The sequence below is a fragment of the Molossus molossus genome, unplaced genomic scaffold (assembly GCF_014108415.1).
Source record: "Molossus molossus isolate mMolMol1 unplaced genomic scaffold, mMolMol1.p scaffold_m16_p_14, whole genome shotgun sequence".
Classification (NCBI taxonomy): Eukaryota; Metazoa; Chordata; class Mammalia; order Chiroptera; family Molossidae; genus Molossus; species Molossus molossus.
The window spans coordinates 1,073,414-1,182,401 of record NW_023425349.1 but is presented as its reverse complement, the minus strand read 5'-3'; the positions used below and the strand labels follow the sequence as shown (position 1 = coordinate 1,182,401).

Here is a 108,988-nt window from a genome sequence, read left to right as displayed (position 1 = left end):
TGCTTCTAGCTCTTAAATTTATGTCATCGATCCACTTTGAGTTAATTTTTGTGTGTGCTGTGAGGTAGGGATCCAACTTCATTCTTTTTTTTTTTTAATCCTCACCCGAGGACATTTTTCCATTTATCTTCAGACAGAGTGGGAGGGAGAGAGGGAGGAAGAGAGAGAGAGAAACATTGACGTGAGAGAAACACATCTAGTGGCTGCCACCCGCACGACCAACCAGGGCTGGGGACAAACTGCAACCAAGGTACGTGCCCTTAGCAGAAACCGAACCCAGGTTTCTCTGGACCGTGGGCCAACGCTCTAACCGCTGAGCCAAACTGACCAGGGCCAAAGAACATTTTTTCCATTGATTTTTAGAGAGAGTGGAAGGAAGGAAGGAACGGGGGGAGGGGGAGAGAGAGAGAGAGAGAGCAAAGCATCTTGTGAGAGAAAGACATCAATTGTTGCCTCCCACATGCACCCCAGTCAGGGCTGGGAACCCAGGTATGTGCCCCTGAGCAAGAATTGAATCTGTGACCCTGTGGTGTATGGGCTGACACTCAACCACTGAGTCACACCAGCCGGGGCTGCTCTTCTTTTTGAAGATCATTTCGTCTCTTCCAGGCCTCTGGCATTCCATATAAATCTAAGAACTGACTTTTCCATTTCTGCAAAAAATGCTGTTAAAATTTTGATAGGGATGGCACTGAATCTGTAGATCGTTTGGGGTAATATTGAAATCTTAAAATTTAGTCTTCCTACCCATGAACAAAGGATAACTTCCCACTTCTTTATCTCAACAATGTTTTATAGTTCTCCGTGTACAAGGATATCACCTCCTTGGTCAAATTTATTCCTAGTTATTTTATTCTTTTTTTTTAAATTTTTTCTTTATTGATTTTAGAGAGAGGAAGGGAGAGGGAGAAGGAGAGACAGATAGAAATATCAATGAGGCAGAACATTGACTGGCCGCCTCCTGTACGTCCCCCACTGGGGATCAGGCCCACAACTTGGGCATGTGCCCTGACTGGGAATCAAATCAGCGACTTCTTGGTGCAGGGTCGACGCTCAACCACTGAGCCACACCAGCCGGGCCGTTATTTTATTCTTTTAGATGCTACTTTTAAATGGAATTGCTTTTTAAATTTCCTGTTGGGTTGTCCATTGCAGGAGCGTATAAGCATAGCTGAGTTTGTTGATCTAGGACCCGAAGCTTCCCTGTAGGTGTCATCGGCTCTGGTAACTTTCTCGAGGACTCTGTGGCAGTCTCTGCAAACAGAGAGAGTTTCACTTCTTCCTTTCCGGTGTTCTCCTTTTTCCTGTCTAATTGCTCTGGTTGTGAAATCCAGTACAATGTTGAAATAAGACATCCTTGCCTCATTACTTAGAGGAACAGCTTCGTCTCTCCCCACTGAATGTGATGTTAGCTGTGGGTTTTCATAACTGCCCTTTGCCATGCTGAAGATGTGCCCTATTTTTCTGAGTGTTTCTACCATGAAAGGGTGTTAGCTTTTGTCAAGTGCCTTTTTTTTAAACCCTCACCCAAGAATTGATTTTTTTAGAGAGAGAAGAAGGGAGGAAGAAGGAGAGAGAGAGAGAGAGAGAGAGAGAGAGAGAGAGAGAGAGAGAAACATTGATGTGAGACAGAAACATCGATCAGTTGTCTCCCATACAGGCCCTGACCAGGGATAGAACCTACAACCCAGGTATGTGCCCTGATCGGGAATCAAACCCACAACTTTTAGGTGTATGGCTCCAACCAACTGAGCCATCTGGCCAGGGCCCTTCGTTGTTTTTTTTAAAGCTTAGTGACTCATTTATGGCTAAGTTCAAACCAAGACCTGTGAATTTTCTACCTACTACAGATCGGACATAGATACAAGGTGCGGCCGATCGTTCTCTCTCATCGGTGTTTCTATTTCTCTCTCACTCTCCCTGCCTCTCTTTCTAAAATCAATAAAGAAAAAAAATCAGTGGATTGAACCTACATGTTTCATTTGCACTCAAATGACTTTCCTTCCTTCCTTCCTTCCTTCCTTCCTTCCTTCCTTCCTTCCTTCCTTCCTCCCTCCCTCCCTCCCTCCCTCCCTCTTTCTTTCTTTCTTTCTTTCTTTCTTTCTTTCTTTCTTTCTTTCTTTCTTTCTTTTCATTCATTCATTCATTCATTCATTCATTCATTTCTTTATTTTGTTAATCCTCACCTGAGATTATTTTTCCATTGAGTTTTACATAGAGTGGAAAGGAAGGAGGGAGGGAGGTGCAGAGAGAGAGAGACATGAATATGAGAAAGACACATCGGCTGGTTGCCTCCCACACCACCCCAACCCAGGTTAGGGATCAAACCTACAACCCAAGTAAGTGCCCTTGACTGGGAATCGAACCCACGACGCTTTGGTCCACAAGCTGACACTCAAACTGCTGAGCCAAACTGGCCAGGGCTATTTTTATTATTATTTTTTAATCCTTACCTGAGGATATGCTTTTTTTATTGATGAGAGAGAGAGAGAGAGAGAGAGAGAGACATCAGTGTGAGAGTGAAATGTTGACTGGCTGCCTCCTGCTCGCCCCCCAACCCGGGATGGACCCGGCAACCTCTCGGTGTGCAGGGAGCTGCGCCGCCCCAGCCAGGACTTGCCTTTCCTGTTTCAGTAGGAAGGATCGTGTGCTCACCCTTGTTCTAGCGCGTGGCACGTTTCACTGATTGTTTTGCTTGTGTCGAAGCACCTGCGTCCTGGGATAAACTCCACTGGGTCATACTGCGAAATCCTTTTAACACCTGGATTGGGTTTGTCAATATTTTGGTGAGGCTTTTGCATCGATATTCATAAAGAATGTTGGACTGTAGGTCTATTGTGTTGTGATGTCTTTCTCTGGGTTTGGTCTGAGGGTGATGTTGGCCTCACAGGATGAAGTAGGAAGTGTTCCCTCCCCTTCCGTTTTCTGGAAGAGTTTGGTAAGGATTTGTATTAATTCTTCAAATGTTTGGTGAAATCAGGAGTGAAGCCATATGGCCCTGGGTGTCCCTTTGTGGGGAGATTTTTTATTATTGCACCAATGTCTTCATTGGTTACAGGTCTGTTGAGATTTTCTATACCTTCCTGAGTAATTTTAGGTAATTCTGAGTTTCTGAGAAATTGTCCATCTTGCCAAGACGATTAAATTTGTTGGCATACGATAGATATTTAACAGTCTTCTCTCACAATCCTTTTCATTTCTGGTTTCAGCCATTCATGTCTTCCTTTTCTCTTTGCAAGTTGAGCTAAAGGTTTGTCATTTTGTCGGTATTTCAAATAGCTGACTTTGGTTTTGTTGGTCACCTCTGTGGTGTCCTGCTCCCTAGCTTGCTGTACCATACCCTTCCTTCTGCTGCTCGGGTCCCGGTCTCCGTTCTGACCTTCCTGCTCCTCACAGGAGGTGGTGCAGCAGGCCTGTCTGCGGGCACGTCCTTTCCTCTGCCGGTGCCAACCCGACATGGGCGCGGGGACCTCAGCACAGTGACCGCTTTGCAGTGAGACTTGGTGGGCTCCTCCCAAGAGGGTCTCTCTGCGGACGTCCTCATTGTGTTCACGTCATCTTCCTCATTTCCGTGAGGTCTGGGGCCTGGTTTCCTCGAGCTCCTTGAGCATATTTTTTTCTATATTGACTTTAGATAAAGAGAGAGGACGGGAGAGGGAGAGATAGAGACACCAATGAGAGAGAACATCGACGGGCCGCCTCCTGCACGCGCCCCACTGGGGATCGGGCCCACAACCTGGGCATGTGCCCTGACCAGGAATCGAACCAGCGCCCTCTGGGTGCAGGGCCGATGCTCAGCCACTGAGCCACACTGGCCGGACCCCTTGAGCATAATCGTGCTGACCTCTCGACTCCTTCCGGTGGTTTCCACCCCTCACTGGTGCGCTCTGCGGGACCCCGCCTGCCCACGTGCTTTCTCCTGGCGATTGTGTTGCTGCGGCCGCTGAGAGCCGGCAGCGACGGCTCAGCCCCTCTGCTGAGGTTCCCGAGGGGGATGAGGGCTGGAGCTCCGTCCTCCGCTGCGGGGCTGACGTCTCTCCTCTCGGGCGTCTCTGATCTCTCCATTATACCAGGTCCTGCGTCTCCGTCATTTCTGCTCTGATTTCACCGTGTGCTACCCTCACTCGCTGTTTCTTCGTGAGGCTGAATACCTGCCCACCTGTCCCCGACTGTGAAAACGGCCCTCATGTAACAGCAGGGACGTCGGAGGCATGACCGACGTCAGAGGCATGACCGACGTACGGACGGAAGGCGGCAGGATTACCCAGGATGGGAACCTGACTCTCGGGACTGAGTTCTGAGGTGTGAACAAAGGAAATGGCTTTTCCCCAGCTACACCCAGGGCTTCACAGTGACACCCGCTCACCAGCACGGGCAGTGTCAGGGGCACAGAGACTGGAACGCCGGGAGGGGACGGCAGGCCACTCTGGTCCCTCACGACGGGCTACCTGGGTTTTCCAAACTGAGGGTCTGCTGTGCCACTGTCTGGGAAAAAGTCACGTTAAGTACCAGTGACGCGTGCAGGGAGACCAGGTGTCCTGTGCCTTCTGCTACCGAGGGGACCATGCCGGGGGGAGCTGGGGCCCCGCAGCCAGACCCAGACCGCGCTCAGCACCAGGCTCAGTGAAGAGGCCGCTGTGCGTGTTGGTGAACATGGGCCCCAGCCCGTCCTTCCCCGGCAGGGAGTGGACGCGCCGTGTCACCTCCTCCACGGCCTCCTGGGCAGACGGGGAGAGGGCGGTGAGCGAGGGCACCGAGCAGTCCGGGGCTTCCTGCGCTCAGCCCTGCCCGATCCTTTCCCCGGGCAGCACAGCGGCTGGAGTCCTGGCTGCTGCTTGCTCGGCCCACTACCCCCTGCCGCACAGCAGCCCAGTTTGTGCACAGGCCCTGACGACAGGGCCGACCTCGTCCTCCCGGCAGGTCCCGCCCCTGCGTGGGGGCTGTGTCTGACGCCCACACACCCACCCCACGTCCGGCACGTCCTCTCCCGCAGGATGCCCAGGGGCCCGGGGTGCAGAGGGGGCCGCACCTGCTTGGTTCTGAAGGCTGGGGGCCTCCCGGGACGGCCTGGTGGGAGCGTCTGCCTTTCTGGAAGGGACTTGGGTGCCCTGCTCCGGCTCGATCACTGCTCCCCGCCAGCTGCAGGGAGAGAGGGGCCATCGGCACGGGCACAGACGCAGTCCCGCGGTGGCCGCCCAGCTGGGCTCGGCCTCGCCCTCTGCACCGCACAACCAGGAGGCGGGTGCCCACCCGGGGCGCTCAGGAGAGGCAGGAATGGCCTGCTTCCGAAGGGAGGCAGACAGACACACAGACGCCTGTCACACGCGCCTCCTCTTTCTGCTCGGTTTTCAGGAGACCACGCGGGAGGCCTCTGCGCTCCCCCACATCAGCCCCGCCTTGCTGCCCCCGGTACCTGACCACCGTTCTCCGCGGGACTTCGTCCTGGTGAGCCGTGGCCAGCGCCTCTTCCCGCTGCTTGGTGTCATCCTGACTCCTGTCCTCCCGGTGTTTACTGGGGGCTCTGATCTGCAGGTTGGGGGGTCCCCGCTGCACATGCCTTGGAGGCTTCTAGACAAACGGAAGAGTCACTTGTGAGGACAATTCAGTGCCTATGGGCTGCCATTTCGTGTCCACCTGGGACTCTCCCCATCAGACCAGACCCCAGTGTTGTGTGTGAGCCGAATTCTTCTCATGCTCACTGTGATAGCAGATTTGGGGAAGCACCTTTCATGTCTTCTGGCCCTGACCAACCTGGTACAGACTCCACACGCAGTCCAGTAAGCCCTGGGTGCAGGTTAAACCCGGCCCAGGACAGCTCCAGGCTGTCACAGGCCCTAAGGGGGCACAAAGGGGTTCGAGGCACCCAATGAATGAAGCGGCAGAGACCCTGTTGCAGGCCGGACACGGGCCTCCCGCTTTATCCTCAATCCGTGTGGCAAAGGCACCAGGTCTAGTGACCACGGGCGGGGCTCAGGCACGCTGCTGAGGACAGAGTTCCGCATCATCTTGCTGCCAGTCCTCCATGGCGGGTGTGTCCAGACACCTCCCCGGACAGGACAGGGCCCACGTGTGAGTCAGAGAGTCCCAGTAAGGAGCAGCCACGAGCCATGGAAGAAATGCCTGAGCGTCACCGGGAGGAGCCGCGCTCTGTGCACACTCGTGGGGCTGGAGAGGGGCCTCCCGTCGGTCCCTGGGCGGTGCTGCAGGGGGAGGCCAGCACCTGGCCCAGATCCTCTCCCTGACCAGCCCAGAGGGCGACCCAGGTGCACAGCACCGTGTCCTCAGAACCGCCAGTCTCAGAGGGGCCGTCCCTGGCTTTCTGACCGGTTCTCGTCTCCATGGCCCTGCCCTGGTCCCCACACCAACTGTAAAGGTGGGGTCACCCCAGGACCACACAGGCTCCTCTTGCCCCCTTCCTAGAGGACCAGGACCCCACACCTGGGGCCTCGCACACCTGTCTCCCATATCCAGACTCTAATCCTGACTGCTTCCCCATCCGGGCCCTGCTGGATTTCAGCTCCACGAACAAGCCGAGCTCCCTGCCTCGGGCAGCTCCCTGGGTCAGACCCTGCTCCGGCTCTGCCCAGACCCAGGGGCTCCTCAGCCTTCAAACTGCTGCCCAGTGTGCCGCCCTCAGAGAGGCTGCCCTGACCCAGGCCTGGCCTCTCTCTGCAGGTGTCTGCTCTCGTCCTTGCAGGGCGCACCTGTGGGCCACCTGCCTGCTCCTGCAGCTCACCTGCCTCTCCCCCCAGCCTGCTGTCCGGGAGAGGACAGTCTGTTCTGTTCACCACCTGGCCCGGGATCCAGAGCGCAGCACGTAAGCAACAACAACAAAGGAAGGAAGATTCCTCCTTCCTTCCTTCCCTCCGTGTCCAACCAGCCTACAAGTGAGGTCGAGACACCATCAGACGGCCAGGGAAAGCGTTCTCCCAACTGGTTTGAATCTCACATACTGCGCTGACGCTTCTGCACCCGGGCCGCTTCCAACCCACCGTAACTCGGAACGTACCTGAGGTGACAGCCCCGGGCCGTGTCCTGGGTCAGCGTCTGCCTTCTGAGGAGCTGGCAGGACCGGCGGGTTTGCTGGCCTCGGCACCTGCTCTCCCGCTGCCCTGTCGTTCGGGGCTGACAAGAGAACCTCTCACTCAGCGTCCACCTGGCTGCGAGGACACCAGCGTGCTTCTAGGGGTCACCTAGACAGGCGCTCGCTGCTCTTACAAAGGACGCCCTCAGTCCTCAAGGGCGTCACCGAACTGCACTCAACAGTGGCCAGGGAACCCAGCCTTCTCCAAGGTCGTCTTTGTGCTCGTTCCCATCCACCACCCCAAACGCTTCGCCGTAACGTCCACTCCAGGAGGTCCCCCAGTCACCCGCAGCGGCTCGTCAGCTCTCCTCCTCCTATCAGCCAGCTCAGAGGAGTTCAGAGCCTCTCCGCGCCCTCGCCAGCTCTCAGCCCGTCCTCTCCGAACACAGGGGCGTGGGAGTTAGGAATTCACGCCATGTGCTTAGCGCGAGCTTCAGCCTCAGAGCCGGGCACGGGCCGCCGACCCCACGGCACACTGGCAGGCTGGCAGGAAACACGTCCACGCCCGTGTTCCCGGGGTGCGGGGCACTCCACGCCCCTTTCCACCTGCTTTCCTGGCCCATTCCTTGCCCTCTCCCGCTCCTGGACCTGTTCAGGGGGACTGCCCCATGGCTCCTGCTAGTCCACCCCGGGGCCTGGGCGCTGGGGGAGCTGGTACCTTTCCACGGGTCGGCCACGCTGATGTAGAGCAGGAGCCCACAGAGCATCAGAAAGGCCAGGATGAAGAGAATCACGTTCCTCTGTAACCTCGACAGCTGCTTCCATCTCTAAGGGAGGGCGGAGAGGAACAGTCTTTACTGACAAGAACACAGCTAGAAATCTCTTCCCCCGGGGCCGCCTCCGTGAGGACAGGGAGACACTCGGCAGGTCCCGTGTGCAGGTCTCTCGCTTCTGAACGGGGGCAGTTCCTTCGGCTGGGCCGGCAGTGCCGGTGACGGGATGCACTTGGACAGGGAAGATGAGGGTGGACACGGGCGTGGAGTCCGCTCTGTCCCGGGACGTGAGCCGCGGAGAAACACGCTGCAACGCGCCGCTGGGGCTCAGTCCCCGCGGGACCTGCACCTGCTCAGAAGCCACCTGTGGGCGCTGCGCGGCCCGAGACCACCGGGGACGCACCGGGGTCGCACCATCGAGCTCATCCAGGGAACCGCAGGTGCCCAACAAGCGTGTTGAGGGGGCACCGGAGCTGCTTCTCCAAATTGCTGCTTGGCCAAGGACAGACAGCGAGGCCCAGGACAGCACTTGTGCTCAGGGGCTCCCTCTGCTGGGGCGGGGATTAAACAGTGTGTGCACCAGAGCTGCCTACGTGTCTGCTGTCGTCGGACCAGCCCGCCACCTTCTCACGTGACAGCGGCTATGCAGAGAGTTTCAAGAATCAGCAGGATGGCCCTGGCCAGTTTGGCTCAGCGGTTAGAGCGTCAGCCTGCAGACCAAAGCGTCGCGGGTTCGATTCTAGTCAAGATGTACCTCGGTTGCGGTTCAGTCCTTGGCCTTGGTCAGGATTGTGCAGGAGGCAACCAGTCGATGTGTCTCTCCCCCCACCCCCATTATATCTGAGGATAAATAGAAAAGAATATCCTCAGGTGAGGATTTAAAAGAAAGAAAAAGAAGGGACAGGATCTTTGGCTAATTATGACACAGTAGTTGTCAGCAATAAAACGATGGAGAATGTTTGTAATAGGTCTTGAAGCCAAGAACCTAGGTATGCGATCAGGCAATGAAACGTCCCAGAATCCAGCTGGGTCTGTTTTGGGGAGTTGGGTAGCTTCCTCTCCATTCCACCCTACTTTCTTGTTGTTAATCCTCACCTGAGGGTATTTATTCCATTGATTTTTAGAGAGAGTAGAAGGTAAGGAGGGAGGTGGTGGGGGGAGAGATCGATGTGAGACAGAGATTGGTTGCCTCTCACACGCGCCCCAACTGGGACAGGGAATCAAACTTGCAATCAAGGTACATGCCCTCGACCTGCAAGTGAACCCACAACCCTTCCGTGTGGGGGCCAGTGCTCTAACCACTGTGCCACACTGGCCAGGCTCCACCCCACTTTTTTTTCAATCCTTACCCAGGGATATCTTTCCATTAATCTTCAGATAGAGCAGGAGAGGGGGAGGAGGGAGAAAGATCAATGTGAGAGACACACCAACTGGCTGCCTCCGCACGACCCCGACCAGAGCCGGGGATGAACTGCAACCGAGGTACGTGCCCTTGACCGAAATCGAACCCACGACTCTTTGGTCGGCAGGCTGACATTCTAACCACTGAGCCGAACCAGCCAGGGCAACAACCCATGTTTTAATCCTCATCACATCATTATTTACTCCGCAGTGTTTACATTGGTTTAACAAGAACTAGCTGAGACCAAGGATGGTGGGACTTTCCCTGACATCTCCAGCGAGTGGGTTTATTTGTTTGTTTATTTTAACCCTCCCCAAGGATATGTTCTGATTGATTTGAAAGAAAGAGGAAGGGAGAGAGAGAGAGACATTGATGTGAGAGAGAAACATCAATCGATTGCTTCTCAGACGGGCCCTGACCCGGGATCCAACCTGCAACCTAGGTATGCGCCCTGACCGGGGATGGAACCCACACCCTTTGGTATGCGGATGACACTCCAAGCAACTGAGCCACCCATCCAGGGTGAAACTCCTGCACTTACTTATTTTTGGTTAATCCTCCCCTGAGGTTATTTTTTCCCATTAAGTTTTAGAGAGGGAGGGAGGGAGAGAAACATCGATGTGCATCGATGTGAAAGAGGCATATCGAACGGTTGCCTCCCACACGACCCTGACCAGGGCCGGGGATTGGACCTGCAACCCAAGTATGTGCCCTTGACCAGGAATCGAACCCGTGACCCTTCGGTCGACGCTCAACCACTGAGCCACACCGGCCAGGGCGACGCTCCTGCCCTTTGAAGACAATGTTAAGAAAATGAAAAGTCTAGTCAGACTTGGAGAAAATATTTCAAAACAGGTTTCTGATAAAAGACTTTTATCCAGACTGTATAAAGAACCGTTATAACTCAATCTTTTTTTTTTTTTTTTTATCCTCACCCGAGGACATTTTTCCATTTTTTGTACAGATAGAGTGGGAGGGAGAGAGAGGAAGAGAGAGAGAGAGGGAAACATCGATGTGAAGGGACACATCGAGTGGCTGCCACCCGCACGACCAACCAGGGCCGGGGACAAACTGCAACCGAGGTACATGCCCTTAGCGGAACCGAACTCAGGTCTCTCCGGACCGCAGGCGGACGCTCTAACTGCTGAGCCAAACCGGCCAGGGCATAACCGTTATAACTCAATCTTAAGAAGATAATTAACCCAATTAAAATGGGCAACAGGTTTGAATAGACATGTCTTTCAAGAAAATTCACAGAATGCCCTGGCCGGTTTGGCTCCGCAGTCAGAGGTCGCTGGTTCAATGCCCGGTCAGGGCTCAATCCCCACTGGGGTGTGCAGGAGGCAGCCAACTGATGTTTCTATCTCTCTCCCTCTCTTTAAAAATCAAAAACATATTAAAAATAAATGAAAACCAATGAAAAAATATCCTCCGGTGAGAATTAACAACAGCAAAAATATACACATAAGGCCTGGCCAGTGTGGCTCACTGGTTGAGCATCGACCCCTGCACCAAGAGGTCACCGGTTTGATTCCAGATCAGGACACATGCCCAGGTTGTGGGCCTGATGCCCAGTGGGGGGCGTGCAGGAGGCGGTCAGTCAATGTTCTCTCATCGATGTTTCTCTCTCTCTCTCTCCCTTCCTCTCTCTCTAAAATCAATAAAGAAAAAAACTTTTTAAAAAACAGCTACACATAAGGATCATGAACATGAGAGGAGGATCAACATAATTAGTCATCAGGGAAATGTTAATTACAGCAATGAGACGTTACATTTATTAGAACACTGCCCAATAACAGAAGAATACTCCACTTTCTCTGGGGCACACAGAACATTCCCCAAGAAAAACCATATTATAGACCATAAAACAAGTCTCAATGTATTTTTTAGTTGATAGTATTTTTACTGATTTGAGAGAGAGAGAAACATGGATTTGTTGTTCCACTTATTTATGCATTCATGGGTTGACTCTTGTGTGTGCCCTGGCTAGGTGTATGGGGACAAAGCTCTGGTCAGCCAGGGCTCAAAGTATTTAAAATCATACAACACACGTATTCTTTTTTTTTTTTTATCCTCACCCGAGGATATTTTTCCATTTTTTGTACAGATAGAGTGGGAGGGAGAGAGAGGAACAGAGAGAGAGAGGGAAACATCGACGTGAAGGGACACATCGAGTGGCTGCCACCCGCACGACCAACCAGGGCCGGGGACAAACTGCAACCGAAGTACGTGCCCTTAGCGGGAACCGAACCCAGGTCTCTCCCGACCGCAGGCCGACGCTCTAACCGCTGAGCCAAACTGGCCAGGGCACAACACACGTATTCTGACCCCTATAGAAATTAAAGTAAAAATCAATAGCAGAGCCCTGGCCGGTGTGGCTCAAGTGTTAGAGCGTTTGTCTGTGCAGTGAAGGGTCAAGGGTTCGATTCCTGGTCAAGGGCACGCACTTGGGTTGCAGATTCGATTGGCAGCCCGGTCAGGGTGGGCGCAGGAGACAACCAAATCAGTGTGTCTCTCACATCAGCGGTTCTTCCTCTCCCTCCCTCCCTCCCACTCTCTAAAAATTCAGCGGCAAAAATATTCTTGAGTGGAGATTAACCAAAAAAAAATTTTTTATATCAATAGCAGAGCCCTGCCCTGTTTGGCTCAGTGTTGGAGCGCCGGCCCGCAGACCAGAGTCGTGGGTTCGATTCTGGTCAAGGGTATGTGCCTCGGTGGTGGTTCGTCCCCAGCCCTTTCGGGTCGTGCGGGAGGCAGCCAGTCGATGGGTCTCTCATTGATGTTTCTCTCTCTACTCCTCCCACTCTATCTAATGTAAAATATGCTTGAGGATTAAAAAACCAATCACTCAATCAATAGCAGAAATATATCTGTAAGTTATCCAAATATTTGGAACTTAAACAACTTACTTTGAAATAATCACAGGGAGAAATACAAAATATGTTTAATGGAATGAAAACTATGTCTGAGTTTGTGGGACCAATAGTAGCGCTTTGTGGGGGCTTTATAAAAAAAAATCAAAGTCTTGACGCCTCCTTCAGAAAACCCACTGAACCCCATGTTCCTCTTCTCAGTAGGACCACCTTTCTCCGGTGCTCAGGACAGAAACCCTGGAGTCATCCTTCACTCCTCACCCTCCTTGTCCCGTGTCTTGTCACCTCTACATCTCTTGCTTGGCACAGGGATTGTCCCTGTAGCTTCCTGGTCACTGGTCACCCTCCTCCCGCCCTTGGTCACCCACGTAGCAGCCAGATCGTCACTCATCTGGCCTAATCTCTCCAGGGCCCCCACTGCTCCCAAATAAAGCTGAAGGCCTTGTGGCCCCCCCCCCCCAGTCCCGGGATCTGGCCATGACCTCTCTGGCCTCCTCCCTCACTGTCCTCCCCTCACTCGGCTCCAGGCTGAACACCCCTACCCCAGGGCCTTTGCACATGACATTCACGCCTTCCTCAGATATTTGCATGGCTCGCTCTCATTCCACTCAGATGTCTTCCCGAACGGCTTTCAGGGGAGGCATCTCTAGAACAGTGCCCTGTATTGATTCGTGAGTCATCGACTGCCCCCAAGTTATCCCCGAACTCAGCATCTGGGACAATAGCATTTATTCTCTTTCACCATGTCTGTGTCCGGAATTCTGGGGCAGCTTGACAGGGTGGTCCAGGATCAGGGTCTCGTCTGAGGTGACAATGAAGACATCAGCCAGGCTCAGCCGAGGCCGGGCAGCCTCTGGTTTCCAAGGTGACTCGCTCCCACAACTGGCAGGCGGTGCTGGCCACGGGAGGAGGCCAGTCCCTCTCCCAGGGCTGGTGAAAGCCCTCACAGCGTGGCATCGGTGACCAGAGCAGGTGGCCCGAGAGGAACAGTGCCAGGGCAGCTGTTCCTTCTAGACCTCACCTCGGACGTCCCCTCTGCCACTTCTCCACGTCCCATTCATCAGAAGAGTCACCAAGTTCAGGCCACACCCAAAGGCAAGGCCTGGGCTCCCCATTCGAAGGGATGTGTGTCAAAGAAACACAGGCCCCGGCGCCCCGCCCTGTTCCGCGAGCTCTTTCTTCCGAGCACGGCGCCGCCCGAAACCGTCCAAGGCCCTTACTTGTTGCAGGTGCTTTTTCTCCACTGCACACCCAGCGCTCGGGCGGTGCGGGCACCTGGCCGGCGAGGGCTCTGTGACGCTGGGCAGGTGGCCCTCCAGGAAAGGGGGGTTGGGAAGTCAGAGACAGGAGGGCCTGGCAGCGGCAGGCGGTGGAGCCGTATGGGCGGGGCTGTGCCAGCAGGACAGCATCATGGAACCTGCGGGGGCCCTTGGGCCGCCCCCGACCAAGGAGCAGAGACCCTGACTCAGGCCGGCTGGCAGCCAGCCCATTCCTCCCATGCTGACTTGGAGGTGGGCACGGGAGGAAGGTTCGTGCTCGGCCCACTTGGCCCGGGTGGGGCTGATGTCTGGACACGGTTCCTGTGCACCTGCTCCTCCCTACCCGGCAGCTCCTCCTCTCAGACTGGCTTCCTCTTGGCAGAAATGTGTCTCCGGGGGCTCCTAGCCCCCGTCCTCTGGGATTCACCTCCAGAGAGGATGCAGACATGGCTGCTGTCCCAGGTTCTGATCTGGCTAAAATCCTGGGGAAGAACCCTGAGTGGCCTGCTTGGGTCATGTGATGATCCCTCAGCCAATGTACTGAGGCTAAGGAGGGGCTGCGTGGAGGACGGACAGCTCTTACGAGAGCCCCGTGGTTGGAGTGGGGAGGGGCAGGGGCAGCTCCCTCCACATGCTGTTGGGTAGAATGAGCCAGCACTGAGGCAGAACAGGAACTCCCTTCCCTCCTGGGGCCAGAGGCAGCACCCCAGGACCCTTGGGCGCTCCCCACAGAATCTGACTCACCAGGATTAAGAGGGGTCCAGGTCTCTGCCAGTTCATCTGTTACAAAGGCAAAGGCGGTCAAAAGTCGTCTAGGGCTGCACCCCTGCCCGTGATGGGGTGTGGAAGAAGCCCACAGGCGAAGGAGAGTGGAGCCCAGGAGAGACACGCTTGTGCAAGGCAGTGGAGATGTGGGGGGCAGTGCTGGATGTTGGGGACCTCACCCGGGGCCCGGGCAAAGCTGAAGCACCCGCAGCAGTGGGGTGATGACAGTCTGGCATTCTGAAAGGAGGAGCCCTGCTCTGCAGGGCCCGCCAGTTTCCCGGCACAAACCCCCCCATGCTGATTTCAAGCTCCCACTGTGTAACAACCAGCTCACAGATGTCTGAATATTCAGAAGTTGCCTCTCCAGGGCTGGTAGAAGCAGCTCCAGCAGCCCACTGAGGAGTGGGGGGGTGGGAGGAGATAGGCCCTCCGGCTGCAGACCCACCGAACCCCTCGCTCTGTCTGCACTGCTGGGTGAGTGGGTGTCTGCCCACCCCGGGCCCCCACACCTCCAGGCTCTGATCTGCCAGAGGCCACAGAAGTTAAGAGAGAGACCACTGACCCTTTAAAGACCAAGTCAGCTCTGAGCCCTGGAGTGCACCCCATGTGCTCTACTGAGTCCCCGGGAACAGTGAGCATCCCCAGGGCTGGTGTTCTTCCCACTGTGAGCTTGGTCCTGGAAGAGAGACAGGTGGGGGGCCCATTCGCCCCCAGCCCCCAGGCACTGGTTCCCTTCACTGAAAGAGAAGGGGCGCTGCAGCCCCTGCCTCTCAGAGCCAGGGCGCCCCGCAGTGTCTGCGTTTGGCTCTGGGGGGTCAGCCTAGTGGTGAGAACTGTGGGGGCGGGGAGGGCCAACAGCGGGACTCCGGGGGGAGGAGCATGGCTCCTATCCTCTCCGCTGCTCAGAACATCCCTTAGGTGTGGGGACCACCCTGCTTTGTCCCATCGGGGGCTTTAGATGTTGGGTCTGCAGAATCCTCCGTTGCTATTGGAAACGGTGATGTCACTGGCAGGGGCGGAGCTTCAGCTATCCTTTTTGTTAAGGAGGGGGAAGCACACTCCAGGAGTGGAGGGGACAAAGAATTTGGATCGTGACCAGAGGGGAAAAGGAGGCTATGGAGGGAGACAGGACAAGGACCAGTGGAGCTGAGAATGAATCGGGAAAGGTGCTTTGGGGAGGGGAGTGGACGCAGAGGACACGGACGTCCATCCCGGCATTGCCGGGGCAAGTGCTTTCTGGTGTCTAACCTTAGTCCCATCTGCTGCAGACACACCCCTTCCGGCCTTGGCCTCTCCATAGCTGGCTTGGGTCCAGACCCCCAGACTCTGCTGGAAGAGCCGCTCAACAAGGGGGCAGCCACTGTCATCTCTTCCATTCTTTTCCACCTTGGAGGGGCAGTCCAAGTCACGGCAGGCAGATCTGTCCCTTCCTCATTTCTGAGCCCTTTGGAGAGGGGAGCCACACTGTCCCTCCCCCAGAGGGGCATGGCTTGGGGCCTCTCCACCTCCACACCCTCTGGTTTCCAGCCCACAGAATCGGGTTCCGAAATACCACTGACTATGGATGAGGACTCGTGCACGCGCGCGCGCGCACACACACACACACGCGAAAACTGACACGCAGTATTCGGTCATGTTAAAAGTCACAAGGGTGCAGGCGATGACACGGTCAGTGACCTACGCTCAGCTCCCCGCTGGTCCCAGACAGCCCGGGTCACTGTGCCAGCGACCCCTCCACAGACGCGCGCGCACACGCACACGCACACGCGCTCCCCCCGCGCGGCGCTCTGGCAAATGCTCACACGAACGCAGGCGCGGGAGGCGCCCCCCTCGGTTCCGTGTTAAGAAGCGGGGGCGGCGGGAGGGGTAGAAGACGCGGGTCCTGCTCCAGGCTCGCAGCTGCCGCCGCGTCAGGACTCGGACCATCGAAGCCCGCGAAGGAGGCGCCCCCGCCGTGTCCTCTTGGCGCGAGGCGGCCGGAGCCACGCTAGGACCCGCTTCAGCACCGCGGACAGCACCACCCGCTCGGGCCGGAAACCCGCGCACGCCCGGGACTGTCCTCTCCTGCCGAGGGCTCGGGTGCCCCTTCCTTCCAGAAGACGTCCCGAGCCTAAGGCTCCCGGGGACGTGGAGCCCCCGGCCCGCGAGACCGAGCGCGCGCAGGACGGCCGCCGGGGCGCCCCGCTGGGGATGCGCCGAGGGCCCCGCGTTCGCGCTGCCCGGAGCCAGGGCGCTGCCCGGAGCCCATGAGCACCATGCGCCTGCTGACCCTCGCGCTGCTGTTCTCCTGCTCCTTCGCCCGCGCCGCCTGCGACCCCAAGATCGTCAACATCGGCGCCGTGCTGAGCACGCGGAAGCACGAGCAGGTGTTCCGGGAGGCCGTGAACCAGGCCAACAAGCGGCATGGCTCCTGGAAGATCCAGCTCAACGCCACCTCCGTCACGCACAAGCCCAACGCCATCCAGATGGCCCTGTCGGTGTGCGAGGACCTCATCTCCAGCCAGGTGCCGCCCCCACCCCAGGGCTCCGGCCGCGCAGCTCTTCCCCTCCCCCACCACCTCCCCCTCCCCCTCCATCCCTCCCGCTGCCCCAGTTTCCTCCACCTTTCCCGTCCCTCCCCTTCGCCTTAAGACAGGAACCCCAAGTCAGCTCTCCTCCGAAAGGGTTGGTTTCATTCGCAGCCAGTCACCTGTCACCATGGCCAGTCCTCAGAAGGGTTCCAGGGCTCGAGGCCCTGACCGTGTGTGCAGACATGTGCCAGGCATTTGGCAGTTTGTTTCATCACTGTGTGTGTGTTGGGGGGGCACAGGCAGAGGTGCCCGGGGGCCCTGTGGGGGGCGGCAGGGCACAGCATGGGAGCTGCGGCAGCCAGCGCTGCGGGGGAGGACACGACTTGGGATCCTGTGGGAGCTGTCGCCCCAGGCGGGTGCGCGGCTGCTGAATTCCAATGAAGCCGCGGATCGCCGCATTGCAGCCCTTTATGTAAGAGGAGGGCGGCCCTGGGGCGCGCGGCTCACCCTCGCTCTCCTCCAGATGCGCACCACACACATGCATGTCTGCAGAGACAGACTCACACTGGCACACCGTGCGCGTCGGCAGTACACAACCAACTGCACTGCACACTCATCCCCATGCACATCCACAGATACACACACTTGTGCGCCACACGCTGCTTGGTACGCCCAGGTGCACACGCGAATGGGTGCTCACACATGCCAGGCTGTTACCCACCCAGAGGCACATAAAATGCAGACATGTTGGCGCACTGTGCACACGCATTCCCAGCACATGCTCACAAGCACCTGCCTGTCACGCGCACACACCGATGTGAACGCTGACCAGACGCCTTTGGGCGCAGACGGGAGGTGAGGGCCGGGGGAGGGCAGGCCAGCCCAAACAGCTCACCTCCCGGCCAGGCCAGAGCTTTGCTCAGAAATCTCCCGTCCCCACCTCACAAGCCACCCCGTGCCTGGGCGGCCCTCCTGCGGCCAGCGGCTTCCCTCACATGTTCCATATGGGATGGGGAGGGACATGAAGGAGAAGTCAGGGGTCCAGGTGGGGTCCTTTCCGGGGACCACTCCTCCAAGTCAGAATTTTGCTGCCTGTGGGCACTGTCTCCCCAGAGAACAGCCAGCCCCGTGAGCCAAGGTGATGCAGCAGCCGACCCACAGCACACCCCGTGGGCCAGGTGCGGGGCTGGTGGGGCAGCTGCCTGGCCATTTGGGACCAGTGCCCACTGCCCCCCTTTTGCTAAAGCAGGGGGTCCTTGTGGCTCAGAAAGGGGAAGCCAGAGCTGGGACACACAGGTCCTTCTAATGTGAGGACAGTGTGGAACCGCCCAGCTGTCTGCTCCTTCCCACCCACCGCCACCTGGGGGACAGGGAAAGCCCCGCTGCTCCTCCCTACTCCATGCTCCGCACTGGGGCTTGTTCAAACCGAGCGGGCTCAGCAGTCCCTGGAAGCCGCCAACAAAGGGATGGAGCCCTCAGGTAGCTCCTCCCTCAGCCTATCTCCCTACCGCTGCCTGGAGCGTGAGCCCTGAGCCAGCATGAGGGACAGTGGGTGGTCTGGGTAAGGTCAGCTCCACCCAGGATCAGCCTCCCCCCAGCCACTCTGGGGTCGTCTTGTATGGCCAGGGGACAGGCCTCCGCCCTCCTTTCAGGGTCTCGCCGCACACCTGGAGGCAGCCCAGCGGTGGGAGGGGAGTGGGAGGCCCGGGAGGGGGACCATGAGCAAGGCTCTGTCATCTCCCTGTGCGTCCACTCGGGCTGCCACCCTCAGCCTTGCTCTGCCTCGGACTCACCCCTTCGATTCGCTGATACTCAGGCTGGTTGTGGAGTCCTGCCTCGTCGGTGTGCACCCCTGTGGCTGTGCGCGCACCAATGGCATCCCCGGCCCCTCCCCCCGCCGAGTTCTCAGCCTTGGCTGCCGCTGGACAGTGGCTCCAACACGGGGCTCAGCCTGCCAGACTCCAGCTGACGCTGTCCCCTTGTCCACAGGTCTACGCCATCCTAGTCAGCCACCCACCCACCCCCAATGAACACTTCACCCCCACCCCTGTCTCCTACACAGCCGGCTTCTACCGCATCCCCGTCCTGGGGCTGACCACCCGCATGTCCATCTACTCAGACAAGGTAAGCCTCAGCCTTCGGCCCACCCGGCCGCTCCGCTCCGAGTGAGACACACAGCCCTGCAGCCCAGGGCCACCGGCAGCTGCCTGCAGCGGGGGACACGGACAGGGGCTCAGACCAGGGGCTCTGGGCTCCGGAAACATAGGGTGATATGCGAGCACGCATTTGTGCACGCTGACACACTCACACCCATACAATGCAAGTCTCATTAGCACAAACTCACTCATGCACATGCACAGTACACACCCACTCACAGACACAAACAAATCCATAGTTTCACACCTGTACACTCACAGATACGAACAAATCTAGTCTCACACCTACACACACCCACACACACTCACATTCACAGATACAAACCCATAGGCTCACACCTGCACACACACACTCACAAACACAAACTCACAATCTCACACCTGCACACACACACACACACACACACACTCACAGACACAAACAAATCCAGTCTCACACCTACACCCACACACAGGCACAAACATCCATAGTCTCACACCTGCACACACCCACACCCACTCACATGCACAGGTACAAATCCATAGGCTCACACCTGCACACACCCACACACACACTCACAGACACAAACAAATCCATGTTCTCACACCTTTACACACCCACACTCACAGGCACAAATTCATAGTCTCACACCTGCACACACACACACACACACACACACACATGCTCACAGACACAAACAAATCCACAGGCTCACATCTGCCTACACACACACACACTCACAAACACAAATCCATAGGCTCACACCTGCACGCACCCACACCCACACTTACAGATACAAACAAATCCATAATCTCACACCTGCACACACCCACACACACATGCTCACAGACACAAACAAATCTATAGGCTCACATCTGCATATACACACACACACATTCACAAACACAAATCCATAGGCTCACACCTGCACACACCCACACCCACACTCACAGATACAAACAAATCCATAATCTCACACCTGCACACACACACACACACAAGCTCACAGACATAAATCCACAGGCTCACATCTGCATATATACACACACACACATTCACAAACACAAATCCATAGGCTCACACCTGCACGCACCCACACCCACACTCACAGATACAAACAAATCCATAATCTCACACCTGCACACACCCACACACACATGCTCACAGACACAAACAAATCTATAGGCTCACATCTGCATATACACACACACACATTCACAAACACAAATCCATAGGCTCACACCTGCACGCACCCACACCCACACTCACAGATACAAACTAATCCATAATCTCACACCTGCACACACACACACGCTCACAGACATAAATCCACAGGCTCACATCTGCATATACACACACACATTCACAAACACAAATCCATAGGCTCACACCTGCACGTACCCACACCCACACTCACAGATACAAACAAATCCATAATCTCACACCTGCACACACCCACACACACATGCTCACAGACACAAACAAATCCACAGGCTCACACCTGCATACACACACACATTCACAAACACAAATCCATAGGCTCACACCTGCACGCACCCACACCCACACTCACAGATACAAACAAATCCATAGTCTCACACCTGCACAAACCCACACTCACACACACATTCACACACTTTTACCACCACATGACATGTTCATACACACACTCGTACACACCCACACTCACACACATGCCCCCAACATGCACAGTCACGCACACGCACACACACACACACACACACACTCTCGGGCAGAGCCCCACTGAGAGGTGACAAGCACTGATGGCAAGCCCTGGGGAGCAGCAGAGGTCCCCTTGACTGTGGAGAAGTGGGGGACTCCTTCCTGTGCCCTTGGCTCTGGACACCAGCCTCCTCGGATGCAGAGGAGGAAACCCCTCTAAGGATGGAGCAGCCAGAGGAGCACAGGAGAGGCTGGGGGAGAGGTGGTCTCCCAGGACACGACCCCACCCATGACATGCCCCAATCTAGATCCAGACTGTGGCCCAACTGTCTAGTCCAGCAAGAGGGCAAATCTAATGGCCAAATCTCCAGCTCCACCCTGACTCCACTCATGGTCCCAATCCACAGCCAATCTGTGCCCAACACATGGACTGAGTCTTGGCTCAGACCCACTCCAAGACCCCGGCAACAACCCCCTGCAGCCATGTGGCCTGGTGGATGACGGACAGGCCTCAGGGCACTGCCCCAGGCCACAGAGAGGGAGCAGGCCACAAATAATCTGGAGGTCTCAGAGGATCACAAGATCAGCATGGGTCTGTAGAGACACTAATGGGACGCACTAGAGCTGCCCGGACAGACGGAGGAGCCTGGCTGAGGAGGGCCGAGCAGGCTCCCTTCCCTCGTCCCTCCCTGGCCATCGTGTGCAGACGGCAGGGCAGGGCCAGCAGGCACACCTCTAGACTTGGCGAGGAGATGCACCCTGTACCCCAAGAGTGAGGCCTTCCTAGTAATAGATCCGAGCCACGTGGCATTGGGAGGCCCGTGGGAAGCCCCAGTGGGGATCTTTGACGAGCTGAATGTCCCCAAAACTTTTGGGGCCCAAGCTGTCCAGCAGGGACGGCTGCCGGGAGGTGGGGCGCACACCTGTCGGCTCTGTCGGGGTGCTGCTGGGCAAACACGGGCCCCAGTCCTCAGACGAGCTGATGTGGGGGGCGGGAGGGGAGGCGATGGTCCCGGCCTCAGCGCGCCCCGCCCCGCCCCACAGAGCATCCACCTGAGCTTCCTGCGCACCGTGCCGCCCTACTCCCACCAGTCCAGCGTCTGGTTCGAGATGATGCGCGTGTACAGCTGGAACCACATCATCCTGCTGGTCAGCGACGACCACGAGGGCCGCGCGGCGCAGAAGCGCCTGGAGACGCTGCTGGAGGAGCGCGAGTCCAAGGTGAGGCCCGGCGGGGGCCCTGCGCGGCAGGACGGCGGCCCGCGCTGTGTCTGTGGCCCGTGTGTGAACACTTCTCTCTTCATCGTGCATGGTCAGCACCACCACGTCTGGCGAGCGCCCGCCCCAGCCTGTCCTCGGCTCATTTCACTCGCTTTTGCCATTAGTCGAAATCTCCTTCGTGTCAGTCCCTGCGGGGCGAGGGCAGGACCACCTGGAGCTCCGCAAACACCCCGCCCCGCGCCCTCCTCCAGGTCCCCCGGGCCAGACCGCCCCTCCCGCCCCTCCCGCCCCTCGCGCCCCTCCCGCCCCCACAATCCTCCCTTCGTGCTCAGCCCCGTCCCCCGCGGCCTACCCTAGGGCTCCCCTCCGAGGGACGGGACGGCATCCATGCACCATGCCCCTCCCAAAGCACCCGGTGCCCTCCCTGCTGTGACCCTAGCCCCCTCCCCCGCAGCCCTCCCCCTCGAACAGGCCCATCATCCTCACAACACCTACCCATAGACACGAGCTACCCCCAGCCCCAGCTTGGGTTCCGCCCTCTTCGGGTCTCCCCAAGCTCCCCTCCCCCTCCTACACAGGGCTGGGCTCCTGCTGGGACACTGACCCCCCTGTCCTAACCCCGCCCCCACTCTGTGAGGCTGCCGAGAGACGCAGTGGTGACTTCTGGGGGTCCCGGTGACCCCGTCCCCTTCCTTGCCCACCCCACTGCCAGTCTGAGCAGGAGCTGGTGCTCACCAGAGGCCCCGGGAGAGCCAAGCTGGGCAGAGAGGGCGGGAGGCCAGACCAAGGGGGTGGTGGGAGCATGTTCTCTCTGGGCAGTCAGAGTGGCTTCAACAAACTTAGCGCCAACCCCAGGGCCCCGAGGCGCCACAGACCGCTGGAGGGCATAGAGGGTACTGGTTGGGGGGTGAGGACAGAGAGAAGACCCAGAGGGGCCTGGGGGTTCCTATTGTGGGGATCGGCTGAGGCTGGGAGGAAGGGCTGGCTACCAGGGCCTGGGGGCCCCACCCCTCCTGAGACAGCACCCCCAGTACACGGCAGGCATGTCACCTCCTGGTGTAGCCATCCTGGGACACACACACTCAAGTGCCCAGCGCACCCTCACACACCCATCAGACACATCCCTGCACACCCAAGTGCACATCCTCAGACACCTGCAGTCACTCGACACCTCCCGCCACACTCAGACACATGTGCCTCCCACGGGCCTGCTCAGCACCCCACACCAGCACGTGTCTGTGGGCGCTCACCCCACCAGCTCACACAAGCGTGTGAGCACACACACACACACACACACACACACACGAGTGCTCAGCCAGCACTGGCCCTCACTCCCCGCCCTGTGGCTCCCATGCAGGTGCCTGTCAGCCCTGTGCACAGTGTGTGCACAGACTCCTTCCCTTCCGGGGGTGATGGGTGTGTGCACACCAGTTAGTGAGAACAGAACACACGGACCTCTTAGAAAGGTCAAAGGGGGGGCACGGGGAGGAGGGGGGACATAGGGGCAGGGCATGGGGAAGGCTGCTCACCCCCCCACTCAGGACTGATGTGGGGTGGGGCCACACAGCAGGTGCATGGCAGGGGTGGGGGCGGCAGGTGGGACCCCTAAGGGATACGTTTGGCATGGACGCGGACAGGGTCTCCCTTTCTCTCGAGCATGACCATTTCCAAGAGCACAGCTCCGTGGCCAGGAGCCTCAGTGGCCCCTGGGCCCCCTCGTCCCCAGCACCGCACTGGCCCCAGCCCCGCCCCGGGCCTGGGTGTTTGCGAGCTCCAGGTACGTGCCCAGCTGCAGACGTGCCGAGGAGGTGGTGTGATTGCTTTAGCGCCGTCATTTTCAACCGTTTATAATCTTCTTCTGTGTCTGCATATTTTCTCTGTGCACATTATTCATCAGAGTAAAAAAAGGAACTATGAAAACCTCGACCAACTGTCCTATGACAACAAGCGCGGACCCAAGGTATATATGCATGGACGTGCACGCCACCCACCGACTAGGGAGCCTTGGCCTCTGGCGCTCGGCCACTAGGGCCGCTTTCCGGCCCAGCCGAGCCGCAGGCCCGAGCAGTGAGGAGAGTGAGGTCAGGAGCAGGCTGCCACCGGCAGGAGAGGGCAGGAGTGGCCGCGTGGTCCCCACGGCCCATCCGTCGCAGCGCGGCCGGGCCTGTGTCTGAGAGCAGGCAGCGCAGGAGGAGCTGCTCTCCGGGAAGTGCATGCGAACCTCTGGGACCCCCGGGTTTCCTCGTGGAACCCAGGAGGGAGCCCGCCCGTCCAGCCGCCCGCCTGCCTGCTGGGGTCCGGGCCACTCTGCAGGGGCCTGTGGAATCTGGCCTGAGAGGATCTCCCGAGGTTTTGGCAAAGTCAGCCCCGTTCTGCTCCCAGTTGCATCCAGAGCTCTTCTAGTTTCCGTCCGCTGCACGCTCTGCGTCTCGGCCCTCGTCAGCTTGCATGCTCAGTGCAGAGGCAGCAGAGCCCGGTGGAGAGCCGAGCCGAGAGCAGGGCGCAGCGCAGGACAGGAGCAGGCTGCAGGCAGGAGCGGCCGGCGGCCAGGCGCCAGGAAGGCAGGTGAACAGGGCAGGTGCCAGGTGCAGCCGTGGCAGCCCTAGCTGAGCTGCCTCGGGCTTCCTAGTGGCTGCGGCCCAACTCTCGCCCCTGAGGCGCTATGTCCCCTGCCCCGGCCACCTGCTAATGCTCCTGCTCATACCACAGGCTGAGAAGGTGCTGCAGTTTGATCCGGGGACCAAGAATGTGACGGCCTTGCTGATGGAGGCGCGGGAGCTGGAGGCCCGGGTCATCATCCTCTCTGCCAGGTGAGGCCAGGCTGGGCCCCTCCCCCAGTTCACCCAGGGCTGCAGCTGAGCCAGGGCTGGGGGCACCAGTGGGCTGAAGTTGAGCTTTAGCTTCCAAAATGCCCTTGCCAAAGAGATCCCCTGTCACGTATGCCTGGCGACCTGTCCACCCAGCAGGTGGGACGACCTTTATCTGTTCATCCCTCCCTGGGTCCTTCCTCCTTTCCACAGTCACTCACTGCCGTTTTGTGAGCTGGGCTTTGGGTGGGGTGTGGACAAGCTCCTGCCCTCAGGAAGGCAAACACAACCCTGGTGACCGGCGAGGTGACAGTGCACTGTGGGGACCAGGCTCAGGGAGAGGGCCCTGGGCAGTGACATGCGGTGTGCAAGTGAGGCCAGGCGAGCCCAGGTGGGGGGCCCACGGCAGGGAAGGGCCAGAGCCCAGAGACTGAAGGGCTGGAGCAGGAGTAGGCAGCAGGACAGGGGACCCGATTAGGAACATGTGAAAGCCAGGCTGCCCTCGACCTCAGGGCCCAGCCTGCAGTCAAAATCTCCCTATTTGCAAATGGCTAGTTCTCCTGAGAAGGGGAAGTCAAGCCACCCAGAATAGAAAGAGGAAGAGAAACACCCCATGGGACAGCCAGGGTGCCGGTGGGCCCAGCCCACAGGCTGCCCTGCCTTGGAAGCTCTGCTGGGCTCCAGTAGTGCAGAAAACTAGCAGGGACCACTCCACCTAGAGGAGCGCACCCCAAACGCTGCTGTCCTGCAGGCCAGAACGACCAGCAATGTGATGAGTCCTGGGCAGGTGTCCGTGTGCACATTCAGTCATCGAACCTCTGGCTCAGGGCTAGTGCTCCCCTCTGCCCGGGGCACACCTCAGTGTAGGGCCAACCAGGGCTTCTGGGGTTGCAAGGCCAAAGCAGCCACACTCCCGCCCACAGAGATGCAAAATGCTGAGCTAAGTCCCACTCCCCCCCCCCCCCACTGTTTTATAGAGTCTCTTACCCACCCTGACCCATCCAGCCCTAGGCACTGTGGGGAGGCTTCGGAGAGGGTCTAAGGACTTGCCTGGGCAAAGTCTGGAGGGTGCACAACCCCTCCCAGAGCAAGCCCCACCCAGAGAAAAACCCAACCTAGAACAAGCCCAACCCAGAGCCAGCTCTACCCAGAGAAAGCCCCTCCCAGAACAGAGCCCCTCCCGGAGCAAGCCCCGCCCGGGAAAAGCCCCTCCAGGAGCAAGCCCCGCCCAGACACCCTCCTTTTATTTCCCTGTTGGTTTATACTTCTCCTGGCTCATCACTGGGCTTGAGGGAGACTGGGAGGGTATGGAGGGCTGGCAGGATGTGGTGGGTGCACCCATGGGCACACAGATGGGCAGTGGACAGCTGACTAGATCAAAAGACCCCTTCATCCAGGACAGAGCAAACCAAGGAACCCGTTACCTTAAAACATAGGTGTTCAATTGTTGCTCATTTACAAAGGACAAGGTCACACCAAACTAGACCTGCCCAATCCATACATTGAACTAGAGTGGCCACCAGGACACGAGCCAGAAAGCCACATGTAAAACCCATCTGCGTATCCCTGGCCAATTTGGCTCAGTGGTTGGAGCGTTGGCCTACCGACCAGAGAGTCCTGGGTTGGGTTCCCACTAGGGGCACGCACAAAAATGAATGAATGAATAAATAAATAAAACCAATCTGTGGAACCCACCACACCCAGGTCCCAGCAGAGGGGCAGGCACTCTACCGTTTCCCTCTGGTCACTGAGACCTTTCGCCACACGCTGCAGGCATAGATGGGGAAGGCCCCAGGACACAGTTTGAGAGGGCCTTGCCATGTGGCACTAGCCCCAGGGTCAGGGACCAGTTTGCCAGATGTGGCTCCAGAAAGGTCAGTCCAGAGAAGGGGACATGGCCACAGCAGACAGGAACTGTGTGCACACCACACCTACACAAGCACACACCATATACACCACATGCGCACACACATTATATGCACACTACCTGTGTAGACAGCATACACACATGCATCCACAGACCTAAACAAACATGGGTACACGTGCACAGGCACATAGCATATTCACACCATTCTCACACATGCACACACCACATGTTTGCACATGCACAGACATCATGTATACACCATACCCAACACACACCAAGCACACACAAACTACACATACACATGAACAAACACCGTACACATAAAGCATACATGTGCACACATCACATACACACCCATAGACATGTGTACGTGCCATATATACATCATACATAACGCATGCACATGCTCACACAGGCACCATATAGACACCATACACATGTGCACACAAGACATTGCATGCATGCACACGCAGGTGTATCACACACAAATACATACACGTATACATATCTATATTCAAGTACATGCACACCATGCATACATGTACTCCCTACCAACATACACAGTGCACATATATATTAATGCATGTGTACATAATCATATATACACCATACCACATGCTACATGCATGCATACACCCTACAGGTAAGTACACTGTCCACCAAAGCACAGCACTCACAGCAACCATACATCCACCAACACCCCTCTTGAATCCGCCCATGCAAGGCCTTTGGGCTGGCAGGGACGGCAGGGACCATTCCCTTCACAATGGACACCTTGCAGCAGAGAGGCCAGAGTCCCACAGCAGAGGGCAGACCAGCCCCAGCGTGCCCAAATCCAGAAGCCCGGGGTGTCAGGCTGTCCTTGACTGTCCCCTGGGCAGCGGCCAGTGCCAGTCTTCTTGACTCTGGCACTCCATCCTGACAAATTTTTGCTCCTGCTTCATGCATTTTGCAGAGAGACCCCATCAAGCCAATCTTAATTTCTGACCAATTTTCTACCAAGTGCAGAGAACTCATTTCCAAACATTTCTTTTTTATCTTCCTGAAATTGTTTTTACTGTAGTTAGCTATTTCCATAAAACAGTTTGCTGCCTCGGCCGGGCTTCTGTCTGCAGCCCTTTTACCGATGTATCAATTTACACAACACAAGCCGAGGCGTGCGTCATCCACCTGACAGACGGCACAGCCCTGCCAGGCTTTGTGGGCACCGTTGACAGTGGGCACACTGCACCCCAACATGCACGGTGTTGGCTTGGTGGCGATTGTGGCTCGATGCTCAGATTTAAGCCAACAGTGTGGCACTGCCTGGAGCCCTACTCGGTGTTGCTTTTATATCTTGAGAAAATTCAGGGCAGACCCCTTAGGCAGCCTAGGGCCATTGTGACAGTAGCTCAGCCCTCTGCCAATCTGTCCAATCCCTGCCCATGCACTGGAGCAGCAAAGTGCCTGTCATGGGCCAGGTCCGTCTGGGGAAGACGGGAGCGGGGAGGATTCCCAGTGGCCTCACAGCCCCACCAGGCCCAGGGTCCTTGTCCTGACCAGGGAGACCCAAGCCCTAAGGGGCTGGGTCCGCTCCGAGATCTCAGGAGCACGTGTCTGCCAGGCGAGTCCTGTGCTCGGTCCCACCAGTGGTCCCGGCCTGGATGGCAGTGAGCAGCAGCCCTCCTGTCTCTGCTGCGGCTTCTGCTGCGATGCTCCCAGCAGCTCCCAGGTGCTGGGGCCCACCCGCATCTGCCCAGCCTGGAGAGCCCCCAGCCCCTCATCCATATGTGGACGTGGAGAACCAGAGGCTGTGTGGCTTGTTCAGGAGTGGGGCGCTGGGGCGAACTCTCAGGCACAGACCCGACCCTGCCACTTACCACCACTCGCGTGCCCTGGGTCCCTCAGTGTCCCCTCCTGACACAGGGGTAGTACTCATGCCTGCCTCCTAGGGGTCTTGTGAGAATTAAATGAGACCGGCCCTATGGAGCACTTAGGGCCTGCTACCTGGTGACTCAGTGATCCATCAGAAATGATCCATCACCATCCCAGGCCGCCCTGACCCTGCATGGCAAATACAGGGGCCAGCAAGAGAAGCCTGGGAAGCCCTTGGGTTCTGGGTCCCACCCCACCGCACCTCTGTGGGGTTCCCGGGCCCAGATGCGGGCTGGGGACAGGGGCTGGCCCCGGCACCCTGCGGTGTTTCCAGGCCCTCTCCAGAGGAGGGGGAGAGGCGGGGACTGGAGGAGGACAGGGACAGCAGCCTGCCGGCCTTGGGGGGCGGGGGGGGGCTGGAGTCCTGGCCCGTCACCCCCCTCTGCCCCACAGCGAGGACGACGCTGCCACCGTGTACCGCGCAGCCGCGATGCTGAACATGACGGGTTCGGGGTACGTGTGGCTGGTGGGGGAGCGCGAGATCTCGGGGAACGCCCTGCGCTACGCCCCGGACGGTGAGTGCTGGGCCTCTCCGGGTCCCGGCGGGCGGGGTCCCCGACGGGCGCTAAGCGGACGCTCGCCGCAGGCATCATCGGGCTCCAGCTCATCAATGGCAAGAACGAGTCGGCCCACATCAGCGACGCGGTGGGCGTGGTGGCCCAGGCCGTGCACGAGCTCCTGGAGAAGGAAAACATCACCGACCCGCCACGGGGCTGCGTGGGCAACACCAACATCTGGAAGACTGGGCCGCTCTTCAAGAGGTGGGCGGGCCGCTCCGGGGTGGGCGGGGCTCTTAGGAGGTGGGCGGGCCGCTCCGGGTGGGCGGGGCTCTTAGCAGGTGGGCGGGCCGCTCTGGGGTGGGCGGGGCCGCTCCGGGGTGGGCGGGGCTCTTAGCAGGTGGGCGGGCCGCTCTGGGGGTGGGCGGGGCTCTTAGCAGGTGGGCGGGCCGCTCTGGGGTGGGCGGGGCTCTTAGGAGGTGGAAGCAGGGCTGTTCAGCTGGTTTAGCTCAGCCGGCTGCCCACAGACTACCATGCAGTCACCTACCCCGGTACCCGCCTCTGCCGGCTCCGCCCCTCCACCACCTGCTCCACTGTTATAATCATCTGCCCCATTTCCAACACACACCAACGCCTGGAATGTGGCTTCCTCCCCGGCTCCTTCCCCCAGCTTCTAACACTGCAACCAAGCCTGAAACCCCGCCCCACTCCCCAGGGTGGCCGACAGCCCTTCGGAGGAGGCTCCTGCTGCAGGTGGGGGCTGGGCGCTTCCAGAGACCCAGGAGTTCAGACAAGGAAGCCAGGGGTGGCACCCAAGCCTGTAGAGAGCCAGGGTTGGCCACAGACTCGAGTGGACAGCCACAGTGGGGCGCAGTTAACTTGCATTCCTCCACACTGTGCACCAGGGTGGGCAGGCCCAGCCCATCATTAGTACCCCCTCAACTGAGTAGCAAACACTGAATTGCATGTGCAGAGCCACAATCCTCCGTGCCCACAACAGGAGCACATAGATATGGACACACCCGTGCACACGTGTGCACACAGACTCAGAGAGGCACGAGACACACACACACGTGTGCCATAAGCACGTGCATGGGGGTGCACACCACACCAGGATCACGGATGCACACAGATGTGTCCCGATGGGTATGCCGCACGCATACACTCACTGTGCACATGCAGAGAGGCAGGACCTCAACCCTGTCTTGCCCACTCACTGGCAAACGGGCACTGTTCTTTCTGGGCATCTGTAACGCGAGGGAAGCTGCTCTGAGGATAGAGCGCCCAGCCCACAGAGCGCCCTCCACATGGCTCTGGAGCTGCTCTGCACGTAGTTGTGCCCCCCCCACCCCGGTCTGGCGCAGGCCACCGCCAGATTCACAGCGCAGGTCTGACTGGGACTGGGGCAGAAGGCGGGGCTCAGGCTGCCTGGGAGGCCAGGGAAGGGGCGGCCCTGAGAATGTGAACCCACACTGCCCTCCCCAGAGTGCTGATGTCTTCCAAGTACGCGGAAGGGGTGACTGGCCGAGTGGAGTTCAATGAGGACGGCGACCGTAAGTTCGCCAACTACAGCATCATGAACCTGCAGAACCGCAAGCTGGTGCAAGTGGGCATCTACAATGGCACCCACGTAGGTGGGGGTCATGAGGGGGTGGGGGCTGGGGCCTTAGGGTCCTGGGGCCAAGACCCCTGCGTGGCCACCCTCCATCTCATACTCCCACCCCCAGGTCATCCCCAACGACCGGAAGATCATCTGGCCAGGCGGAGAGACAGAGAAACCCCGAGGATACCAGATGTCCACCAGACTGAAGGTGGGGCCCGCCGCCCTGCCCCAGCACCCACATCCTGGACACTCCTTCCAACCCCTCAGACCCAGAGGAGGCCACAGTGAGGCCAATGAAAGTACCTACAGGAAGTGGGGACAGGACGGGCACCTGGCTGCCTGCACACACCTGGCCGCACAGGAACCTGGGAGAGCAGGTGGAGGGAGGAGAGGAAGCTGCCAGTCCCCCATCCTGGGGCTCTCTCCAGTGTCCCTGCTGACCCAACCCCACTTAAATCTGGGGAAGCCGTGAGGGACAGGACTTCCCCGAGGACCAGCTGATAGGAGACACAGGGCCAGATGGTGGTCATTCCTTGGACTTCAGCCTCAGCACCCTGTCCGAGTTCTGGTCCTAGAGATGCCACCTCCACACTCCTTATCTCTCCTCTAGGGGGTGCTAGCCAGCCCCACTCCAGCTTCACAGCCTCCTGCCATGACGGCCCTGGCCTCCCTGCAGCCTTCCCCGTGGTGGGCCCCCCACCCTGGACTCTATCCCTGGGCCTCTGGGAGCTCCTTCCCCAGCAGCCTCATCCCTCACAGCCTCTCTTCCTTGGCCTGACTTCCCAGCTCCCCCGGGCTCATTGCTGGGCCCCTTCTCTCCCCCGAGGGCATTCTCCTGAGAGTCCCCATGCTGACCCACGCCAGGCCAGTATCTCAGATCCCCACCCAGCCTTCTCCCAGTGTCCCAGGCCCACAGATGCCACTCAGCCCTGCCTGCGCCCTGGGCCACCCCCGTGGCCTCTCCCCGAGCCCTGTGTCAGCACCTTCCTCCATAGACAGAGTGGGCTTTCCCAGAAGTTCAGACGCCATGGGATCTGAAGACACCGATGGCCAGATCCTCCCATCCAGGCTGCCAGCTTTTGACTTTTGACTTTTGTCCATTGACTTTTATTTTTAATTAATTTATTTTTTATCCTCACCTGAGGACATTTTTTAATTTATCTTCAGATAGAGCAGGAAGGAGGAAGAGAGAGAGAAACATCAATATGAAAAAGACACATTGACTGGTTGCCACCCACGTGACCCCAACCAGGGCCGGGGACAAACTGCAACCAAGGTACTTGCCCTTAGCGGGAACCGAACCCGGGTCTCTCTGGTTCAAGGGTCGATGCTCTAACTGCTGAGCCAAACCGGCCAGGGTGACTTTTTTTTTTTTTTCTTTATTGGTTTTAGAGAGAGAGGAAGGGAGAAGGGGAGAGAGATAGAAACATCGATGAGAGAGGACATGAGTTGGCCACCTCCTGCATGCCCTCCAGTGAGGATGGGCCCACAACCTGGGCATGTGTCCTGACTAGGAATCGAACCAGCAACCTCTTGGTGCATGGGTCGACGCTCAACCACTGAGCCACAGTGGCCGGGCTTCCACTGACTTTAAAAAAGCACAAAATAGCCCTGGCGGGTTTGGCTCAGCAGTTAGAGCGTTGACCTGCGGTCCAGAGAGCCCCGGGTTCAGTTCCCACTAAGGGCACGAACCTCGGTTGCGGTTTGTCCGCAACCCTGGTTGGGTCATGTGGGAGGCAGCCACTCGATGTGTCCCTTTCATGTCGATGTTTCTCTCTTTCTCTTCCTCTCTCTCCCTCCCACTCTATCTGAACAAAAAGTGGAAGAATGTCCTCGGGTGAAGAAAAAAAAAAAAGCACAAAATATATTGCTTGTCTAAGAGAAAAACTTGATGTAATTTTTTAAATTCACTGAGCTCCTTCAGGGGCTCCCAATTTCCAGGGGTAAAAAGCCAAAACGCTACCTTTGCCGCCGAGGCTTGAGTCTGCCCAGGCCTGCGGGCCCTGCCTCCTCGATGTCCCTGCAGAGGGCACCTCACAGGTCTCCGCTCGCTGCCGGCTCAGCTCTAATATCGCCTCCCCTGGGCCCCCCCATCGTATGCCCCGCTCTGTCCCCCACCCCAGCCCACAAGCCCCTGAAGAACAGGGAGAAGAGAGAGCCCCCGTGTGAGCCCCAAGGAGCCCTGGGTGGAAGAAGCAGGCCTGGGAGAGAGGTCTGCCTGAGCAGGGGACACAGGAAGGGAAGGAGGCTGGATGACAGACAAGGAGAGGGTGGATGACACATCTGGAGAGGCCGAGCAGTCAGACCAGGGTGACTGTGGGCCCTGGGGCCTGTGCAGGCTCTGAGTGGATGTCAGGGAACATGACCCTGTCCTCACAGGGCAGGCTCTGGGCTGGGACAAGGAGTTCCTTATCCCTGAGGTGTCAGAGGAGGTGCCCAAGACAGACTGAGAATTTCAACAGGCTTCTTTGATGGAGGGAGCGATGTGTAAGCTAAGAACCAAAGGACAAGTGGCCAAGAGAAGGGCAGGCAGTGTTTTCAAAGGAGGTGGTGTGACTGTTAAGGTTGCATGGGTGGCCTGGGGAGTCTGGGCCCCTCCAGAAGGCGGCAGGGAGATGATGCTGAGGAAGAGGCTGGTGGCTGGGGAGGAGGAGGCTCCAGAGAGGCGCAGTGGAGGGAGGGGGAAAATGTCTGGGATTTGGAGAGTCTGGGCGCTGAGAAGACAGCGCCCCCCCTCGCCCCGGGGCTGAAGGCAGGTGGTCCAGACTGGGTCTCTGCCTACCCCCCAGATCGTGACGATCCACCAGGAGCCCTTTGTGTACGTCAAGCCCACGATGAGCGATGGCACGTGCAAGGAGGAGTTCACAGTCAACGGAGATCCCGTCAAGAAAGTGATCTGCACCGGACCCAACGACACGTCGCCAGGAAGCCGTGAGTGCGGGGCTGGGGCGCGCGGGGCCAGGCGAGGTTCCCAGGGTCGCGGGGGCTCAGAGGGGAGCCCAGCGGTCACCGCCGCTCCCCCGCCCCCCAGCACGCCACACTGTGCCTCAATGCTGCTACGGCTTCTGCATCGACCTGCTCATCAAGCTGGCGCGGACCATGAACTTCACCTATGAGGTGCACCTGGTGGCCGATGGCAAGTTCGGCACGCAGGAGCGGGTACGCGGGGATCCCAGGGAGCCCACGCAAGACCGGTCTGGGTGGAAAGGGTCTTGCTGGGGGCAGGGCCGCGGGTAGGCGGGGCCTTCTGGCTGGGCGGAGTCTGGAGTGGGCAGGACCAGCAGGCTGGGTGGGGTCTGCAGCAGGTGACCCTGAGGTGTGCACTAGGGAGGGCAGTGGGGCCAACAGTGTCCGAGTCCCCACCGGCTGTGTCGCCCCACAGGTGAACAACAGCAATAAGAAGGAGTGGAACGGAATGATGGGTGAGCTGCTCAGCGGGCAGGCGGACATGATCGTGGCCCCGCTGACCATCAACAACGAGCGAGCGCAGTACATCGAGTTCTCCAAGCCCTTCAAGTACCAGGGCCTGACCATTCTGGTCAAGAAGGTGGGCAGGGGCCCGGCGGGGGTGGGGGGAGGCTGGGAGGGCCCAGGCGACGCTGACGACGTGCCCACCCGCAGGAGATACCCCGGAGCACGCTGGACTCCTTCATGCAGCCGTTTCAGAGTACGCTGTGGCTTCTGGTGGGGCTGTCGGTACACGTGGTGGCCGTGATGCTGTACCTGCTGGACCGCTTCAGGTGAGCGCGGCCCGGGGGCCGGACACCTCCACCTGCGGGGCGGGCGGAGCGGGCGAGGGGCAGGAGGGGGCTGCCTCTCCCTCCCTCTCCCGCCCGCCCTCTGCGCCCCGCAGTCCCTTCGGCCGGTTCAAGGTGAACAGCGAGGAGGAGGAGGAGGACGCGCTGACCCTGTCTTCGGCCATGTGGTTCTCCTGGGGTGTCCTGCTGAACTCGGGCATCGGAGAAGGTGAGGCTATGCCAGGCGCCGCCCCGCCCCGCCCCGCCCCTCGCCGCCCGTAGCTGACGGTCCTCTACCCACAGGCGCCCCCCGAAGTTTCTCGGCGCGCATCCTGGGCATGGTGTGGGCCGGCTTCGCCATGATCATCGTGGCCTCCTATACCGCCAACCTGGCGGCCTTCCTGGTTCTGGACCGGCCCGAGGAGCGCATCACCGGCATCAACGACCCGCGGGTGAGGCCTGGCCCTGCTGGGGCGGGGGTCGTGACGTCAGCGGGGGTCTGCCTCGAGTGGGGCTGGGGACTAGCCGCGAGCCCGCCTCTGACCCCGCAGCTGAGGAACCCGTCGGACAAGTTCATCTACGCGACGGTGAAACAAAGTTCGGTGGACATCTACTTCCGGCGGCAGGTGGAGCTGAGCACCATGTACCGGCACATGGAGAAGCACAACTACGAGAGCGCGGCCGAAGCCATCCAGGCCGTGCGCGACAAGTGAGGGGCGGGGCTGCGCGGCTGTGGGGCGGGGCCTGCGCGGCTGTGGGGCGGGGCCGTGCGGGACAAGTGAGGGGCGGGGCTGCGAGGCTGTGGGGCGGGGCCTGCGCGGCTGTGGGGCTGGGCCGTGCGGACAAGTGAGGGGCGGGGCCTGCGCGGCTGTGGGGCGGGGCCGTGAGGGACAAGGGAGGGGCGGGGCCTGCGCGGCTGTGGGGCGGGGCCGTGCGCAAGTGAGGGGCGGGGCCTGCGCGAGTGGTGGGGGCGGGGCCTGCGCGTCAAGTGAGGGGAGGGGCCTGCGCGACTGTGGGGCGGGGCCGTGCGGGACACGGGAGGGGCGGGGCCTGAGCGGCTGTGGGGCGGGGCCTGCGGGACACGGGAGGGGCGGACTGGACTATGGGGAGCGTCCACCCTCACAGGAGAAGCGAGTGTCCAGGCTGGGTGGGACCAAGGGGTGGGGATAGATGAGAGGTGTTCAGGCTGGCAGGACGAGGTGTAAACGTGCGCGGGGCTCCCGTGACCCCTGCCCCTGCCTGCAGCAAGCTGCACGCCTTCATCTGGGACTCGGCGGTGCTGGAGTTCGAGGCCTCGCAGAAGTGCGACCTGGTGACCACGGGCGAGCTGTTCTTCCGCTCTGGCTTCGGCATCGGAATGCGAAAGGACAGCCCCTGGAAGCAGAACGTCTCCCTGTCCATCCTCAAGTGAGTCAGCCTCATCTGCCGCCCCGCCCCGCCTCTACCCTCCCGGAGCCTCCCGTCCGCGGCAGCGGCGGCCCCACCCAGGCCCCGCCCGGCTCCACCCCCATACTCGCCCTGCCGCCCAGGTCCCACGAGAACGGCTTCATGGAAGACCTGGACAAGACGTGGGTGCGGTACCAAGAGTGTGACTCGCGAAGCAATGCTCCTGCTACTCTCACCTTCGAGAACATGGCAGGTGGGTCTCCCCGCTTCCCCTTAATGCCCCTGATGGCACCGGAGGGGTTCCCCTGGGGGCCTGCAGCCCAGCCAGCCAGCGGCTGAGGTGCTGGGTCCTGGCCTACAGGGGTCTTCATGCTGGTGGCTGGGGGCATCGTCGCTGGGATCTTCCTGATCTTCATCGAAATTGCCTACAAGCGGCACAAGGATGCGCGCCGGAAGCAGATGCAGCTAGCCTTTGCCGCGGTCAATGTGTGGAGAAAGAACCTGCAGGTAGGACAGGCCACCCTCTGAGGCCTGGTGCCCATGGCCCAGCCTGGCCCCAGCCCTCCTCCATCCCCACAGGCCGAAGCGCTGGCCCTGGCTCCGGGACCCCTGTGAGCAGGACTGGAGCTAGGAGCCACGGCCAGGGGCAGCGTCGGTAGGGGGCCACCTGCAAGTGGCTGCCCACTGCCAACCAGGCCGAGGGAGGCCACGTGCCCAGCTCCAAGCCTCTGTCTGGCCTCTCTGTCTCCAGAGTCGCCCGCCGGCGCCCATTCCATAGGAAGGCAAACTGAGGCAGGGTAAGACAGGGACCCACCTGGGTGTAGCACGTGAGTCTAAGATGCATTCTGCCCTCGCCGCCCTGCACCCCTCCTCAGCACCCTTCGGGGCCTCCTCCCTTGCTGCCTGCGGTGTCCTGTGCTCCATAACTCCAGTCTGAAGCGGTCCAGCTGGCCCTGCGTGGCGCCCCAGGCTGTGTCTGTGGGAATTTGCTGCCAGCAGGGAACAGGCTGCATGAGGGGCAGCCACCTGGGGTGGGGCAGGCGGTGGGGCCAGTGGAGGCCCGTGGCTCCTGCCCACGGTCCAAGTCCAGTCTGCTGCATCTCTTCTCTTTCTCTGGGTGCCTTTCCAGAGCCTGCGTCCTGGGATGGATTGGCAGTGCAGAGAGGAAGGGCCTTGGGGGATGGGATGCTGGAGCCCCCACACCTCTCATCTGCCCACTCTTGCTCTTGGGACCTGGCCGCTGCTCTTACTGGCGGGCACAGAGCCATCCTGGCCATCAGACTCAAGGCCAGGGTCCTGGGAGCTGCCTCTGTCTATCGCTCCAATTCATCGCGACACCCACCTTTGGCCCCTTGGCCCCTCTGGAATCTTGGCGTGCCCCCTCAGGGGTCGGAATGGCTGGCAGGCCCGAGGGGTGACTCCTCCAGTGTTCGGAGGGCCCCTCCTTGGGATGCCTGCAAACCAGGGCCACGCAAGAGCCAGGGAGCCAGGTGGACCTCCCAGGAAGACAGCCAGACGGGACCCCCCGAGCCTAGCCCCAACACGAGCAAGGTCAGGCCCGCCCTGGGCAGGAGCAGAGGCCGCCTGCGTGTGTCCGGCTCTCAGTCCGTCGGCCCAGCACAGGGAGGCAGGCAGGACGAGGGCCTGAGTGGCTGGCCAGGCCGGGCAGCGGCCCCCGAGGAGCAGGCGAGGGCAGGTGTGGCGTCACCCTTAGCCGTCTAATCACTTATACATATTCATTTTAGGATAGAAAGAGTGGTAGAGCAGAGCCCGACCCTAAAAAGAAAGCCACATTTAGGGCTATCACCTCCACCCTGGCTTCCAGCTTCAAGAGACGTAGGTCCTCCAAAGACACGGTAAGGGGAAGAACGCCCAGTCCCCCGTCTCCGACTCTTCTCTCGCCTCCTCCGTGTCTGTGTCCCGTGCATCAGGCGTGCCCCTCCCTCCCGCGTCATCCCACCCACCCACCCTGACTGCTGTGGCCTCTGCCCTCATCTCTCCTCGCCCAGCACAGTAGGTCTTCACTCTCCGACTCTCCGGGCCTCTCTCTCGGCCTCTCTCCCGCTGGCCCTCACTGGGTCCTCTCCCCATGTGTCTCTGCGTTAGTCTGCCCGCCATGCCATGACGCCATGCGCCATCTTGAAGCTGTGTCATGTTGTTGGTCAGCCAGTCAGCCTCACCACCTCGGGGCCACTCCTGGGGCCCCTGGGAGCCCAGAGCTGCTCTGTCCGGGGTTCCTCACATATCGGGAGGCCACACCACCTCACTGTTACGTCAGTTTCTCAGCCTCTCCTGGGGGAGCCGCTGCCCCCTTTCCCTCCCCCAACATCCATGGAGGAGTAGCTGTGATGTCCCATCCGTCCATCTGTTTGGCTGCCAGCCCCGCCACCCAGACACCTGTCTCACGTGTCTCACCAGAGCCATGCCTGTTGCATCCCCCCATGTGGTCTCTGTGTGGGCCGGGGCTGGGGCCGGGCCTGGCTCCATCTGGGTGGACGGTTGGGGCCTAGAGTTGGAACAGGCCCCCAGCCACAGGGGACCACCAGGCAGGGAGTGGATTGGACCAGAGAGGGCAGCTCTCACCCCAGGCTGAGCAGGGACCCTGCAAGAGGTGCACCAGCTGCCCCCAGGGGGTCTGAGAATGGGTGGGGGTGGCCCGGAAAGCTGTGGCCTGCAGTTTGGGGCACAGAGGCCCAGGAAGGGAAGGCCTCCTTGGAGGAGACCAGCACCTCAGCTCCTGACCCCTAGCCCTACCCCACAGGACCATGTCTGAGCCAGGCCTTCCAGCTGAGCCGAGTTCCCTGCCCTGCTGCCCTGGGCAGCTTATCCCTGCACTGGCTGTTCACACTTGAACCAAAAGCTCCCCAAACGGACTCAGCCTTGCTAGGGGCACCCCAGTCCCCGGTGGGAAGGAGGCCGCCCAGAGTCAGCACAGCCCTCGGCCCAGGACCCCCTGCCACCAGGGGCAAGTTTGGCCCCGAGTCCACAGGAGCTGTGCTCCAGCGTGGAAGTGGGTTTGCACCCCCTGCCCAAGTGCACAGGAGAGGCAGGCCCCCAGGACACAGCCAGGGCTTGGCACAGAGCAATCTGAATTCAAGGTGAAGCCACCAGGGTGCCCCAAGAGAGGCTCGTGAGACCTGTCTGCTCCTCTTCCCAGGAGAGGCTGGACACAGGGATAGTGGGTGGACAGTGAGGGTCTGTGGGGCTGGAGCACAGGCTGGGCCACCCAAGCCCAGGAAGGGGGCAGGAGCCAGGGGTACCACCAGGCGTGCAAGGAGAGGAGGGTGGGTGCACAGGACCACAGAGTAGTGGGGGCGGGGCAGTCCAGGGGTGCAGGTATCCCCAGCACACAGTGCTTTTGGGCAGGCAACTGACAAGGGGAGCACAAAAGTCACACAGGCAGTGAGCCACTTTCTGCAGGTGCCACTGAGTCCTGGCCCCGGCTCCCGCCTAGAGGAGACAGGCATGCCTCTTAACCGGCTCAGGGGCAGTTCAGAGATCCGTAGTGCCTTTCTGGGACACACTCCCATTGGAGGCCTCACCTGAGCCTCCCTGGACACCAGGGACCATCCCCCAGGCCAGCCCTGGCCCCCTGTGGCATCTGGGACTGGCCCTTCCCGGCAGGGGTGACTGGGGACCCTGCCAGCTGGGGAGACGGGGTGGGGGGGCAGCCCAGCTCCCACTCTGTTTTGGGCTGGGCACCTGCTTGGAGGGAGGCCTGGGTGGGGGGGCTCTGTCGGGATGGGTGGGGTCGATCTGGCTGCTGAGATCCTCTGCCCCTGTCTTGTGGCCGGTCTGGGCCAGGGTGGCACTGGGCGCTCAGGGCTGGGGTCCCTGGCGGCCAGCGGGGCCAGCGGGTATTGATTGTTGGTTCTTATTTATAGAGCACCGGGGGTGGACGCGGCGCTTTGCAAAACCAAAAAGACACAGTGCTGCCGCGACGCGCTATTGAGAGGGAGGAGGGCCAGCTGCAGATGTGTGCCCGTCATAGGGAGAGCTGAGACGCCCTGCCCGCCCTCCTCTGCCCCCTCCCCCGCAGACAGACAGACAGATGGACGGGACAGCGGCCTGGCCCACGCAGAGTCCCGGAGCACGACGGGGTCAGGGGGAGGAGCACCCCCCAGCCTCCCCCAGGCCGTGCCCGCCCGCCCGCCCGCCGGTCGGCCGGCTGGCCGGTCCACCCGTCCCGGCCCCGCTCATGCCCCTGAGCATCGGGCTAACGGGCTGCCTTGTCTGTGTATTTCTATTTTGCAGCAGTACCATCCCACTGATATCACGGGCCCGCTCAACCTCTCAGATCCCTCGGTCAGCACCGTGGTGTGAGGCCCCCGGAGGCGCCCACCTGCCCAGTTAGCCCGGCCAAGGACATTGGTGGGTCCTGCTGCTCGGGAAGGCCTGAGGGAAGCCCACCCGCCCGAGACTGCCCACCCTGGGCCTCCTGTCCATTCGTCTGCCCTGCTGCCTGGCGGGCAGCCCCTGCTGGACTGAGGCGCGGACCAGAGCGGCTGAGGACGGGTCAGAGCTGAGCTGGCTGGGCAGGGCCGCAGGGCGCTCCGGCAGAGGCAGGGCCCTGGGGTCTCTGAGCAGTGGGGAGAGGGGCTAACCTGACCCCAGGCAGAGGGGCATGGAGCAGAGACTGAAGCCCCATTCTTCCCCAGCCACTACCAGAGCCACATGGGGGCCTGTGGCCCCTGGTGGCTCCATCACCCCTGCTGCAGCGCCCACTCCTGGCAGCCTCGGCTCCACCCTCTCCTCTTCTTCCCCTTCCCCTTCTCCTCTTGACACCTTTCGCGAACCGGCCCTGCCCTTCTCAGAGTGCACACCCTGACTCCCCAGCTGGCAGCTACTTCGCAGGGGCTTGCTGGGGCTCCCCGCTGCCTCCGACCTTTTCCTCCAGACTCCGACTGAGCCTTCTCTTCGCCTCCTCCGGCATGCAGCCCAGGATGGGCTTCCCCAATCTCTGGCTGGGGACTGTCCTCAGCCCTGCCTGCCACTGTGTACAGGCCCAGCCGGTCCCGTGTCGGAGCGTGTGCCTTCCCCTAAGGCCTGTGCGCAGCCCCAGAAGCCCGGAGCGCACCGCACCGCTCCCCTGACCTAGTGTGTGCAGTGGTGATGCCTGAAAGAATGTCACAAAACTTTCGGTCTGTGTCGCTTGTTGCCTCCTGGAGGGAGCGTGAAGGGGGACGGGGGATAGGGAGAAGATTCAGTATGCAGATCCGGGCGGTGGCGGCGGGACCCCCACCGCCCCCGAGTGCGCAGGCGAGGCCCAGCCGGGGCCGAGGTTCTGAGGTCTCCGCGGGCAGCGGGCAGCTGCTCGTTGGCGGCGCGCGCGGCAGGCGGTGAGCACGGAGCCCAGCGCCAGGCAGACGGCCAGGCTAGCGAGAAAGGAGACGGGCCCGAGCGCGTAGATCACGGCGAGGTCCCGCGCGGAGAGCGGCTGCAGGCAGTGGCTGAAAGCGGCGTCGGGGAAGGCGGTCAAGGGGCTGGGCGCCAGGCGCCCCGGCGACAAGCAGAACAACGTCTCGGCCTCTGCAGGACATGGGAGCGGCGTCAAGCAGCAGCGAGGCCGCGGCCGCGGCCGCCCCGTCCCGCCCGCGCCCCCGGAGCTCACCTGGCGCGGGCCGCGGGTGACCACGCAGCCAGGCGCAGAGCGGGCGCAGTGCGCAGCCGCAGGCCCAGGGGTTGCCGCGCAGGCGCAGCGCGTTGAGCGCCGGCAGGCCGGCCAGCAGGCCGGGCGCGAGTGCCGACAGCTCGTTGTCCTGCAGGCTGAGCGCGCGCAGCAGCGGGAGCGCGCCCAGCGCCGCGGGCTCCAGGCGCGCCAGCCGGTTGCCCGCCAGCGAGAGATTGCACAGCGCGCGCAGCGGCGCGAAGGTGCCGGGCGCCAGCGCCTCCAACTGGTTGGCGCTGAGATCGAGCTGCCGCAGCGCGCCCAGGCCCCAGAAGGCCCGCGCGTGCACCCGGCGCAGTCCGTTCTCGCGCAAGTCCAGGCGCAGCAACGCCCCGGCGCCCACGAAGGCTCCGGGCGGCAGCGCGCGCACGCGGTTGTGGTCCAGCAGCAGGGCGCGCACGCGCAGGCTCAGTCCCTCCGGCACCGTGGGCAGCGCGCGCCCGGAGCAGTTGGCCTGGCCGCCTGGCGCGCACGCGCACGCCTCAGGGCAGTCCCGGGAGCCCGGGGTTCCCGTCGGGGGGACCTCGGCAGGCGCTTGAGCCCAGATTGGCCACGGCGACAGGAGCAGCAGCAGCAACAGCGGCCGTGACAGCCACGAGAGAAAGGAGGGGCTCAGCATGGGGTCAGCCGTGGGACCCGCGGTGGGAGGCCTGCTGTCCGTGTGTCCCTGAAACCCGTCCGTCCCTTCTGCGTCGGCACAAATATTAGCTCTCCGGCCCAAGCGGCAGTTCCTGCCCCGCGGCTGGTCCCGCCTAGGGCAGGGGCTAGGCACATAGCCAGGACCCAGCACTGCCAGCCACCTGTCCCGGAGCTCCAGTCTCCTCTCGGCTCCACGCCAGAGTGGCGCTGACGAGATGCCCCCGCCCCGTGTCGTGCACCACCCTGAGCTCCTATGAGGCCTGAGTGGCTGGACCACACACACACACACACACACACCACCCACCATGGATGCAAGGCAAGGAATGAGACCCAGTGTCCCTTGCTCCTCACCCGTCTCTGCTATTCCGGGCTCAATGAGGTGACCCTCCTGCACATACATACACAGTGCACGTAGGGGTGGCCCCATCCCAAAGGTGCATGATTGATGTAGCACCTGATGGGGGCCTGAGCCCAGGGGGCAGGCCATGCGTGGAGGGAGACTGCACACCTGAGGCAGGGGAAGACAATCACATCTGCCCCACTGCACCCTACGAGATTCTAGAACCTCAAGGAGACAGTGGGGGTGGGGCTGGGGCACCAGTGAACATTCTCCTATCAAATGCTTCTCCCTCTGGAATGGCCAGAGTTGCCGGTTCTGCCCTGGGGTTTTCCGAGGGTGAGGTGGGCAGGGTCCCAGGATCCCTGCCAGCCTCACGGGACAAAGCAGCAGGAAGAGTTGGGCTGAGGCTACTGCGGAAGAAGTGGAAGAGCAGGGTGTGCCCCCCCCCCCCGTGTTACACTTTGTACCCCATGGAAGAGATGACAGACCCCTCCCCCACCCGAGACGCAGCTGCATGGGGCTCTGTGAGGACAGTGCAGAACCACTAAATACTCTTTACTTCCCCTTCCCCAGCTGCCCACAGCCCTACTCAGGTAGGGGATCACAAAGAGGCAGCTCCTCTTGAGTCAGGGAGAGGTCCATGGGGTCCATGGGGATGGTGATGAGGCCCTGATCCTCCAGGTTGGGGTCCATGATTTGGGACTCCACACGCACCGTTTGCAGGTCCATGTGCTCCTCTTGCAGGTCCATGTGCTCCTCTTGCAGGTCCATGTGATCTTCCTGGACCCCGAAGTGCCCCACCAAACTGCACGACGGGGGCGGGGTCAGTGTTCCTGACGCAGCTGCGAACCGTGTCTCCCAGGGGCAGGAAGCAGGGGCAGGAAGCAGGGGCAGAGCTCACCCTCGGGGTCCTCCCTTCGGGTCACTTACCTGTTGTCCATGGTTTCATGGCATGTTTCACTGGGGAGACAAAGGCAGGTGTGAATCCTAGAACGGGGCTGGACTCCAGGAGCCTAGAAGTGCCCCCCACCTCTCCCCAGCCCACAGTCTTGGAATGCTAGGCCCAAGCCCCCGGAGACATCCCACCCCGGGGACAGAGGCCCTTCCCCTGGCCAGACTGGGGGCCCAGGGCAGGCAGCATGGCCCTGCAGCCCTCACCCACCCACCCTGGTCCTGGGGCTCGCACACCTCTTGGCTCGAATGACACCAACAACCACAATGACAAGAGCAAAGAAGCAGCTGGCACTGATGCCCACCAGCACCACAAGCAGGGCAATGAGGGCCTCGCGGCTGAGGCCAAGGCTGCAGTCGCAGTAGGTTCCAGCTGCAGAGACAGGGCCCAGGTGGCCAAGGGGACGTCAGCCACCAGTTGAGGGCCCTTAGGGCCATCTCCCAGCCCCGGTGGCCACCAGGACATGGGTGTGCCTGGCTCGCTGGGACAAGGGCAGGGCCCTGACTGAGGGTAGGGCTGGGGAGGGAGAAGCCACCTGCAGCAGGGATGACCGAAAGGGACAACGAGATCAGGGCCAGGGGGCTGCCGACCAGGCAGGAGTCGGGCTGCCGACAGGAGGCCATGTCCAGCCCCCAGCCCCAGCGCACACACCTCTGGCCGGAACTGACTGGAAGGCGCTGACCTCACAGTAGGCCTGTGAGGCAGGGAGGGTGGGGGCAGGGCCTCAGCCTGAGCTTCCTTCTCCCTTGGACGTGGGGACTGGGGCAGGGAGGGTGGACGGGCCTGGAAGCCGCTCCGCTGTCCTGGCCAATCTGAGACAGGCAGTGCTGGGCTGCCCAGCCGTGGGGGGATGGTGCTCCACAGGAAAGGGGGTGGGGCAGGGCCTGTGCTTGGGCCCTGGGGCAGCGGAGAGAGTGCCCCCGAAACCCAGGGAAGTCCACAGTAGGCAGCCCAGGCCTGTTTCTCTTTCAGTACAAGGGCTGCGGCGGTTCAGATGCGGCCTGGGTGGGGACCGATGTCACCACCGTTCCCCAAGGCTGGGGCAAGCAGGGGCTGAGTGTGGCCAGGGAGTGGACCTGTGCCTGCTGCCCTCATATTGGCAGTTTGGGGGAAGGTCCAGCCTATGCCCCAGGAATGCCCAGGTCTAGAGGGCCCAGGGGCCCCCAAACACCCAGGAGAGGTGGGAGGCACTGCCCACAGGCCATAGGCCTTCCCAGAACACCCTCTTCTGGGGGCTGGGGGCTCGGAAATGGCTGCAGGTAGCATCTGAGGCTCTGGCTTAAGCGTGTCATTCAAGGTGGCACCCTCTGCCACCTCAGGACCTGCCTGCTTGCCCCTCCCAGCCCCCGAGGGTGGGGTCCCTGCACAGCTTCCTGCAGACCAGGCAAGCTCTGCGCAAGGGACTTGCCCGCAGGCTGGCACAGTCAGGGTTAAGCTCAGCCTTCTCCCTGCCCCCCCCCCAGCACTGGCCCCTCCAACCACCACCCAGCAAGAGGAAGTGCCCCACCCCACAGCTGACCCACAGGGCTGGGGGGAGACACAGCTGGGTCCCAGCTGGCCCTGGTCATTTGGGACCTCCCTGACCCGACCCAGGTGGCCCACTCCTGGTGGGGCCCATGGGGACCCACTGGCAGCTCCTGACACCTCTGCACCTGCCGAGTGATGCTGTGAACCCAGACACACTGGGCTGTACCAACTCATTCACAAACCCAGTCCAAAGGGACATGCAGCAGGTGTGCCTGTGCGGGGCTGGCACTGCCACCCTGCCAGGCCAGTCCAGCAGGTTTGCATCCTGGTTAGGATGAAGGCACCCAGCCCAGTGCCAAGCGGATGCCGGGGTAGGCAGGCTCCGGGGCTCCACCGGCCCGCAGAGCACGATGCCCCTGGACTCTGACCGCACGGCTGAGCAGACGGCTGGGGGCCGAGGGAGGGGCTGCCAGCGCCAGAATCCTGACTGCTGAAGCTGAGCCTGGTTCCCGCGCGTGCCTCAGACCCTGTGGCAGTGCTCTGCAGGAAGGGGAAGCCCTTCGGGAATGCCACACGGCCACATGGAGCCGGCCACGTGCAGAGGTGGTGGGGGCTGGGAGGTGGCCTGGAGGGACCCACAGGGGGTTTGGGGGACAGTGGGTGCAGCACTAGGCCTGGGTTGCCTGGACAGTGGACACACTCCTTCCGAAGGGATTGTCGCCTGTGGGGACAGCCCACCAGGCTAGTGCTCCTTGGCACGGAGGCTGTGGCGCCCAGTGCAGCTCTGAAGGCCCCGCCCCGGGCAGCCAACACCCTCCCCCACCTCCTGGAACCTCAGTTCCCGGGTAGCGGGTAGTGCTGGCCCCAGTGCTGGCTCAGGACCTCGGACTGGCGCGCTGCCGCACTGGGAGGCTGGGCTCACCGGTCCCTTCGTGGGCACCAGGAGCTCAGCCCCAGGTGCACCCTGGTTACACATCAGGTGTGAAGGTAAGTGGCCTTCCTGAAAACACACTTCACTGGGGGCCTCAAGCGCTGTGGCCGCTCGACTAGTGTGGGACAGGTGGACAGATGTCCAGTCCCTCTCGCCATAACTGCATGTCCCAGGCAGCCCTCCTGCTGGGATGCAGGAAGCTCCTAGCTTAGCAGGGACGCCCGGCCACCTGCATGCCTCAGACGTTCTGAGGAGACCCTCCTGTCCCAGCGGCGGCCTGGGGCTCTGGGCCCAGCACTTGGGCGTGTGCTCCCTCCGCCTCAGGGGTGTCCACATGCCAGAGCTCCCTCGGGGCCAGAGCCCACCGGTGTGAAGCCCCGGCCCCTCCTGTGGTTCCCTCACCCCTTCCAGGAGCGAGGCCTGTCAGGCTGAAGTGGAGGCAGTATGCACGGAGGCCGGGGTCACGGGTCCATGAGGGGCCCACAGAGCCACCAGAACAGGGGAGGGATGAAGAACCAACTACTTTACTCTGCACTCTGGGGTCCCAGCAGGGGTGTGGAGGGGCGATGGAGTCACGGTGAGGGGAGGGACCAGGCAGGGTGTGGGGGCCAGGCTGCCCATGCTGCAGGGTGCAGGGTGCAGGGACGGGGCGCAGGGCCGGCGGCATCAGCTGCAGCTCTTGGGCAGGCGGTAGACTCCGGCGGCGTAGACCAGCTGCTGGTCGCGCACCTTCTTCTGCAGAAAGGCCTGCAGCTCCTGCAGGTCGATCTCGGCCAGCGCGGGGCCGGTGACCACGAACATGCGGAGCATGCTGTAGATGCGCTCCAGGGACAGGCTCTCCAGGTTGGTCAGCATGGCCTGAATGTACGTCCAGAAGAGCTGGGGGACAGGGGCTGTGTCAGCCAGGCCACCCTCAGGCCACCGCCCCGGAGCCCCAGCCCGGTGAGCCCCAGCGCACCAGCAGCTCCTCCTCCTTCTGGTCGGCCTGGGAGGCCATGCCCGAGTCGCTCTCGTCGTCGCTGTCGATGAGCACCATGTTGTCCCGGTCCTGGGGCCGCTCCTCCTCCACCACGGAGAAGGTGCCGGCGGGCTCCTCGCGAAGCACGCCCTGCTGCAGCCACACCGACATCCGCCTGCGCAGCAGCGCCACGGGCATCTTCACAGCCTTGCTCAGCGCCTCCAGGGTCCAGGTGGCTGTGGGCGAGGGGCAGGCACGCTGGGCCTCTGCCAGGCTGCCCTCCCTCTGCGCCTCAGCCCCGCAGCCCCATGGGGGAGCCCTGCCCGCCCCTCCCCCACAAGCAGGGCAGGCCTGGGCCCAGCCCAGCCAGCTCACCTTGGTCCTGAAAGTACAACAAGACCACGGCCTGCACAGGGGTCACTGCCACAGACAGGGTGCGGTCCGCCAGCTCCACGTCCATGGTCACCAGGCCCAGGGTGTGCTTCCAGCTGAGGGTCCGCATGGCCTGTGGAGGGCCGGGGTGAGCAAGGCACCCTGGCCTGCACCCCCGCACCAAGCAGGCAGGCAGCAGGGAGCGTGCAGGTGGGGCTCAGGGCCCCACCCCAACCACCACCACCCAGCAGACAAGGTGAGGAGCTGTGCTGTCTCCGACGCCCACCCCCAGGACCGCGGACTGTGACCCAACTTGGAAACGTGGGGTTAAGATGAGGTCATCTTGGAGTGGACGAAGGCCCAGTGTGATGTGGCCGTGTTCTCAGAGGAAGCGCACACGACGCAGACACAGGGAAAGGCCACGTGAAGACAGAGGCAGCGGCGAGGGACAAGGTCACAAGCCAGCAAGTGCCCGGGCTGGCTGGCACCACCAGGAGCTGGAAGAGGCCGGACTCCCTCCCACAGCCTTCAACAGGCACAGGGCCTGCGACAGCTCGGCACCAGCCTCCGGCCTCCAGAACTGACAAGGAACCTGTTGTTTCAAGGCACCTGGTCTGCAGCCCTTAGCGATGGCAGCCACCGAACAGGTTTTGGTCCTGGGAAGGGTGCTACCCTCAGACACCTCCCAGCGGGTGTGGCCCTGGGGCAGGCTGGGAGTTTGAGCTGCAGGCTCATAAAAGCCTGGAAGGGATGGGCGCTAGAAACACAGGCAGTGAAGGCCCCGGTGAGGTCTGTCCCGAGCACCTGCTGGAGGAAAGGCGGCAGACCTGGTGGTCTTCCTACTGGGGAGGAGCAGCACTTGTAGGAGCTGAACGTGGATACTGAGCTGAGACCCCCAAGCCGAGGGTAGAGCCACAGCCTGGTCTCTCCTTGTAAGAGGAAGAAACTGGCGAGCACAGGGACCGGGCACTGGACAACGGGGACACTCCTGTGTGCTCTGGAGACAGAGCCAGGAGAGTGGCCCGAAAGTTGGGCTGTGTGATGGTGGAACCAGCCAGCAGGCTCAGAGAAGCCAGGACAGAAGATGGGGGGCCAGGAAAGCCGCTGAGGGCCCTGCCCGCCTCCGACACCCTGCGTGGAGGCCAACGGGATTCCTCAGAAGCTGCTGGCAGAGGAAACGCCGCGAGCCTGGCGGGCAGGGAGACAGCCCGAGGAGCGCGCAGTGCGTGCCGGGCGGGAGCTGGTGGGCAGGTGGGGCCGCCACACAGGCCGAGGGGACGCCCCCCGCCAACAACAGCCTCAGAATCACATGGCACTTCCCCCTGGGGTGTGAGGCGGGCTGGGGCCTGTGCCCCTTCCCTCCGCTTCTCCCTGCTGGGATGGGGGTGCCTGTCCTGCACCGTTCCCTAACTGGGAGCCTGAAAGACCGTCACTGTCTAGTTTCCTGGGCTTGTGGCTGCAGATGGGCTGTGCCCCAAGTCTCGTTCTCACCTCACTTACGTGCGGTTTAGATGCTGGGAGTCGGGACTTTTGAGGTGGTGTTTAGATGAGACTTTGAACTCAGAGGTGGTGTTGGAGTGGCTAAGACTTTGGGAGCTGCTGAAATTGACTGATCATGTTTGCATGTGAGAAAAACATGAGTTTGGGGGTCCAAAGGGTAGACACTTATGAGCTGAACTGTGATCCCCAAAAGATAATAACATCCTGACCCCTGGCATCTTGAATGTGACCTCACTTGGAAATGGGGCCATCACAGACGCAGTCACGGCGAGGTCCCTCTGGAGGAGAGTGGGCCCTCGTGCAGCAGGACTGGTGTCCCCCAGCAGGGAAGCCCGGACACAGACACCGGGAGAAGCCGTGTGACAGCACAGGGTGGAGGCTGCACCTCCACCAGGGCCCACAAGCTGGGAGAGGCAGGGAGGCCCCTTCCTGGACTCGGAGCGAGGCCTCGCGACAGCTTGGATTTGGACCCTCAGGAGGCAGAGCTAAGACAGTACATTCTGTTGTTTTAAGCTCCCACCTGTGGTGCTTTGCTAGGCTGCCCCCAGGAGACCGAGACCGAGACCGCCACTCGGCCAAGCGCTGCTCCAAGTCCGTCCACAACCCCACAGCGCGAGGGAGGCAATGGCCACAGGCCCCACTTCACGCACAGACGACGGAGCAGACAGCAGCTCGCAGGCGGCACCAGCAGGCGCAGCGGGCACTCCGGCTCCAAGGCCGTGACCTGCGCTGCAGCTCAGCTGGTGGGGGCTGGGCTGGGCGTGAGGCACTGTGGCTGCAGGCCTGGCCCTGGCACTCGTGTCCAGCCTTGCAGGCTGCATGCTCACTGAACACAGCCCCCTGCCCCACCTGTCTCTGGAAGGAAGCGCCCTCGGGGACTGGGCCTGCGGGGGGCCCTCCTCCCACAGGAACTAGGTTCCAGGCCTGTCACAGCGGGCGGGAGACCCACCCAGCACCTCCTTCACAGCACACCTCCCAGTGCTCAGCCTGCACCTGTCCCCTGCCCCGCTCCCAGGTCTCCATTCCGGGGCCCTGCCTGCTGGCCTCCGTCTCCAGGGTGTCCCAGGTGCAAGCTGCACACCTGTCCACTCATTTTCCGCTTGGGTGCCCAAAATCCTCTCAGGCCCCACAAACCCACTCATGAGCCCCAGAACCCGCTTCTCCACCTGTCCCTAGAAACCTGGGACAGGTGTCCTAACTCCCTCCTAACACGTCTCTGCTGAACGATCACCCGGAGGGAAGGGTTCTCTGTGCCACTGACCCCTGCCCGCTCCAGGCTCCAGACTCCCACACCTGCCCCCTGGACTGCCCGCCCCCAACGAGCCAGACCACCTTCCCCTCCATGTCCTCCATGCCCAGCCCTGTGCCCTAGGGCCTGACAGACAGTACAGTCCTGGTCCTCAGCACCTGGAGCCCCAGCAAAGCAGCTGGCAGGGACGTGAGCCAGGGACGAGGCAGGGCCATGAGGGGCACAGCCTCCAGAGCGACCTGCAGGCCTCCTGGGCGCGAACCCAGAGCAGGCACAGCCCACCTCCCCCTGCGGGGAGTGCAGCCCCAGACCCCGGTTCTGAGGTTAGGGGTGGACAGCGGGAGAGAGCCCAGAGGGACAGAGCTGCCCAGAGCAGCAGAGGCTGGTGCCAGCGGGCACGGGCGCCGGGGCCGGCACGCACGTGAGCTCTGCGGAGGGAAGGCAGCAGGGGAGCGATGCCCAGGCCACACCCCTTGCCCCGGGCAGACACACCAGGGCATCGAGGGGATGGCGAGGACGAGCGTGCTGGTGGAGAAGGACAGTGCCCTGCTGCTCAGCACTGCCTGGCACTGCCTGGACGCGCTGGGAAGGGTCACCCGGCTGGGACGCAGCCCCCATCCAGGGAGGCACGGGAAGTACCTTCAGCTTCTCGTACTTCCTGCAATAGACCTCCAGGGCCTCCCTGATGTCCTCGGGGACCTCTAGCTTCTCGTCCTTGAAGGGGGGCCAGAACTCGCTGGACAGGATGACCGCGTAAACCCCGAACGGGGGCTGCTCCTCTGCGGGCCGCTTCTCGTCCTCCTCGCGGATGTTGGCGTTGATGCGGCGGGAGTCGGCCATGTCCTGGGGGAACCATGGGGTCTCACCAAGGGCCGAGGGGTGGGTGCTGAGGGTGGGAATGCGCTGGGCGGGGCTCGGGCACCCACCTTCAGCATGACCTCGCAGAAGTGCATGGGGGCCTCGCCGAACCTCAGCTTCAGCAGCTCCACATTGCGTATCTCCCTAGGAGGACGTGTCTCAGGATGTGGCGCTGCACCGCCCCGGGGCACTGCAGCACCGCCCCCACCAGGGGCCGCCCTGGCCCTCAGGGGTAGCACCTGCGCGGCCCCAGGGGATCCAGGTCAGCATCACCAAACACTGGGCCAAAGGAGGGTGGCCTGGGATGGCGGGGGCAGCGCCTCACCGCTCGGGGCTGAAGCTGAGCTGGTGCAGCAGGCGGTCAGCCAGCAGGGAGCGGTACTCGTTGATGAAAAGGTCCTTGCTGCCGTAGATGCTGACCAGCAGGCTGATGATGTCCGAGGAGCGCCGCTTGGAGCTGGACTTCCCTGCACAGGATGCGGGAGTCACCACTGGCACCTCACAGGTCCAGAGAGGCCACCACCCGACGGGCAGCCCACCCGCTGAGACCGTGAGGCCCAGGTCCGGGTGCTAGGTGAGGCAGGGCGGGCCGCTGAGCTCCGTGGCGGGGCTCGGACACCACACATGCAAAGCTGGTGGGGCTGGTGGGTGCAGACCTGGATCAGCGTCCACAGGGTCAGGGACCCAGTCCTCGGGCTCGCCGGAGTCGTCCTCACTGTCCTGGCCAGTCTCCAGGCTTGCTGGGTCCGTCTTGGACAGCTCGACAGCCAAGTCCCCGGTCCCGTCCGAGTCCCCCGTCAGCCCAGCCACAATCTGCCGCACCGTGTCCTCCCGTGTCCTGTCAGTGTGAGCACGTGGGCCCTCAGGACACCTCAATGCCCTCCCACCTGACTGCATGACAACCCGCCTCCCCCCAAGCCAGCCCCGTGGCCACATATCAAAGACTCTGCTTAAAACAAAACAAAATAAAATATGATTTAAACATAACAATGAACCACGACTCTCCACGAACAGCAGGAGCTGAAATGACCAGGTGGACAGGGCCAAAAGGCAGCAAAAAGCAGTCCGGCAGCTGCAGGCCCCCGAGCCCCAGCCCAGCCTGCTGCCCCGACGTCTCTGGGAGGCTGGGCACCACAGGCTTGAGCACCTTCTCTAACTAAGCTGCCCGACTGTGGCCCGTTCCTCCAGTCAGCGTGGGGCCTGGTCAGCCGAGGCAGCTCTCTGTGCTAGGTCACGGGTGGGGCAGGGCACGGTGACACTGAGAACAGGGACAGCGGGAAGACAGTGTCTCTGCTGTCCCCTGGGGCCCTCGGGAGCTCAGCTGCGTGAGTGGAGCCCAGAGATCAGCACCCACAGTGCTGACCTCAGGTAGCGGCGGACAGGCTCACAGGCCACCTCCAGGATGACCATGGAGGGGTCCAGCACGCGCAGCGCCTTGATGGCGGAGATGTAGAGAGTGATGATGTCACAGGTGTTGACCCCTACAGCAGGAGAAGAGACAGGAGGTGACGGCAGCAGCTGGGACGACACAGGATATCCAGGCGGCCACAGGCTGTGACCTCGCTCCCCAGGGCGTGAGCACAGCTGGCAGGGGGCTACCCCTCCCACCTCTATGGCCCCACAAGGTTTCTCCAGAACTTCCCCAGAACCTGGCCGCCCCCCACCAAACAGTCTGTGTTGGGCTTGTGCACTACCCCACCTTACCCCCAGGCCCTGGGCCCTGAGGTGAATGGCAGGTCAGCCCACCTGGGTGGAGGAGCCGTGTCTCCAGGGCAGCCTTGAGGGACACGAGCAGCTGCTGCCTCTGGTCTGTCCTCTCCAGGCAGTACTTGAGGTCCTCGACGGCAGGCCGGGAGTCCGGGAAGTCTGCAGGAAGCAGCCAGCACTCAACATGCACACGCACACGCACTGTGCATACAGGCAGCAGCGGAGCCTGGAGGGTGAGCGGCCACGCCCACGTCTGAGGGACACCTGCTGAGTGCCCCAGCTACCTGTATGCTCCATGTGCCCACACATTTAACTGCAGCTGTCCCGGGCAGACGGCACCACAGGGCCAGAGCAGAGCACAGATATGAGGCCGAAGTGGCGGGGTGGGCACCAGAAGTACCGTCTGCACCCCAACATACACCTGCCCTGATTCAGGTACTGGGTTGGGGAAGCCCACCCCGGAGCAGAGGGAGGGGGAACCAGCTCCACTCCAGACAACACAGCCCCAAGCACCCCTCACCACCCTCAAGAACTGCAAGGCCAGGGCACAGGGAAGGTGGGCGGGCAGGCCGGGACGACCTCGGATGATGCTGAAGAGCTCCTCAATGCGCAGGCCCGCGTAGATGCGGTAGAAGAACCTCTGCACGTGGCAGCGCCAGCGGCGCAGTGTGGGGCCAGCCTCAGGGGACGTGGGCCTGGCAGGGCCGTCCTGCAGGAACACTTTGCCAAGCCAGCCGACCACCCTCTCGATCCACTATTGGGAGAGCACAGGTGTGGGGAAGGGGGACCCAGAACAGGTGGAAACAAGCTACACCCATATCCACCTTGTTGGGAGGGTCCAGGGCAGTCCCCAAGGCCACCTGCTCTGGAGATCAGAAAAACATCAAAACCAGCAGGGGACTGGTCCCAAGGGGGCGTCTGAGGCTCACCACCCATGCACCTCCTGCCCCTTTCAGGCGCAACAGCAGCCCTGACGTAGGGCACAGAGCACAGGCTCACCTCCACCTGAGAGGACAGACGCAGACCCAGCGGGGACCACACACGCCCCACATGCAGCTGCTCGGAGTATAGTGAGCACGTTTCCGAGCACAAGCAGGTAAACCCACATGAGATCCCGCCACGTGGGTCAGGATGCACACAGCCCCCAGGCTGCCCAGCCCCGAGAAGAGCACCCTGACACTGCAACCAGGGGCAGCGCAGCCACCCTAACCAGGCCTCCAGCCCACACCCATCCAGACCGCAGGCTCAGGAACACCTGCTCTGAACCGCCCCCCGCCCCATCACAGCTAAGCTGCATCCTCAGGAGGTAGACACTAGGAAGCGGTGGAGACGACAAGTGGAAAGTAGGAGCAGGCTGGATGGCCCCATGGTTGGCCCCAGCTCCTCCATGACTGGAAAGCCCAGGGCAGAGTCCCAGACCATGCCCCAACAGTGTGGGCACCCCAAGGCCCCTCATGGGACACACCAGCCCTAAGCACTGCCTCCAGCCAAGTAATTCACACGGACCTTGCTGAGCATGGCGTGGGCTCTTATATGCTGTCACCAAGGAGAGCCCATGAGGACTGGCCTCCACCAGCACCAAGACAGCCTCAACCCACAGTGAGGCCTGGTTCACTGGAGTCTCCACATTCTCGCTGTTTCTAAAGCCAGCACATCAAGTTTGCCAGAAACCCAGCCCCCAGTCTCCAGGGGACACAGCCCAAGGGGATGACACTACCTTGTGGAACTCTCGCAGGAAGGAGCGCTCGTACTCGCCCCGGCAGCGGTCCTCCATCCTCTCCCGGGTCACCTGGTGCAGGGTGATGGTCACGGCCTCGGCACTGACCCGCTCCAGCAGACTGAGCCTGTGCCTGGAGGAGAGCCCTGCCCGTGGAGCACGAAGAGCACACGCATGCACACCCCACCCACACGGCACACACCTCCCCACGGCCCTCCTGGAGGAGGCGCCTGGTGCCCAGGGACGCTGGCAGGACAGCATTGGCAAGGCACCGCCGCCCCCCAGCTGGCCTCTGCCTGGACTGCGGTACCGCACTTCCCCTGTGAGCAGCACGTGGCTATCGGGTCAAAGCCTCATCGCCCAGAGATGCCTCTGAAACAGCAGCTACACCACAGCCACCTGGCGTGCACACAGTGCCACTGCTGCTGGCCGCTAGTGCAGGCCCTGGCCTACAACGGCAAAGGGACACGTGAGGAGGTGAGAAAGAACACTTCCTTGTAACTTTCACCTTGGATGACCCCAGCAGAAGCCCTCAGGGCCTCCCTGACACCTGCCAGCAACAGGACCGCTCCCCAGGTCCACCTAAAAGACTGTGCCTAACGACCGCTTCATTCAACAGGATAAAATTGTCCTAAGTGGTCATAGACGGTGAAGGGCCTGTAAAACAGAACCTCTTCATTCAACAGGATAAAATTGTCCTAAGTGGTCATAGACGGTGAAGGGCCTGTAAAACAGAACCTGGTTTTAACAACAATGATGATGACGACAACATTCTTTCCTCTTCAAAGGACTGAAGAGACACCTGCTTGCCCAACCTGCTGGCCTGACACCTGACTTGTGCTGTGGAGAAAACAGCCAGCTCAGCTCCGGCAAGCACAAGGGAGCCTACAAAAGGCACAGTGAACCCCTCAGGAAACTCGAATCACGTAGGAGCTTAGTGCGAGCAAAGTGTGAAACCCTGGGCCAGTGTGAATGACAGACACATGCCTGTGTCGGGGACAGAAGGTGCTAAATTCACAGCACAAGGATCCTAGCAACCCTCCCTCTGCCCTGTCCGTGGCTATCAGGACAGATGGCAGAGACCCCAGCCAGCTAGCCAGCTCACCAGCTCTCTGCAGAGGCCAGCTGGACCCAGGGGAGCAAGCAGGAGTCGGGAGAAAGAGGGCATGGTCGTGCAGATGCGAGTACTCACAGGACCTGGCTGAGCTGGTGGAACTGCTCCAGTGCCTGGCGGCACCAGCACTGCTGCTTGTCACTGCCACATCCCGCGCACAGGGGGCTCTGCAGCAGCCTGTAGTACCGGCGGCGGGCATATCTGCTATCCAAGTCCCCCTCCAGCTCCGGGTCTGTGCCCCCTTCTCCCTTCCTCTTACTTTGCATGTAGACTCTCAAAAAACGCCCATAGAGGCGCTGGACCATTTCCTGAAAGGTCCTGGGAGTGGAGAAGAACAGGACGCCTCGCAAGGTGGTGTGGACCTTGTCCCGCAGCCCCTGCGCGCCGGTGCCCATCAGCAAGCCCAGGCGAGTCCACTTCTCCAGGAGCTCCAGGCTGCGCAGGTAGGGGTCCAGACGGCTCTCCAGCAAGCCGAAAGCGTCAAGCAGCAGCACAAGGCACTGGGGCTCGTCGGGGCAGCCCTCGCGCTGCGAGACGGCATTCCAGAACTCGCGGGAAATGTGGGCCTGCAGGTCATTTTGCAGCACCTCCAGGAACCACTCCTCCAGGACCGAGTGCAGACCGTGGCCCCTCAGAACCTCCACCGCGGCCCGCAGCTCCTCCTCCTTCGGCGGGACCGCGCCGCTGGTCCGGGAGGACGCCTGCGAAGCAGAAGACGTGAGGACCCGCGTCCCCAGCGCTTGTAGAGGCGGGGCGGGCGGGGACAGGCGGCGAGCGAAGGGGAAGGGACACAGCGGCGGAGAGGGCACAGGACCGAGGCGGGCGACGGCCGCAGCCAGAGGACCCGGGGTGCGCCTCTAACACAGCGCGCGGCGGAGCGGGACCCCGCGCCGGCCCGCTGCCCGGTCCCCGGGCCTCACCAGCCCCAGCGCGGCGGGCGGCACCAGCCCGGTGCTCACGGTGCTCCAGGCCGCCAGCAGCTCCTGTGCGGGCCCCGGGGGCCCCTCCGCCGCCGCCATCAGCGCCCGCCCAGTCCCGGCGCCGCGCGCGGTGATGACGCACCGAGGCGCGCGACGGTGACGCCGCGGCGCGCGCGCGGCGCAGAGGCAGTGCGCAGGCGCGCGGACCAGGCGCGGCGGCGGTTGGAGCGGCCGGGAGCCCGGGCGGGACCATGACCCAGCAGGGCGCGGCGCTGCAGAACTACAACAACGAGCTGGTCAAGTGTGAGGGCGGGCGGCGAGGGCGCGGGGCTGGCGGGGCAGGGTGGCCCGGCCCCCGCGGCGCGGAGGCCGCTCGGACCCGTGCAGGCACAGCCGCGGCTGGCGCGCACCAAGTCCGGGTGGTCTCGCGCGGCGCTTTCCTCAATCCCGAGACCCCTGGGAGGTGGGACACTGGCTTGGCCCCGGTGGCAAGGGGCCCAGGCCCACCACCCTTGGGGACGACAGAGCCGTGGCGTCCAGAGCGGGTGCGGCGGCGCTGACCTCCCTCCCCGCCCCGTGCCCACCGCCCTGGCCCTCGGCCCGCCGCAGGCATTGAGGAGCTGTGCCAGAAGCGGGAGGAATTGTGCCGGCAGATCCAGCAGGAGGAGGAAGAGAAGCAGCGGCTGCAGAACGAGGTGCGGCAGCTGACGGAGAAGCTGGCCCGCGTCAACGAGAACTTGGCACGCAAGATCGCCTCTCGGAATGAGTTCGATCGGACCATCGCAGAGACGGAGGCCGCCTATCTCAAGGTGGGGCTCGGGGCAGCGCAGGGACCTGTGTGCCAGGCGAGTGAGTCCCCAGGGCGCCCGCCAGCGGAAGGGACAGGTCTGTGGCATGGCCAGGCCCACCTGGAGGGAGAGCGCAGCCCTCAGTGGGGCCCGAGGCGTCCCAGGTTCTGTTCTGTGCGCTGTACTCGGTACTGTGTGGCTTGTTCCAGATTGTGAGCGGCAGAGTGGCAGCAGGGGGCAGTCTTTCCAGGGTTGAGGAAGGGGCTTTGGGCGAGGCTCTGGGGCAGGGGGGTGGGGAGGCTACCCAGCCTGCTGGCACGCATACCCCCCATCCCCTCAGGGGCTTCTGCTCAGCTGCTCCTGACCACAGCCCCAGTGGCCTGGCTCTGGCACGGCATGTGGGGCATGTGGCGGAGGGGGTCTGGGCTGTGGGAACTTCCAACAGGACAATTGTATTGTCTGTTCCCAGATCCTGGAGAGCTCGCAGACTCTGCTTAGTGTCCTGAAGAGGGAAGCTGGGAACTTGACCAAGGCCACAGCCTCAGAGCAGAAGGGCAGTGGGGCCAAGGACAGTTGACAAGGCCCCCGTCCACTGCACCCATCAACAGTTTGATCCCCAGCAAGTCTGTTTTCAAAGCATCTTTGTTCACGACACCAGCTACCTTCGAGAGGCAGCTGCCAGTCTCCACCACCTCTGGGTGACAAGGAAAGCCTGCAGCCTGCCGGGTGGGGGTCCTGGCCGTGCACTCGCACAGGCATGGGGAGGGTGGGTTCTGAGTCCGTCCCAGCATCATGGGAGTCCCCTCATGTTCCTCTGTCAGCAGGTGCCCAGGCCAGGCAAATGGGTAGGGTCCCTCCTGCACCTCAGAGCTCGCCCTAGTGGCCTGTGGCTGTCAATAAAGGTTGTCTTTGTAAAGATCCAAGCAACCCTGCTGCCTGTGTCCCGTCAGGAGAGGGGCGCTGTTGGCTGCTCCCAGAGTCACTGTGGCTCCTCTGTGGGGTGGGGGTGGGGACAGAGCTGAGGATCTCCTGTGACCCTCACACCACCCACCCTCCCCCCATTCCTGACCCCAGCCCACACAGCCACCCTTCCCTGAGGGGCTCTGCCTGATGATCCTGATCTCTGGTGCCCACACAAGGCCCGACCTAGAGTGATGTCCTTCTGGGCTCCAGACTGCACTCAGTCTGACGGTCCACTGCTTCCTGCCCTCCCTGGCTACCCCCCAGGCATGCCTACGTCTAGTTCTGCAGGTGGCCTGGGGCCCAGTCCTCCATCCCAAGCCCTCAGTCCATCTCTGTGGGCCTTTAGCCCATCAAGTCCCTGCACCCCCTTGCCTCGGGGAGTGGGGAGGTTAGTATGTATGTAGGTTGAAAGTCTAAGTGCAGAGAAATGGGCCCACTCCTCCCAGAAAAACACACCAAAAACACCCTCCCTCCCAAACCCAGACTCTCCAAGAGGAATCACCTCAAGTCGATACCTGGACTGTAAATGGTCCTGGTTCCAGGATGTCACTGAGCAGGCAGCCAGGCCTGACCTGGAACTGCACCCAGCGGCCCCTCCACATCTCCCATCACTTCATTTGTCACCTCCCAGGGTCCCGTGGGTTTCCCAGCCAGCTGCTAGCACTGACCCCAAGGGAGCTCGAAGGCTCTTGTGGGTCAAGGACTTCCAAGCCTAACAGAAGACGAGATCCCTAAGTTCTGCACACCCCATCCCCTGCCCAGCTTTTTGGTCCCCTCCCAGGAGGTTCCTGGCCCTTCAGGGAAGCTTCAGACCCAACAGCTGCAATGCCCACCCCTACCACCTGCAGTGCAGGCTCCTGGGCACAGTTCCAGACCCAAGAGAACAGGCCCATTGTGCCAGTGCTGGGTTGGGGGGATTGGCCCGGAGACTAGAGGCACACAGAGGGAGGTCCCTCTTCCAGGCAAGAGGGTGGCTGGGAGGGCAACGGGTGGTGGGGAGTGAGAACCAGCACTGTGAGGTGTGGGGGTGCCCACCACCCATGCCCCCAGGCACAGAAAGAAGTACAAGCTGGGCCCCCATCACACCCTATCTGAGCTTCTGTCCGCTGCCAGCACCTCAGTGGAGCCCTGTACCCCTAGCCCTGCACGCCCCATCTTAGGCAGAGGACCACACAAGGAGGCGACTCATCCAGCGCTGTTTATTAAGTCCGTCATCAGAGGTAAGAATAGACTTCCACTCGTCACACAGGAGACAGGCTGAGCTCAGCCACGGGTCCTTCACCCTGGACACACCCAATGGTCACTGGGTGTAGCTGCCAGCAGGACCCTGCCCCAAACCATGGCTGGAGAGCAGGGCCCCAAAGGAAGGAGTGGCCCCTGGTGCCCCAGGCTCAGGCCTTAAGTACCAGCAGCATGGTTCTGAGGCTCCAGGAAGGTGGGGGAGGGGAGGTGTTATGGGGGGGCAGAAACTGGCGGGGCAGAAGAATTGTGCAGAGTGAGGGTGGAGCTTGGCCATCCTGGTGGGACTGGAGTCAGAAATACAGGGCTGGCTCGCTGCGGAAGTCCGAAAGGTCGTTGTGACTGGCAGGGGTAAGCTGAGGGGGTAGGAAGGAAGTCAACAGGGGGCTCTCCCAGGCCTTAGAGACCTGCCTCCACCCAGTGCCAGGGCATCCTCCCCGCCCCCACTCACCATGACCTCCTTCTGGGAGTGCTCCACCTCGCTGGGGGCCTGTGCCATAGTCTGCTCCTGCCACTTGCTGAAGGCCATGGAGTGCTTTGGAGTGTAGCTGGACAGGCCTGCAGGCCAAGGCAGACATGTGGACATGTGAACGCATGGACATGTGGCCCAGGCTACCCGCTGGGCTGCCCACATGGACAGCTGAACACTCACCTGAGCTACCGTCTGGCAGGCGAGGGCTCTCGGGCGCCACGCTGTTCACAAAGGTGGCTCGGGGCAGGAAGAGAGCAAAGGGCTTCTCCACCGCCCCATTTAAGCCGGACCCTCCCTCCTCCACCTCCTCCTCGCCCTCCTCCTCTTCTCCCTCCACCTCGGTCTCCGCCTCCGCCTCCTGTGCCAGAGAGCTCTCGGAAGGGTACTCGAACGTGGTGTGCAGGCTCTTGTCGTTGAAGGAGATCTTCATCTAGGGCAGAAGGCACATCAGCCAGGGCCTGCTGCTGGCCAGCCACCACAGTGCCCAGGCACAGGTCCTCCCGCTGGACCAAGTGTGCAGTGACCCCCGGCACAGTGGGGGCTGTCAGGTCCGAAGAGTGGCAGGACATGCTATCAGCCCTCAGAGGCTCGGAGAGATGGGCGGCTGCCTCTCATCAGAGAAGACTCCTCCACCTGGGCCTTGCAGGCCCCCGGAAGAGCTGGAACTGGCTGTCCAAAGACCTGCACCCCAGGCCCAGGGTCACATCACCCCAAGTGATGATCCCCCTCAAGGGGCCAGACCCCAGCCAGCACCCTTGGGGTCTCCAGGAACCTCTAAGTTAGAGGGTCAGAGGCTGCCTTCTCGGGGAGCGGAGCACTCGCCCCGCACCCTCCCACTTGCTGGCCGCACGCAGGAGCAGAATCCAGGTTAGGCTCTACTAGGGGCCTCACCGCCTTGGGGGCCCACCTCCTCAGCTCCCAGAAGCTCCCTGCTATTGGCTGGGGCCTCTCTCCAGAGCCAAGTTCATGTCCCAGCCTGCTGGGCACTTGGACGGTCCTGCCCACCCAGCTCAGCATGGACCACCACTGCTGGGAAAGGGCCTGGCACACCAAAGGCCAGGTGCCCATGGGCCTGCATGAAGTGCCAAAGCCAGGTGGCTGCCACATGCCAGCCCAGGAATGCAGCATTGAGCACTGTTGCCCATTTTACAGACCGAGTCAGGGCTGGTCTCAGGCTGCACCGAGGGCAGGGCCGGGACCCTCTCCACCCACCTGAGCTGCCACCTGGCCCTCTCCACCCTGCCCACTCTGCCGGCTCCAGAATTCCCCGGCCCAGCTGAAAGCCCAGGCCTGCTCCGCAGGGCTCGGCCAGGCCTGCGGTCGGTAATGAATACTCGGCCCGCCCGCGGCAGATGGAAGCAGCCCTGCTGGAGCTCGAAATATTAAACTCTCGGGCACAGGACACCGGCAGCCAGCTCAGGTTCCTCCTCCTCCTCCCCTGGAAGGAGCCGGAGGCAGAGGCTGGGCCCCCAGGCAGAGGACCATGGGGCAGGGACAGCAGGACAGGGAAGGGCTTCACAGGCTGAGCTGGCAGCCCAGGGCCACAGAGGGACCCAGACCCTGGCCTCTGGGGACATGTGCAGGACCCACCAGCGTCCATAAACAAGGTCACACTCTTGGGCCACTCCACCTCCTCCCTCAGCCACATGTGCACACAGAGCCCTGCTCGGCTGGGCACCCCACATGCCCACCAAGCTTCTGGGCTTTCCATCTCAGCACTGTTCACACAGACACCTGCTGGGCAAGTCAAGGCCTGGTCCCATCGCCCTTTGCTCCAGCCACCTACACAGACAAGGGGTCAGGGACAGGAGCAGACTACCCAAGTCAGGCAAGACCAGAGCGAGCTGTCTGTTCCCGTCACTGGGAGGCGCACTGTCCCTCACCCTGCTCTGCCCCTGCCATGGAGCCAAGAGGGGCAGAGGCCTGGCACAGGGCAGCTCAACAGAGTCCACAGGTGCCCACCTACTGCTAATCAGCTTGGGGACAGAGTCACCTAGCCCTCTGGGACTTAGGGACAGATCCCCCAGGAGGAGCCCAAGGCAGGATGGAGCTGCTAGCCCAGAGGTTCTCCCTGCCCCAAGGCCCCTCGGTACATGGCATTGTCCCTGAAGACCCTGAGCCTCCAGGCCCATCCCCCACTGCTGAAGGCACAGGAAGGGCTAGCTGCCAGGGCCGGCGGATTAGCGTGCCCTCATTAGTCCACATGACTAGCTCCCAGCTGAGAGACTGAGGGGGCTGGGCAAAGGCAGGCACCCAGCCTGGCACTGTCTGGCCAGGTGGGGGTGGGGCAGTGCTCACAGGCCCTGTTCCGGTCACCATCCTTGACAGCGCCCTCACCCCCGTGGGGGTGTATGTCATCAGGTCACAGGATGCCCCGTGACTCATGCCACTGGGGGCCACCCTCCCAACACCGGCAGGCAGAGGGGCGTGAGGCTGGCACTCACACACCTAGTCACCTGTCTCTCCACTTTGCCCGCTGCACCAAGGACAGCCGCAGGTGGGTCCCGGCTCCCACAGGTCCTTTGTTCCCCTTGCCCCGCCCACCCACCCTGGACTTTGGGCTGACTGGGCTCAACCAGCTCCAGCCGGGATGAGGGCCCCACCCCTTACTCCTCACACACACCTGCCAGCTCCCATCCCCCACCCAGCCTGATGCAGCAGAGTGAGTTCCCACAAATGTGGGGCCAGAGTCAAGTGCAGCCCCCAGCCCAGGGCAGATCTTCTGCCTGAGGGGAAGCTGAGCAGAGCAGGGTCCAGGGCTGCCCCCGTGGTCTCTGGGCTCTAGAGAGACCATTTGGGGGGGGGGGCACCAGCAGGAAGAGTCGGGCGGGGGGAAGGGCAGATCAGAGCAGATGCAGCCAACACGGCGCCAGGCACCTGGTATCCCACCCCACATGGCAGGAGGGTACGGGACTCCACACTGGCAAGGAGGTGGCAGCACAGGCCCCAGAGGGCACAGCCAAGCCAGCCAGTCAAGGTGCGGGGTGGTCACCGAGGTGAAATGAGGGCAGGTGGCCCACACTGGGGCTGGGCAGAGCACCAGCAGGTAAGGAGGTGAGGAGAGCAAAGGGGAAGGAAAGAAGCCACCAGACAGGCAGGAGCCTGGCCGAGTGGCACCTCACAAAGGGGAGGCCCACAGTGCCAGTCCCATGGGAAGCGGGGGTGAGAGCTGAGGGATAGCGCCACCCACCAAGCCGCCCGGGGCCAGGCAGGGGTGAGAGGAGCAAGGCTGGGACACCACGCAGCAGCCAGCCCCAGGTGGCCATCCAGGGAGACAGTGATAGAGCATCTGTGATTCTGCGAAGAGATAACTAAGTGGGGACATGTGCCCGCCAGGCAGGCCTCCCAGGTGCATAGGCAGGTTGGGTGCCCCACCGCCCAGGGCAAAGCTGTAGCCCTCCGATGCCACACAAGGGCACGACAACCTGCCAGCCAGGGGCGGGTTCCCCTGACCCTGCTGCCCAGACAGCCCCCCTGCAGAGGCCCACCGAGCCCGTCCCCCGGAAAAGGCACCGACACCTTCCTCCACTGTCAGCCCTTCGGGGGTCAGAGTGAGCAGTCAGCCCCAGGGCCCGGCTGGCCTTCGGCCCACCATGTCCCTGACGGGATGGGAGGAGCAGGGCAGCGATGAAACCACAGGCTGGCTAAGCGGTTCGGGTGAGGATCGGCCCGGAGGCCCCTGGCCCAGGGTCTGGAGGGGCAGCGGGAGGAGTACCCAGGCACCACTGGCAGGAGACAAGGGCAGCCCAAGGCTGGCAGGCTGCTCTGAAGGGCTGGGCAGCCCCACGCCCCCATCCCACCCAACACGAGTCTGGCACTTCCTGGGCAGGGCAGCTGGTGCATGCCCAGGCAGGAAGTCACTGCCAGCAGGCTGTGCTGCTCTGGCAGGGCCCTCGCCAGGCCACTTGGCCATGCCAAGTGTCATCCATCTGGACCCACAACCCCTCAGGACAGCACGGAGTGGCACCGAGTGGGCCAGGCTGGTCAAGTCCCTCTCCACTCTAAGCCTGGGTCTGAGTCCTTCCATTGCTTCTTCCTGCCCTGCTGGCCCTCTGCCTTGCCCTTCTCACACCAATGCCCCCATGAGTGACCCCACAGCCCTGTACCAGCTGGGGGTGGGGTGACCAGGCTCCAGGCTGCAGCCTTCTGGTCCCAGGACGAAGTCAGGCGGCACATAGCAGCTCAGAAACAGAAAGCGCACCCCATGAGCTCCATGACCTCACTCCTCACTTACAGGCAGGAAGCTGTTATCACCTCATTCTCCGGGAAGGATGGCCTCCCAGTGGAGCTGGGGTCAAGGGTCAGAAAGCAAAAGAGAAAGGAAGAGGCAGACAAGGAGGCTGCAAGTATGGGGTGGGGCTGGTGGCCCTGGCTACGGAGTGAATTGGATGGGGATCATGCCTGGGCAGGAATGGGGTGGGGGGAGTCGTGGCCCCTTGCCCCAAAGACAAGGCCAGGAAGGGACGCTGTGGGTGCCAGACCCAGCGGTGGGAACTGGCAGGAGCGCAGGTGCCCTCACCAGGGAAGGAGCGGAGGATGACACCAGGAGAGACAGTGCCAAGGCCGAGCCGAGGCAGGAAATCAGAAGGAAGCAAACAGAGAAAAGAGGTGACATGAGTAGCAAGCACTTCACCACCCCGTGGCCCTAAGGAAACTGAGGCTGGGGTAGAAGTGACCTCAGGGACCCTAGACACCCGCGGCTATAGCAGCTGAGAAAGTGCATCTGTGCCCTGCCTGCTAATGAGGGTCACAAGGAGCTGTCCTTGGAATTTGCCTCAGGGTCAGACACAGGTTGATAGAATGACCAGGAAGAATCTGCGGAACAAATTCTTGTGCCCAAAGTGTTCCAGGCCACCAAGCAGGGCAGGGCGGCATGGACTGCGGCTCCTGGCCCTGTACCTGGGTCTCTCTGCCCTAAGCTGCTCCTCCCTAACAAGGTGGGGTGTCCCCATCTTTTCCCAGCATCACACCCCAGATTCAAACTCAACCCAGCACACACAGAGATAAAAAAAAAACAAACACTCTCACAAGACCAGGTCCTGCTGAGTTCCAGGCTGTCGTGTCTTTGGGGAGCTGAGGGCCCCCTCCAAATGGCTGTGCCCCTAGGCTGACCATAAGGTAGGGAGCCAACCACACCCAAATCACAGTCTTCCTGCCCCTTCCCACTTCCATCCTGGCACCTGCTACTTGAATAGGCCAGAAGTCCAGATCAACCCAGGGCTACCCCTCTCTTACCTGAAGGCCAGGTGAGCTACCAAGCTTAGACCTTTCTCCAAGCTGGACCTTGGTGAGACAGGCCTCCCCAGCCAATTCCAGACAAAGCCTCAGAACCAACAGACAGGCACTGGCTGGACTGACCCTCCACACCTGCCTTTCGAGGCACAGAGTAGGCAAGCCGAACCCAACGCCCTGGTTTATTAGAGCTCTACTGGGGCCAGGTCAGGGGTCCCCCAGCTCAGCCCCTCCTGGACCTTGCATGGCCACCCAAACCCAGCTCTCCTCTGGTCCACACAGAAGCAGTTCCCCAACCCAGGCCAGGTGTCCTGGGAACAGGGTACATGTGACCCCTCACCTCTTTACCTCCTGGTGGTGACCCTGCCCCCACACTGACCTTCTTTCTTGAGGAGCCAGCCTTGGTGAGGCAGGACTTCTGCAAGGCCAGGTAGCCGCCAATCACCTCGATCTCATGCACTGTAGGGTAGCGCTTCTTCAGTGAGGCCCCTAGGACAGCAGGGGCATCTGAGAGGCCGTCCGCCTCCACTTCCTCGGCCTCCTTTGGCCCGGGCTCTCCATTGGCCTGCAGGACCCCTGGCTTCCTCTTGGGCACCACCGTGAAGGTGTTGCCACCTCGGTGCGAGAGCTCTGATGTGTGGTAGTGGGGAGGCGCACTGGCCCCTGAGCAGGGCAGTTTGGCTTCTTGGGGGACCTCATCCTCCGAGTCCACTTCGTCGATGAAGGTGACGGGCAGTCCTGGCCTTCCAGGCTCCCCGCCATTCTTGGCCAAGCAGGGAACCCCAAAGCCCTGGGAAGGCTCGGCTTCGGCGGCAGCCGGCAGGGACGGGGGTGGTGAGGATGGCCTCTGCCACCTAACAGCCCGGTCCACTAGGGCAGTGGCTGGCCTGGGGCAGGCCCCCTCCTGAGCCCCCAAGGGGCTCCTCCCGCAGACAGGCACCAGCTGGGCTCCACGCTGCGAGTGCTGGGAAGCCCAGGCAACCTCTCCCTCTGGCAGCCTCACGGACTGCCTCCCTTGGGGAGGAGGGGCCCCAGAGGCCTTGCGCTTGGGGACGAACACGAAAGAGTTGCGGGAATTCACTCGGAGACTGGCCAGAGCCCGGGCCTGCAGGTCCCCGGCGGGAATCGTGTCCATATCTGGCTTGGAGGCCGGCCGTATCTCAAAGGAGTCGTTGGCGCTGGTGGCCGAGGAGACCCAGTGGCGCTGGCTGGGAGTGGCACTGGTAGGACTGGGCATGGGCGCGGCTGGAGTGGCACTGGGGGTCCCGGGACTGGGGGGCGGGTGGCGGGGGGGCTCCCCCGATTCCACCTTTGGCTTGTATTCGCCCGGCCCAAGCGCGGAGCCCGCGATGCCGTTGGCAGCGCCGGCCCGGGACTCCGGGACCGCGGGCCCGTTGGGGAGCGGGCGAGCGCCCGCACCGCGGTGCAGGCCCCGAGGGTGGACGGTGAAAGAGTTGCTGCTGGTCTTCTGCAGGAAGTCGCTGCGCCGGGCCCCTGGGCTTGCGCCGCGGCGCTCGGGCTCAAAGCAGGCGACGCGCTCGCCCACGCGCGGGGCGGCTGGACCGGGGCTGGGCGGCGGCGGCGGCGGCGGCGGCTGGGGGCGACTGCGCTCCGGGCTCCCGCGACGGCCCGGTGCGGCCGGCGGGTCGAACTTCTGGAGCAGACGGCTGACGCGGCCGGGAGGCGGCTGCGCCTCGTATACGAGCACCTCGGCGGCGCGGATGCGAGCAGCCGAGCCAGCGGCGAGATCCGCAGCGGCGGGAGGGAAGCCGGGCGCCGACTCGATGATGAGGATGTTGTCGGCGCGGATGGTGCGCACCCCCGGCACGCGGCGGTACAGCTCCAGGAGCTGCTGCACCGGCCGCGCCCCCACCGTGCCCGCGCCCCCGCCGCGCCGCGCCCCGCGCCGCCGCTCCGACTCGAGCCGCATGAACGGGTTCTCCCGCAGCGGGCCCAGGCTATCGGCCAGCACCAGCCGCTCGTCCGCCGGCTCCGCGGGCCCCGCCGCGTCCGCCCCCGAGCCCCCGCTCAGGGCCGCCAGCTTGGCCCGCTTCCGCTCCAGGATCTCCCGCTTCCAGGCGGGCAGCCCGGCGCGGGGCCCCGGGCCCGGCCGCCCCAGGCCGGCCATGGTGTGGAGCGGCCGCCGGAGCCAGCGCGCGCTGGGAACTGCGGCCACCGCCCGCCGCCGGCCTTCGCGCCGCGACCACGCCTCCTCCGCGGCCACCGCCCATTGGGGAAGGCACGCTCAAACCCGCCCCACGCCCCACAGCCCCGCCTCCAGCCGGCCGAGCTGATTGGAGGAGACTTCCCCTGGCCCCGCCTTCCCGAGGGCCTCATTGGGCAGCGTCCGCCGTCGGAGCCGGACTCCATTGGGGAAGGCCCACTGGGGCACGCCCCCGACACCTCGCACGGCTCACCGGTGGCCCTCATTTCCGCCTCTGCGCCCTGCCCCGGGAGCCTTGGGGGCGGAGCCCGGAGGGGGCGGGTTCCTGGCGGACCGCAGGAGACGGACCCCTGCGCTCAGCGTTGCGGTTGACCTTGGCCTGGCCAGGTAACTTCCTCATCGTGCCAACACCCAGCCCGCCTGTTCCCCGCAGTGAGGGCGCAGTGGAGGAAGGACCTGTCCAGGACTGGAAGGCTATCTCCGCCTCTGTGGGCGATGCACAGGTTGCATGCACCCCAGTCCTTCCTGGAAAACGAACTCCCACCTGCGGTCCTCGGCCCCCTGCGGAGATGCCAGTGCTGGAGCCCCTCCAGTGCTGAGAAATAGATTTCTCAGGAACCCCTTACTTTGCCGGCCCCCAGAACTGTTTGTTTTGGAAGACATTTGGAAGAAGCCCTACCCCACACTTGGCCATCCAGGGCCCACCAAGCGTGGACAGGAGTATGGAGACTGTGAGAAGGCACAGAGGAAAGGGGACTCCCTCCCCGCACGCAAATAGGCTCCCAGCTCTCTAATGCAGAAAGAGCCACAAAGGCCAGGCGATGTATTCTGCCTTGTTACTTCCCCAAAGTACTATTGAACTTCCCTCATCCCAAGGCTGGTAGGGGTCCCAATGACCCTGAGGATACAGCTTCCCTGCCCAGATGCGATGAGTAAGCTTACACCCGTTGAGGGCTGCCCAGTGCCCGCCATATTCTTTTAGGTCCACTGGAATCAAGGGGAGAAGGGAAATTGGGGGGCACTGACAGACAGACATTGCCTGCCTTCCATATTCTGCCCTGCAGCCAGCAATTACTTAGTAATGACTCTACTGCTTCCCACACCACTGTCTTTCAGGGAAGGAGCTCCGAGGGCACCTGAGGCAGGTTTTTTTTTTTTTTTAATCCTCATCCGAGGACATTTTTCCATTTTTTGTACAGACAGAGTGGGAGGGAGAGAGGGGAAGAGAGAGGGAAACATCGATGTGAAAGGGGCACATCGAGTGGCTGCCACCCACACGACCAACCAGGGCCGGGGACAAACTGCAACCGAGGTACATGCCCTTAGTGGGAACCGAACCCGGGTCTCTCCGGACCGCAGGCTGATGCTCTAACCGCTGAGCCAAACCGGCCAGGGCCACCTGAGGCAGGTTTCAAATTGAAGTGCCCTTCTCAGTTTATGAATGTCATAGCAGTAAACCACCTTTCCTAAAGAAGCTAAACCTTCTACAGCAACAGGACTCCCTAATTCTGAACTACCAGAATAAAATGGGAACAACAAAAGACTAAACCTAAAGATAACATTAAAAAAAAATTTTTAAATCCCCCTCAGACCAAAGAGTCTGGGGTTCAATTCCCAATCAGGTTTAACCCTCGACCCATGCAGGAGGCAACCAATCAATGTGTGTGTCTCTCTCTCTCCTACTCTATCTAAAAAAAAATCAGCCCTGGCCGGTTTGGCTCATTAGTTAGAGTGTGGGCCCATGCACCATTCCGGTCAAGGGCATGCACCTTGGTTGCAATTCATCCCCAGCCCTGGTTGGGGTCGTGCGGGAGGCAGCCACTCAATGTGTAACTTTCACCTCAATGTTTCTCTCTCTTCATCCCTTCCTCCCACTCTATCTGAACAAAAATGGAAATGTTTCCTCAGGTGAGGATGAAAAAAAAAAATCAATGTAAAAATATCCTCAGGTGAGGATAAAAAAAAAAAACACCCACTCCAAATGTTCAGCTTGTGTATGGCTTTGGCACAAGTTATGCCATGCCAGAGTAGGAGACATTTTTGTAGCTGTGGGACAAACCAGACCAATCTCCAACTCAAGCATCTCAGTAGCCACACTGTATACATACACCATCCTCAGTAAAAGGTCCCAAAGCTGCTGTGCTAGAACAAGGGTCCACAAATCCACTCTATAAAGGGCTGGACAGTAAATATTTTAACCCACTGGTGCTCCCCAGTTTTTCCTCCCAGGTGACTTGGCAAAGTGTCTGGACATACTTTTGGTTGTCACAAATGAGATGCTACTGGCATCTAGAGAGTAAAGGCAGGGATGCTGCTAAATATTCTACAATGCTCAGGAGAGCCCTCCTTGAACAAAGAATGATCTTATCCAAACGACCAACAGTGTTGAGACTGAGAGACCCTGTACACTGCCAGCCACATTTGCTTTCTGCCAAACATTCTTGTTTTCACAACCCTTTAAAACCAATGGGGACAAAAACAGGCCTCAGGCCATATCTTGCTGACTCCTGCTTTACAGAATGTCAGCAAGGTCCACAAAGACCACACACTGGCAGGATACCAAGGCTTTGACGTCACACAAACTACTTGGTAGGATCTCAGCATGGGCCTACCCCATGCCTTCATGTCGCCTCCCAAGGCAGGAAGTAAGAGTTCTCCGAGGGAAACCTCCATCCACCTATGGAGCTCTAACAGGTTCCAGCCCTCTTACAACTGCAGCTCTGTAACCAGCTATACCACACAGTAGTGAGTGTCTCAGCACTCATTTGATTTCACTCCTCATGGGTCAGGCAACTTCTGTGCACTTCGGCAAAAACATTCTTTTATTTTTATCTTAGCATGTTCTCATTTGGCACCTGACTGGTACCAAACTAAAGACCTCAAGCCAACAAATGTGGGCTGAGACCTTTTGCAAACTTCCCACTTGCAAGTCTCAATGCCTATGAGCATCAATCAGAGCACCTCTTCCTCTCTCTGGTCCCTTAGTGAGGCTTAAGTCCGTCTCAGGTGCGCTAACAGTGCTGGCCACAAGGTGGTAGAAAAGTCTTGACACTGCAATCTGCGAGGGTAGGAAACCAAGCCGAGCCTTTAAAGCAAAGTTCTTTTCTCAGGTGAAATTTCTCCAGAGAGGGTCCTGATGATGCTTACTGAACATATTCCTGGCTGCCTTGGCTGGAATGAAGAAAGGGCCATCCTTTCCCCAGTGGCACAGGAGAGGAGACACAAGCTGGTTTACACTTTTTAGAGCTCAAACATCTAAGGAAGTCTCATCTGGGTGAATGGGACAGTAAGCTCTTAGGTCAGTGATGCTGGCTGGCTGGCTTCGCAGGCTTTGCACAAGGGGTACTTTCCCAGGATCCATGAAAATACTCAGAGCCCATTAGGATATTTTACTCATATGCAGTTTCCAACTGCCAGAGGAGTTCAGGACTGTCTACCTTGGGGCTCTTCTCAAGATCTCGATTCAGATTAGCTATTCAAAGCATGAAATAACAGGAAATACATTTTAAGGATCAGACTGCTCTTTTCATCCCTGCTGAGGGAACCGTTCCAGACATGACTGGTATAGAGAAAACTGAGCACTCTGCAGGGTACCAGCTGCAGTTGCTTTCAGACCCAGACTTCTCCTCTCGTCTGTGGGGCGGGGGGTCCTCAATTTTGGGTCCAGCATTCTAGTCGTGGAGAGCTCCCTTTCCAGCTCCTCTGCCAGGCTAGTTGACCCGGCAGGCGCGGATCATGAGCAGCTGCAGGAGAATGAAGACCGGAGACGTGATCAGGCCGAACCACAGCTCCCGAGTCTGCTCCACCAGCTTCTGGCACAACAACATCTCGAAAACGAACTTGAGGCTCAGAACCGTGAGGATCCAGAAGAGGCGGAGGACCGCCAGCCGCTTCTCTCCGTCCTGGAAGAGGCGCACCGACACGATGGTGGTGAAGTAGGTGCTGAGCCCGTCAGCGGCGAAGAAGGGCACGAACACGTTCCACCAGGAGAGGCCGGGGGCCAGGCCGTCCACGCGCAGTGCCAGCAGCACGGAGAACACCAACAGGGCCAGCAGGTGTACGAAGATCTCGAAAGTGGCGAAGCCCAGCCACTGCACCAGCTCCCGGAGCGAGAAGAGCATCGCGCCGGTGGAGCGCGGGCCGGGGCCCAGCCAAGCGTCCCACCCGCCGGGCAGCGCCTCCTCTTCCCGCTGGCCTCGCTGGCGCCTGCCACGGAGAACGAGAGGCAGTGAGCCGCCCCGCCGGCCCCGGCCCTCGGCCCCGGCGCGCAGCCGATCCCCCGACCCCGGCCCGGGACGCAGCACTAGCCGCCAGCAGACACCCGCCTCGCTCGGACGCCATGCCCCGCCGGACGCGGGCCGATGCCGTCACTTCCGTTCTGCGCCGGAAGTCGGAAGTCAGAGCCGGTCCCGGCCGCCCGGGCTGGCGGAGGCCGTTTGCTGGTCCCGTTCCTGGGTGCAGGGGCTTCCTGGGCGCGCTCACGCCCCGATGCCGAGCTCACGGCTTCTGGTGCTCTTCGGCAGCCAGACGGGCACGGCCGAGGATGTGTCGGAGAGGCTGGGCCGCGAGGCCCGGCGCCGGCGTCTCGACTGCCGGGTGCAAGCCCTGGACTCCTACCCGGTGGTGAGGGCTCCCTGGGCCTCGGCGGGGAGACCGAGCGTGCCGGGGGCGCCGCGTGTTGTCCGAAAGTGGACCCTCCCACTGCGGAGGGTTTAGGGGACGGGAAAGCTTGGAAACAGCAGCTCACCTTAGCATTTGGGGGGGGCAAGGCGGAGTCTGAGAGAGGGAAGGCAGGCCGGCGGCTCGGCGGGGCTCCCCGAGTCCCTTCGCCCCATCCCCGGAGTGAAGGGGAGGGGCCGGGCTGCGGGAGGGCTGCCTGGTCGTTACAGCCGGAGGTCTTACACGTGTGTCTTTCTGTTGAGGTGAATCTGATTAACGAGCCCCTGGTGATATTTGTTTGTGCAACTACAGGCCAAGGAGACCCCCCTGACAACATGAAGGTAAGGCTGACCGGAAGTGGCTTCTTGTGCTCTGGAGCTCAGATGCCCGCCCTTGACCCTCACCCTGTTTACAGTGCCTGGAGGGTCTGAGGAGCACAATAAATACTTGCCCTTTGACCGTGCTGCATGGTAGCCATGGACTTGGACAATATTTTTGGGTGGAGCTGGGGGTTCTGGTTGTCCTCCCTAATAAACTTCTCGCAGGTGACTATTTTAAGCGTTCATATTTTTCCAGGGCTGTGTATGAGTCTGGTCTGGGTCTAATGTGTATTTCAAAATAGTTTGACCTTCAGAGAACATTTTTCAATTCTTTGACCATCTTTTGGGCACACATGGTATTTCAAGCGTGATCCAGTGTTAGGAACGAGCTGTGACGCCAGTGGCCACATTTCTGCCCTCATGGAGCTAACAACAGAGCAGAGCAACAGTGTAACCGGCAGTTACAGGGCCGGGAGTGCATGCTGCTGGGAGTATGCCAGATGTTATGGGAGCAGTAATACGGGCCATCTGTCCCAACCTGGGGACTCAGGTAGAGCTTTCCGGAAGAAAAGGTTGTAGGCTAAGTCCTGAAGGATAAGTGGGGGCTAACCCAGCCCCAGGAGAGAGGAAGCAGCCTATGCAAAGGAGAAAGACAGCCTACCCTCTGGGAAGAGCAAAAAGCAGTCCAGGGTGGCCGAGCCAAGGAGTGTTTTGGGGTAGGAGGGGAGAAGAGTCAGGAAGCATGGCTCGGTCCAAGAAGCCCGGCTGCCACAGTGAGGCAGATGGGCTTGAAATGAAGGGCTGTGGGACTCACAGGGTGACAGTCTCATTCATGTTCTAGCAGAACCACCCCTGTCTGCAGGGGGATAGGCTATAGTAGAGCAAGACAGCCAGGAGATGCACAGAGCAGGAGGAGACTAAAGGGCTGACACATTCCACAGGTGTTAAGGTAAACCCAACAGGATACAGAATCAAATGGACTTCAAAGCTGAGAAAGAAGGTGGTAGGATCAAGACAGGGATTCAAGTTCAGGTACCAGGATGGGTGGTAGTTGCATGCACAGAAATAGACTATCGAGGACCTGGTGTGTGGGACTCGTCCAGGTGGGTCTGGCGCACCAATGAGGATCCTGGGTAGAGGCCAAAATAGGAAGCCTGAGAAGGGAAGCTCCTTCCTGCCCCGGGACAGGCTGTGAGGGATAGGAAAGTTGCCCCGGCAGCAGGAAGAGGGAATGCACCATCTCCATGCCCAAGGGTAGGGAGGTGACTGTCTCAAGAGGTAGGCCTCCAGCACTCAAAGCTGTATGGAAGTGAAGTAAGATAAGGCCTGAGAGGCTGGGGCTTATCCGTGAAAGGACTGGGGACCTTGGGGAGAGAGCAGCTGTGTACTAAACAGGTAGACACCAGCCTCCTTGCCGCAGTCCTTTGAGCATGCTGTGGTCAAGGGTGTGCTCCCAGGCAGCAGACGGGAGAAGCACTCTGGGAAACCAGGGCCCTGCCCCCCCTCCAGCCATGAAACCCACTGGGAGACAGGCCCAAACTCATGGTTTTCTGTTGGCTTCATAAGTACAAACACCACAAAAAGCTTGCACCCCCTGTGGAAAGGACCCGGTGAGAGACAAATCAGGAGGAGCCTAGAGTAGTCAGGGTGCCGCCTGCGGAGGGAAACATGGCCCACAGCGCTGGAGACTGACACGCTTGCTGCAGTAACACCAGGAAAATCTGAAAAGATAAAGTTGAGAAATTCTCCAGGAAAGCATAACAAAAAATAAGATATGAATAAGGAAGACGATGTTAAAATTCTAAGGTCATTCTAGTAGCCTCTGAGAAAGAGTAGAGAGGAGTTCATCATGGACAGGAGCAAACTGTCCCAGGACTGAAGGACAGGCCTCCAGCCCGAGAGAGCCCTCCACGTGCCCGGGAAGGGCCCACCGGGCATGCAGAGGCCTCCCAACCAAGCATGTCCTCGTGGGTTTCGCTGTCGGCGACAGAAGAGCTCCGGTTCTCGGAGCAGGCGATTTCAACCCAAGGCCCGCCAGTTGCCAGTCATTGTGGAGAGAACCATGTGCTCAGACAGCAGAGCAGAGCAGGCATGGTCCCCAGTGGTGGCCTGAGCAGCAAAGTCCTGGAGAAGGCCAGGGTGTGGTCCAGAGCCAGTGGGCAGAGCTGTGCCTCTGCAGGCCAGGGTGAGCCCACCCCAGTGGCCTCAGTTGGGGAAGGAAAGAAACGAAGGGCTGGAGGTGAGCCCGGCACCACATGCAGAGGTCCTTGTGGCGGGCCCAAGGCCCAGGCTGGCACTGCTGTAGGGGCTGGGAAGTTGCTTTGGAGGCTCCTCTGGAGACCGTGGGTCCTGGGCCAGCACACAGCTACCTGCTGGTGCACGAGGCCCAAGCCCACCCACAGAGGGAGACCCTGGGACCTGGGGCTCCTGGTGTGAAGAAAAGTCTTCCAGGGAACCCAAGTAGGAGCAGGCACTTCCTTCAACCTGGGGAGAGTTGGGAGGCAGTGCCCGCCCCATGAGGAGCTGGTGGTCCTCCATCTTCACCAGCCTGCAACCCACAGAAAAGCCCAGACTCTCCCAGAGCCCTCTGCCCCCTGCAGGAGTGGACCTCCCACTGTGGTAGCAGCTCACAACTTACTGCCTCTTCCAAACTTCCTGCCATTGTGATGAAATAAGACGTGGTTTTGTTTTAATAACAGCTTGGGGCAGGAGAGCAAGGCCCTGGGAAAGGCCCGGAGCAGCCCTCCCACCGCCCTGGGGTCCTGGTGGCCCAGAGCAGGGCCCCTAACTCAGTTTCTCCTGACGGCAGAGCTTCTGGAGGTTCATATTCCGGAAGAACCTGCCATCAACCGCCCTCTGCCAGATGGACTTCGCCGTCCTGGGCCTCGGGGATTCCTCTTACACCAAGTGAGTGGGTCAGCCGGACTGCTGGCTTGTACACCTGTCCTCAGGGCTGACTATGGTGTCCTTGTGGAGGGACAGGTGGCCCAGCCTCCAGGGCTCCCGCCAGGCTTTGGGCTGCGGCCCAGGGCATGCATCCTCATCCCACAGATGCTCCCCAGGGGGCGCCTTCGTTGGGCTTGGAGGGTGGCAGGGTGCACGACGTGGCCCAGCTCGGGGCTCCCAGGGAGACCTCCAGGGCAGGAGGTGGTGTCTGATACCAGCCGCACCACCTATTCACGTGTGTCTTATTGCAACAGAGGCCCACCTGGCTCTTTCCCCGCTTTTGTAAAGACACATTTCAGCACTGGCTGGTTTGGCTCAAGCAGTTAGAGTGTCAGCCTGAGGACCAAAGAGTTGTGGGTTCAATTCCAGTCAAGGGCACATACCTCGGTTGCAGTTCATCCCGGTCCTGGTTGGGGTCATGTGGGAGGCAACCATTCGATGTGTCTGTTTCACATCAGTGTTCCTGTCTCCCTTTCTCCCTCTCACTCTATCTGAAAATCAACAGAAAAATAGCCTCGGGTGAGGGTTAAAAAAAAAACACACAAACATTTCCATGAGCTATTTGGCTTGTTCCCAGCAGCACAGAGGACAGAGCAGTGGGCACGGACGAGCCGGGCCCAGGGAGCCACCTAAGGCCACCACTTCCCTGGCACGGCAGCGCGGCCACCTCTGATCTTTCTCTCAGTGTCTTCGCGTGTCCGTGTCCTAAGCAAAGGGTAGTGTTGCTTTGGGTTATCTGCCAGGCGGATACCAAGGGGTTCATGTTCAGGCTACACATGGCATCAGGCCACGGCACATCGGAACCCTAACTATCCAGTGCCGGCTCCAGCGCCTCCAAAGTCAAACACAGTGGGAGGAGGCCCGTGTCGCTGTGGAGAAAGGAAAGAGCGGTGGCAGTGTGACCTGCTTGTGGGGCTTGCTCCGTGCGGAACGGCGGCATGCACACCCACAGGTGGTGTGACCCGGGCTGACGGCGGCATGCACACCCACAGGCGGTGTGAGCCCCGCGCTGACGGCGGCCCCAGGACCGCTCGAGCCGGCAGTGAGACCTGTGCCCCGGGAGGCGGGGCTTCCCACACCCCGAGCCCAGGAATGTGTGTCTCAGCTCTGCCCTCTGCCCGCGGCCAGCTCCCCCTCCCCAGCCCCAGCCCACCAGCCTCACTGTCTGTACAGGTTCAACTTTGTGGCCAAGAAGCTATACCGACGGCTGCTGCAGCTCGGGGGTGCCGCCCTCCTGCCCGTGTGCCTGGGCGACGACCAGCATGAGCTGGGGTGAGTGTGGGAGGGGTGCCCCTGTGCTCCGCCGCGACCAGGCTCACTTCGGACCGTCACCTGTGCCCTCTCTTCAGGCCTGATGCCGCCATTGACCCCTGGCTTCACGACCTGTGGGAGAAGGTGCTGGAACTGTGCCCCATGCCCCTCGGCCTCAGCGTGATCCCCCCTGAAGTCCCGTGAGTGTGGGCTTTGGTGCAGGGCCCATGGGTGCAGTGGGGCGGCCTGGCCACTGGGCCTCGCTGGGGCCTCCCCAGGCCTGCCCCTGGTCTGACCAGCGCACACCCTCTCCACAGTTTGCCTTCCAAGTTCGCCCTGCAGCTCCTCCAGGAGGCCCCCAGGGAGTGCTCTGCAGGACAGCGTGGGGCCAGGACAGAGCCTCCGAGCTCCCCCTCAGAGCTGCAGCCCTTCCTGGCACGCATGGTCACCAACCAGAGGGTCACCGGCCCCTCACACTTCCAGGATGTTCGTCTCATCGAGTTTGACATCTCGGGCTCAGGCATCAGGTGAAGAGGAGTCCGTCCCAGGAACCCATGGAGGGCAGGCCACAGCGGTGGGGCCACGGCGTGGGGCCGCGGTCTGAGAGCAGAGGCACGCACTCAGCAGGGCAGGGCACAGGCCAAGCTACGGGGGCCACCTTGGTCCAAGCCCCAGCCCTCCCTGGACACTGGCTTCCATCCTCTGCGGTTCCCCTGGAGGCCCCAGCATCCTTTCATGCCCACCATGGCTCCCCCCAGCTTTGTGGCCGGCGACGTGGTGCTGATCCAGCCCGAGAATACAGCCAGGCACGTCCAGCATTTCTGCCAGGTGCTGGGCCTGGACCCTGACCAGTACTTCACGCTGCAGCCTCGGGAACCACGTGAGTTGTGGGCCCGGCTGCCACCCTTACTCCCTGTCCTTTCTCGAGTCGCCGGCTCCTCACCATCTCCTGCCCCCTCTTAGATGTCCCCTGCCCCGAGCAGCTCCTCACCATCTCCTGCCCCCTCTTAGATGTCCCCTGCCCCGAGCGGCTCCTCACCATCTCCTGCCCCCTCTTAGACGGCCCCTGCCCCGAGCGGCTCCTCAACCATCTCCTTGCCCCCTCTTAGATGTCCCGTGCCCCGAGCGGCTCCTCACCATCTCCTTCCCACTCTTAGATGTCCCTGCCCCGAGCGCTCTCACCATCTCCTGCCCCCTCTTAGATGTCCCCTGCCCCGAGCGGCTCCTCACCATCTCCTGCCCCCTCTTAGACGGCCCCTGCCCCGAGCGGCTCCTCACCATCTCCTGCCCCCTCTTAGATGTCCCCTGCCCCGAGCGGCTCCTCACCATCTCCTGCCCCCTCTTAGATGTCCCCTGCCCCGAGCGGCTCCTCACCATCTCCTGCCCCCTCTTAGATGTCCCCTGCCCCGAGCGGCTCCTCACCATCTCCTGCCCCCTCTTAGACGGCCCCTGCCCCGAGCGGCTCCTCACCATCTCCTGCCCCCTCTTAGACGGCCCCTGCCCCGAGCGGCTCCTCACCATCTCCTGCCCCCTCTTAGATGTCCCCTGCCCCGAGCGGCTGCCCCAGCCCTGCTCTGTGCGGCACCTCGTGTCCCAGTACCTGGACATCGCCAGCGTGCCACGCCGCTCCTTCTTTGAGCTCCTGGCCTGCCTGTCTCCGCACGAGCTGGAGCGGGAGAAGCTGCTGGAGTTCAGCTCTGCTGCTGGCCAGGAGGCACTGCATGAATACTGCAGCCGGCCCCGCAGGACCATCCTGGAGGTGTGACCGGCCGGGAGGGGGGCGGGGCGGAGGGGGGCGGGAGCGGGGCACCCACTGCGGGTGGCCTGCTGGCTGGCGGCCGAGCCCCTGAGGCCCTCTGCCTGCACAGGTGCTGTGTGATTTCCCACACTCGGCGGCGGCCATTCCCCTGGACTACCTGTTGGACCTCATCCCCCCGATCCGTCCCCGTGCCTTCTCCATTGCCTCCTCTCTGCTGGTGAGGGTCGGTGGGCCTGGGGGCGGGGCCTGGGGGCCTGCAGGTAGCCGTCAGGTGGGCGCGCTCCTCTCTGCTGGTGAGGGGTCGGCGGGGCCTGGGGCATGCAGGTAGCCGTCAGGTGGGCGCCCTCCAGACTGCCGCCCACATCCTGTCCCCCAGGCTCACCCTGCGAGGCTGCAGATTCTCGTGGCCGTGGTCCAGTATCAGACTCGCCTCAAGGAGCCCCGCCGGGGCCTCTGCTCCTCCTGGCTTGCATCTCTGGACCCTGCACAAGGTGACCCCTGCTGTCTGGAGAGTAGGGGTGGACCTGGGCTAGGCACCTGGTCCTCCGAGCCTCTTCATGCCACCTCACTCCTGCAATAGGCCCTGTCCGGGTGCCCCTGTGGGTGAGGCCTGGGAGCCTGACCTTGCCACAGACACCAGACACGCCTGTGATAATGGTGGGGCCTGGCACTGGCGTGGCCCCCTTCCGAGCAGCCATCCAGGAGAGAGTGGCCCAGGGTCAGAGGGGTGAGTGAACCGTGCAAGGCAGGGTGGGGGCCAGGCGGGCTGGGCTGAGTCTGGGCAAGTCCAGGCTTGAGCCCCCTGTGCCTCCCCAGGGAACTTCCTGTTCTTTGGCTGCCGCCGGCGGGACCAGGACTTCTACTGGGAGGCTGAGTGGACGGAGCTGGAGCAGAAGGGCTGCCTGACCCTGGTTACAGCATTCTCCCGGGAGCAGGTGGGTGTGTGCAGAGGGCTAGGGAGGGTGTGCGGGGCTGGGGTGCAGACTCACCCGCCCGTCCTGCAGGAGCAGAAAGTGTACGTGCAGCACCGGCTCCGAGAGCGTGGGCCGCTGGTGTGGGAGCTCCTGGACCGCCGCGGCGCCTGCTTCTGCCTGGCAGGGTGAGCCTGGGCGTGGGGCAGCGGTCCTCTGGGCGTCGGGCTGCACTGCGCGCTGACTGCCCTGTTCTTGCAGCAATGCCAAGTACATGCCGGCAGATGTGTCCGAAGCCCTGCTGTCCATCTTCCAGGGGGAGGGCGGGCTCTCGGGCCCCGACGCGGCTGCCTACCTGGCCCGGCTGCAGCGCACCCTGCGCTTCCAGACTGAGACGTGGGCCTGAGGAGCTGCCTGCTGGCCACTGTCACTAGACTGCTGCCCTGTCTGACCCCAGGTGGGAGGATGGCCAGCCCCCTGTGCACGCTGCCTGGGTCCACATTCAGCCCCAACCCCACTGCCCTCCCTGGTCGCCGGTTCCAGCTGCCGTTTCCTACTGGCCCCAACCTGCGTCCTGCTCAGGTGGTGACCTAGGAAGGCAGCAAAGCCTGGTGGGAATCAGGGAGCTTCCCTGAACATCAGCTTCCAGACAGCATGGGAACCGGGGGTGCGGGGTCCCTGAGAGGGCCAGATTGCCCCTCCTCTGTCCTGGGCAGCCGTGGGGCTCCCAGTCCTCCTCTGCCACGTGTGTGCCCCCAGGGCCCCGCAGGGCTCAGGGTTAAAGGCAGAGGCCCTGGCCGCACCCACCATCCCTGCCTGGTCCCAGAAAGCCTTGGCAATAAAGTTCAGGCTCAGGGGTCTTCTGACCTGCTCTTTCCTGTGCTATTCTGGTGCCTCGGGGGGAGGGGGGGCCGGATCCTGGGGATGGGGCCGGCCTGCCCATGGTGGGGCACGTGGCCACTGCTCAGCCACCTTGGCTGCAGCGTTGGACGTGATTCTCACATGGTGGGTGCCGGCTGTTTGCCCCTCGTACAGTCTTCCCGGGCTCTGACAGGGCGGGTGGGGTGGGGAGCGGTCTGGAGAGGACACCCAAAGAATGTGTGAGGAGTGCCCGGCCAGGCTGGCACGGCCCGGAGGCCCCATTGCTCCGGCCGGGAGCGGCAGCCTCGCAGGAGGAAGGGGGTGTGGCCCAGAGCAAGGAGGGGAGGGAGGGGCAGGCATTGTCCCCGCCCTGGGCTGGGCCTTCCGGGATCAGGGGAATTCCTGTCGGAGCTGTTGGGCAGGCCAGCCTACGCACAGTGCGTGGCCTGGAGCCCATCCGGCTAGGTCGGCAGCTGACACGGGTCGGCGGTGGCAGTGGCCGGGCTCGGGCGGACCCAGTGGGGACTGTATGTGTGGGCCCAGGAGTGGCCGGAGCTGGCACAGGTGCTGGGACCCCAGTGAAGTTTGCTTTCGGTAGGGGCAAGAAGCCTGGAGGAGGCGGTGGCTGCTGCAAGGTCAGTGCCAGATCCTGCCCTGGCCCCCGAGGCCCACCGTGACCACAGCCCCCACCACCCCACTGCCACCCTGGGGTCCCATCCTGACTCTTGCCCCGGGGCACCTGCTCATGACCCCACTGACCCCAGCTCAGGGCTCCCCACTGCGCCTTCAGCTTCCCTGGGCCCCGAGTGCCTGGACCCACTGTACCAAGTGCCGGCAGATGAAAGTCTGGACAGCCAGGCCCTTGGGAACCCCGGGGGTCCCAGGACTCCAGACAGTGAGCCCCTGCTGAGGGCCACAGCCGCAGCGCCTCCCTGGGCTGGGCCCACAGGGGAGGAGGAGGAAGAGGAGGAGGAGGAGGAGGAGGAGTGCCCCATCTGCACAGAGCCCTATGGGCCTGGTGAGCACCGCCTGGCCCTGCTGAACTGCGGCCACGGCCTGTGCTCAGGCTGCCTGCACCAGCTGCTGGGCACAGCCCCCGGCGCTGACCTGGGCCGCGTGCGCTGCCCGCTGTGTCGCCAGAAGACACCCATGCTGGAGTGGGAGATCTGCCAGCTGCAGGAGGAGCTGCTGCAGGCCGATGGGCCCCCGCGCCCCCCCAGCCCCGTGCCCCCCGCGCCACCCCGCCGGGGCCTGGGGCCCTGGGCCTGCCTGGAGTACCGCTACCAGCTGCGCTTCCTGGCGGGGCCCGTGGGTGGCCAGGGCTGCCTGCCCTTCCTGCCCTGCCCACCCTGCCTGGGTGCCTGGCTCTGGGCACTGCGGGAACGGGGGCCCTGCGCCCGCCGCCTGGCGCTGCTGTGCCTGCTCGCCCTGGAGCTGCTGGGCCTGGTGCTCATCTTCACACCGCTCATGCTGCTGGGGCTGCTTTTCATGCTGCTGGACCGCTCCAGCCACTGACCACCCAGCACCACTGGCCTGGAGGCTCAGACTGGCCGGGTCCTGCAGGCTTGGTGCCATGGGCCCTGCCCCGAGGAGCAGCTTCCCTGAGGCCTGCTGACCAGGCTGGAAAATCCAAGGTTGACCAGGTTCTAACCTTCAGTCAAGACCCAAGACTGGCCCAGGGTCACCCAGGAGCCTGTGTTCAGCCCCTGACCCAGCCAGAGACTCCAAACCACCCTGCTGCCCAGACAGTAACCAGTAGTGCCCAACGACAGTGCTGGAAGAGGTTTGTGACCAGGGCCGCAAGCACCCCTCGATCGCCGGCACCACTGACACGGGGCTCCCCCCCGCCGCCGCACCCCAGCATGTTTGCGAGAGGCTCAGTGGACACAGAAGTCACAGAGATCTGGCAGTTAGTCGGTTCCTTGGAGAGGGTGGGGCCCTGGGCAGGGGCTGCAGCCTCCCCCACTGCCTCCTGCCTGTGTCCCAGATAAGGGCTAGTGTGTTCCCTGAAGGTCAGGGCAGCTGAGGGGGGAGGCCCTTGCTCTGCAAACTCAGCCCACAAAGGGCCTCCTCGCCAGCCAGGTCAGAACCCGAGGGGGTGTCACAAGCAGCAGGGGGCCCAGCACGTGACCCTGAGCTACAAGGGACAAAGGCCCAGCCAGCCCTTGGAGCTGGAGTGCTGGGCTGAGGCCCCTGAAGGCCTGCCACCTCGAGTCTTGGAGGCTGGGGCCTTTATCTGAAGGACAGAAGTCACAGCACCACCTCATGGGCTTGTTGGGGACACACTAAGCGCATGCCTGGTCCAGGAAATGACTCTCAATAAACAGTGGCAACCACCGTAACCACTGCTACTACACTGTGTCCTCGTCTTTTGTCACCGTCCAAGCGGCTCTGCTCCACACCCGCCAAACTCCCTCCAAATCCCGGTCACCCGAGTACCAGACAGGAGGCTCCCAGGCCTTTGGCCCTGCCGTGGTCCCTACCACGACCTTGGTCAGCATGTCCAACCCCAGCTCAGACTGGCCCAGCTACCACACGGCCTCAGAGGGTCAGCTGGTCACCAGGAACCAGATAGACCGAGCTGTCCCCCATGTCCAGGGGCCAGTGCACACTAAGTGTCTCAGCCCAGCTGGGCCCATTCTGCACACCTGCCCACATGTCCTGCACACAGGCAGCTGGCTCTGCATGTGTGGAACGCTCGCACGCACAGCCCGGCCCGCCATCCCGAGCGGCATGCCCAGCCCACTTTGGCCAGCGAGCAGAGCAGGCTGACGCCAAGCAGCGCCGGGCCTCCCTCTGGCAGCCGTCTGGGCTGCAGTCCTTGGTACCCACCCTGGCCCAGTGCACAGGCCACAGCAGTGGGCTTCAGTCCAGGGACAAGATGCAAACTTTGGCAGAGTTTTAATGGCAAAGTTGGTTGCAGCGACAGTGCCACACGGGTGGGGGCCAGAAGCTGTGACGGGTGAGGGGCGAGAGGGGGACAGGGCAGGGCCGGGTCCCTGAAGCAGCAGCGCGAGGGCCGGCGGGGACGGCGGGTGGGCACTACATGATGGAGCAGGCTGACAGCGGGTTCCGCACGTGGCAGGTGCACGCGGCCCCACAGTACTGCCGGAAGGTCTGGTAGCAGCTGCCCTCGGGCTCGCCCCCCCACTGACCACCGGACGGGGCGGTCAGTGCCTCGGGCGGCAGGCGGCTTAGGATGGATGTGTTGACGGCCAGCGCGGCCAGGCCGTAGTCAGTGAAGAGCACAGTCTCGCGGCGGCAGGTGGGGCAGGAGATGAACTTGTACTTGGGGCAGGACTCGTAGAGGATTTGCAGGCACTGCTCACACACAGAGTGCAGGCAGGACAGCACGCGGGGCCGCCGCTGGGTGACGTTGTACGTGTGCCCACAGGTGGGGCACTCCAGGGGCTCACCCGCAGCGGGGGATGCCACTGCAGGGGACCCTGAGGCAGGGGGACTAGGCCGCATCACATACTGATTCACGATGACCTCGTCCACTGGCGCCACACGGGGGAAGCCCAGCTCTGCACTGCCCTTGCGGGGCCTCCGTGGCAGGGGTGGGGTGCGGGGCACCCCTTCCAAGGCAGGCATGTCCCCTCCACATGCCTGGTTGACGATGATCTCCGTGTCTGAGGGCCAGGCGCGCTTGGGTGCCAGAGCTGGGGTGGGCCGGGGTGCAGGTGGAAAGCAGGGGGCGGCCGCCTGCAGCTCAGGGAACTTCTCAGGGTGGACAATCTTCATGGCCTCCATCTTGAGGATGACATGGGGGCCCTTCAGGCAGGACATGAGGAGGCCCGGCCAGCCACTGCCCGCCTCGGGCCCAGGGTCAGCCGGCATCCGGCTGTCTCCAGTCAGACTGGATGTTAAGGTGGGAGGGGGCGTTGGGTGGGGCCGGGGGGGAGGAGCAGGGGCAACATCCTGGTCCCGCCAGGCCTGAGGGGGACCCCGGCCTCCCCGAGGACTCTTGGGGGTGACCGGTGAGAGCTGGGGGGGCAGGGCCCCTCCCAGTGGCCACAGTGGCCTCTCTGGTCCAGTCCTAGGAGGAGGAGGAAGGGGCGGGGGAGGTGCAGGGAGGCAGGGGTAGAGAGATGTGGAAGGCTGCCCTGGGCTGGAGGTCTGGCCCAGGGGCTCACCCAGGGTCTCTGGCTGCTGAGGCTGGCAAGGAGGTCTGGGGGGGGCTCTCCCTGCAGCCGAGGTCAGCAGCCCCCGGGCTGGGACATCCGGGCAGGCAGGGGCTAGGTGGGCCCCATGGCTCCAGGGCAGGGTGCCCAGGGAAGGCAGCTAGCCTGAGCCCTGGCTGCGGGCGGACCCGGGCCGCAGGCTCGGCGGTGGCGGGAGCAGGGAAGAGGCCTGGACCAGGCCTGAGCTGCAGGTGAGAGACAGCGTGAGGGCAGCGCCCGGGCCCACCCGCACCCCCACCCTAGCACGACACAAAAGACCGGGCGCCCGACCTATGACCCTGACCCTCGCTGCATTTGGAACCCAGCCCCCTCCCCTGTCCCCGCCCCCAAGGCCCGACCCTCGCTGGGATGGGGAGGAGCGGCGACTCGCGACCCCGAGGCCGTCCGCCGCGCCCGCTCTCACCTGCCCCAGCCTGGCGTCCCCGAGCCGCGCGCCGCCGCCGCAGAGGTTGTCTCAAAGGCAGGCCCGGATGCGGCGCCCGCGCCTCGGCCCGGCGGCTCCGGCGGCGACCTGGAGCGATGGCGCGGTCGCGGCGGCTCCCGGGGGCGCGGGGAGCGGGCTCGGCGCGGCGCGGCGGCGGCAGGTGCGTGCGAAGCGTGGCGCGCTCTGCGGCGGAGGCGCGGGGACCGCAGTGCGCGCGGCGCCCGCCCGCGCCCGCAGCGCCACCCCCCGTCTGGGGACCCGCGCGGGGTCCGCGGGGCGGGGCCAGTCTCTCGGCCGCCCCTCGATCCGCAGAGGGCCTGGTGCCCGCTCCCGGGGTCGCCCGTCGCCCGCGGACCGCGTGCGGGTGAGGACTCCTGCATCACCCCTCCTCCAGTCCCCCCATCCCGTCTCCGCCTGGCTGACCCTGAGCCCTGGTCTAGCCTCCCCCCATGGCCCCAATATGGAAGGGGAATCTTTTCGCAGCCCGAAGCCTCACAGTGCGAGAGGGAGAGAAGGGGAGCCAAGTGGTCCCCGGAACGCGGGTTCCCAGCGCTCTACCCTGGGACTGCCTGTGTCCCCCCAGCCCGCAGTGGGAATGCCTCCGGAGTTTTCCAGCTCACAGGTGCACCCAGGCTCTGCCCCGCGCTGGCGGGCTCAAAGAGTGCAAGGTGACCATAAGAGGGTGAGCAGGGTGGGCAAGCAGGTATCAGAGTGGACAGGAGTTGGGAGAAGGCTCCCAGGACGGTTGGACAGTTGGGTGGGGTGAGGGGTATTTAGAAGATGGATAGGTTACTGTGAGGCAACCCACGGAGGACACCACCCACCCAGGGTGGGGTAGCCCTTTCCCGCATTTTATCAGGTCAACACGTGCCCAACTGTCACACAGCTGAGTGCTAACCGGACCCCACCCAGCAGATAAGTCCCATTCCTTTCTGCTTCCTCCTCAGCCAGGCTTCCTTCCCTGTTACCCACTGTCTGCGGGGAGCCCTCAGGTGACAGGGAGGACAGAGGACATGATGGGACCAGGGCTGCGGGAGCCTCGAGTGCCCTCCCCTGACTTGCCACAGCCACCACGTAGCGTGCGTGCAGTCCTGTGACCAGCACTGGGCCCTGCTTCTGACCCTGGACAGTCCCAGCCCCTTCGGGCCACAGACCCCTCTCCTCTGCACAGGGCAGACTATGTCTGCAGTCCCCAGGTCCTGCAGGGCAGCAGAGCCCAGAGAGGTCGATGTTCCTGGTGAGGGAGCCCACGTGGGCAAAATAGGCCGGAGGAGAGTCGCTGGCCCATGGGGCCTGACTTTGCTGCCCTGTGTGACCTCAGCCCTGTTTCCTCCGTCATTCTGCAGGAGCAGGTGCGAGAGGTGCGCGAGTGCCTGGTGGGAGGGGCAGTGAGGGCCTGATGGGGCCCTAGCATGAAGTGGGGCGAGGGAGGCAGCGCCGGCCCGTGGACATCTGGGAGCCCAGCCTCAGCCACGGGCTCCACACGTCGCCCCTACTCACTAGCTGGGCGCGCACGCCAGGAGGCACCAGGCCCCAGGCCCCGCCCCCGCCTCGAGGCCCCGCCCCCAGGAACGAGGCCCCGCCCCGCACGAGCCCCCGCCTGGAGCCCGCCGAAGTCCGCGCCCGGGGAGCTCTGTGGTTCAGACTGGGGCGGCCCCAGCCGCGCTCTGAGCGCTCCGAGGCCAGCAGATCCTGAGCCGGGTCTTTAAGGAAACCCTCGAGCGCGGAGGCTTCTGGGGAATAAAGTTCCCACAGGCCGCCTCGCGCCGAGGGGCGGAGTCTGCAGGAGCGGTGGGCGGGGCGGGCGGGGCTGGCGGGGCTTACGGCGCCTGCGCAGGGGCCCTCTGTCGTCGGCTTTCGAAGTTCAAGGCCGCGGGCCAGTTCCCCTCCGAATCGGATGCCGCATCGGTAGAACTCGTGTTCCGACCGGTCCGACCGGCCTTACGCCTGCCACTCAGGTCACCCTGGCCTCTGGGCCACGTCTGATTTGATCCTGCTCTTCCTGGGGGTTCCCTCGGGCACCAAGGACTCGGGGTGCGGGTCCAGGCCGCACCCTACTGCGCCGGGTCGCCCCAGGGGGAGCTCACCAGCGCCAGGGTTCACAAGTGTTTACATCCACTGTTACCCCCATACACGGCCACCCTATGAGTGCTGCCTTACAGATGAAGGTGGGAGAGGGTTCGAGAGCCAAGGACGGCGGGCCGGCGGGGAGACCCTGGGCCCCTGGACCCACCCAGCAAAAAGACACTGGGTTCAGACGTGCACTAGAAACGTCACTTGTGTAGGAAGCGCGAGTCGCCAGTTGTAAGACACGTAAGTTTTATCAGCAAAACTGTGTGAATCACTGGCTGGTGTGTGTCAGTGGTTGAGCATCGACCGGGCACCAAGAGGTCACCAGTTCATTCCAGGTCAGGGCACATGCCCAGGTTGTGGGCCGGATCCCCAGCGGGGGGCGTGCAGGGGGTAGCCCATCCATGTTCTGTCTCATGGATGTTTCTATCTCTCCCTCTCCCTCTCTCTTTAAAATCAATAAAGAAAAAAAATTTTAACAAAAAAAGTCTTAAACAAAAGTGCGCAAATCGATTTTTTTCAGTTAAAAAAACAACAACACACAAGTCTCTAAGTAGTCCATGCCCTCAAACATCTGTCTCTCTGCCTGCCAGGCAGCAGCTGTAGGTGGTATGGAGGGGTACGAGGACCTCCTCCCTGCGCAAAGCAGGGCTCTGAGGTGTGAGAATGGCTGGAACCCCCAGACCACCTGCAGGCTGGGATCTGAGGGCCTGACCCCAGGCTGCCCTCCTGCCCTCCTTCCTGGGCCAAGATGCCTGGAATATGTCGAGGCTGAGTCGCCCAGGCCATGGCCACCACCCACCAGAGAAGGAAGGGTGGGTGGCCACTGTGCTGGAGGAGCTGGAGCCTCCTGGGATCTTGGGAACCCCATTTTTGAGTCCCGCCCATGGCCCCACCCCTCCCCAGGAGGGAAAAGGCAGTTGCCAGCCGCTCAGCTCACAGGCGTTGGGACCTGGCCTAGAGGGACAAGGGGACCGACTGCCACTGTGACTGGAGGTAGGTCCCGGGCCCTCCCTGCACAGGGGCTCCCCTGTGGGGCCAGCTCTGCTGTGTCTCCAGACTCCCCCACCCATTCCCAACTCCAGCCAGGGCACTGCCACTCCGGGAAGGGCAAGACACCTGGGGGGCAGCTGGGAGACTGGCCCTCACTGGCACGGGAACATTGGCATGCAGGCCCGGCACGCTGGCATCCCACAGCCTGGCTTTTCCTGGGGGGGCACTTGCTTGGGCTGCAGCCATTCCCCCCACGGAGTCGGCAGTCTCCTCTGCTCTCCCCTGCCAGGCCAGGCCATGGACCCCCATGAGATGGTCGTCAAGAACCCGTTTGCCCACATCAGCATCCCCCGGGCTCACCTGCGGCCTGACCTGGAGCAGCACCTGGAGGTGGCTCCCTCCTGCTCAGAGCGGCAGCCTCTGCCTGTGGGTTCCTGCACCCTGGAGCCCATGCGCCTCCTGCAGCCCACCGAGGAGGCCCTAGGGCCCAAGGGCGCCAAAGGCGCCAAAGGCACCACGGGTGCCAAGGGAGCCTTCCCAGTCCAGGGCCAACAGCCCTGGCAGCAGCCTGGCAGCAAGGGTGCCAAGGGAGCCTTCCCAGTCCAGGGCCAACAGCCCTGGCAGCAGCCTGGCAACCCCTACAGGGGTGCACAGCGCCCGACAGGACTGACCTACACCGGCCTGCCCCCCATCGGGCGCGGCGATGACATCGCCCACCACTGCTGCTGCTGTCCCTGCTGCTCCTGTTGCCACTGCCCTCGCTTCTGCCGCTGCCACAGCTGCTGCTGCGTGGTCTCCTAGCCCTGCCCCGGCCGCCGTGGGCCTGCCCAGGACCCCTGCATAGCAGGCCCCAGGACTCTGCTCCGGCAGCCACAGCAGTGCATGGACGTTTGGGGCAGCCGCTGGGCCACTGTCATGGGTGTCAGCCACTTCCCACCCTAGACAGGGACATCTTCGTGCCACAAAGGCCAACAGCTCAGCTCAGGCCCCTCACAAAGGAGCCCTGGGCACCGGCTGTGGTGGAACCCCCAGGATACCCTTGCCCATCCCCCTCAAGGCGCAGAGCCTGACGAATAAAGCAAAGTGCGCTTTCTTCAGGTGACTCCTTCCGGCGGGGGACCCGGGCAGGACGACACCACAGGGCCCTAGCCTCTGGGGGACATTTGGGGTCAGGGGAACCACTGCGTCATGATCCTCTAACCTGCACTGCAGGTCTCAGGTCTGCCCAGAGGCTGGACAGGAGGGGCAGGAGTGTGTCCCCTGTCCTGCCAGGCCTGGCTTCCAGGTCAGCCTGTGGGTCTGACAGCAGGAGGCTGTGCATGGCACCTGGGGAGTGGAGTCCCAGGAGAGGCCTCCGGGAGGAGGAGTGGGTTGGTGGTGGGTGGGACCGGTGCTGGCAAGTTTCTGCGAGTGGGAGCCCAGGCGCCGGGACCGAGCCCTGCTCAGCAATGTGAGTCATCACCCTACCTCAACCAGGACATTCTCTGCCTTCCCACGAAAGATCCTGAACATCGGCGGCGTGGTGCCGGGCCATGCTGTTCAGCCCTATCCAGCCCCCAGGGCCTGGGCTCCCTGGAGGAGGGGGCCGCACAGGTGCTGGGCTGGGAGAGGCCCCTGGGAGCACCTGCGTCCTGTCTGCGTGCAGCATAGCACAGCTGCCGGGAGGGCGTGTGGAAAGCTCAGCTGCTAAGCATGGCATTGCCTCACGGACGGGGTGAGGCCGGATGCCGGCGCCAGGAGTCAGCAGAGGCCGGCGCTGGGCATCCTGACGTTTCCGGGGCTGGGCAGAGAGGTGAAGGAGGAAGTTGAGCTGGCCTCGCAGGACAGACGGGTCCTGATGCCGGCCCTCCCCTGACCCATGGTGACTGGCCACATGGCAGGACTGGTCTCTGGGTGTGGACAGACATATCATCGGCCTGACTGTGCAGGAACTCGGGTGTGCCAGACTCCTGGCCCCTGCCCCACGGTCAGCACCCACCAGAGGATGACCCCACCCAGGTCAGCCAAAGAAACCTGTCTGATCAGGCCAAGAGGCTGCGGACTGCCAGGGTGGTGGGAGTAAGGAGGGGCCCCTCTGGCCTTTGACTTCCTCCCTCCCAGGTGGAGAGAGTCCAGGGGCTCCTGACCCTGTTCCGACCCTTCTCTGCACACCTCTTTCTCTGTGCCTGTGTCCCAGTCTCTGGGCTGGCCCTGGGAGGAGGTGGCTCTGATGAGAGTGTCCAGGGCTGCCCATGGTGCCCCGCTCTTCAGAGAGCTTCTGGGTGGTCCATGTGTGTGCTTGGACACACCTATGCTTGAGCGCCACCTTGGGGCTTTTCTGAGACTGGCCTCCGCCCCATGATGAAGGCACTGGGGCAAATCAACCTGCACCCTCACAGTGTCCGAGCTGGGGAGGAGCACGCCCCGCAGGGCTGTAAGCCATTGGGGTTCCTGGCAGCCTTCCAGAGGAGGTGATGCTTGAATTGAGATGAAGAACAGGCCTCGCCCAGGTTAAGACCAGGATGCTTTCCGGCATGGGAGGGGGAGTATGAGTGTGCGTGGGGGGGTCTGGGTGGAGGAGACAGGAGATGGGCCAGGAGGAGCAGCAAAGCCAGGCCTGGGTGGGGGTTAGGGGAGCTGGGTCTGGGCACGGGGGTGGGGGCGGGGCGGGGGGGCTGGTGGATCCAGTTGCAAGTGCTTTCTGGCTGAAAGGGGAGCCCGCCCGCCTGCAGCCACCACCTGCCTCCCTGCTGACTCGGCTCGGCCAGTAACATGAGCCCCAGGGAGGGAGCTGCAGGGTGCCCTGTGTCCCCCCACCCTCGGCCACCCTCTGGCTGGGCATAGTCACCCAGCAGAGTGAATGCAGGTAAGAGAGGCCTGGGCTCTGGCAGGCTGGGATGGGTGGGGGCCAGGGGCAGAGCTAGAGGGCCATGGAGAAGAATCAAACAGCTGGACAGGATGCTGGCCCATGGGACCCAGGCTGCGGCCCAACCTGGCATCTGCAGAGGCCTGGGCTCCTGTCCTCAGGGTGGGCTCCCGGTGCCAGGGCCCTGACCGTGCAGGACAGTGGCAGAGACGGGCGAGGCTGGCTGCAGCTCCCTGACCACCTCCCACAGGATGCTGCAGCCAGAGGGTCCCCAGGCCTCCGAGGAGGGGACAGCTGCTGGCACCCGGCGAGGTGACTGCATCATCTGCTACTCGGCCTACGACCTCACCGGGCACTTGCCCCGCCGCCTGTACTGTGGCCACACCTTCTGCCAGGCGTGCGTGCGGCGGCTGGACATGCCAGCCCATGAGCAGCGCTGGATCCCCTGCCCGCAGTGCCGCCAGAGCACACCCACACCCCGGGGAGGGGTGGCCATGCTGGACCTCGACCTGGCCGCCTTCCTGGCCATCCGGGCCGAGCGGGAGCCCTGTCGCATGGAGCCCCGGCCCCCGGTGCCCCCCAAAGGCAGCACCGCCATCACTCAGCAGCCAGCCGTGCTCTGCCCCACCTTGGGCCGCCAGCCGCACTTCCCCCAGCCCAGGTGCTGCTGCTGGGGCCCCCCAGGCAGCCCCGAAGCCTGAGCTCTGGCTGCTGCAGCACCTTGGGCAAGGGGACCTCTGGCTGAGGCTCAGCCTGCCCAGAACAGCCTGGAGACAGAGCATCCCGGGTGCCAACCCCCATGGGCACCCCCGACCCACAGCCTGAGCTCAGGGGCTGTGGCCGCAGTTCTGTGACTCTGCAGGGGACCAGTGACCGCCCACCCAATCCGCAGGGTTGCCCAGGCCCGAGCGGAGCCGGGGCGCGTTGTTGTTGGAGTGAGCCCAGCCCAGGCCTGCACTCAGCTCAGGAGACAGCCCGAAGGGGTCTGGTGGCTGCTCTCGGGCCGGCCAAGGCTGCCCCGACCCTGCTGGAGTGCAGTCTCTCCTCCCTGTGAACCGTCCCAGAGGTCTGAGCCGGGAGTGGAGGGCCACCTCCTGCGCCCCTGACCTGCGAGGCAGCCCTGTGGAGTATTCGCTCAACAAAGCTCATTGAGCCCCCACTGTGTGTCGGGTGCTATTCTGGGAAGGTCCCCTGAAGGCATAAAGTCACTGCTGTGACCAGTGTCCAAGGAGAGGGTCAGCGCTAGGCCCAGAGAGGTCTCACAGCTCAGCAGGGTCCTGCCCACACTGGGCCGCCTCCTGGCCCTTGGCTTCCTTCTGTGTCCAGTGGCCAGCACTCAGGCCCTTTGCAGGGGCCGTAGCAGGTGCTGGAGGCTGTGAGCGCAGATGCCCCCAAGTAGGCTGCACTATTCTCACCACCCCCACCTGGGCAGGAGCTGTCACTCAGGAGCCCCGGGGAGGGACTGCTGGGCCCCCTGGGTGGGGGCAGGAAGAGGCGGGGCGAGGGAATTTGCTGAGAGGACACTCAGAAACCTCCTTTCTTGGGGCAAAGTCCCCTGGCACACAGGGATTGGTGGGCAGTGGACTGGGTGCTGGAGCCAGCAGGCCCCCCGGGGAGACCAGCCTGCGGGGGAGGGGCTGGCCCCAGCGGAGTCTGGTCTTCCTCCTAACATCCTAGGAGCAGGGAGGGGAGTAACCCCAAGAAGAGGCACCCTGCAAGCGATGGGGCCAGTCGGGGTTCAGCTGTGGAGAGAACGGGGTGGGCCGGGTCTCCTGATGCAGGGTGGTTGGGTGGAGAGCTGAGCAGCAGCGTGGCCGGGGGGTGGGGGGGCCCTGCCCTCCCGCTACTTGCAGATGGGGGCCTGACCCTCGACTGCTGCTGGCCACCACTGGAGCCGAGGCTGCCCAAACCCGGATCTACACGGGCCGACCTCAGGGGCTGGCACCCTCCCCGCCCAGCTAGCACAAAGGGCTTTCCTCCTACCTTCTGCCGGGCAGGGACAAGCACCAAGATAAAGTCTGCAGAGCCCCAGGCAGAGCTCCCGAGGGCCCCCCAGGCCGCCCAGCCAGAGCCCCGGCGTGCTGCCCTGCCCTGGGCGGGCACCACACTGTCACACAGGCACCTGCTTGTGGACGTCAGCACTAAGGGTCAGCGCCTGGCCCCACAGGGCCCTTGACCGAGAGCACCCACCCAGCGGCGACAGTGGGGCCAAGACAAGACAAGTGCCGGGCTCTGACGCTACCTCCGGGGGCCTCGCTCTGGGTAAACATTAATGGGGCTCAGTGCACAGCAGGTCATGTGTGCGCCCAGTGGATCTTTGACCTGTGGCTGCTCCTGCCCGTGTCTCCTCCCCACAGGTGCCCCCTCACTACCCACACAGGTAGGCACTTCGAGAACCAGGAGGGGGCCCAGGGACATGGGGGCCAGGGCTGGGTGACCTCCAGGCCCAGGGCTTACCACCGCCCCTCCCAGGACAAGAGACCAGCCTGTGGCGAGCAGGAGGGAGGGGTGACAGAAGTCCTCCCAGGGTCGGGCCCAGGGGACAGGACAGGGCTGAGGCGGAGGGCCAGACCCGGCGGGCCGAGGAGAGCGGGGAGGCCCTGTGGGGCTCCTTGTCCGGCCCCCTTCCCTGGGTGGGGCTCTCATCAGGGAAGATTGGTATCAAATGCTGAAGTCTAAGTCATCTGCCATGGCCGGCCCCCATGACACCTGACAGAAGAGGTCCCTGGTTCCAGGTTCCCAGGCACTTCCGGCCTGTACCCCAGCACCTGCTTCCAGCCCGGACCAGGGAGGGAGCCGGGCCGCCCGGGGCCCCTCAACTCTGACCCCTGAAACTGGACCGGGCTTGCTGACAGCTGTCTGAGGTCACTGTAGCCATCGCTTGTGGACAGAGGATGGGAGAGGCCGGGGGAGGTCATCTAGGCCAGCAGAGGATGGGGAGGGAGGACAGCTTCTGAGGCCTCTGGTTAGGGGGCGCAGGGACCTGACAAGCAGGAGGAAGAGAGGTGCCTGACCTGCCCTTCCTTCACAGATCCGGGCTTGGGCCTGGGTCTGTCCCTGCCCGGAATCCATGCCGAATTCTGTCACTGGTGGCCAGGTCAACCCCCCTACTCTGGACGCGGTTGGCCTGGTGGACCAGAGTCTAGGAAATGCAGGTATCAGGGGCCCAGCCCTTGACCCACTGCCCTGGGTAGGTGGGGAGGGGGCTCATAACAACTCTGTCCAGGCCCGATGAGCTGGTGGCCCCCTTCCCTCCCACTCTGGCTTCTGTCCCTCACCCTAACCCCGTATGCCATGGTCCTCCTCCACCCCTTCCTGCCCCCACCTGGGGGTGTCCAAGGAACAGCTAGGTCCCTTGCTCTACTTGAGCCTGACCCCTGCAGGGACCTCCAATTCTGCCCTCGTCTTGGAAGTTGGGGACATGGATCCCTGGGCCCTCCCTCAGCTGAAGGACACTGGCCAGTCTTGGAAAGGTAGGTCCGCAGGTCGAGGGAACTGGCCAAGTGGGGCTCTGAGTCCCCAGGGCCTGAGCATGGACGGGGGCCGTGGGGAGAGAGAGCAGGGAGGGGACCCACCACCGGGACCCTGGTCCCTCCGCTAGCTGCCTGCCCCGCCGGGCCGGGCCCTGTCCCTCCCTCCTGCTGGCACCCAGGCTCTGGGAGGTCCTGGGGCTGTCTGCTCGGCCATCCGCAAAAGGACAGAGGAGGGGAACCAGCCCTGCCGGGGGGACAAGGAGGCAGGCCGGCAGGGCAGGGAGGCTAGGGCAGCCGAGGAACCCCTGCCCTGTGTCCTCAGAGCTCAGCGTGGCCGGCAGGGTCCGGCGGGTGCTCCTCGGCGTCCTCAAGGCCTGCGGGCTCCTGGGTAGCCTCCACCTCTTCATCTGCTCCCTGGACATCCTCAGCTCCGCCTTCCAGCTGCTGGGAAGTGAGTGACCGGCAGGGCGGCCAGGGCCGGGGTGGGCGGCCAGGCCTCCCGCTAGCGCGCCTCTCTCCCGGGCGTAGGCAAAGTGGCCGGAGACATCTTCAAGGACAACATGGTGCTGTCCAACCCCGTGGCCGGACTGGTCATCGGGGTGCTGGTCACGGTGCTGGTGCAGAGCTCCAGCACGTCCTCCTCCATCGTGGTCAGCATGGTGGCCTCCAACCGTGAGTGCCCCCCGTCCTGGGGCCGTGGTGGCTGGGTGGGACGCAGGAGGCTGACGTGGCTCCCCCACAGTGCTGACCGTCCGGGCATCCGTGCCCATCATCATGGGTGTCAATGTGGGCACATCCATCACCAGCACCCTGGTCTCTATGGCACAGTCGGGGGACCGGGGTGAGTTTCGAAGGTGAGTGGCGGGAGGGTGGGGGCTGGGACTACCCTGGGGGTGGAGCAGAGACCACCCACTACTGCGCCCCATGTGGCCGCAGGGCCTTTGGGGGCTCAGCCGTGCATGGCATCTTCAACTGGCTCACGGTGCTGCTGCTGCTGCCGCTGGAGAGCGCCATGGGCACGCTGGAGAAGCTCAGTGCCCTGGCCCTGGCAGCTGCCAGGCTACAGCCCGGGGGTGCTGCGCCTGACATCCTCAAGGTGCTGACGCAGCCGCTCACCCACCTCATCGTGCAGGTGAGGACAGTGGCTGCCCTTGGAGGCCCCTTGTGCCCAAGCACCCTGGCTGGGCAGAGGGCACAGAGGAGGCGGATCTGGGCCTTACAGTGGTCTGAGCTCCAGGCAAGTTCCTGAGAGTCCAGCACAGGTCGCGACCCCTCTGTCTGCAGCTGGATGCCGACGTGATTGCCAACAGCGCCACGGGCAATGCCACCAACAGCAGCCTCATTAAGCGATGGTGTGGCACCAGGAAGGAGCCGGTGAGGGGCCTCTGACCGCTGCCCTCCAACCTGCTGAAGAACCCAGTCCTGCCGGCTCTGAGCCTGCCCTGAGCCTGCCCTGCCTGTCCCCCCAGGCCCCAGGGAACAGCAGCCACTGTGGAGCGGCCACCTCTGGCCCCTGCCCTGAGAGCAATGGCTCAGCCACCACGGAGCAGCTGCCCTGTGAGGCCCTGCGCCCGCCCCCCAGCCCACCCCCCCTGCAGCCACCGGGCCACCGCTCACCCTCCCCGCCCTGCCACCAGGCCACCACCTGTTCGTGGGCACAGCGCTCACAGACCTGGCCGTGGGCTTCATCCTGCTGGCCGGCTCCCTGCTGGTGCTCTGCGCCTGCCTGGTCCTCGTGGTCAAGCTGCTCGACTCCGTGCTGCGTGGCCGCATCGCCCAGGCGGTGAGGACGGTCATCAACGCCGGTGCGTGGGGCTGCAGGACGAGGCCTGGGGCACCGGCGGGGACAGAGAGATTGGGCTGGGGGTGACCCAGCCTCCCCCCCCAGACTTCCCCTTCCCGTTTGGCTGGCTCAGCGGCTACCTGGCCATCCTGGTGGGCGCTGGCCTGACCTTCGTGCTCCAGAGCAGCAGTGTCTTCACGGCAGCCATCGTGCCCCTCATGGGTGAGCGTGGTGGGCAGGCACCCAGCCTCGGGGGCCTGGGACACGGGCTCAGGGCCCCATGGTGACCTCCGGCTCCTCCAGGGGTCGGGGTGATCAGTCTGGAGCGGGCCTACCCCCTCTTTCTGGGCTCCAACATTGGCACCACCACCACAGCTCTGCTGGCTGCCCTGGCCAGCCCCTCGAACATGCTGTCCAGCGCCCTCCAGGTACTGCCCTCCCTCTCCTGCCTCCCGGTGCCCCAGTCCCTTGCATCCAGTCCCGCAGACAGGAAGTTCGAGGCCTGCCCCAGGCTGGCCATGGCTCAAGCCTTCTTGGGACCCACCTCCAACTGCTTGCTCAGGCCAGCTGCCCCAACTCCTTGGGCCCCAGGGACCCTGTGGGCATCTCGGGGACCCCCAGTCCCACTTCTCCTTCCCTTCAACCTTGTGCAGTCCTGGGGTGACCTCTGCACCTTTCTCTCTGTCCCTTCACCTCCCCACCCTGTGTGCCTAGCTGTGTTCCTTCCAGGCCTCCTGGCCCTGGGGGTCCTGGAGCCCCACACCTCATATTACTGCCCCCAGCAATCACCTAAACCCAACAGGTCCCTACCTGGATGAACGCTATGTTCCTGCAAAGGCCTGCCTACCTCTGCTGGGTACTCCATGCCTCCAGGGACCTCCCCCTAGCCCCCAGCTCTGTGCCCTGTACCCCGTCCCACCTAGTCCTGCTCATTCTCCAGGGGCCACTGCTCGGGCTGAGTGTCCCTCCTCCACCACCTCTGCCTGGGTGCCCAGACAAGTGTAGCTCCCGAAAGCCGGTCTTGCTGGGCTGCTGCCCTCAGGAGGAGAGAAGCCTGGGCCCTTGCTAAGTCCCATCGGTCCACTCAGACCCTCCCAGTGTGGGGCCCTGCTCCACCTCCAAGAAGCCCTCCAGACCTCACCCAGGCACCGACTGCCCAAGTCCAGCAGCCGCCGGACCAGGGTGTGCTTCCTCCACCTGGAGCCCCTCACTCCTCCCTGCAGGAGCCAGGCTAGACCCTGGGGCTGGGTGACCAAGCCCTCTGAGGGACCAGAAGGGGCCGGATCACTAGGCTGGGGGTCAAGCTAAGTCAGCCTGGGGGAAGGGAGTCAGATCCCTGCAGTTGTCTGTGATGCAGTTACCCCCCCCCCAAAAAAAATGAGGGGGCAGTGCAGGAGGCGCATGCCCAGCCTGGCCAGAATCTGCCCTCCCGGTGGCCTGTCTCAGCCAATGAGCAGGACCCAGACTGGCTTTGGACTTCCCACCTTTCTGCCAGGGCAGGGAGGGGCAGGCAACCTGGGGGGCCTAGGGGACCCCATGTCAGGGGCCCTGCCTGCCTTCGCACCCTCCAGGTTGCCCTCATCCACTTCTTCTTCAACTTGGCTGGCATTCTGCTGTGGTACACAGTGCCCCTGCTGCGGCTGCCCATCCCACTGGCCAGGCGCTTCGGAGACCTGACTGCCCGCTACCGCTGGGTGGCAGTCGCCTACCTACTGCTCAGCTTCCTGCTGTTGCCTCTGGCCACCTTTGGGCTCTCCCTGGCGGGGGACACGGTGCTGGCCGCGGTCGGGGGGCCCCTGGTGGCGCTGGTGCTCCTCGTGGTCCTGATTAACGTCCTGCAGCGCCGACGGCCGGTCTGGCTGCCCCGCCCGCTGCGGTCCTGGGCCTGGCTCCCCCCCTGGCTCCGCTCTCTGGAGCCCTGGGACCGCCTTGTGAGCCGCTGCTGCCCCTGCAGGGCCTGCAGCCCCCCTCCCGCCGCCACCAAGGAGGCCCACTGCTACGAGAACCCCGAGATCCTGGCTTCCCAGCAGCTGTGAGGAGCGGGTGTCCCCCCACGCGCACTGAGCTCTGGGTGCCCTCGGGGATCCCAGGAGCAGTGGACTTGAGCCAGCGGGCTCCCCTTCTTAGCAAATAAACAAAGCTGTGGCCCAGACGTGGGTGGTCTTCACTCCCGACGGGCAGTGCCCGTCGATCCCCCTACCCTCTGCCCCGGGGTTGGAGTAGCTGCCGGTTGCCCCCTAGCGGACACTCGGGGGCGCGGCGAGCCTGCGTGGGAGCTGACCGACCCCGCGGGAGTGGGCACAGACGACCCCCCGGCCCCGGCTGGGACTCTCTCCGCGGCCGGAGCATGGAGTCTTCCTGAAGCAGAAATCTGGGGTCCGGGGAGGCTGGCGCGGCCAGGCCCTTCCTGGAGGGTGCCGGGAGGAGCGGCCGGTCCCCACGCCTCGCCTCCCGGAGATTGCGCGCGGACACGGCGCGGGCCGGGCAGCCCTTCCACCCCAGCCCGACTGCAGCCGCGGCCCGAGGGCTCCGCACAGCTGTGCCGAGGCTCCCAGCCCCACAGGTGTGTGGGGGAGTGAGATGGGGACCCGGTAAGGACGGGTGGCCCCGAGGCGGCTCGTCTGCCCCTCCCCCGTTCTGCTTTCCCCTCTCCCCAGGCCGGGCAGGGCGCCAGGCTGCGAGGGGAGCAGGGCTGCGGGCAGGGCAGCGGGGCGGGGGACCTGCGCTCGGTTTCCCCTAGCCTGCCTTGGACCGCCAGGGCTGCTCAGCCCCGGAGACCTACCAGGAAGCGGGCGCTGCACCCCCTCAGGCGCCACCCGCACCTGGAGCCCCCTCGCGAGCCCCGCCTCTCCCGGGCGAGGCAGGGAAAGGCCTCCCGCCAGGTGAGGAAGGGTGAAGCTGAGCGCTGTCCCCTCACCTGGGGGTGGCACCTGCAGGGAGGGGGCTGTGCTCCCCCCGCCCTGGCGAGTCGGGTTTCCACACAGGAAGGTTTGTCTGCAGGCCAGCCGGTAACCAGACACCAGGGAGACGGCCTGGGCCTCCTGCCCCTCCAGCCTAGGGCTACCCACAACCCCAGTCTGACCCCCAGGCCCCCAAGGGGAAAAGGAAGCTTCCCTGAATTCACCCAGAACTCCTGCACTGAGAGGGGCCAGAGAGGCCCTGCAGGACTGGGCCGGTACAACTCAGTCAGCGGCTGGAGCGGGGGCCGGCTCCCAGTCCAGGGTAGACTGGGAGAGGTAGGGATGGTCAGGAAGATGGGGGGCAGCCCAGGGCCCAGTGTTACTTTTCCACTGTATGTTTTTAATTTATTGATTTTAGAGAGAGGAAGGAAGAGAGAAAGAGAAACATTGATTTGTTGTTCCACTTCTGTATGCATTCATTGGTTGCTTCTTGTCTGTGCTCTGACTGGGCATCGAACCCAAAACCTTGGTGTAGTGGAACGACGCTCTAACCATTTGACTACCCAGCCAGGGAGAGCCATTGTTAATTATGGTCCAGTCCTCTTTCTACCCCTCTGGTTCCTTCAACCCTGCCTCCCCATATCCCCAGGTCCTTCTCAGTCCCCTCAGCAGTCCCTCACCCCCCTCCATGAACCCCAGTCCCAGTCCCCTTAGGTCCCTCATGCACCCCAGGTCCCCATCCCCCAATAAGCTCCTAGGCCTCCTGAGCCTGGGTTCACTCTGTCCACGAAGGGAAGTAGCCTGTTCTGGAAGCCATGGGGGGCCTGGTGGGAGCAAGATCCCTGGAGCAGGCTTATGCACCCCAGCTTGGCTTCTCCTCCACTTCTGTGACCCCAGGACACAGCCTCATGGTCCCTCTGATGGAAGTCCTCTGGGGAGGGGCTGGCCTGGCCAGTTCCCTGGGGAGACTGGGGAGGCAGAGAGAGGGAAGAAAGGACCCCATGCACCTCTCCTTCCGGGGCGGGTAAGGCCGCCCACAAAGGCTGACCGCCAGGTCCTTTGAGGCCACAAATGACTGTCTGCCTGCTGCCCAGCTTAGAGGTAACACACCCTCCCGCTGGGACCATGGCCACCAGTAAACAAAGCCATCCTTGTGGGCCTTGCCAACAGCTGCAGGCTGCGGTGGGAGGGCCAGGCGCCCAGCACTCCCACGCCCTGCCTGGGCTTCCCTGCGCCTTCTCGGCCTGCCTCCCACCTGGCCACAGGCCCCACGGGCGCTGAGGGTGGGGACCTGCAGGGCCTCCCCCACCCAGCACCCATAATCCTTTTAGGCTGAGGCCCAAGGAGCACAGGAGGGTCCTGCTGTGAGTGTTGCCACCCAATGTCACCTCAACGGGGCAATGGGAGGGGCAAGGTGGACAACCTGGAGCCTCAAAGGGCTCTGGGGCTCACACCTGGGCAGGTGACACAACCACTATTTTGCTCCCCTAAAGTGGGGGTGCCATACTGAACTGCCAGCCCTGTGGGCCGCAGCTGCTTGGGCAGTTAAGCTAGCTACTTTGCAGGACACTGTGAGGGCCCAGGATGCCAGGCAGTGACCCAGCACACCCCGTATGCCATGACCTGTGGTCAACAGAAGCCAGGCCCACCTTCCTGGCTGGTGTGTAGGGCCAGGCCTGGTTCCAGAGGCCCTACTGGGCCTGACCCCCACTTGGACGTGGTGACTGCAATCCTGAGCCAGCTGCAGACCACTCTCGAGGATGCGAAGGCTAATCTGTACCCAGCGTGCTGCCTGTCCCAACAGCTTACCCACAGAGGAACCGTTGCTGTAGTGACAGGTTGTAATGCCACAGTATGCCACAATACCCTGCCTGGTATGTGTACCACAGGCCGAGAGAGCTCACTCCCTCCAGAAAGAGGAGCAACAAGGATTGCCCAACATCCTCATGTTGGGGGACAAAGGAGGGTAAAGCAGAATCCAGAGCCCCAGTGGCCACCACCAGGAAGACTGTCCAGGGCCAACCTAAGGGTGTGAGCTATCCTTTTTCAATGTTACGAAAATATAATGCAACTGTACTGTTGTTAAGGTAATATATTAAAGGTGCGACCGCCCTGGCCGGTTTGGCTCAGCGGTTAGAGCATCAGCCTGCGGTCCAGAGAGACCGTGGTTCGGTTCCCGCTAAGGGCATGTACCCTGGTTGCAGTTTGTCCCCGGCCCTGGTTGGTCGCATGGGTGGCAGCCACTCGATGTGTCCCTTTCACATCGATGTTTCTCTCTCTCTCTCTCTCCCCCTCCCACTCTATCTGAACAAAAAATGGAAAAATGTCCTCGGGTGAGGATTTAAAAAATAAAAATAAAGGTGTGACCATAATGCAATTTAACTTTTTTCCTTCATAAGTTTTGCTCCCCCCTCCAACATAAGCAGGTAAAAAGTAAGGGCATCCGTCAGCCCGTCATGCTGATCCGAGGTTGTGTTGGTGGCGAAAACGGCACCAGAATGTCACTGGTGATTGGAGTCAGACCAGACCTTGGTTCACCGTCCTCAGTACTGGAGTTCTGGCTGAAAAAGAATTCAGAGCCCAAACTCAAACTATAACAGAATGTTTATTTAGAAAGTTGCAGAGGTAGAAGTGAGCCACAGAAGACAGAGGCTCAGGAAACAGGTTACAGAGGCAAAAGAAGGGCCCTGGAGCTTAGGAGAGAGGCGGGTAAAGGTAAGGCACCTTGGGGGGGAGAAAAGGAAGAAGGGAAAGGCTGGGCTGGGTCCTTTATCCTAAGGGCTTTTAGGGGTGGGGATTTTAGGGAAGGTCCCAGGGGTGGATCTCAATGGAATATTCATCAGTTTTCCAGGTGTGTCCTTTCAGGGTCATGGTCTCTACTGATTGGTGGGGCCAGGGCAGGGGTTCATTAGTCATAGCAGCTGGTCCTGATGTCAGCCAAGCCATCGCCGGTCTGGTTTTGCGGCTTTTCTGGGCCTGGAGCTGAAACACAACTGAGGTCTCCGATGTATCTGATATGGGTTAGAACCTCGCTGGCCTGGGTGCTTCATGTTTACGGGCTATTCTCTGGCTCCTTTAAGGGGGTTTGACCTGCATGACTAGCAACATGCCAGGGGAAGGAAAGGTCGGGAAAGGGCCTGAACAGCGTGACCAACAACATGAAAGGTCAGGGGTTCTAAACCGCATGACCAGCAGTGTGCGACCGGAGGAAAGGTGACTCTGGGGGCCAGGTCCTTGTTTTGCGTTTTACCCATTGCTAGGTAACCGGAGCTTTCCGCCCCGGTGATCTGTACCTGGCCTCTCCTCTCTGCTCTCCTGCGTCTAACTGCCTAGCTCAGTCGGTGCAACAGAGCTGGGAGGCTCGAGGTCCGCCGCCTGCGCCCGGGGAGGTCTGGGCACCGCCCTCGTCTCCACGGAGCTGCGCTGCGCTGGGCCGAGGCACCAAGGCGACGGGAGGCGCGCCAGCTCCGTCTCCACAACAAGCTCGGGGCTGCCCAGCAGGGACCCGCCCTGCCCTCCCGGTCCCCAGCTCCCGCCCTGGCGCAGCGGCGCACGTGCTCCCTCACCTGACCGCCGCCCCCGCGGGCAAACGGCTCAAGGAGCCCAGGCCCAGTGCGGTTTGTGGGAGGGCCCCTACTCCACCGACAGCCCCCGGCCGCCGCCCCGCCGCACCTAGGCACCCGAGCCCAGTTTTCTCTGCTGTGAACGGCTTCGCGCCCCTCCTCTGCTCCGAGACCCCGCAAGGTGGCTCGGACCGCGCGCGCCCCTGTTTCGCGGCGGCCCGAGGCAGCGGCGCTCCAGAAGGCGCTTGCCCACCGGGGCCGCCGGGCCGCCGGGCCGCCGCCCTGTCCGTATTTCCCCAGGTTCCCACTCGCATCTGCGCCGATTCTACCGCGGGGCCCGCGCGCGCCCGCAGAACCCGCGCGCGCCCGAGGCACTGCGGCGGTTACCAGGACGCTGGCCCCGCATAGCCAATAGTGTCAGCCTATCGGCGTGCTCTCCGGAGCCAGCCAATGAGGTAACAAATCAATCATTTGAAACACCCAATGGACTGAGCACCGCAGCGCGACGGGGGGTACTTTGATAGCGAGAGCGGAGGCCGCGACTGGCCAATAAACAGCGAAAGGAGTTGGGAAGGCGGGCGTTAGGTAGTTCGATTGACGGGGCTGGAGTCAATCAAACGAGGCCGCTTGCCAGCCTCGTTCTGGCAGCCCAATAGGAAGCTGGCGGAGGCGGGCGCGACGGCTATATAAACGTTGGCGGAGCGTCGGTTGTAGCATTCTGCGCGCTCGCTGCTCCGTATTCACTTCCGTCTTCTCGCCTGCGCCGCCGCCGCCATGAGGGAGATCGTGCACCTGCAGGCCGGCCAGTGCGGCAACCAGATCGGCGCTAAGGTAGGCGGTGGGGCGTCGGGGACCCTGCGCGGGTGGGCCTCCCGGGCGGGCGGGCGGACAAGAAAGATGGCGGCGGGCGGGCGGCGCCCCCCGCATTGCGGCTCCGTGCGGGGCGGGAGCCCGGGTGGGGGCGTCCGCACCGGCCCCCGGGGACCGGCCCCACAGCAGGGGGGCGGACGGGGGGAGTGGAGAGGAGGCCGCGCCCGTCCGGGGCGGAGCCGGCCCCGGCCCCCGCCGGCGTGACTCAGCCCCGGCCCGCCCGCGTCTCTGGCAGTTCTGGGAAGTGATAAGCGATGAGCACGGCATCGACCCTACGGGCACTTACCACGGGGACAGCGACCTGCAGCTGGAGCGGATCAACGTGTACTACAACGAGGCCACTGGTGAGACCTCGCGTCCCCTGCCCACCCCCCCGCCGCCCGGCGGCCAGCTCCTCGCTGACGCCCTGTCGCCCCTCCAGGTGGCAAGTATGTACCCCGCGCCGTGCTCGTGGACCTGGAGCCGGGCACCATGGACTCCGTGCGCTCGGGGCCCTTCGGGCAGATCTTCAGGCCGGACAACTTCGTCTTTGGTGAGCTGCGGTTGGGGACTGGGTGGGGTCTGTTAGCCAGGACGACGGAAAGGTCAAGGGGTGCCCAAGGTCACCCCCCTCAGGACCGCAGACACCAAGTCCTGATCCAGTGTACCTTGAGCAGGAGCTAGGGCCCCTGGCTGGACACTCTCCCCCCCCTGCAAGTCACTCAATCCGTCTCTTAAAGCAGCTTTGGGAGGAAGGCCCAGCTGTCCGATCAGGGGAGGAGTGGCGATGTAATCTCTCCGCAGTGAACGCAGTGGCGGCGGCTCATCTGTCCTTGGGAATTGGCAGGGGCTGCTGTGGGAGGGGCTGGCTTATTGTTAAGCCATCTCGGCTCAGCCCCTAACATAGTTTTTAACTGGGCAGGTTGCTGCTTTACTTGGGAGTTTGTTTGCTTTACCTGCAGGGTGAGCTCTGTGTCATCTCACACCAGGTTTATTTGGCTTTTTTTGGCCCGGTAATTAGCGGTGACACGTGCCTGGCCAAAGAGTGACCAGCTGCACTCTCTTGCAGGTCAGAGCGGTGCTGGGAACAACTGGGCCAAGGGGCACTACACGGAAGGTGCGGAGCTGGTCGACTCGGTGCTGGACGTCGTGAGGAAGGAGGCCGAGAGCTGTGACTGCCTGCAGGGCTTCCAGCTGACCCACTCCCTGGGTGGGGGGACTGGGTCTGGGATGGGTACCCTCCTCATCAGCAAGATCAGGGAGGAGTATCCGGACAGGATCATGAACACCTTCAGTGTGGTGCCCTCGCCCAAGGTGTCGGACACAGTGGTGGAGCCCTACAATGCCACCCTCTCCGTCCACCAGCTGGTAGAAAACACAGACGAAACCTATTGCATAGATAACGAGGCCCTCTATGATATCTGCTTCAGAACCCTAAAGCTGACCACACCCACCTACGGTGATCTGAACCACCTGGTGTCGGCCACCATGAGTGGGGTCACCACCTGCCTGCGCTTCCCTGGCCAGCTCAATGCTGACCTGCGCAAGCTGGCTGTCAACATGGTGCCCTTCCCCCGCCTGCACTTCTTCATGCCTGGCTTCGCCCCCCTCACCAGCCGGGGCAGCCAGCAGTACCGGGCCCTGACGGTGCCCGAGCTCACCCAGCAGATGTTTGACGCCAAGAACATGATGGCCGCCTGTGACCCCCGCCACGGCCGCTACCTGACCGTGGCTGCCGTTTTCAGAGGCCGCATGTCCATGAAGGAAGTGGACGAGCAGATGCTTAACGTCCAGAACAAGAACAGCAGCTATTTTGTCGAGTGGATCCCCAACAATGTGAAAACGGCTGTCTGTGACATCCCACCCCGGGGGCTAAAGATGTCGGCCACTTTTATCGGCAACAGCACGGCCATCCAGGAGCTGTTCAAGCGCATCTCGGAGCAGTTCACAGCCATGTTCCGGCGCAAGGCCTTCCTGCACTGGTACACGGGCGAGGGCATGGACGAGATGGAGTTCACCGAGGCCGAGAGCAACATGAACGACCTGGTGTCCGAGTACCAGCAGTACCAGGACGCCACGGCCGAGGAGGAGGGCGAGTTTGAGGAGGAGGCGGAGGAGGAGGTGGCCTAGAGCCGCCCGGTACCGGAAGCGTGGGAGCCGTGAGAACTCTTTATTCCCTCACTCTGTTCTCTGTGGCCCTGTCTCACTGCACACCTGCTCCTCTCCTGTCGCTGTCCTCTGCTGTACAGACACCATTAAAGCGTTTTCATAGTGTCTGGTTTCTCCTCTCCAGTTCCTTCTGATAGGCCTTGCGGCTGCTGTTGCCGAACGTCAGTCCGAATTGGTCCTGCATGGCTGCAAGGGGTAATGCCGCAGCTGAGCTGCACTTGTCATGGGCCAGTGGCTGCTGGCAGAGGGTGGGGGGTGTCAACACAGGCTCTGAGGTGGCCGTGGCTGCCCTGGGCACCAGCCTCCTGAGGCAGACCTAGCCTGCCCACTCAACCCCGAGAGCCAACGTCAGTGGAGGCAGCTGGTCTCTGCCTGACTGTACCAAAGGTCCTCGGCCCATTCCGCACGGGAGGGGATGTTGGGCCGTCCTGCCTCAGGGACCCCGGGGCATACTGCGAGCCCTGTGTCTGTGGAGCAGCATCTGTGGGGGCCCCAGCCACTTGGCCCTCCCCAAGCGTCCCTGCACTCACTCGGAATGAACCCCGTGTAGAAGGGCACCAGGCCCTGGCTGTTGTAGATGGTGTTGCTGGGCCAGTACGTTTGGGGCAGCCGCTCACCCAGGGCGCAGATGGGGTTTCTAAACAGGAACTGGGGAAGGGACAGGTGTGAGTGCGCTGCCTCCACCTGCTGACTGGCGGCAGACTGGCGGGCAGAGACGGGCAGGGGTGGGGCTGGCATTCTCTGAAGTGGTTAATGCTGGGGTGGGGTCTTCTTTCCCCACTAGGCTGTTTCCCCACTAGGCTGCGGAGGGGGAGGGGAGAGGAGAGCCTCTGTTCTGCCTGCTCAGACACCTGGAGACTTCTGTGGACCCTGCTGGGCACCTGGGAGTAGCCCCAAGGATGACGTTCTCCTACCTGGCTTTTGTCAAACTCATCCATGGCCTGTGTGACCCCGGTGCGGTAGTTCACCCCCATCACCCAGGCAAACCGGGGGATGAAGCCAGCATATCCTGGGGAGGAAGAGGTCCGGGGGCTGCCACCCTAGGTCCCCTCCACCACCCACCTCCTGGTGGTGTGGGAAGTCTGTTCAGGCTCCTTTCCTCCCCTAGTTGGAAACTAGTGGCAACGGCCTGTGGGCCCAGGTGGCCGTGGGCTGGCAGGCAGAAGGGGAAGGTGGACTCCGGAAGGGGAAGGCCTGTGGGCAGCCCTCACTTGCTTTCACCCTCATCCTGCCTGGGACCCTGGGCCTCGGGGGCCTCGGAGGGTGTCCATCTCCCACCCCGGCCTCGGCACCCACCTGAGATGGCCTTTCGTTGAATCAGGTTGGGGTGGTCCAGCTGGGGCAGCCTTTGGAACCTGCCTACATCTAGTGTCTCCTGCTGGAGAGCTGGGGGTGGGTACTCATCCCTCCTGCAGTGGTACAGCTGGGACAGGAAGGGGGCAGGTTACCCCCCACACACCACTTGGGTCTAGCTGGGGTGAGGCTGGTCCCAGGGTGCCTCCCAGTTACCTGGTACCGCCCAGGGGCCTCGTGGACAGGGGTGGTTCTCGTCCAGCCCTCCTCCCCGTATGCCAGCCGCAGGCCCGGATGTCCAAGGTCCCTGGAGTCCCCCTTGCTGCCTGGCGGGCACGGGGGGTAGGGAGGGTAGGGCATGAAGCCTGCAGGCAGTGGGACATGCCTGGATACATTCTCGACCCCTAGTCGATCTCCAGCATCCACCTCCTGGGGTGAGAACCGTCCCAGGATCTCAAAGTTCTTGTAGGGCTTCAGACCTGTATGGACGGGGCAGCCGTGAGCAACCGTGGGCAGGAGGCAGGGGCAGGGCAGGGCAGGTGAGCAGAGGGGCTGAAGCTCACCCGTGTAGTGGGGGATGTAGGGCTCCATCAGGTCTCGGCAGGGCACCAAAGGTGGCTTGGACTTGCTGAAGTCCTCAATGAACTTGGGCTTGGATATCGGGGACAGCACCGAGCACGGACTCTTCTGCACGCTGGGGTCTGTGAGCAGCTGTGCTGTGGTGCGCCCATAGGTGTTCCCCACCTGGTAGCGCAGCTGTGGGTAGAAGCCAGCATACCTGCGGACGGAAGAGGAGGAGGAGGCAGGGCCTGTGGGCGAGGGCAGGATCCAGCCTGCCCCTCCCAGGCCAGGTACCCGACCTCAACCACAGAATGGAGAGTGAGTGACACTGGCTTCTGGGGCTGTCGAGGGTTGAATGGGCAGCACATGCCAAGCACTGAGGGCTTGGGTTGTCACCGCCACCATCGGATGGCCTCCCCCGCCCCCCAAGTCCCTACCCAGCCATCCAACGCCAGCGAGGGACTTAAAGATGACAGAACAGCAGAGCGCCTGGAAGCATTTATGGGGCTGGTGACAAGGTCCGGGCCCAGGCACCTGGAGGCCTATTGTACACAAGGTGATACCACTGGAAGGCTTGTCAGAGACCTGGCTCAGACTTTGCCACCAGGAGGCCAGTAGCCAGTGAATGGGACCAGGACTTGGGAGGCAGGCGGGAGGGCAGCCGGTGGAAGTGTTGGTTGAACTAAGTGGCACTTAGCCAGTCAGGAGGTGTGTGGGCATCTTGTGAGGGCCCCGGAGGGTGTGGGGGTTCAGAGCCCCCCTCTTCTGTCTCTCTTGTCCCACCTTTTCCCCCAGAACCACTGTGAAGTTAGGTCTGGCTCACATGGCTCTGTCTGGGAGGTAGGCGCGCACACACCCTCCACGGAGGGCCTGGTTATGTTTTACAGGGGGGCTACCTAGTGAGGCAGCCTGGCATCTGTGCCGATCAGTTTACTCCGGATGCTTATCTGGTCTTTAGAGCGGGGAACACTGTGGGGCTGGCATCGGGCGCTTCTTCCTCCAGCCTCCACCAGCTGCTGGGCTCTGCCCGGTTGTCTGCTCTCGACATACCGCCCACCTGGCACGACACTTGCCCTGCCGTGGGTAGGGTAGGTCTGGGCCCCTTCCTGGAGACCAGCTCTGGGGTGCCCCTCACGACTGGCCTGAGCCCGCTCCCCCAGCGTCCCTGCGGGGACCCAGCGCTTACCCAGGGACATAGTGAGGCTCGGGCGTGAAGAGGTTGTGTTTCTGAGTAGCTGTCATCATGCCTCAACTGCACCTTTGCCAGGTAGCCCCTTCCTCTGGCCTGGCTCCTTTCCCCCGGCCTGGCTCCCTTCCCTGAGAGGAGTCTACTGCCTGGCAACCATTGTGAAGAAGCCCCATTGCTGGGCACCACCTGGGCCAGGCCCATCCTGTACTTGTGAGGTGCTCCCATGTCATAGGTGGGACACCAAGGCCAGACAGGCAGCAGCTTGGGAAGTGTGACACTGAGGACCTCAGGGCATCAGCCATGTCCTGAGGCATCAGCCATGTCCCAAGTTGGTCCTGCCAGAGAGTGTGGCCAGGATTACCCCCAGGAGGCCAGCACCCCCCAGAGTGAGGCTAAGGGAGCCTCCATGCACCCCAGGTCCCCTTCTCAGACCAGAGGCCCGGAGGCTTCAGAGGCATGGTGACAAGCCCCCACAGTGACGTGGGAAGGTCTTTTCCCTGGAGCTTGGCACTATTTTGCATTTTAAACAGATCCTGCTTTTTTCTTTTCGTAAGGAAGGACTTTCTAACCATACAAACAAAATATCATAAAGGAAAAGATGAGCAGGTTCAAGTACATGTCCAACAAGCAGCGGAAACAATGCCAGAGGCAGACTCCAAGCTGGACCAGAATTTACAACAAGCATCACACACACACAGGATATCGGTTTAAAAACTCCTTACCTGACGAAAATGGGGCAAATTAGCACCCCAACAGAAAAGTGCATACAAAGTGTGAGCATCTTAAGAAAAATAAGTAGTCAAGAAAAATACGAACAGAAGGTTGAATTTAATAAGTAAATTCTGACAATGGCAGTTTCTGAGGCTCACTGCGCAGGGGGACCGAGCATAACCCCTGCTTTGGTAGATGCTGTCTGCACAGCAATTCGGGAATACAGATTAATTCCATACGAGATGTTACGCTTTGACTCCTCGCTTCCACGCCTAGGAATCTCTCCGAAGGCAAGGATAGATGTTCGGCTGAAACATACGTGCCATGTCCTCCATCATGGCGATAGTTGTTAGCCAGAAATCAGAGCTGGCCGAAATGTCCGAGTTTGAGGGCTCTGCTCACAAAACTGCATCTGTAGCCGCTGCCATTTTTGCCCTCAGAGAACACGGTACGACACAGAAGGGCCCCAGAGCACTGGCTGTGAGCTCCTCACCCCGTTAAAAACGGTTTCTTCAAGCGAGTCCCCATCTGTCCACCTGCTGCTATGCCTCCCAAGGCCAGGCAGGG

General features: G+C 62.3%; 16 protein-coding genes across 26 annotated transcripts; 8 read left to right on the top strand and 8 right to left on the bottom strand.

The window, feature by feature from the left end:
• Nucleotides 1–4,550: 4,550 nt before the first annotated feature.
• On the bottom strand, nucleotides 4,551–8,160 carry LOC118629969 (endoplasmic reticulum mannosyl-oligosaccharide 1,2-alpha-mannosidase-like). Its single transcript, XM_036261668.1, has 5 exons — nucleotides 7,743–8,160; nucleotides 7,010–7,125; nucleotides 5,414–5,568; nucleotides 4,971–5,139; nucleotides 4,551–4,718 (listed from the first exon to the last, which is right to left on the bottom strand). Exons 1-5 carry the CDS (start codon nucleotides 7,789–7,791, stop codon nucleotides 4,551–4,553), a joined length of 657 nt encoding a protein of 218 aa, XP_036117561.1. The 5' UTR covers nucleotides 7,792–8,160.
• Nucleotides 8,161–15,978: 7,818 nt separating this feature from the next.
• GRIN1 (glutamate ionotropic receptor NMDA type subunit 1) lies at nucleotides 15,979–40,582 on the top strand. Of its 7 annotated transcripts, none has more exons than XM_036260579.1 (21): nucleotides 15,979–16,600; nucleotides 18,596–18,730; nucleotides 21,470–21,646; nucleotides 23,544–23,606; nucleotides 24,356–24,456; nucleotides 28,628–28,749; nucleotides 28,821–28,995; nucleotides 30,217–30,361; nucleotides 30,459–30,542; nucleotides 33,124–33,265; nucleotides 33,366–33,493; nucleotides 33,717–33,881; nucleotides 33,956–34,074; nucleotides 34,188–34,300; nucleotides 34,375–34,523; nucleotides 34,623–34,780; nucleotides 35,317–35,478; nucleotides 35,601–35,710; nucleotides 35,819–35,964; nucleotides 37,203–37,313; nucleotides 39,342–39,540. In XM_036260579.1, exons 1-21 carry the CDS (start codon nucleotides 16,343–16,345, stop codon nucleotides 39,456–39,458), a joined length of 2,880 nt encoding a protein of 959 aa, XP_036116472.1. In that variant the 5' UTR covers nucleotides 15,979–16,342; the 3' UTR covers nucleotides 39,459–39,540. The 7 variants fall into 7 exon arrangements, with proteins under 7 accessions (XP_036116472.1, XP_036116473.1, XP_036116475.1 ...); XM_036260586.1 differs by lacking the exon at nucleotides 39,342–39,540 and adding an exon at nucleotides 39,712–40,018 and having other exon boundaries at nucleotides 16,343–16,600; XM_036260580.1 differs by lacking the exon at nucleotides 23,544–23,606 and having other exon boundaries at nucleotides 39,342–40,582.
• Nucleotides 40,583–40,660: 78 nt separating this feature from the next.
• On the bottom strand, nucleotides 40,661–41,744 carry LRRC26 (leucine rich repeat containing 26). Its single transcript, XM_036261667.1, has 2 exons — nucleotides 41,069–41,744; nucleotides 40,661–40,986 (listed from the first exon to the last, which is right to left on the bottom strand). Exons 1-2 carry the CDS (start codon nucleotides 41,742–41,744, stop codon nucleotides 40,661–40,663), a joined length of 1,002 nt encoding a protein of 333 aa, XP_036117560.1.
• A 945-nt stretch (nucleotides 41,745–42,689) lies between these two features.
• TMEM210 (transmembrane protein 210) lies at nucleotides 42,690–43,679 on the bottom strand. The gene is made up of 4 exons (XM_036261666.1): nucleotides 43,592–43,679; nucleotides 43,293–43,428; nucleotides 43,035–43,064; nucleotides 42,690–42,909 (listed from the first exon to the last, which is right to left on the bottom strand). The coding sequence occupies exons 1-4, from the start codon at nucleotides 43,677–43,679 to the stop codon at nucleotides 42,690–42,692; spliced, it is 474 nt and encodes a 157-aa protein (XP_036117559.1).
• Nucleotides 43,680–45,976: 2,297 nt separating this feature from the next.
• ANAPC2 (anaphase promoting complex subunit 2) lies at nucleotides 45,977–55,624 on the bottom strand. Its single transcript, XM_036260587.1, has 12 exons — nucleotides 55,008–55,624; nucleotides 53,816–53,948; nucleotides 52,678–52,852; nucleotides 52,138–52,257; nucleotides 51,755–51,872; nucleotides 51,048–51,229; nucleotides 50,717–50,858; nucleotides 50,460–50,535; nucleotides 50,173–50,376; nucleotides 46,788–46,917; nucleotides 46,413–46,648; nucleotides 45,977–46,333 (listed from the first exon to the last, which is right to left on the bottom strand). The coding sequence occupies exons 1-12, from the start codon at nucleotides 55,322–55,324 to the stop codon at nucleotides 46,121–46,123; spliced, it is 2,046 nt and encodes a 681-aa protein (XP_036116480.1). The 5' UTR covers nucleotides 55,325–55,624; the 3' UTR covers nucleotides 45,977–46,120.
• A 433-nt stretch (nucleotides 55,625–56,057) lies between these two features.
• SSNA1 (SS nuclear autoantigen 1) lies at nucleotides 56,058–57,555 on the top strand. Its single transcript, XM_036261483.1, has 3 exons — nucleotides 56,058–56,152; nucleotides 56,459–56,658; nucleotides 57,107–57,555. The coding sequence occupies exons 1-3, from the start codon at nucleotides 56,101–56,103 to the stop codon at nucleotides 57,212–57,214; spliced, it is 360 nt and encodes a 119-aa protein (XP_036117376.1). The 5' UTR covers nucleotides 56,058–56,100; the 3' UTR covers nucleotides 57,215–57,555.
• Nucleotides 57,556–58,785: 1,230 nt separating this feature from the next.
• On the bottom strand, nucleotides 58,786–66,671 carry TPRN (taperin). Its single transcript, XM_036261326.1, has 4 exons — nucleotides 64,923–66,671; nucleotides 59,492–59,741; nucleotides 59,291–59,397; nucleotides 58,786–59,195 (listed from the first exon to the last, which is right to left on the bottom strand). Exons 1-4 carry the CDS (start codon nucleotides 66,669–66,671, stop codon nucleotides 59,133–59,135), a joined length of 2,169 nt encoding a protein of 722 aa, XP_036117219.1. The 3' UTR covers nucleotides 58,786–59,132.
• A 2,591-nt stretch (nucleotides 66,672–69,262) lies between these two features.
• Nucleotides 69,263–70,921, bottom strand: TMEM203 (transmembrane protein 203). Its single transcript, XM_036261358.1, has one exon. It carries the CDS (start codon nucleotides 70,826–70,828, stop codon nucleotides 70,418–70,420), a length of 411 nt encoding a protein of 136 aa, XP_036117251.1. The 5' UTR covers nucleotides 70,829–70,921; the 3' UTR covers nucleotides 69,263–70,417.
• Nucleotides 70,922–71,124: 203 nt separating this feature from the next.
• On the top strand, nucleotides 71,125–80,367 carry NDOR1 (NADPH dependent diflavin oxidoreductase 1). Of its 5 annotated transcripts, XM_036261489.1 has the most exons (15): nucleotides 71,125–71,330; nucleotides 71,630–71,707; nucleotides 74,496–74,593; nucleotides 75,806–75,904; nucleotides 75,982–76,083; nucleotides 76,201–76,410; nucleotides 76,642–76,763; nucleotides 77,422–77,642; nucleotides 77,752–77,859; nucleotides 78,019–78,133; nucleotides 78,223–78,369; nucleotides 78,459–78,577; nucleotides 78,647–78,741; nucleotides 78,870–79,010; nucleotides 80,013–80,367. In XM_036261489.1, exons 1-14 carry the CDS (start codon nucleotides 71,196–71,198, stop codon nucleotides 78,985–78,987), a joined length of 1,767 nt encoding a protein of 588 aa, XP_036117382.1. In that variant the 5' UTR covers nucleotides 71,125–71,195; the 3' UTR covers nucleotides 78,988–79,010; nucleotides 80,013–80,367. The 5 variants fall into 5 exon arrangements, with proteins under 5 accessions (XP_036117382.1, XP_036117380.1, XP_036117379.1 ...); XM_036261487.1 differs by lacking the exon at nucleotides 80,013–80,367 and having other exon boundaries at nucleotides 78,870–79,415; XM_036261486.1 differs by lacking the exon at nucleotides 80,013–80,367 and having other exon boundaries at nucleotides 78,815–79,415.
• On the top strand, nucleotides 79,208–81,740 carry LOC118629966. The gene is made up of 2 exons (XM_036261665.1): nucleotides 79,208–79,220; nucleotides 80,205–81,740. The coding sequence occupies exons 1-2, from the start codon at nucleotides 79,208–79,210 to the stop codon at nucleotides 80,927–80,929; spliced, it is 738 nt and encodes a 245-aa protein (XP_036117558.1). The 3' UTR covers nucleotides 80,930–81,740.
• Nucleotides 81,741–82,299: 559 nt separating this feature from the next.
• Nucleotides 82,300–84,057, bottom strand: RNF208 (ring finger protein 208). The gene is made up of 2 exons (XM_036261524.1): nucleotides 84,002–84,057; nucleotides 82,300–83,783 (listed from the first exon to the last, which is right to left on the bottom strand). The coding sequence occupies exon 2, from the start codon at nucleotides 83,252–83,254 to the stop codon at nucleotides 82,457–82,459; it is 798 nt and encodes a 265-aa protein (XP_036117417.1). The 5' UTR covers nucleotides 83,255–83,783; nucleotides 84,002–84,057; the 3' UTR covers nucleotides 82,300–82,456.
• A 2,976-nt stretch (nucleotides 84,058–87,033) lies between these two features.
• CYSRT1 (cysteine rich tail 1) lies at nucleotides 87,034–88,144 on the top strand. The gene is made up of 2 exons (XM_036261831.1): nucleotides 87,034–87,088; nucleotides 87,375–88,144. Exon 2 carries the CDS (start codon nucleotides 87,383–87,385, stop codon nucleotides 87,884–87,886), a length of 504 nt encoding a protein of 167 aa, XP_036117724.1. The 5' UTR covers nucleotides 87,034–87,088; nucleotides 87,375–87,382; the 3' UTR covers nucleotides 87,887–88,144.
• Nucleotides 88,145–90,181: 2,037 nt separating this feature from the next.
• Nucleotides 90,182–90,631, top strand: RNF224 (ring finger protein 224). Its single transcript, XM_036261664.1, has one exon. It carries the CDS (start codon nucleotides 90,182–90,184, stop codon nucleotides 90,629–90,631), a length of 450 nt encoding a protein of 149 aa, XP_036117557.1.
• Nucleotides 90,632–93,000: 2,369 nt separating this feature from the next.
• On the top strand, nucleotides 93,001–97,222 carry SLC34A3 (solute carrier family 34 member 3). Its single transcript, XM_036261640.1, has 12 exons — nucleotides 93,001–93,085; nucleotides 93,314–93,403; nucleotides 93,726–93,854; nucleotides 93,932–94,075; nucleotides 94,146–94,257; nucleotides 94,340–94,535; nucleotides 94,688–94,777; nucleotides 94,873–94,960; nucleotides 95,041–95,208; nucleotides 95,292–95,408; nucleotides 95,490–95,614; nucleotides 96,758–97,222. Exons 1-12 carry the CDS (start codon nucleotides 93,001–93,003, stop codon nucleotides 97,220–97,222), a joined length of 1,809 nt encoding a protein of 602 aa, XP_036117533.1.
• A 5,154-nt stretch (nucleotides 97,223–102,376) lies between these two features.
• On the top strand, nucleotides 102,377–104,772 carry TUBB4B (tubulin beta 4B class IVb). The gene is made up of 4 exons (XM_036260320.1): nucleotides 102,377–102,480; nucleotides 102,755–102,863; nucleotides 102,941–103,051; nucleotides 103,568–104,772. Exons 1-4 carry the CDS (start codon nucleotides 102,424–102,426, stop codon nucleotides 104,626–104,628), a joined length of 1,338 nt encoding a protein of 445 aa, XP_036116213.1. The 5' UTR covers nucleotides 102,377–102,423; the 3' UTR covers nucleotides 104,629–104,772.
• Nucleotides 104,765–107,763, bottom strand: FAM166A (family with sequence similarity 166 member A). Its single transcript, XM_036260321.1, has 7 exons — nucleotides 107,708–107,763; nucleotides 106,524–106,738; nucleotides 106,177–106,439; nucleotides 105,964–106,090; nucleotides 105,582–105,676; nucleotides 105,198–105,315; nucleotides 104,765–104,853 (listed from the first exon to the last, which is right to left on the bottom strand). The coding sequence occupies exons 1-7, from the start codon at nucleotides 107,761–107,763 to the stop codon at nucleotides 104,765–104,767; spliced, it is 963 nt and encodes a 320-aa protein (XP_036116214.1).
• Nucleotides 107,764–108,988: the final 1,225 nt, after the last annotated feature.

Coding starts and splice junctions, on each gene's coding strand:
- LRRC26 (XM_036261667.1), bottom strand. CDS start 41,744: ATGCTGAGCCCCTCCTTTCTCTCGTGGCTGTCACGGCCGCTGTTGCTG. Junction 40,987..41,068: donor TCACCCGCGGCCCGCGCCAG/GTGAGCTCCGGG, acceptor CATGTCCTGCAG/AGGCCGAGACGTTGTTCTGC.
- TMEM210 (XM_036261666.1), bottom strand. CDS start 43,679: ATGGCCTCCTGTCGGCAGCCCGACTCCTGCCTGGTCGGCAGCCCCCTG. Junction 43,429..43,591: donor TTCGGTCATCCCTGCTGCAG/GTGGCTTCTCCC, acceptor CTGTCTCTGCAG/CTGGAACCTACTGCGACTGC. Junction 42,910..43,034: donor CATGAAACCATGGACAACAG/GTAAGTGACCCG, acceptor CCCGTCGTGCAG/TTTGGTGGGGCACTTCGGGG.
- SSNA1 (XM_036261483.1), top strand. CDS start 56,101: ATGACCCAGCAGGGCGCGGCGCTGCAGAACTACAACAACGAGCTGGTC. Junction 56,153..56,458: donor CAACAACGAGCTGGTCAAGT/GTGAGGGCGGGC, acceptor GGCCCGCCGCAG/GCATTGAGGAGCTGTGCCAG. Junction 56,659..57,106: donor CGGAGGCCGCCTATCTCAAG/GTGGGGCTCGGG, acceptor GTCTGTTCCCAG/ATCCTGGAGAGCTCGCAGAC.
- ANAPC2 (XM_036260587.1), bottom strand. CDS start 55,324: ATGGGCACCGGCGCGCAGGGGCTGCGGGACAAGGTCCACACCACCTTG. Junction 52,853..53,815: donor TCCTGCGAGAGTTCCACAAG/GTAGTGTCATCC, acceptor CTCTCCCAATAG/TGGATCGAGAGGGTGGTCGG. Junction 50,859..51,047: donor CCCTGTGGACGCTGATCCAG/GTCTGCACCCAC, acceptor CATCCTGTGCAG/GGAAGTCCAGCTCCAAGCGG.
- CYSRT1 (XM_036261831.1), top strand. CDS start 87,383: ATGGACCCCCATGAGATGGTCGTCAAGAACCCGTTTGCCCACATCAGC.
- GRIN1 (XM_036260579.1), top strand. CDS start 16,343: ATGAGCACCATGCGCCTGCTGACCCTCGCGCTGCTGTTCTCCTGCTCC. Junction 34,075..34,187: donor TACCTGCTGGACCGCTTCAG/GTGAGCGCGGCC, acceptor TGCGCCCCGCAG/TCCCTTCGGCCGGTTCAAGG. Junction 34,524..34,622: donor CCGGCATCAACGACCCGCGG/GTGAGGCCTGGC, acceptor CTGACCCCGCAG/CTGAGGAACCCGTCGGACAA.
- SLC34A3 (XM_036261640.1), top strand. CDS start 93,001: ATGCCGAATTCTGTCACTGGTGGCCAGGTCAACCCCCCTACTCTGGAC. Junction 93,086..93,313: donor CCAGAGTCTAGGAAATGCAG/GTATCAGGGGCC, acceptor TGACCCCTGCAG/GGACCTCCAATTCTGCCCTC. Junction 94,778..94,872: donor GTGGCACCAGGAAGGAGCCG/GTGAGGGGCCTC, acceptor CTGTCCCCCCAG/GCCCCAGGGAACAGCAGCCA.
- RNF208 (XM_036261524.1), bottom strand. CDS start 83,254: ATGCCGGCTGACCCTGGGCCCGAGGCGGGCAGTGGCTGGCCGGGCCTC.
- RNF224 (XM_036261664.1), top strand. CDS start 90,182: ATGCTGCAGCCAGAGGGTCCCCAGGCCTCCGAGGAGGGGACAGCTGCT.
- FAM166A (XM_036260321.1), bottom strand. CDS start 107,763: ATGACAGCTACTCAGAAACACAACCTCTTCACGCCCGAGCCTCACTAT. Junction 105,677..105,963: donor TCAACGAAAGGCCATCTCAG/GTGGGTGCCGAG, acceptor CTTCCTCCCCAG/GATATGCTGGCTTCATCCCC. Junction 104,854..105,197: donor CTACACGGGGTTCATTCCGA/GTGAGTGCAGGG, acceptor TACCCCTTGCAG/CCATGCAGGACCAATTCGGA.
- NDOR1 (XM_036261485.1), top strand. CDS start 71,196: ATGCCGAGCTCACGGCTTCTGGTGCTCTTCGGCAGCCAGACGGGCACG. Junction 76,084..76,200: donor GTGATCCCCCCTGAAGTCCC/GTGAGTGTGGGC, acceptor CCCTCTCCACAG/TTTGCCTTCCAAGTTCGCCC. Junction 76,764..77,421: donor GCTGCAGCCTCGGGAACCAC/GTGAGTTGTGGG, acceptor GCCCCCTCTTAG/ATGTCCCCTGCCCCGAGCGG.
- LOC118629969 (XM_036261668.1), bottom strand. CDS start 7,791: ATGCTCTGTGGGCTCCTGCTCTACATCAGCGTGGCCGACCCGTGGAAA. Junction 7,126..7,742: donor CGTGGCCGACCCGTGGAAAG/GTACCAGCTCCC, acceptor TTCTCTTGTCAG/CCCCGAACGACAGGGCAGCG. Junction 4,719..4,970: donor CGGGAGAGGACGTGCCGGAC/GTGGGGTGGGTG, acceptor CCGTCTGCCCAG/GAGGCCGTGGAGGAGGTGAC.
- TPRN (XM_036261326.1), bottom strand. CDS start 66,671: ATGGCCGGCCTGGGGCGGCCGGGCCCGGGGCCCCGCGCCGGGCTGCCC. Junction 59,742..64,922: donor CTGGCTCCTCAAGAAAGAAG/GTCAGTGTGGGG, acceptor CTTCTGCCCTAG/ATGAAGATCTCCTTCAACGA. Junction 59,398..59,491: donor CCTGCCAGACGGTAGCTCAG/GTGAGTGTTCAG, acceptor CTTGGCCTGCAG/GCCTGTCCAGCTACACTCCA.
- TMEM203 (XM_036261358.1), bottom strand. CDS start 70,828: ATGCTCTTCTCGCTCCGGGAGCTGGTGCAGTGGCTGGGCTTCGCCACT.
- TUBB4B (XM_036260320.1), top strand. CDS start 102,424: ATGAGGGAGATCGTGCACCTGCAGGCCGGCCAGTGCGGCAACCAGATC. Junction 102,481..102,754: donor GCAACCAGATCGGCGCTAAG/GTAGGCGGTGGG, acceptor CGTCTCTGGCAG/TTCTGGGAAGTGATAAGCGA. Junction 103,052..103,567: donor GCCGGACAACTTCGTCTTTG/GTGAGCTGCGGT, acceptor ACTCTCTTGCAG/GTCAGAGCGGTGCTGGGAAC.